At 50.1% G+C, this 118,389-nt stretch overlaps 3 protein-coding genes and 1 long non-coding RNA gene across 7 annotated transcripts; 2 read left to right on the plus strand and 2 right to left on the minus strand.

Moving 5' to 3' along the window:
• The first annotated feature begins 7,067 nt into the window (after window positions 1-7,067).
• On the plus strand, window positions 7,068-30,417 carry NANS (N-acetylneuraminate synthase). Of its 2 annotated transcripts, none has more exons than XM_004747673.3 (6): window positions 7,068-7,292; window positions 11,951-12,166; window positions 24,470-24,569; window positions 25,624-25,778; window positions 28,267-28,533; window positions 30,187-30,417. In XM_004747673.3, exons 1-6 carry the CDS (start codon window positions 7,161-7,163, stop codon window positions 30,394-30,396), a joined length of 1,080 nt encoding a protein of 359 aa, XP_004747730.1. In that variant the 5' UTR covers window positions 7,068-7,160; the 3' UTR covers window positions 30,397-30,417. The 2 variants fall into 2 exon arrangements, with proteins under 2 accessions (XP_004747730.1, XP_004747731.1); XM_004747674.3 differs by lacking the exon at window positions 7,068-7,292 and adding an exon at window positions 8,849-8,987.
• Window positions 30,418-33,192: 2,775 nt separating this feature from the next.
• TRIM14 (tripartite motif containing 14) lies at window positions 33,193-60,944 on the minus strand. 2 transcript variants are annotated; one of them, XM_004747676.3, is made up of 6 exons: window positions 60,789-60,944; window positions 57,537-57,632; window positions 44,232-44,465; window positions 41,085-41,247; window positions 38,984-39,076; window positions 33,193-36,443 (listed from the first exon to the last, which is right to left on the minus strand). In XM_004747676.3, the coding sequence occupies exons 1-6, from the start codon at window positions 60,819-60,821 to the stop codon at window positions 35,908-35,910; spliced, it is 1,155 nt and encodes a 384-aa protein (XP_004747733.1). In that variant the 5' UTR covers window positions 60,822-60,944; the 3' UTR covers window positions 33,193-35,907. The 2 variants fall into 2 exon arrangements, with proteins under 2 accessions (XP_004747733.1, XP_004747732.1); XM_004747675.3 differs by lacking the exon at window positions 60,789-60,944 and adding an exon at window positions 60,135-60,748.
• Window positions 37,037-38,446, plus strand: LOC123392468. The gene is made up of 2 exons (XR_006607185.1): window positions 37,037-37,098; window positions 37,716-38,446. It is a non-coding gene; the product is annotated as an uncharacterized LOC123392468 (long non-coding RNA).
• Window positions 60,945-61,864: 920 nt separating the features above from the next.
• CORO2A (coronin 2A) lies at window positions 61,865-115,718 on the minus strand. Of its 2 annotated transcripts, none has more exons than XM_004747678.3 (12): window positions 115,585-115,718; window positions 87,397-87,597; window positions 73,621-73,737; window positions 72,365-72,514; window positions 70,890-71,069; window positions 69,845-69,961; window positions 69,048-69,152; window positions 68,184-68,280; window positions 67,332-67,444; window positions 66,884-66,974; window positions 65,744-66,003; window positions 61,865-64,760 (listed from the first exon to the last, which is right to left on the minus strand). In XM_004747678.3, exons 2-12 carry the CDS (start codon window positions 87,595-87,597, stop codon window positions 64,629-64,631), a joined length of 1,563 nt encoding a protein of 520 aa, XP_004747735.1. In that variant the 5' UTR covers window positions 115,585-115,718; the 3' UTR covers window positions 61,865-64,628. The 2 variants fall into 2 exon arrangements, with proteins under 2 accessions (XP_004747735.1, XP_004747734.1); XM_004747677.3 differs by lacking the exon at window positions 115,585-115,718 and adding an exon at window positions 109,441-109,761.
• Window positions 115,719-118,389: the final 2,671 nt, after the last annotated feature.

Here is a 118,389-nt window from a genome sequence, read left to right on the forward strand (position 1 = left end):
AAAAGAACCAACATAGAGCTATTAGCTTCCCAAATGGCCTGGCAGGCAGTCCTCCCTCCCTGGGGTCCTCTTTGATGACCTCGATGACTTGCTCTCACCCTCTCAGCCCTGGCTGCTCTGCTCCCTGTCTCACCTGCCCTGTGAACAGTGGGCGCTCTGGCCAGGTATCTGCTTCCCTCTGCTATGCCTCACACGCTAGCAGTCTGTGCACACTGCCTCAGTGACCAAGTGTATGAGTGTCCTGGCATTGCCATGACAAAATACCCACAAACTGGATGGCCCAAACAAATTTCTCGTCTCAGGTTCTGGGGGCTAGAAATCCCAAATCAGAGTGTCAGGAGTGTCAGGATTGGTTCCTCCGAGGGCTGTGAGGGAAGGATTGGGTGTAGGCCTCTCTACTTGGCCTGTAGATGCCATCTCAGATCATGATCATGATTGGGTCATGATCCCAGGACCGATCGAGCCCCGCAGTGTGTTCTCTGCTCAGCAGGGAGCCTGCTTCTTCCTCTCTCTCTGCTTGCCTCTCTGCCTACTTGTGATCTCTGTCTGTCAAATAAATAAATAAAATCTTAAAAAAAAAAAATAAAGGATGCTAGTCACCTTGGATTAGGGCCCACCCTAATGGCTTCATCTTAACTCATTGCATTTGCAGAGACCCCTATTTCCAAACAAGGTTGTGTTCTGAGGTGCTGGATGTTAGGACTTCAACACACGCATTTGGTGGTGGTGGTGGGGCACAATTCAACTCATACACCAAGTGAGTAATTTGTGAAAACCTCTGGGCAGAGAATGGCTGTCAGGTGCTTTTTCACCCCCCAACCCCCCTGGCTGGGTGTTTGGACAGACAGCAATGTGATTAAAAGGAGGACCTGGGTATTCTGTTTTTGAGAGCAGAGTCAAATCCTGATTTGCCTCCCATCCACTTTGTGTTCCTGAGTAAGTTACCTCAAACTACATTTCTCTCTCAGACTATTAATTCACATTAATTACCTTACTCCCCTTCAAACCCTACCACAAAAATGAGTATAATTTGAGGACCAAAGAGCCAGAGAGTTGGCAGAGAAATACAAATCAATACAAGGAAGTCTGGAGACCCCAAAATCAGAACTCACCAATCTAGAGCTGACAAAAGTTCTGTATCTCCAGACAGCCAGGAAATCTCCAGCCTGCAGGGAAATCCAGACTCCCTAAACTAGAAGAAACCAGATCTCTTCCAGTTGAATCCCTTTACTAATCCTGGAGCCCCACCGGCAACATGCCTCCCTGACTTCCCTTGGATACCTCAGTGATGGGGAGCTCACTCTTTATAAGGCAGTGTATTCCAACTTAGAAAAACAAAGTTCTTTAGAATAGAAAGGCAGCTTTATCTTCTATGATTATTGCTAGTTAGGTAAACAATCTTTTTAAAAAGCTCTTATCCAATTTTCTATAACATTCTTGGGTCTGATTTTGCCCCACGGAGCAACAGAGGGGGAAAAACACCCCAATTCAGCTTTTTAAATGGAGTCCTCTGAATATTTGATGATAATCCATCATGCTCCCCAAATCCCAGCCTGTCTTCCTCACAATCTATCTCAAATGAATGTTTTATTTTTAAAAATTTATCTACTTGAGAGAGTACATGCACAAGTGTGGGAGCAAGAGAAAGGTGGACGAGAGGGAGAGTCAAGCAGACTCCATGCTGAGTGCAGGGCTTGATCTCATGATCCCAAGATCATGATCAGCCAAAATCAGATCAGACTGATTGAGCTACCCAGGTGCCCCTCTCAGTTGAATGTCCTTGAAAGATTTAGTGAATAAATACTCATGAGGAGATTCCAATGTCAGGTTCATTCACGTTGTAGTATGCATTAGTACTTCGTTTCTTTTTATTGCCATACTATTCTGTTGTATGGCTGTATTACATTTTCTTCATGTAGACATGCTTTCATCTCAGGTATATATGGGGAGTGGAATTGCTGGTGCAATTGTTTACTCTATGTTTAACCTTTTGATGTTTTGTTTTTAAGATTTTATTTATTTGACAGAGATCACAAGTAGGCAGAGAGGCAGGCAGATAGAGAGGTTGGAAGCAGGGCTCCCTGCTGAGCAGAGAGCCCGATGTGGGGCTCGATCCCAGGACCCTGAGACCATGACCTGAGCCGAAGGCAGAGGCTTAACCCACCCGAGCCACCCATGTGCCCCTATGTTTAGCCTTTTGAGAAACTGCCAGCTGTTTTCCAAAGCAGCTGCACGATTTTACAGTGTATGAGGGTACCAATGTCGACACGTCCTTGTTTTTACCTCTCTGATTCTAGATATCCTCATGAATGTGAGATGGAATCTCATTGTGGTTTTGATTTGCATTTTCCTGATGGCTAAGGATGTTGAGCATCTTTCCATGTGCTTATTGGCTGGAATATTATAGCTCAACCATGTCCAGATTAGTTTGGTTGGCAGTATCACATGGTTGAGACAGGGGTTGCTGTGGGGTGTTCTGAGCCACTGAGGCTGTGTTTAGAAATGGTGGGGGAACTGAGCAGACAACCAGGGAAAGAACTCAGTCTGGGCTGGTGATGAATGTCTGGGAGCTGCCCATGAGGGCAGAGGAGATCTTGACGCCCTGCGAATAGATGAGATTGCCAGCATTTCTAAGTGTGAGAGGAGAAGAAGTGAAGTTCTGAAAGCTTTGGGGACTCTTGGAAGTTAAAGGTGAGAAGGTGAGAAGAGCAGGTGAAGATACATCATAGAGGCCCACTCTCCTGATTGGGGTGTGGGGTGGGGCACAACTTGTCAAAGTGGGAAGGAGGTGTGGCAGATGAGAGCCATGGAGCATCAGGATGGGGTCTGAGGGTAGGCAATGTCCCAGCAGGCCACAGGCAGTGGGAAACAGACCTGCCAAGGTTTAGGAATGAGACCTGTCCCTAAGTCACCAGGCAGGACAAGAATCCAGAAAGGTCTCACACACCGTTTCTTGTGCAGTCCTCACTACTGCCCTCTGGTGGTGGCTGCCAGTCTGCCACAGGAAGTTGAGATGTTCCTCCCCAGGGACAGAGCTGGTAGTGAAACCCAGGCCTGACTTATTCCAAACCCTGTGCTTTTTCAAGAACACTGTGCTGTCTCAGCATCATGCAGTGACCCCACACAAGAAGAGATTATTTCATTTAAATGTCCACTCTTCAGAAAGATTCTTCCCAACTACCCATGAAAAGGAGCTCCTCTTATTAGTCTCAGCACAGCACTCAATTTGTTTTCTATCATTCCCCTTATTATTATAATTCACGATTTTATATTGTGAAATAAAGAAAACCTCAGGCCCCAAATGGTATCACTTAGACCCAGTTCCCAAACTGGGGCTTAATATCCAATCTAATTGCAGTTGCCACCTCCCCCAGAAATGTGACCTGAACAGGTCACTCAGGAAATTTTTCTTTCCATTAGAGCCAGTGACTCTCATCTGGATCTTCTCCATCTCTCAAGGAAAGACGATGGAATCTGCAGGATAGGATACCTCATCTTTTTCGCTAGCAAACAGCCTCATCTGGAACAATCCTTTTCTTTTGTTAATAGCTTTCTTGTCCTCACCCCCTGTATATAAAAACCTTCCATTTTGTACAGTTCTTCCGAGTGCCTCTTTCTTGCTAGATGGGGTGCTGCTCAATTCATAAGTCATTTAATAAAAGCCACTTAGATTTTCTCACTTACTTGGTTGAACCTTGTTATTTAACAATATTAGCGTGTGGGGCACCTGGGTGACTCAGTGGGTTAAGCCTCTGCCTTCGGCTCAGGTCATGGTCTCAGGGTCCTGGGATCGAGCCCCGCATCTGGCTCTCTGCTCAGTAGGGAGCCTGCTTCCCTCTTTCTCTCTGCCTGCCTCTCTGCCTACTTGTGATCTCTCTATCAAATAAATAAATAAAATCTTAAAAAAAATATTAACGTGGGGCTTATAGTTTATTGTAAACTACAGGTTACAGAGAAGTACCATACTCTTTCATTCCCCATTTTATTCCTGGTGCCTGGTGAGGTGCCTGGCACACAGTAGGCACTCAGGAATTATTTGTTGGATTATTTGTTGGATGAGTGAAGTCGCATTTAAAAAACGGAGGCTGGCATGTTGTGCGCAGAGGTCAAAATCCTCTGAGGGAGTCTGTGGGAGTTGCCTTTCACCTTCCAGAGCACCCCGGGTGTGCTGGTGGGCTTACGTTCTCAGGGACAGTATAAAAATGATGTTCACATTACAGGGATGAAGCCCAAGGTTGAGGAAGCAGGAAGTAGGTGTGGATGAGGGTGTTGACTAGTAAGGGTGCCTATAAATGGAACAACTGAGAAACTCGGGAGAATCAGACAGCTTGGCCCCTTAACCCCAGGGCAGGTCCTTGGTAGTTTGGGTTGGGAAACTTGGGTGGATCAACAATTCACTTCTTCCTCAGAGGAACTTTCCAGAAAGCTGACTTTAAGAGCAACTCAGGCAACAGTCATGTTTGCCTAAGGGACTGAATGTGGCCTGAGTAAACACATGAAGTCAATTATGTCTCAGTATTCAGTCATCTTTCCTATTCTGCACTTGTACATTGAGCAAATATTTACTGGCCCCTATTAAGTGCTAAGTTCAGTGCTTGGTGCTAGGGATACAGTAGGAAACAGTCCAGGTCTGTTCTCAAGGAGCTCCTGGCCCTGAAGGACACTTACAGTACATGTGGTATGGTCTGTCTGGTTCACCATGGTATCCCTAAAGCTTTGCCCTGGGTTTAGTGATGAGTAGGTGATCCAGATGGTTCCTGACCCAAAGAAGTTCACAGCCTAGAGGGAAGACGGAGGAGACAAGGGGCAGTTACCATAAAAGGTAATACATGGGCAAGTAAGAATCTTAAGAGCCCAGAGAAGATCCTTGGGGAAATCGGAGAAGGTTCTGAGAGGAAGTGACTTCTATACTGATGGGCCAGAAGGTGGTCAGACATGGCTCTGTATGGTGGAGGTGGAGGAGTGGGAAGCCTACAGACTCCGGCAACAGCTTATATGTCAAGTTGTGGAGGTGAAAGACCATGATCCCTCAGGACAACTCAGAATAGTTCAGTGAAACTAGAGCCCAGAATAGCAAAAGATTAGGTAGGAGTCCCAGGTCATAGGAAGTTTTCTAGGAACCAACTTAAGGAAGGGCTTAGCATAGTAGGTCTGACCGCAGGGGCCTCAGACTTGAGGGGTTTCAGGGTTTCAGGTCCGAGAACTGGGTCTCCATCCTCTCTCCACCTAGGTCCCCATGACCCAGCACTCTGGGTTACCCTAGTTTCTCCAAAACTAAGTTCTTCCTTACCCTCTCCTGCCAATAACAGGGGGAAAAAAAAGAAAAGAAAAGAAAAAATCCCAGTTGGTTTTGTTTTTAAGACCTTCCCACGTTCTGTCATCCATTTCTACATACTGAGCACGGCTTCGTTATCCAAGCAGAAAAAGCAACAGAAAGCACTGGAAACTGGCTTTTAAAAAAGGAACGAGCATGAAATGAAAATAGTGTCTTTTCCTCCTTTCTGTAGTAAGATACAGCATTACCTTAATTTACTGAAAGCTTTTATTTTATTTATTTTTATTTTTTTTAAAAGATTTTATTTATTTACTTGAGAGAGAGACAGTGAGAGAGAGCATGAACGAGGAGAAGGTCAGAGAGAGAAGCAGACTCCCCATGGACCTGGGAGTCCAATGCGGGACTCGATCCCGGGACTCCAGGATCATGACCTGAGCCGAAGGCAGTCGTCCAACCAACTGAGCCACCCAGGCGTCCCCTGAAAGCTTTTATTTAATCACAAATAACATCAGCCTAACTTGCTTTTGTGGGATGGTTTTATTTTAATTAATTAGTAAGATTTTATTTATTTAATTTAGAGAGAGTGAATGCAAGCAAGGGGGTAGCGATGGTTTAGGGGGCAGAAGGAGAATCTCAAGCAGACTGTGCACTGAGCCTGACAGGGCTCAGTTTGGCAACCTCAAGATCATGACCTGAGCCGAAATCAACCAACTTGAGCCAGCCAGGTGATTGTATTTTTCCAAGATCATGACCTCAGCTGAAATCAAGAGTCGGATGCTTAACCAGCTGAGCCAGCCAGGTGATTGTATTTTTAAATGTGATTTCTCCTTTTTTGCTTTTAAACTTAATTTTCCCTCATTCACAAATTACTCAAAACCATAATGGTTTTCTTTAGCACAAGTAGTACTGAGCTACTTTATTGCTGGGTTTGATTTTCTCTGGACTCAGGGTCTTTTGCTGAGCCTCTTGGCCTCCCAAGGTGCCCTTCTTCACAACCCCTCAACTCTGGTTCCCTGTCTAGGCCATGGTGCATTTTCCATCTGCTTTTAACAGTAAATGTTCCCCAGAAAAGGTCTATTTTAGTCCCTTCTGTTTCATCTTCCTTGGCCAGCGGCTTCCTGATCCCCAAATCTGCTGGTGTCTTTGTTGTTATTCTCCTGGACTACCTTAGGCTTTTGATCCTGTGGGTCTCCCTGCCTTAGGACCACCCTGGTTCTGTCACCTGCTCTAGTCTCTTTTCCATTCCTGCTGAGGCAGCGGCCCAAGCTCATTCCTCGCCGCACATCCACGCTGTTCATCCGCTTACTGAAACCTTACTACAGGCCAAGCACCGTGATCAGGGTTTTCCATACATCATCTCACGAACCTATATAATTCCCCCATTTCGGGGAAAAGGAAAATCACGTTCAGGAAGACTAAAGACTAACGTATTCACGATCAAGAACCGGTTAGTGGCAGCACCTGTGCTCAAAGCAGCTCTAATTCCAACTCCCAAATTCATTTTTTCCATTACACCGCAGGGCGCGCTCTCCCCGAGCCCAAGGCAGCCGTCTTCCCCGCTCCATTCCTCTTAGGAGAATGTTGGCTCACAGGTGAAGCAGAGAGGCCGCGACCCCCCGGGCCTCGCTACCAGCCCGGGAACCTGGAGCCCCGCTGAAGAGAACCGAGCCTGATTTCCTCGTCCCGCCGCACCGCCCCGCGCTCGCGGGAGGCTCCGCCCCTTCCCCCGATTGGCTGGCGGCAGCGAGTTGGGGCCCGCGGATTGGCTGCGCGGCCGCTGACTAACGTGGCGGAGCTGACGTGGCCGGGACGGCGCGTGGTTCCCCACTGGGCCGCGGACGGGACTCGAGGTGGGCGGTGGAGCGCCGAAACGCGAGCCGCAGCGATGCCGCTGGAGCTGGAGCTGTGTCCCGGGCGCTGGGTGGGCGGGCAGCACCCGTGCTTCATCATTGCCGAGATCGGCCAGAACCACCAGGGCGACCTAGAAGTGGCCAAGCGCATGATCCGCACGGCCAAGGTGAGGGCAGAGCCCGGGAGGGAAAGGGCGCCGGCCGGGGGCGGGGCCGGGGGCCGGGGGCGGGGCGGCGGGGAGCCGGGACTGCTGGGCTCGGCTTCTGTCCGTAGCCCGCGTGCGGCCCGACGTCCCGCTCGCCAGTTCCGTTTCTAAATCTCTGGAATCCTGCGCATCCCTCCCCACCCTCCTCACTGGTCCGCGTTCCTGCGGTTGCCGCCCAACCCGACCTTTGCCCCCTCCTGGTGGCAGAATAATCTTCCTTAAACAGAGGTTTGGTCAGGTCGTACCCCTGCCTCACACCTTCACGGGCTCCCCATTGTCCACGGGTGGAGTTGAAACCCTTGAACATAGCCTTCAGGACCTTAATGACCTGGTTCCTTCCTGCCTACCATTTTTCGTTTCTGACCTCTTTCAGAGACACTGAGTTACTTCCAGCGAGTTCTGAAGCACCTGGAAGTTGCTGTCGTCTTTTCACTTGGCATTGCTTGTGTTTGGAAAGTGAGACAGTTAAAATGCCAGGGCTCTGGGTTCAAATTCAGCGGCCACCACTTACCAGCTGTGTGAACGTGGGCCGGCTGCTAAACCTCTGCGAGCCTCAGTTTCATCATTTGAAGGTCGGGTTGATAATAGTACTTACCTCAGAGTTGTAAGGCTCAAATGGGATGATTTATTTAAAGCTCTAAGCACAGTACTTGCTGAGGACTCAATAAATGTTAGCTATTAGCAGTGGGAGGTTTAGGAATATTCAGTGCTCCGTCTTGGCAAATTTCTATTCCTGTTACAGGTCTACTTGGATGCTTTTTCCAATCCTTCCCCACAAGGCTGCCTCTCATCTATCTCTCCTCAAGTTGCATTGTCACTGTCCACGCTTCTTGCTCTCTCTCTTCTGGTTCACTCCGTCCTTTTTCCCCCGCTTCCCTTCCGTGAAAGCTGTTCCCCTGTCATCAGTGTGATTAGGTATTTATCTTGTTCTTCTTTCAGGACTAACTTGCTTTTCTGGAAGCCTACTGAATCATAAAAAAATACTTTTAAAGAATGACAGCTGCACTAAATGGACCAAATGTTTTATTTATTTATGAAAAGATTTTATTTATTTATTTGGCAGACAGAGATCACAAGTAGGCAGAGAAGCAGGCAGAGGGAGAGGGAGAAGCAGGCTCCCTGCTGAGCAGAGAGCCTGATGCAGGGCTCGATCCCAGGACTCTGGGATCATGACCCAAGCTGAAAGCAGAGGCTTTAACCCACTGAGCCACCCAGGTGCCCCGGACCAAATGTTTTAAATGCACCATCTCACTTCATTCCTACAACACAACATGGTGGATTCTATTGGTTTCATTTTAAAGGCTCAGAGAAGTGACTTGTCCAAGGGCACATAGTAAATACTGGAATTCAGAGCTTTGCTCCTAACCAGAGGGTGCTAGCCTTTGTGCTGTAACATTGTTTCTAGGGGGGAAATTCCTGCTTATAATTTAGGGAACAACCTGTTCGCGGAGGTGTGACCTCTGAATGCTGAGGTTGTAAAAACACCCAGAGATTTTGAAACCATAGAAACAAAGCTTTTTTTTTCTTTTTCTCTTAATTTTGGAGGTTGCTTCTGGGGCGAGGGGAGGAGAATGAAGAGGTTGAGCCTGTGGTAGAGTGGAAGGAACAATGGACTGGTGTGAAGATGCCATTTGTCGGCTGAATAATCTTGGGCAGGTGACTTTTCCTCACTAGGCTTCAGTTTCATTTATTTTAAAATGTGTGTGTTTGTTTTTTAAACTTAAAGTAGTGGAATCTTGTGAAATCCTTGTATTTTAGGATTTTTAAAAAAGTCTTTGTTGCCAGATAAAGTCATATTCGTACGTTTAGTTACCCAGAGTAACTCATGCAATGAAATCAATCTATTTGCAGTGTTAAAAGTTGAGCTCTTTCAATTATTTTTATTTTCTTACAACAAAATATATTAATATATATGTTATAAATTTACAATTTATATATATACATACATATATATATACAATTTATAAATATACAATTAAAGATTTACTAGCTGAATATAATTTTTAATTTCCAAATTTTGCAGCAAAGGGAGCATCACAGCTTGGCCCATCCTGGAGTTTTGCTGCTTTTGTTTTGTTTTGGGTTTTTTGGCCAGGAGACAATCAATAAAAACTTGACCACAATCATCGTTGTAGTAAAACAGAGACAGTGGGGGCGCCTGGGTGGCTCAGTGGGTTAGGCCGCTGCCTTCGGCTCAGGTCATGATCTCAGGGTCTTGGGATCGAGTCCTGCATCGGGCTCTCTGCTCAGCAGGGAGCCTGCTTCCTTCTCTCTCTCTCTCTGCCTGCCTCTCCATCTACTTGTGATTTCTCTCTGTCAAATAAATAAATAAAATCTTAAAAAAAAAAAACAACACAGAGACAGTGATTGTGTTTTCTTTTCTTTTTTTTTTTTTTTAAAGATTTTATTTATTTACTTGTCAGAGATAGAGGGAGAGAGAGCGAGTGAGCACAGGTAGACAGAGAGGCAGGCAGAGGCAGAGGGAGAAGCAGGCTCCCTGCTGAGCAAGGAGCCCGATGTGGGACTCGATCCCATGGTGCTGGATCATGACCTGAGCCGAAGGCAGCTGCCCAACCAATGAGCCACCCAGGCGTCCCTGATTGTGTTTTCTGAACGTGGAGTTCACCATAGAATTATTAGAGATCACTCAGTTTTAGGAAAGAAGAGGACGAACCCGTTCTTCTCTCCGAACAACTGCTGTCAGGTGGAATATAGTTGAAATTTATCTGACCTCTTGTCTTTACTAGTTTCTGCTGCTTCACTTTTATCTTCTTCCTGTAAATGAAAGGTTCACCCAGAGCGGACAGTCTCTTTCACTCCTTGAGATGGAGCTCAGAAGTAAAGGGAGTGGGAAGCAACGCCCCGAGACACACTTCCTTAAACACCCCCCCTCCCCACCCCCTCCTTGGTTTGCTGGAGGCCTGGCTGTAGCAGCGTCTGGGTGGCAGTCATGGGCCAGGAGACACGTGCTCTGCAGCCTTAGCAAAGTGATCTGTCCAGCTCTGCCAGAGACTCTGTGCAACGTTGCTCGGGTTACTCCGGGCCTGGGGATCTTCCTCTAAACAATGAGAACTCTGTTGCCCAAGGTCACTTTCCGTTCTCATGTTTTTCAGACTTTCTTGACCATGCCATATTGTGGCCTTTCCAGGAGAGGGGGCAGCGCTGTTAGCACAGGTATTTCTGGAAGTGAGGCGCTAAAAAAGCATGCTAAAAAGCAGCATGAATCACTCTGTCTACAGAAATGTCAGTGAACTGGAGACTTTTCCTTCGTATTTCTTTTTTTCTTTTTTTTAAAAGATTTTATTTATTTATTTGACAGATCACAAGTAGGCAGAGAGGCAGGCAGAGAGCGAGAGGAGAAAGCAGGCTCCCTGCTGAGCAGAGAGCTCGATGTGGGGCTCGATCCCAGGACCCTGGGATCATGACCTGAGCTGAAGGCAGAGGCTTTAACCTACTGGGCCACCCAGGTGCCCCTTCTCTGTATTTCTATTGACTGGTTTTTATTTTTATTTTTATTTTTTTTAAATATTTTATTTATTTATTTGACAGAGAGAGATCACAAGTAGGCAGAGAGGCAGGCAGAGAGAGAGGAAGGGAAGCAGTCTCCCCACTGAGCAGAGAGCCCGATGTGGGACTCGATCCCAGGACCCTGAGATCATGACCTGAGCTGAAGGCAGCGGCTTAACCCACTGAGCCACCCAGGCACCCCTATTGACTGGTTTTTAAAAGCAGTTGTGAGAGATCGGGGGCTGACTGGCAATAGAATTAGAGCTTTTATAGCTGGAAAATCCAACTTTCATGTTATAGTTTCTGTTCAGTAAGGCCTGGGCCTATCTAAGTCCTTGTTTTTGTCCTTTTTGCCCCAGAATCTCTTGTTCAACTAAGATGCCATGCAGAAAAGCACTAGCGTGGAACAGCTAAAGCAGAGTTGTTTGTTTCCTGGCCCATGAGGGGCTCCTCTGAGCTGCTCCAGGTCCTGGAGTGAGCCCAGAGCAGCTGTTGATGGAGATGGAAATGCTGAGTCCTGAAAGCGGGACTGACTTATCCAGGCAGGAGTGAGAGTCACATCCTGACTTCCCCTCAGTTCTGGTCCAGTGCTCATTTTGTTGTCCTCTGCGGAGTTACCCAACTTAAAAGTCTTCCTTAGCTGTTTAATTATTTTTAATATAAAATAAACTGAAAAAAAAAATCACATTTTTTTTTCCTTTTTGCATTTTAAGGGGGGACAGTAGGGGAAGGCCCCATTCCCAGCCTTCTCTTCCTTTGAGACTCTGCTTCTCCTTTTCCTCTTTGCCTCTGTCAGTCAACCTTATTTTTTTTTTTTAAAGATTTTATTTATTTATTTGACAGAGAGAAATCACAAGTACACTGAGAGGCAGGCAGAGAGAGAGAGAAGGAAGCAGGCTCCCTGCTGAGCAGAGAGCCCGATGCAGGACTCGATCCCAGGACACTGAGATCATGACCTGAGCCGAAGGCAGCGGCTTAACCCACTGAGCCACCCAGGCACCCCAGTCAACCTTATTTTTAAAGATACTGATGTCAGAGCTGTTGCCCTAGCATTTCCCTTTTCTCTGAGAATCCACGACAGGCCACTGAAAGGAGCCTGTTGTGTGTTGCAGGAGTGTGGGGCCGATTGTGCCAAGTTCCAGAAGAGTGAGTTGGAGTACAAGTTTAATCGGAAAGCCTTGGAGAGGCCCTATACGTCCAAGCATTCCTGGGGGAAGACGTATGGGGAGCACAAGCGCCACCTGGAGTTCAGCCATGCCCAGTACAAGGAGCTGCAGAGATATGCCCAGGAGATCGGCATCTTCTTCACCGCCTCAGGCATGGATGAGGTGAGCCCTTGGTGTTGCTCTGTCCTTTGCTAGGCCTGGAGTCAACTCCAGCCATTGCTTATTTGAGCCTTTTTTGTGCTTTCTAGACTTAGCGTTCCCGATCACATAAACCGTATCAATTCCCAACTGAATGGGAGGCCAGGAGAGGCAGAGGCCCAGTGGGATTTTGTGGGCGGAGTACCAGAAGTTTCTAAACAAGTTGTCTTTGGGAGTAGGGGGCAGCCACACTGGCATCCCTGAGTCCCTCAAGCTTCTGGGAGACCCCTGCCGGAGCAGTTTTCTCCCAGTGGAAAGTGGCCTGGACTAGGAATCAGGAATCCTCCCTTCTGACAGGGTTCCACCCATTGCTGCGTGGCCTTGGCAGATTTGGGTGGGGGGCACTGGTAGGCATCCTGAGTGGTTCACAGAATGGTCATGCTGGCATTCTGGAAGGGTCCAGCAGGTACCACGTCTCAGGTCCTGTCTGCTCTGTGACCTGCCCCTTTGAGATTTCCTTTGTGTACTCTTTTTCAAATGCAAAAGTTTAATTGTAAAAATAATAAACATCTTAGAAAGTTTAGAAACAGGAAAAACTAACCCGTAATCGCTATATGATGGCTCTTTTTATAGATTTAAGTCTTATGTGCATTGCATGGTTGCTATATTTGTGAATATTTGGTTCTGTGCACGGAATTTGGTTCTGTGCATGCTTTTCCCATTTAACATTATGCAAGAAGTTTTTACCCATATCTGGGTTTTTCTTTCCAGCTTTACTGAGATATAAGTGACATAAGTCCTCACATCTTTTGCTTTAAGTTCCTTTTTTTCCCCAAAAACTATTATTAATTTTTGAGAGAGATGTACACGGGCTTGAGTGAGTGGGGCCAGCGGCAGAGGGAGAGGAAAGAGAATCGTAAGCAGGCTCCGTGGTCAGCTCAGTGCAAAGCCTGATGTGGGGCTTGATCTCAACGACCCTGAGGTCATGACCTGAGCTGAATGCAAGAGTCCATTGCCCAACTCACCGAGCCACCCAGACACCCTGTTCTTAAAGTTTTTCATAGCAATGTGATACTTCTTCTTCTTTTTTTTTTTTTAATTTTAAAATGTATTTATTTATTTGAGAGAGAGAATATGTGTGAGGATGAGGGGAGCTGGGTGGGGGGGCGGCAGAGAGAGAGAAACTTATGGAGACTCTGTGTTGAATGCAGACCTGACTTGGGGCTTGGTCTCACTAGCCAAGATCATGAGTCAAAACCAAGAGTCAGATGCTTAACTGACTGCAGCACCCAGGTGCCCCAGCAATGTAATTAATCTTTTGAGGATTTATAATGTAACTATTTCTCTACTTGTGTACATTGCAGGTTACTCTAGGGTTTTTTTGTGCTTCTAACTTATGCTGAGATGAACATCATTTTTCTGTGTTCTGTGTTGTTTCTTTAGGGTGGCTTTGCAGAAATTGATCATTAGATGAAACCTACGAGCATTTATATGGCTCTTGAAACTTTTGGAATACTTTTGGTCAGTCAGAGTAGTTGAATCGATTCCAGTTCATTCTGTAGGCCTCCCTGACCATTTGTGTCCCTGTTCCAATCCCAGAATATGTTTTATAAACAGTTGAAAGGAAACATAAGTCGAGTCTGGGCGGTTGGTCGCCTAGGCTGTTGGTGGTTTTAACAGGGGCAGGGAGGCAGAGAACCTAGGCATCTTGGGGAAATGACAAGTCCAGGCCTCAGTTCTGTGGACAGATTCATCCCTTAATTCACAGCTTTCATAAGCCTGGCAGTCTTCAGACCCAGTTGTGCATTTGATGATCATAATTTCCTACTTTTGAATTATGACTTACAGAGCATCTTTCCTTACAGGAAATATATTTTATCCCTACTGTGCCCCACTTTGCAGATGAAGATATGGAGGCTCAGAGGGGTTGGGAAATTTGTACAAAGTCACACGTGCAGGAAGTGGGTCTCGAAGGTGCAGTGTGCTTTCCCCGGTCCTTCAGTTCTGCCTGGGCATCAGTCCAGGTGTGTGTGGCTTCGTGGAGCTTAGTGGAGCCTTGGGCTTCCGCCTTGCTCTTTATTGCCTTGAAGTGGGTGGAGAGCCTCTGGGCCTAAGAGCTGCTCTGGGGACCAGGAGACAGATTTTTTGAGGAAAGTGTTCCTGAAGAGGTGGCTGGGCTTTTTTCTGATCCCAGCTTAACACTTCCTCAGGGAATTCCTCCTGTTCCCCAGCTTGGTTCAGACCCCTCCTGTTTTGGTCTCTCGTTACTTGAGTAATGGTGTGTTAACCCTCCCATTTCCATCCCAGTCTGCTAGCTGAATGGAGGCATCTCTGGGGCCTGGCCTGTAGTCGGTGGTTGGGAGACATTTGTTGGAGGAATAAACGAAGGAGCCAAACAAAAGAGAGGGTTAGTGGTTTTTATCAGATTCTTATAGGATCTGAAAATCAAAAAAGTTTAAGCAGGAAAGAGCATGTGCTTTAAGATCTGAAAGACTTGGGTGTTGTTTTTGGTTCTACTATTAACTGACATTTTTTGCGTATTTATGATGTACCATGTTCTCTGCTAGATATTTTAAACATCACAACTCATTCACTCTTCTTAACAACCTCTTCAAATAGCACAGTTCTCCCCATTTCACAGGGAGAGTGTCCGTAGTCACTAATTAGCTAACCGCCCACCCCACCCCCCACCTGAACACACTCTTCTTTCATCTCCCTGGGCCTGTTTCCTCTTAGGGAAATGGCAAGGCATTGATTAAGAGACCTCACCCGCAGGCTTGTCTTCTGAAGCGGATGAGACCGTATACATGAAGCACATGTCTCAAGATGGGACCCTGTCTGTGTGTTCCCTGTGGACCCAGATCCTGGCCCTTAGTACCTCCTGATCTTAGTACTTCCTGATCTTGGTACATGCTTAGTGCCTCGGAAGGAAGGTCACACCTAGAAAGTGGCATTTGTTTTCATTTTGTACTTGTGTCATATACTGTGGGTTCACAGCAATTTGGGATTGCTCTCTGGCAATCCTCTAGAACTCAAGCACTCAGACAGCCAAACCTTCATCCTCAGAGGGCAGATTTGGGTTAAGGAAACTACCAATCCTTCTTGTGCTGAGTGTGAAACTTTGGGTCCCATTGGCTTAGTAATGAGTCAGTAACAAGACATTCCTTTCTTTCAAAAGAAATAAAATCTTAAAAAAAAAAAAAAAGAAAGAAAGAAATGAAATATTGCCATTTGCGACGCCGTGGATGGAACTAGAAGTATTATGCTTAGTGAAATAAGTCAGTAAGAGAAAGACAATTATCATACACTCTCCCTGATATGAGGAGGTTGAGAGGCAATATAGAGGGTTTGGGGGATAGGAAAGGAATAAATGGAACAAGATGGGATGGAAAGGCAAACAAACCATAAGAGACTCCTAATCTCACAAAACAAACTGAGGGTTGCCAAGGAGAGGGGGGTAGGGAGAGGGTGGTTGGGTTATGGACATGGGGGAAGGTATGTGCTATGGTGAGTGCTGTGAATTGTAAACCTGGGGCTAATAATACATCATATGTTAATAAAAAAAGTTAAAAAAAAAAAAAAAAAAAGACAGGACTGCAAAGCTCTGGAATGAATTTCCAAAGATTATGGCAGTGTTCTGGGTCTCTAGTGTTGTCTTTGCATACAGCCTTTCCCAGAGTAATGAATTTGAGAAGCACTCTCATTTAGAGGACTAAGTCCTAACCTGTTTGTTAAAAATAGTCTCGAATGGGGCGCCTGGGCGGCTCAGTGGGTTAAAGCTTCTGCCTCTGCCTTGGCTTAGGTCATGATCTCAGGGTCCTGGGATCGAGCCCCACATTGGGGGGGGTCTCTGCTCAGCAGGGAGTCTGCTTCCCCCTCTCTCCATGCTTCCCCTCTGCCTACTTGTGATCTCTCTCTCTCTCTCTGTCAAATAAATAAATAAAATCTTTAAAAAAATTAGTCTTAGGCACCTGGGTGGCTCAGTCAGTTAAGCATCTGACTCTTGATTTTGGCTCAGGTCATGATCTCAGGGTTGTGAGATTGAGCCCTCCACATTTATAGGGAGTCTGCTTGAGATTCTCTCCCTCTTCCTCTCCCCAGCTTGCATGTGATGCACTTTCTCTCTTTATTAGAGAGAGCACACGCTCTCATTCTTTATTTGAGAGAGAGAAAGGGAGAGCAGAGTGAGCGAGCGAGAACATGAGTGGGGCAGAGGCAGAAGGAGAAGCAGGCTCCCCACTGAGCAGGGAGCCCATTGCAGGGCTTTGTCCTGTAACCCCAGGAGCATGACCTGAGCCAAAGGCAAATGCTTAACCGACTGAGCCACCCAGGTGCCCCAAATAAGTAAATCCTTAAAAAATAAAAAAAATAATAAAAATAATCAACCTTGGTGGTGGTACTCCCTGACCCTCCACCGCATTGTCGCTTCCCCAGGGCAGTTTTACTAAAACCTGACCAAAGGGGAAGTGGAAGAATGGTCACGTGGGAATTCCATGGCAGTGACACCTGAAAGCAACAATAACAAATGAGAGTAATGGGAAGAGTATGACAGTGGTTCTCAAAGTGTGGTCCAGGAACCCCGGGGGGGTCAGGATGCCTTTCAGAAGGTCTACCAGGTCCACACTGTTTTCACAGTGATATTCAAATGTGATTTACCTTCTTCACTGTCATTCTCTCCCAAGTGCATCGTGTTGTTTTCCAGAGGGTGTGTGGTGTGTGATGACGTCATTCCTCTGGCAGTGGCTACAGAAAGGTGTGCTTCATGCTCTTTTATTTTAGTAACAACTCCTTTCACAGACCACACAATTCACCAATTACAGTTTACCGTTCAGTTGATTTTAGTATTTTCAGAGTTGTGGTGGCCTTCACCAGAGCGGACTTCTGCGCATTTTTATCGTGTACCCATTTACAGTCCTTTCTCAGTCCCCTTGTTTCCCTCTGCCCAGGGCAGCCTCTCACTGCTTCCTGTCTCAGTACATTTGCCCTTTCCGGACGTTACCGGTAAACAGAATGAGACAGCCTGTGGTCCTGTGTTTCTGGCCTCTTCCACGCAGTGACGTGTTCGGGGTCTGTCTGTGTTGCTCATGTGCCTCGCTCCTGGCTATGGCTGAGTAACGGTCTCGAGCACAGAGAGACTGGGTCTTACTTACCCGCTTATCAGTCGGTAGACATTGGGATCGTTTCCACTTTTTGCCTAGCAGGAATAATGCTTCTATGAACGTTCAGGTACAGGTTTTGCACGGGCATGTTTTTACTCTCTTGGGCATACGTGGTAACTCTGTGTTTAACTTTGGGGCAGTTGCCAGACTGTTTTCTAAAATGGCTGCACCTAGTTTCTAATCCTTCCAGCAGTGTAGGAGCATCTGGGTTTCTCCACGTCCTCACCAACCATTTGTGAAGAATCTGACTTTCTGATCCTAGATGTCCTAGCAAGTGCGAAATGGCATCTCATCGTGGTTTTGACTCCTATTCCCTGACGTTGAGCACCTTTGCATGTGCTTATTGGCCATTTGTATACCTTCTTCGGAAGAATGTCTGTCACATCCTTTGTCAATTTTTTTTTTAAAGATTTTATTTATTTGACAGAGATCACAATTAGGCAGAGAGGCAGGCAGAGAGAGAGGAGGAAGCAGGCTCCCCACCGAGTGGGGAACCCAATACGGAACTCGATCCCAGGACCCTGGGATCATGACCTGAGCCGAAGGCAGAGGCTTTAACCCACTGAGCCACCCGGGCACCCACATCCTTTGGCAATTTTTAATTGGGTTATCTATCTTTATATATTCTGGATATGACTCCCTAGTCAGGCATTGGTTTGCAGAAATGGTTCCCATTCTTCTGGGTTGTCTTTTCATGTTTTGATGGTATTCTTGCAAGCACAAACATCTTCAGTTTTAATGATGTCCAATTTATGTTTTTTCTTTTGTGCTTGTCTATTCTAAAATTTCTCAGTTTTAGGGGCACCTGAGTGGCACAGTTAAGTGTCCGACTTGGTTTTGGCTCACGTCTTGACCTCAGGGTTGTGAGATTGAGCCCTGCATTGGGTTCCTTGCTCAGCTCTGAGTCTGCTTGAGATTCTCTCTCCCTCTCCCTCTGCCCTCCTGCTCATGCTTTCTCTCTCTCTCTCTCTCTCAAATAAATAAATAAATAAATAAATAAAATATTTTTTTAAATTTCTCCATTTTAAACCACAATGTGGTATTGCTACAGAGCTATCAGTCTGGTAAAACAAAGTGACAATCACACCAAAAGGTTGTAAGGATGCGGAGAAAATGGAGCATTCCTAGGCTGCTGGTAGGACTGCAGAAAGGTGTAATCACTCTGGAATATACAGTACTCTCCTTTTTATAAACATACCTTATTTTAATATAGTTCACATGTGGTGTTCTATCACAATTTACTCCGTGTACTGGTAGTTTCTTGTAAGCTGGACAACACATGAAAATATTTTGCATCTGTGTGTGGGGATGGATGTTAACTGAACTTTTTTTGGTAGTCATTTCACAGCGTGTGTATATCAAATCATTTTGTACACCCAAAACTAATACACTGTTATGTGTCAATTATAGCTCCGTAAAAAATAACCATTTATTGCATACCTAAAAAAAACAACACAAACTAGACATGCTTAACGCGTAGCCCACCAGGTGTCATTTGATAATTTAAAATTCATACAAAACCTTGTCCACACATGTCCACGACAACTTCACCTGTAATAGCTCCCAGACTAGAACAACCCAGAGAGTTCTCTAGCAGGGGAGCAGTTCCAGCCATAAAAAGCAATGAACTGCTGATAAGTGCTGCAGCTTGGATGGCTCTCCAGGGTATTACATGGAGTGAAAAAGCCAGTCTCAAAAGGTTACATACTATATCGTTGAGTGTATGTAGCAAATGGCAAAGTTACAGAGTTGGAGAACAGATGAGCAGTTGTCAGTGGTTAGGGAGGGGAAAGGAGGCGAGTGGATGTGGCCAGAAAGCCTTGGAATGATGGCACGGTTTTGAATGTGACTCTGGTGGTTGAGTCTGTGCACACGGTCAGGCTGCATAGAATTAGATGCACGCCCGCACAGATGAATACTTGTAGAAATCGTGACATCTAATCCGATCAGTAGACCCCATCAATGTCACTTTTCCAGTTGTGATTTTGTACTCTGGTTTTGTAAGGTGTCACTATAGGGGGACCTCTGTGAAGGGTTCAGAGGATCTTCTCTGTATTATTTCTTACAGCTTCATGTCAAGCTATCATTATTTCAAAATAAAAAATTTAAAAAGCCCCAAATACCTTAGTTTTAATTCCGTAAATGGATAGAACCTACATGAACAAAAACCCTGTAGAGTCTGTAGTCATTTTTTTTTTGAATAAACAAATCTTTAGATACATTTATTTACAGGAAATTCTTACACTGAAATGAAATCATTTATTTGTAATATATTTTCAGTGGTTTTAGAATTTATAAAATATTTTCCAAAATGAAAGCCACTTAAAAATTTATCACTCTTACCAATGTTCTCATGGTATATATATTCATAATTTTTCTTCATCATATGATTTACCACGAAGATACAAAGTAGATGTCTACAAAGTAACATCCCAACTTTGTATGTGCCTGTGTCAATTTAAGCACTTGTTACTATACATGTAGTCAGGCTATTTTTTTTTTTTAATTTCTTTTCAGTGTAACAGTATTCATTGTTTTTGTACCATACCTAGTGCTCCAAGCGTCCTTAGTCATTTTTAAGAGTGCCAAACCTTGGGGAGCCCCATGCTGAAAGGTGCACACCCAGGTTTCACAGTTGAGCCTGCAGACTCCGGGGTCTGATTCCAAGTTTGAATATGCTTCTGCTTCTCATCCCTGGTGGGTCCAGGTGGAGGTGATTCAGCCTCTTTGTGCTTCTGTGCAAAAGCACAGTTAGTACCTGAACCCATCTTGCAAGGTTGTTGTGGGGATTATCTGTGATTATTGACATAAAGCATAGCACACAGCCATCGCTGAGCAGATGTTAGCTACAGTTAAGGAGGGCAACCCAGGCTGAGCGTCAGGACATCTGGCTGGCTTCTTGCCCTGACTCTGCTCTGAGCTGATCTCAGTGTGAGCCTAGCGAGCCCCTTCCCTCTCTGGGCCTCTGTTTCCTTTTGTGTGTGAATAAGCTGCTGTCCACAGGCTCTCCCAGCTCTGATGCAGACCCAGAGAAGATAGGACGAAGGCCACTTACTTGCACCTGGTATGAGGGCTTTCCTTTTCAACCCATGCTGCCAGGTGCCTCAGCTGCCGGATGTGGCCTCTGAAGGAGAGAGGGCACCTCCTGGCATCGTGTCCTTAGGAAAGGTCACTTGTTCATGTCGTTCACTCCCAGGTGGCTTTGAGGCAGAAGCAGGAGCAGCTGGGAGATGGAGAAGAGCCCGGGTGTTGGTGGTCGGGGTCTGCCTCTCAGCCTTACCCTTCGGCTCCTTTCCCTCTGCTCCCCAGGAAAGCCCTGCTGTGTGGTGTGGGCGACACGGGCTCTGTGGCCACACGCTCTGAGTTCAGGTTCTGGTGCTCACCCTTTGTGAGCTCAGGCTTGTCGTGTAACCTTTTTTGAGCCCCTTTTTTGTGCCATCTGCCAAGACAGGGTGATAAAGATGCCCAGCCCCCATGGCTGTGGTGAGTGGTCGGGCGTTCTGTTACTGAGAGTCCTTTGAAGTTGTTTTGCTTCACGCTATCTGGACAGGGCGGTATCTGTGCCCCGGAATGCCATGCTTCCCAAGTGTCCTCCAGGCTGACCCAGGCATAGGTAATGAGGGGACCTGCCTTCTTTTTTTTCTTTTTTAATCTGATGAGACACAGCAAGAGAGGGAACACAAGCAGGGTGAGTGGGAGAGGGAGAAGCAGGTTTGACCTGAGTGGAAGGCAGACGCTTAACAATGGAGCCAACCAGGCGCCCCGGAGGTGCATTCTTAAGAGCCTTACAAGAGTTAATTCGCTGGCCAGGTCCCTTTTCTGAACCAGCATGTCCTGTCTGCCTGGCTGTAAGAAGTGGGTTAGTCACTTGTTCTGTGTGTACCTGGCAGGTGGCGCCAGGTATTTAGCCCTGACTTCCTTGTGGGCAGCAGCCAGTTATCAAGTGCCTCATTTCTCCTCTCAGTGGTATTCCTCATATGCTGAGGGAAGGTTTCAGTGAGGTGGGATTTTATCAAGGCTAACATAATTACCAGAGCCCTGGTCAGAGCTGCTGAGAGACACATGGAACGGGACTGAAATGAACAGAGTTCCTTAGGTCTAAATGGAGAGTTCTCTTGAGAAAGCCAGTAGAGGCCACAACCGTCGAGATGGCTCCTGAAGGATATGCTGCCCTCGCACACAAGTGTCCTGTCCTAGCAGAGCTGGGTACCCCAGAGAGAGGTACCCCCTTTCCTCCCTTCTCCTTTCCTTTGCTACCCCGCTAGCAGAGCACCCTCTACCCAAGCCGTGGTGTGCTCTGACAGGGCCACTGGGACTGTCCCTGTACTTCCCCCTTCCTCATTCCCTCATGCTGGGCAGCTCTCCAGCACCCTCTCTTCTCCCCGGCTCATTGCTGTGGGCTTTGCCCCTTTTCCACAGGATCTCAAATGCTGAGGGGTGGGGAAGGGGCTTTAGAAAATTCCCAGTTCCTCTTCTTGCTTCTGTTACCCCTCAGATCAGTGGGCCGGGATATGGCAAGGAGGTTCTGTGGACACGCGTTGTCCATCCTCATTAATTAGTAATTACTACCAATTAATTATTAGTAATGAAGCCTCTCCCCCACCCCTTTCCCCCTAATAAACAAGGGTTCTGAGTTAAGTGTGGGAAATACTGGGATTTAAAAAAAAAAAAAAAAAAAAGGCTAGACAACTGTATTTATTGGGACCCTGTAAGAGGGAGCTCTGGCAGTGCAGCATTTTCCGGAACCAGGTTGTTGGTGGGACCCTCTCCTGCGAGTGTAAACCAGTGGATTCCCTGGGAAGGTCTTGTTGGCCCCTCCTTTCCAAAAGACTGAAAGCCTTTGTGCTGGGGGGTGGGAGGTAGGAGAATGGTGAGGCTGCCTGGCTGCACGGTACTCCTACATGGAAAAGGGATGGGCAGCGGGGTGGGGAAGCTGGGGAGTCCATGGAGAACGGGGATGCCACCGGCGTTGACCCAGCCTGAGGGGCCCTGGGCCCGGCACTACAGCCTAGGAATCTGCCCCATTACTGCAGTTGGCACCCTCTGCAGCGATTAATCCAAAGCGGCAGTGTTCGGAATGGCCGTTAGGTGGGGCTGGTTCTCCAGAGGACTGCGAACACACCCCTTTCCCTTAAGAGATGAACGGGCCCCCTCTTTCTCGTTTGAAAACTGTAGAATCTGTAGAATTCCGTGCAGATTTTCCAGCCCTCATAGGTGAGCTTCTGCACAGTGTTCCTCCTGCGTTTGGTCCCTCCTTCCTCCTGCTGCAAGAGGCTCCAGCTGCCTCTCCTATTCATGCTGTTGGGGACTTTATCATCATGAGCCCTGCTCTCTGGAGTTGTACATTGTAAGGAAGAAAACTTAGCATAGGGTTTTCCCTCTTGCGGTAGAAAAACACTCTCCATCAGCCAGATAGAATGAGAAAAGTGGGAGACGTAGACTTTGCTCAATAAACCCATTAGAAGGGATGTTTTTCACTTCCATTTCAGGGCTGGCTAACAGTGTGAGAGACACATAAACAGGAGAGGTAAGAGAGAGCGATTCGGAGGGGACAGGAGAGGTGGGGGAGAAATCCCGCACAGGGAACACCACTCGAACTCCAGCGAAGGCAGCTTAGCAGGCCTGGGAGTAAGGGGCACTCGGGCCACACTGGCTGATGTCTCTTGGACCCAGGGGTTTGTGAACTGCCTGTGAATTGTTCACTGGCTCATTAAGCACTGAGTATGGCTCTCCTGCAGCTCTGACCTTCATGCTAGAGGATTTACATGGAAGGAAAGTGGGTTTTTCTGAGTGTAGCCAGTGATTGGAGTAGCTTATCACCTGCGGGCAAGGTGGAAGGAAACTCGGGCAGCCTCGGGTTGATGTAAAGAGCCTGACGGTGGAATTGCCACTGCTGTGCCCTCTAGGTTTCCAGCCCTAGCTCCTTACAAAATAGGGTTCACGGAGCAGCAGTGGTAGTATTACCCAGAAACTTAAGAGAAACAGAGCTGCAGGCCCCACCCTAACCCAGCAGCATCAGAATTTGCATTTCATTTGAGCAAGATCCCTGGGAGATCATTGTACCATATTCAGGTGTGAGAAGCAAGGATCCAGCCTTCCAAACCTACTTTTGAGACCTGGGTAGCATTTTACAATAGATTGAACTTAGATATTTGGAAGCATTCTGAGACCTTGATTCTCCCAACTTCTGGTATCCAAACTCCAATTAAAAAAAAAAGTAATAAAAGGTAGTTTTGGGGGGTTTCGTAATTTGATAACAAGTTGAGATTTTACTCTTTAAACTTGTAGCCTACTGATTCTGTTAGCATTTGTTGACACTTAACAATTTCCTGACCCTGAGTCTTACTGACGAACCAGGGTGGAGGTAAAGGACGGTGAAGGGCCCTCGCAGTGATGTTGTGTTGGAAAAAAAAAAAAAAAAAAAGTGAATGAGGGGCACCTGTGCGGTTCAGTTGATTAAGCATCAGCCTTCAGCTCCGGTCATGATCCTGGAGTCCTGGGATCAAGCCCTGTATCCGGCTCTCTGCTCAGCAGGGAGTCTGCTTCTCCCTCTGCCCCTGCTCTCTCGCTCTCACTCTCTCTCTCTAATAAATAAAATCTTTTAAAAAAAAGTGAACGAGGTTTGTTTTTCCTGTGGGCAGCAGGGTTTGAAGGCTGACAGGGGGGTTGATGGGCTTTGCCGGCTGTGGATCACTGGATCAGGGCTGGGCCATAAAATGCTGCATTTTTTCCACTCGTGGCAAAGGTTGAAATGGCTTCCTTTCCTGGCAGTTTGGTTTTGAGTGAAGGGTAAGGCCTTCAAGGGACACTCACTTTCTCACCACCTGGTTTTCTGGACCAAGATTAGGTCATGAGCTCTTTGTGATGAGACCCTGGGCTCCTTGGGAAGGAAGGTCTGGCCTGGGGTCTGATTCTTTTGCAGAGCTAGAAGCCAGTACAGGCCAGCGTGCACTGTTTGTTGGACGAATGGACAGGTTGCTGTGAATGCAGGTTTGCATCTGAATGAAGTGATGGACATAACACACCTGTCCCAGCTTTCCGGTTGTTGTTTTGAGAGTCTCTCTTGCTGGGCAGGAGGAAGGTTTTTTCTGTTTGTGGCTCCTCGCCCGACCTGAGCATGGTGAGTTTGAACAGCAGTGAAAAAGAGCTCCCTCTTTGATTTTTATAGATGGCAGTTGAGTTTCTACATGAGCTGAACGTTCCGTTTTTCAAAGTTGGATCTGGGGACACTAATAATTTTCCTTATCTGGAGAAGACAGCCAAAAAAGGTGAGTGTTTAATTTTTGCCCTAAAATGAAGACGCTCAAATCTTCCCATTTTTATTCCCTTTGTAGAGCCCACCAGAGGAGTCTCCTGAAGACAGGCGTTAGAAACCTCTTTACACTTAGCATATACTTCTGTTTTTCCATGTGCTGACTTTGGAAGGAAAGACATGAAGGATAAGTTAGTTTTTAAAGAACCTTTTATTTATTTATTTTTATTTTTTGTGTTTTAAATAATTAATGTATTTATTTGACAGAGATCACAAGCAGGCAGAAAGGCAGGCAGAGAGAGGGGGAAGCAGGCTCCCCGCAGAGCAGAGAGCCTGATGTGGGGCTTGATCCCAGGATTGTGGGATCATGACCTGAGCCAAAGGCAGAGGTTTTAACCCACTGAGCTATCCAGGTGCCCCAAGAACCTTTTAAATTAAAGATTATTGTTGTACTTGAAATCGAGAATATGGAAGCATATAGAAGGCTTCTTAGAGAAAGTTTGACTTTGAGAAATAGTCTGTGCATACAGTGTAATATCGAACCTCTGCCTGTTTCAGTTTGTAAAGTGGTCTTGCAACATGAATCCTCTCATTTGGTCCTCCTGACAACCCCAGCACTGAAGCAGGTTCTAGGATTATCATGCTTTGTACTTAGTTCATAGAGTAGGCATGCGAGATCACACGGCTGGGAGGCGGCTGCTCTGGGCCTCACATACTCCCTTGTGCCCTTGAGCTGGGGGCCGTGCTCCCCCTCACCCTCCCATGCTGGGCAGCCTCTTCATCCAGCGAGATGCTCATCTTTCTCCGAGGATTGTGAAATTCCTCTGCCTCCTGACTTCAGCTCACTTCGCTAAACACTAGTATTGGGGGTGAGGGGAGTCTCCCATTTCCTCAGGGTTGGGGGCAGGAATCCACCAGGCTCCCCTCTCCCCCAACTGTGGCTGGCACAGTGTCTGAGAGATCCCTGTGGAGTTCATTTGGATGATGGGACCAGCAGTTGGGGTGTGCTTGAGGGAGAGTCCCAACTCCCCAAGAGAATGTGCTGATGGTGTTGGTATTGGGTCACTCAGGCCGCCCGATGGTGATCTCCAGCGGGATGCAGTCGATGGACACCATGAAGCAAGTCTATCAGATCGTGAAGCCCCTCAACCCCAACTTCTGCTTCCTTCAGTGCACCAGTGCATACCCGCTGGCCCCCGAGGACGTCAACCTGCGCGTCATTGCGGTGAGCAGGCCGTTGTCTGATTGGGCCACGCCACAGTGGTGTTCCTTGAGCCGAGTACCGTGGGAAAGCTGGGACCTTTCTTGTAGCCAAAATTCTAACCAGTCTTTACCTGCTTCATGTAATTTGAACAGAACCACCTGTGCAGTTAAGAAAACAGGTACATTCTATAGAGGGTGATTGTAAATTAATTTTTCTTAAAAACCAATCTTCATTTTCCCCCTATGAGATTTAAGGAGTGCCTTCTCATAATTGTCTGTATACACTTTCTGCTGTGTGTATTGGCCATCAGAGGTCCCTCGTCTGTCAATTGCTGCTTCATATCCTTTCTTAGTATGCCATCTCTTTTGTGTGTGTGTGTGTGTGTGTGTGTAAAAGAAGATTTAACCATTTTAACCATTTTTAGATGTACCGTTCAGTGGCGTGAAGAACATTCACATGGCTATGTGACCATTACTACCACCCATTTCCAGAACTTTTCCATTTTCCCAGACTGACACTGTACACGTTAAACACCGAGTCCCCCATTCCTTTCTCCCCCAGCCCCCATCAGCCTCCATTCTGCTTCTGTCTCCATGAATCTGACTCCTCTAGAGGCCTCATCTAAGCAGAATCCCACCATGTGTCCTTGTGTCTGTCTGCGCACATTTACACACCATGTGCAAGGCTCCTCCGTGCTGTACCGTGTGCCAGGATCTCATTCCTTGTTGAGGCCGCATCATATTCCGTTGTGTGTATATACCGCCTGTGATTTGTCTCTACCTTTGTTGATGGACATTTGGGCTGCTTCTGCCTTTTGGCTACTGTGAATAAGGCCAGTAGGGTCACTGGTATGCAAAATACCCATTGGGTTTTCTTCATACTGAGTTGTAGGAGACTGTCTCGAAACTTCTGGCTTCTCCTGCTCTCTGCTCTTGGCCAGCTCTGTTATTTTTTGCCTGTAATTCTGAGCCTCCATGAGGCTCAAGGTGGTTACAGAGACAGCCTTGAGGGAATTTTCTCTCTCGAAGGATTTCGTCTCCTCCACCTCAGCCATTTCACAGATGGTAAAACCCAGTCCCAGAGGGAAAAGGCCTTACTTGGCTGAGACCTCACAGCAGCTTGGTGTCAAAGCTGGGACTGGAATCCCCTGTCTCTTGTTGTCTCGGGCCTCCGCCATTCCTTTCTCCTGGTAGCACCCGAAGCTTAACTTAATTAGAGACATGTATATGTAATTATCCTACACAACCATTGTAGTTATATTAGTGGAATTTTAAATATACACAGGCATATAACCCCAATACTGCAATTCACTAGTTTCCTTTTATATTTTGCTTTTGGTACAGTATTTTGACATTCTGTTCCCCTCCCCCCCACGATAGTCTAAACTTTTGTACATGTTGCTACACAGTTTTCATATTTAACTTTAAAAAAAAATTAGCCTTTTTTGAAAGCATACACTGCTACCTTTTAACCTAAACTTCTGTCTCTCCCAAGTGGTAGCTTTTTCTCTATTTCTATTTCTAGCTCATCTCTAAATCATGTCATTTTAAAAATTTAAATGTGACCTTTCTTTAAAAACTCCAACAGCTCTGAAATATGTCCTGTAGAAGCTTAACGTTCTCTGAAATCTCATCCCACAGAGATTACGGTCATCAGCAGTTTGCCTTATGTGACTCCAGATGTTTTCCTTGATTTTCTTTCTCTCTAGATATGGCCCGCCCCCCTTTCCCTTCTGTTCTCACCCAGGATGCCATCATGTCCTGGGGCACAGTGAGGGTCAGCGGCCTGCCCGCCTCCCCCACCTCAGGCCGGCCCACCCATATTCCAGCACTCTGACCCCACAGCCTGCATTCCCTTGTCTGTCACTCACCCTCGGGCCTGGTTTTCAGGGCCTTTGCCACTCAGCTGTCCTACTGATCTTTTTTTAGACCCCATCTGGGTCTTTCTACTACATTTATGCTTTCTGGTCCCCCTCAATGACAAGACCCGCTTGACGAATGTCTTTTGTTTTCTTCAGTGAATTATAGATCACAGATTAGTTAATTATTTAGCATTTCCACCAAAGGTTTGTTTCAAGGTTGGGCCGTATATATTATTGACAATGATGTTTGTGCATACAGCATGCTGGCTTTCAGCATCTCAGGCTAATTAAATGTGACAGATGCTTTCTGAATGAGTTTAGGCATTCGGTTGTAGTTCTGTTGTTACTCCTGGTGGCTTGTGCCATGTGAAGCATTCTTAGACTTCTTGCTAACAGTAGCCATTGTTTTGGGAGAATCGCGATGTGCCGAGTGCTTTTCACGCATCTGGAGCAGCCCTGGGCAGGTAGCGGTATTATACCAAGAAGGAGAAGCTCAGAGAGCCTCAGCGTCTTGCCTGTATTTGCACAGACAGTGAGAGGCCCAAATGGGACTCCAGCCTAGATCTGCCTGACTACACTCTGTGCGTAAAGGGTCACAATACTTAACCTTTTTCTTTCTTTTTTTTTTTTTTTTTTTCTATTTTAAAGGAATATCAGAAACTCTTCCCTGACATTCCCATAGGGTATTCTGGGCACGAAACGGGCATAGCGATATCTGTGGCTGCGGTGGCTCTGGGTGCCAAGGTGCTGGAGCGTCACATCACTTTGGACAAGACCTGGAAGGGGAGCGACCACTCGGCCTCGCTGGAGCCTGCAGAGCTGGCCGAGCTGGTGCGGTCTGTGCGCCTGGTGGAAAGGGCCATGGGTTCCCCGACCAAGCAGCTGCTGCCCTGTGAGATTGCCTGCAACGAGAAGGTGGGTTCTGCATGACCCTGCCCTGCTCCACTGTCCTGGGAGGGGCCGCCATGGGCTTCCCTGCTGCGGGGGTCGGTACTGACCCTCTGAGTCTGGGCTCAGGTTAGCAGTGGGAAAAGCATGTCACTTAAGGGAGTGTTAGCAGTTTCTGCGGCCTTCTAGGGTCCTGCTGTAGTTTCCCACCAAGCCTCTTGAGTCTTTGCCTCCAGGGCTCTAGACTCTAGGAGCTGTAAGTGGGTTCAGGGGTAGCCTCATGAGACGCCTGGCTGGTGAAGTCCTACTCCCTTGTAGTAGGTGAGCCTTGAGAAACCATCGGCCACAGGGGTTCCATGAGGCATCAAGAGAAGGAAGGACCTGTGATACGTTGTTGAGGCATCTGTAAACGGAGGTGACCTTGGTTGGGTGGGGCAGTGGGTTGTTGCCAGGGCTGGTGGGGGATGACGCACATCTTCCCCTGGGAGCAGTGTGAGCTGTGCACCATTGACCTTCAGACGGATGGGATGGTGAGGCCTCGCTGACAGTCTGGGCTTCTTAGAAGCTGTGGCCTAGACCTGCCTTGGCCTCTGTTCCCAGAGCCAGGCACCCTGGGGCTGCCAGAAGTGCAGGCACTCCTGATCTGCTGTGGTTGTCTGGGGGGAGGCAGAGTCCGAAGCCCAGGCAGGTATGAGGAATGCCGTCATCTTTTATTCTAGTAGGGCCTGATTAAAGTTGCCTATGTACCAGGACACGGAAGTCATGGTAAAAAGAAACAAACTGCCTTGCAGAGGAAAACGGGAGGGAATTGCACCAGAATTGACAAGGAGAGTTGAGCCCTTAGTTTGGTTTCGAACCTCCCAGCTCCCTGGGCAAACAGTGACTACAGCAGGGTGGTGCATCATCTGGTAAATCCACTGGCAGAACTTGAGTCCTAGCATGGAATTTTAGAATTGATCCCTTGGCCCTCACATGGAGGATGTCGAGTGATGCAGTGATTTGTTCAACTTTTCTGGACAAGACACAGAAAGGCTGGTCATGAGCTTCTGGTATCCATTAGTCCCCTCACATGCTTGTCTCGTCTGCCCCTTACCTGTCCTCTGAGTAGCAGCATACTCAGCCTTGTGAGCCCTCCATAGTCTCACTTTACTGAGCAGAGTGGCCATGGACCAGGACCCAGGATCCTGGTTCCCGGCAACTTTAGCCAAGTTATCTGCCCTCTGTGCACCTCTGTTTCCTGTGTTTAAAGTAAGATTGAATTGGATGATGACAAAAGTAATTGTAATTTTCATGGTTCGGAAGCATTCTGTGCTCCAGGTAGATTGCATACATTATCATCGCTAATCCTTATAGTCGTCTGACAAACTGGAGGTGCTGTTAGCTCCCATTTTACAGAGAACCTCCACCACTTAGGTGGCTTGCACGAACCTGAAGGGGATTTGAACCTGGCTCTGTTGGGCTGTGTGCTCTATCCAGAGGCCCCTCCAAGCCTCCTAATTCACCCCACATTGGCCAGGTGTCTGCTGGATGTGAGATGCTCTTCTAGGCACCGAGGGGAGAAGAGAATCCCTGCTCCCAGGGTACCTGTGAAGACTGGGGAGGTCAGGGACCTTGGGTATAAAACAACATGAAGCAGTTAATTTCTATGAGGCTGGCACTGAATCTTCATTTTATCCACAGCTGGGCAAGTCCGTGGTGGCCAAAGTGAAAATTCCAGAAGGCACTGTTCTAACATTGGACATGCTCACGGTAAAGGTGGGTGAGCCCAAAGGCTACCCTCCTGAAGACATCTTTAGTCTGGTGGGCAAGAAAGTCCTGGTCACTGTTGAAGAAGACGACACCATCATGGAAGAATGGGTAGAAAATCATGGCAAAAAAATCAAGTCTTAAAATAAAGTGCCATTTTCTGAACTGCCTTGCTGGTACTGTTGGGGGAGATGGGATAGGAGCAGTGGTCCCTCGAAACCTGGCTTCCATCCGCTGCTCCTCCTGATGTACACATGTTGGGGCCAGGCACTGGCAAGCCCATAGGAGGGGTACAAAGAGCAAACATGCTAGTCTCTGCTTCAGGCTGGCTGGCCCAGAAGGGTGGGCGATTTGCTCAGAAGCAAATCACTGTTGTCCATTTGCTGTGTGGATACTGGGAGGAAGGGAGGAGATTGAAATCTGGCTGTACAAGGTCCTCTTCTTTAAGCCTTCATTCATCCTGCCCATAAAGCCAATCCACATGACCTGAAATGTTCCTTCCCTCCAGACCTGTCTTCTCCACTACCCTTATTCCCTCCCTGCCCTGGGACTCTGTACCCAGTGAGCTGCATGGCAGTCACTGGGCATCAAGAGAAGGGATTGGTCAGGCATCTGGTGGGCTGAGAGCTGCTGAGAGCCTGCATATCTCTATGAGCAAAGAGAGGAAAGGACATTCATTCCTCCTCGCCACAATGGGGAGAGCCTGCCGTGTGCCAGGGCCTGCTTTAGGTACAAGGAGACAGCGGTGAATAGCCCATGTTTCTTCACGGAACTTTCACCCAGGTGGGGAGAGAGGCACAGCAGACCATTAGCACCGTAAGTGAATCCCAGGAAGTCAGAAGGGGATATGTGCAATGGGGGGGGGGGAGTAAAAGGGCTGCGTAAGGGAGACGGGGAGTGTGGGCATGGTGCATTTGTAGGGGGACATTTATATATGGTGGTAATGCTGAAATCAGCCCTTCCCTACTCATAATGAAATTACGAACCCAGCGAAGGAGAAAGACCCTCTGTTTTACATTGTACAGCAGCATGAACCTTTCAGAGTCCATGTCAGACTCCCCTTTGTTCTTTTGAACCAATACTGACAAGAACGATTCTTTTCAAATGTATTTCCACATTCCTAATCTTTGTGCATATTTATCTGAGCTTGTCACTCTGGTGCCTTGTTTGGAAGTGTACACTTGAGTCTCTTTTCAAATGTATATAATTAGCCTCTTGAAGTTTCTTTACTTGTGAGTATAGAGCCTCCCTCCCCTGTGGATCCCAAAGCAGGTTCTGCAGAGGCCCTGATATTTTTTTTTTTTTAAGATTTATTTCAGACAGAACAGGAGTGGGAAAGGCAGAGAGAGAAAATCTCAAGCACACACCATGCTGAGCACAGAGCCCAATGCAGGGCTTGATCCCACGACCAAGAGATCACGACCTGAGCTGAAGTCAGAGTCAGACAGTTAACGGACTGCACCATCCAGTCACCCCGAGGCACTGATATTTGTAAGTGTGGTTGGGGTGGGGAGGGAGTCCTGGGCTGTACTCATGTGTAAAAGAGAATGTGTTCAATTGATGTGCTAAGAATTGAAGTTTGAAGGAAAATTATCACCTGTGTTTGCCACAGGTGGGTAAACAGCACACCCACAGCCAGTAGCAGCGGGCCATCTTGTGTTGCCCTTGGCTGACCTGAGGGTGGAAGGATTGATATCCCAGCATGCCTTTAGTCCATTCTGGTTGGGAAGCTCAGGTCTATTAGATGTCCTTGACCACCTGCCAGGTGGGAGATACCCAACCAGTGGCGCTGGAGAGTTCTTGGCCTATTGGGTGCAGGTACCTCTACAAACGGTATGCTTTATGTGTGAATTGCTGAGATGTTTTCTAAAGGTTATGGGAGCCATGAATGGGAAACTTGGGAGTAGGGATGGGAGGGGAGGCATGGCAAGGGAAGGCCTTCTGGTGGTACTTTAGTTCAGCCTTGTAGGTTAGGAAGTGACAGGAGGAGGAATCTTGGGATTTGAGGCACAGACTTGGGAGGTGCCAGAGTGTCCAAGGACATGCAGGTGATGGTTTGGCAGGGACTGGCTCCATGCGGATGAAGGATTTAGAAGGTGGTCAGAAAGGAAGCAAGGAGCGGTGCCCAAATGGCATAGTTGGTTAAGCATCCAACTCTTGATTTCAGCTCAGGTCATGATCTTGGGGTCGTGAGATTGAGCCCCACATCAGGCTTTGCACTGGAGTGTGGAGTCTGCCTGAGATCCTCTCTTCCTTTCCCTTTGTCTACTGCCCCTGCGTCTCCCCCAGGCTCCTGCTCTCTCTTTAAAATAAATAAATCTTAAAAAAAAAAAAAAAAAAAAGAGGAGGAAGCAATGGCCTTAAAGCCTGGGAAGTTTGGACTTTGTTCTCTAGGTGGTGGAGAACCAAGGAAGGCTTCTGGGGATATGCTGGACTGAGATTTGGCCCCACACCCACGTGCTGACCCCTAACCTCACCTCACATGCAGCTTGGCTCCTTCTCATAGCGTAGACTCCTGCCCACCAGGACCAGGCTGTGCAGGCCCACCTGTGTGTGTGTCCTCTGCTAGGCTGACATCACTTTCCCCTGCTCCCTAACAAAGGAGAATCGCAGAAACAGAAGAGATACAAGAGGTAAGGGAGGGTCCCTGAATTTCTAAGAATCAGTAAGGGACCACAGATGGCTTCCATGTTGCTAAAGGATGACCACAGAGATGCCAACAACTACGTAATATTGTCTTGGATCGGAGCAGCTAGGAGGGAGGGCTTGTCTTCATGTAGGCAAGCACTTAGTGATACTCTGTAGTGAATTCCCCATCACTAGCACTGTTGAACCTGGGACCAGCTGTCTACCACAAGAAAATTGTGGAGGGGACGCTAGGTGAGTGAGGTCCTGTCTGGGCCTACACGCAACGTGAACTCCCAGTGAAGAACACAGTTAAAAGGTTACAGTGTTCATATTTATTAAATCATAGACTATAAAATTAATGTCATTTAAAAATATATCTGCAAGCAGTTTGCTGTATTAAGAAATTTCTGTAAGTATAAATCTGAAGGAGAATTAGGTCAGTGATCTTCTAATCATGGACCCCAAGGGAAATTTTGGTCCTGTATGGAGAATATTCAAGGAGGTTCCTGCTACCACAGGATGGCCGCTGGGAAGGCTTGTGGGTCCTGGCATGGTACAGTACTGGATGGTTTTTAAAGCAAGTTCATAGCCATTGGCCAATACTAGAAGGCAGGGTCACTGCCCCCATTTTACAGATGGTTCTCTGAGAGGTGAAGTGACTAGCCCAAGGTCACATGACTGTGCACTGAAACTGCCGCTTTTTGGCAGCACAGGTCTTGATACAGAGTCAGCACTGGATCAAAGCCAGTTTTTGTCCTGTATAGTCCAGCTCTGTCTCTGATCATGCATTCCAAACTCAAGTTCCTCTCTGGATACAGGACCTCATCTCAGCTCGAGGAACGTTATCCAGAGGCAGACTCAGGAGGCTAGAGCAAAGCATCATAGGCAAAACAGGAGTGAGCAGGCACCCGCCAGGGACCAGCTATGTTCACCGGAGCAGTCCGGCCTGCGGGACGTGAGCACGACCCCAGCTCCGCCACCAGCTGTGTGACCTTGAGCAAGATATTCATTCTGGATCTCAGTTTTGCCCTGCATAGGACTGGTATAACTTTGTACCTCCTAGGAATAATGTCAGGATCAAATGAGTTAATAGTTGTAAAGCATTAGAACTGTGCCTGGCAAAACAGCAGGTGCTGTTACTACCTGGGCCCGCCCCCCATCGGTCTGGAAGTAGGTCTGTGTGCATAGGGATGAAAAGCTTGTAGGGTTAGGAGCGTCCTTCATCTTCTGTCGGGAATGCCCTGTCAGAATTCAGCTCGGGGTCATCTCCAGTAGAATTAATTCCCCTTTTTTAGCGTTCCCGGAGCAGGGTGCCTAGACGCTGTGCTGTCTCTCCATCTAAAGTTTTAAGTGATTTGGTTACAACCAAAGGCACTCTTAGGGTTCCTTCTGCCTTGATTTCCACTTGTATTACATTGCCCTGTATGAAAGTGGCATTTTTAGAAAATTGTTGGAAATTGGCGTTTTTTTGTGGTTCAAACTAACGAATGCCGAGAGCACGAGTGGGTTTCAGCTTTGCATCTTCCTCACCCTGCCACCGCCCTCTGGCTGAGCACCTAAGATACTTTGACACAGTATGATTCCAAAATCATCTGGGGAGTTTGACAAATAATGCTACATCTTCAGAACCAAGGCACAGACCCAAAAAAGAGGCCTTCCCCTTCCTGTTAGAGGAGCTGGCCCTTGAGGTCCTCCTGGTTTGGCCTTCTCTATTTCTGTGCCTTCTTAACGGAAAATGGGGTTCTCTGGGTTCTTGGCAGTGCCTGCAACTGCAGGATTGGAGGAGCATGGGGATGTCTGGGCCTATCCAGACCTTACTCTTAGCTCCTCCTCTTTAAGTTCCAAGGCAGTTGGGGAAATGGCCTGTGGTTGCTAAGCAACGGTTGCCTGCTGATTCTTCCCAACATCCCTTGAGGAATGAATAAGCAGTAAAATCTCCCACATTGAAAGCTGGGCCTGAAGAGCTGGGACAGGGGGCAAGTAAAACACTTGCCTTGGGGCTGGAGGGCTCTGAGGAACGAACTTTCCCAAACGTACAGTGAGGTTAGGCTGGGTGATTCATGAGGACTTCTCAGCTCAGCTGCTTTTTGCTTCAGTGGTAGCCGGCTGCTGGTCATTGTCTGGGAGGGAAAGGGACACCCTGAACTTTTCAGGGTGGCGAGGGTATGGGACATAGCTGCCCTTGGAGAGCTTCCCACCTAGTGGGAAAGCAGGGTCCCAGGTTTGTTGCTCTCAGAGTAAGAGAGGTTCTTGTGGTTTGGGGAGACTTCCTGAGACAGTTAAGCCAGGGGAAGGCTCAGACAGGCAAAGGGCAAAGGTGCCAGAGGGTCTCTGAAAAGAGCGGTAGAAGCTAGCTGAGCATGGGGAGTTTGAGGGCAGACTAGAAAAGCCTTGAATGCTAAGGTAAAGTGCCTGCTTTTTCTCCCTGCGGTCCTTGGGAACCTTCTGGTAGTTCTAAGAGGTTAAATGAAATTTTAGGCCTGGCACTCTGGCTGTACAGTGGAGGATGAGAATGGGAGGGGGTTCCAGCCCCGAGGCGTGAAGTGCGGCTACCCTGAAGAGAAGTGACACGGACAAGCTGAAGCAGAGTGGAGAGGAAGAGGCAGATCAAAAGGACTTTAGGGAGAAGGGGCTGGATGGCTCTCATTCATTCACACATTTCTTGTGCGCCTACCAAGTGCCAGGCATTGCTGACTACTCTGTGAGGGAGAGGCCAGAGGCAGAGGATGATGCCTTCTAACAGGGTCGGGATGCTTAGGACTCACTTGGGAGTCAGCACCTGGACTAAAAGTGGTGTCATGTAAGTGCTCTGGTGGTGGTGGAGAGGCCCCTTGAGAGTGCCCCGGCAGAAGAGGGGCCTTTAGGACCTGTTTGAAAACTCGCCTGGGAAAGGAGCCTTTTCAAAGCACAGGGCATGAAGGGTGGGGAAGACGGGGATGCTTGGGTAGCTGACTGTAGACGAGCCACATCAGCTCGGGTGAGACCAGAGCAGTGGAAAGCCTAGGACGGTCACTCGTGCTGTGGCCCCTAGGGCAGCCGGGAGATGCTTATGGCCCCTTCCCAGAGCCGCAGCGCCGGGTAAAGTGGCTCCTGGAAAGCGGCTCGGAAGGTGTGCAGGTGGCTCATGCCGCCTGACACATCGTAGAAGGAGAGGATGCCGGCCTCGTAATCCAGGAAGACGCCCAGCCGGTCGGGGTCGTCGCGGGGCCGCAGGCGGCTGCGCTGGCCGTCGTGGAAGGCCCAGTACTCGAGGTCGTAACGCTTGAGGCACCAGGACTGACGGTTGCAGCCGAGGCGCGCGGAGGCCGAGGCCCCGCAGCGCCGCAGGGAGGCGTAAGCCACGCCCACCCACCAGCCGACGCCCGCCTCCTGCACGTCCACTTCCCAGTAGTGGCGGCCCGCGGCGTAGCAGTCGCGACACAACACCTGCCACAGTTTATCAAAGCGCAGCGCGGGCGTGGGTCCCAGGCGGCCCATGAGGCCGCAGCGCACCGTCAGGCGGTCGGCAGAGAGGCGCAGGCGCGCGTGCATCGTGTCCGGCTCCAGGGTGGGTGTGCGTGCATCTGCAGAGGGCGGGGACATCGGGGGCCACACCTGGTGGGTGGGGCCAGCTCCCCCCCCCCATGCCCCCGCTGGTCCTGACAACTTTCCCGTAGAAATTGAGATGCCAGGAATTGCCAGCGGATAAATGAAAAGCCACCCTTTTAACCCTCATTGCATCCAAGGCATTAGCTGGGGGACACGGGAAGGAGTGAAAATTTCACTGGATTTGTGCCATGGAATTTGTTGCCAATTTCTAAAAATTCAATTTTAAAAATCCTGTCCTTATTGACGCTTAGATGTATATCCTTCCAGTTTTTATCTTGCCACTTATAGTTTTTCTTATTGGTATCATGCCATACACACTTTTGCGTAATCTGGTTTTTCAACTTTATTGATTGTATTTGTGATCATTTTATCCTATCAAATAATATTTTTTATCACAGTGTTTTAATGCTGACCCTAAGATTTTGCTGTGTTAAGTGTTTTATACTTTAACCTCTCCCTCCCCCTTCTCAATAGTTAGGCTTTTTAAAAAAATATTTTATTCATCTATTTTTCAGAGAGAGCACAAACAGGAGAAGCAGGCTCCCAGCTGAGCAGAGAGCCCTAAGTGGGGCTCCAGCCCAGGACCTGACCAGAGCCAAAGGCAGCTGCTTGACCAAGTGAGCCACCCAGGTATCCGATATTTAGGCTTTAAAAAAGCTCCTGAAAACACTAATATAATTACATCTTTATGCATCTGATTATTGTTTGAGGATACATTCCTAAAAGAGGAACTACTGGGTTAAGATGGATAATTTTGCTTTTAAGGCCTTTAGTAAATACTGCCAACTTGTATCCCAGAAATGTGGTGCTGACCTAACTCCCAATAATTGTTCTCACTGCTTTGTACCATATCTGTAGACATGGAAAATGAAGTCTAGATGGTAGGGTACGTGGATAGTCTGTTTTAGTAGATACTGTCGAAGTGTTTGGAGTGTTTGGAGTGCAAAACCTGTAGCAAGGTTTTGCACATCTGAAGATTTTATTCCTGATTTTTTTTTAGATGTTACTGAAAATTGAAAAACTGAAAATAATGTTTTTAAAATTTCATTTTCTAATTGTTTATTGCCAATATACAGAAACAGGATTGAGCTTTGTATAATGATATATGCAACAGTTCTAAGTTCACTTAATTCTAAGTTATCTTTTACTTATATTAGATTTCCTGTAATCATGTCATAATATTGTATGATATCGCATGACATTATATGACACCATAATGATATCCCCCCCTTTTCCAATCCTTATAGCTTTCACTTCTATAGGATCTCTGGAACAGTGCTGGATGAAGCGACTATGGTAAGCATCCTTTCCTCCCACTCCTGGCTAAATACCCAACAGAAATGCCTGCATATGTGCATCAAACAGACATGCACATGAATGTTCAGAGCAAGAGCAACATTCACTACAGGCCAAACCAGAAACAATCCAAAATGTCCCTCCATAGTTTGAGTGTGCTGTATTCATACAATGAAATACTATTTACAGCAGTGAAAACAAGTTACTTCTATGCACAATAATATGGATAAATCTCCTAAATATTATGTTGAGTGACAGAGGCAAGACACCAAAAAGTACAATCTGAATGATCTAGTCCTACAAAGGCCAAAGATCGGCAAAACTAATCTACAGTGTCAGAAATCGGGAGAGTAGTTACCCTTGGTTAGTGAAGAGGAGGCTGCATGAGCAGGGCTTCTGGGGAGCTGGAAGTTTTCATTTCTTGGGCTGAAGGAGGTTATATACCATGTTTACTTTTAAAAAATGATTGGGGTACCTGGGTGGCTCAGTTGGTTAAGCACCCAACTCTGGGTTTTGGCTCAGTTCATGATCTCAGGGCTGTGAGACTGAGCCCCGCCATGGGCTCCACGCTTGGCGCAGAGGCTGCTGCAGAGTCTCTCCCTCTTCCTCTCCTTTCCCTCTGCTCCTCCCTCTTTGTCCCCCTCTAAAAATAAAATCTTTCCCAAAAAATGGAGCAGCACCCCTTTGATTTCTGTACTTTTATGTATTTTATATTTCAAAGTTTACTTTAAAAATGAAATGAAATGAAAACAGGTTACAAAACAGTATGTATAGTATGATACCATATTTGTAAAATATATATATTAAATATATTCTTATATGTATATATATAGATAAACTAAGGAAAGCTAACAGGGCAAACAATAATAGTAGTTATCTATGGGCAAGTGACTTTAAAAAATTTGGGTTTTTTTCCCTCGTTTTTCTGCAATGGATATGTATTATTTCTGTACTTAAGATTTATTATTATTATTACTTTCAGGTAATCTCTACACCCAATGCAAGGCTCAGACTCACAACCCCCAGATCGAGTCGCACGCTCTACCAACTGAGCCAGCCAGGTGCTGCTTATTTCTGTTATTTAAAAACTAGTAATAAAGGTTGAAAAAACCCAAGTTGGGTCTGTTAGTAAAAAAAGGGGGTGCCTCCATTTCTGTGATCCCCCACAATCTGCCTGGCCCTCTCCACCCTCTCTTTGCTCCCCAGTCCCAGGGCTTACATTTTAAGAAGAGTGATCGCTCTGGTGAGGGGCTTGTTTTCAACAAGGAAGCTAGTTTGGTGCTCGAGGAGCCCGAGAGCTGGCAGTTCGTGTCTGTAACAGATTGTGAGAAATGAGTGCCTGGCCCTCATGCAGGCAGAGCAAATTACAGAATGTACTAAAAATATTACAGAACTGGAAATTCGGATCATCTCTCCCCCAGAAGCACATGCATATTTAAGCAGTAAATGCAAATTCAGGAATTGGTGACAGGAATACCCTAGCACAATACTGGGGTCTAAGGAGAAGCGTACTTCTGAGGGTGGGAAGTGGATTCAGGCCAGTGTGACTGTCCCTTGAACCTTGGGACGGGACAGCGGGCTCAAGGAGGGCCGTGCGAATCAACGATGTATTCAACAGCCAAGCGTGGGGGCAACGGCCTGGCAGACATGCCAGTGCTGGGATAAAATGGAAAATGAGAAATTAGCCATCAGAGAAGGCCAAATCCAGGTCTCATTCCAGTGCGAGGGAGTTCAAGGGAAACCCAAGCCATGGTTCCTGTCTTCCACAGCTCCATCAGGTAAAAGAGGTGAGAGGTAGGCTCACCTGAGCTACCCGCCAACGCACAGAAAAGAGAGGAATCCAGGGAGACATCATGGAGGAGGAAGCACCTCAGCGAGCCCTTAAAGGACGGGGAAGATTCAGACATCCAGAGAAAAGGACGGGAGGCTTTCCCAGCCAGAGGGTATGAGCAGGAGCACGGGTATTAAGGTACCCGCACTGGCACAGGAACTGGGAAGCCGTGGCAGGCGTCTGAGTGAAGGCAGACACGAACAGAACTTCCAAAGCTCTGTGGTGGGGAGTGGATGGGGCAGGGTGAGTGGAGGCAGAGGTCCTGCTTGGAGGCTCAAGCCTGAAGTGGGGCAGCAGGGACGCCAGAGCTCCTGGGGGAGGAACTATGGCAGCCGCAGTAGCAGTACCCAGGGCCTAACTTTACTAGGAGGCGACCGGAGTCAAGCAGCAGCAGACCGCAGGGAAGACGTATGTCCCCTTCTCAGAGATGCCGGCTCCGCATCCCCAGGAAAAAGCTTCTCCTCCTGGTCACCCTGTATTCTCCTCACCCTGCTATATTTTTCATCAGAGCTCTTACCGCTGACTTGTTCAGTTACTACTGTCTGTCTTGCTCCCAGAACCCTGAGCACCACAAAGGCAAGACCTTTGTTTTTTTTTTTTTTTTTTTTTTTTTTTTTTTTTAAAGATTTTATTTATTTATTTGACAGACAGATCAGAATTAGGCAGAGAGGCAGGCAGAGAGAGAGAGAGGAGGAAGCAGGCTCCCTGCTGAGCAGAGAGCCTGATGTGGGACTCGATCCCAGAACTCTGGGATCATGACCTGAGCCGAAGGCAGCGGCTTAACCCACTGAGCCACCCAGGCGCCCCAAGACCTTTGTTTTTGTACTCTGCAGTGTGTAACAGAGATTTAGGGCTCCGTAGATGTCCTGGAGGAATCCTAAGAGCGGAGATAAATGAATGAAGAAAGGTATTTCTGAGCACCTACTTTGTGCTATGCCCTGCAGGGACCTCGGAGCAGGACTCAAGAGTGCTTCTTGCCCTTTGGGCTTTTATGACAGGCAGGGGGAGGCAAGTACAGAGTGTCCAGCTCAGGGACAGCCCCAGCCCGGAGACCAGCAGCGCAAGGAGTGGGAAGAGGCAGCGGGGCATCTGGCCAGCACAGCCAGCCCAGGGTGATGGGGCAAGGCTTCCCGGGTGAGCCCAGCTGGGCTGGCCCCGCAGGGATGGCTGGGACTTGGCCAGATGGGGTGGGGTGGGCAGATGGCTATTCTAGCTGGGAGCCCAGAGCGGGCGAAGGTAAGATGCAGCAGAATCCTGGGAGTGACTTGGGGGCAGAAGTGGAGCAGGATGGCTAGGAAGGCAGGATGCCGTCTCCGAAGAGGAAGGAGGTGAAGTCTGAAGGATGGGTCGGGCCTAGGCCCAGGAGTCCTCCACCGCCCAGCCACTGGCCTTTGGGTGGAAGAGACGGGATTCAGGTCTTCACATTCGTCTCTGCGTTAAAGGGTAGCAGGGGAGCTGAGGACACAAGGTTGGTCACTCAGCAACTTACTCTCTTTAAGGCGAGTGTCCAGTGGCGTCTGTAACAAGCTCTGCATGGCGTCCACAAAGCCCTGGAAGAAGCTCTTGACGGGCTCGAAGGAGAGGGGTGTGGGGTAGCACACTTCTCCCAGGCTCGTCTGCCGCTGCATCTCCTGCTCGGCGGCCCGGTACTCCTGCGGGGGTGTGCAGGGCGTCAGCGTTGGTGCTGTCTCAGCTGCCACCGCTGCGCCCTCAGACAAACCCAGCCTGGAAGGGGCAGCCCCCCCCTTGCCCCGGCATCTGGGAGCAGCCCAGGCTGTGCCCCCGACTTCTGCCCCAGGACCAGAGTTGATTTCTCCCTCACTTCCATGTTCCTGGAGCTCTACTCTGTGCACGGCCTTAGGGGCGGAGGAAGGAAGGAGACTGGCTGGCTGCACCTGCCACCAAGTTGCTCACCACCTTGCAGGGCGCCCTGAAGCTTTCCATACATTGCCACCGGGCTCTGCCTGACATCCAGGTGCACCAAAGGAATGATGGGCCAGTTTTCCAGGGGAAAGAGTCCCTTGGGCATGAGAAGCCAAAGACCCTGGAAGTTCAGCTGGAATGCCGACAGAGGGGGAGTGCCCCCCCCCCCACCGTGGGGACCTGTCCTGTTTTCTGACTAGTCCCCCACTGTTACCTTCCCCACCAAACAATGATGAACTCCAGGCCTCACTCTTTAAATAGCCTTCCTGGGTTAAGTGTGGCTTTGCAAGGTAGAAGCTCCCTGGACCATCCTGGTATCCCCAGCTCTAGTATGTAACAAAGGGCCCGACATACAGTAGGTTCTCTGTAAATATTTATGATAGAATAAGGAAATCAAGCACACCTGCTTCTCACCTTTGCCAGCTTGGGGAACAGCTCCCTACCCATCTGTATTTCAAGCCATAGCTGGGCATCATCTTGGATTCCCCTTACTTCCACGCACCAGTCCTGTCACAGGTCTCAGACCTGCCTGTCCCTTCCTCCTGATGCTTGTCCACTAGTCTTGGCCTCCAACGTCCACCCTCCACCCTGTCACCAGAGTGACTTTTTTTTTTTTAAGATTATTTATCTGAAAGACAGAGATCACAAGTAGGCAGAGAGGCAGATAGAGAGGAGGAAGCAGGCTCCCTGCTGAGCAGAGAGCCCAATGCAGGGCTCAATCCCAGCACCCTGGGATCATGACCCGAGCCAAAGGCAGAGGCTTTAACCCACTGAGTCACCCAGGTACCCCCAGAGTGACTTTTCAAAAACATTAAACTGAGCAGGTCACTTCCCAATTCAGAATGCTCCCCTGGCTCCAAAATCTTTACAGGACAATTTAAACCACGGCCAGGTACATACAGCCCTCTGCTAACTAGGCCTGGCTTCCAGACCCAGTGGCAGCTCCCAAGGCCACTCCTTCCCTTCATACCCCCACCCTGCCTCCAGCCAGGCTAAACCCTAGTGGCCCTCCACAGCCTGCTGGACCCTCATTGCACATGATTCCTTTCTGCCTGGGATGTCCTCTGTCCCTCTGTATCTCCCTGGTGAGCCCCTCATGCTCCCATACCCAGCTCCACGGTCACCTCCCCTTAGAAGCCTTCCCTTAGTCCCTATGCAGAACTGGACACTTCTTAGACATACTTCTGCCAGCTTGCTGGGGCTGCACTGTAAATAGCTATTTCTGAGCATGCCTCCCCACCCTCAAGCTCCTAATGTCAAGCAGGGGCCTGGCGCAAACAGGTTACTCAGTATCGTACAGATCCGTATATATACGAGAGTGAGCAAGCAGAGGGAGGAATGGTAAATGATGAAAATCAGTAGTTCCAGCACCAGAGAATAAGAAAAAAGATGATCAAGCCATGAAACTCTATGATGCAAGAAAAATATTCTCCATCTTCCTCCAAAAGGAAGAGTCCCTTTGTATCAGATAGCCCTCCCAAGTACCGTCGCTTTTAAAGAAACAAATCTACACCTCTGTGCAGCTTGCCCCTCTTTATAATATCCAGGGTGCCTAGGAAAGCGACTCACCTAGAATTATTTTTTGTTAGGCTGAGTTGACCAAGGCCACGTACACGCACAAGCTTAGAAATATTTGTCGGGCACTGGCTTAACTGGTTAGCTACTGACCGATTTGTTTGTCAGCCTTATTTTCCAGCCAAAGCCTAATGTGTGATTAGACTCAGTGACACCCTTATCTCGTCCCACAAATCTGTAAAGCACCTAACAAAGGTTATCTAACAGGGCAGGCGTTTCCTTTACAGTGAGAAAACTTAAGCGAAGAAAACATCAGGGTAGGGAAGTAAGCTGGAAGCCAGAGTGAGCAGAGGAACAAAGCATATGCTGCCAGGTGTCTGCCGAGCCATGTGAAACCTGTGTAGCTCCGAGAGTTCCAGAAGCCAGGGCAAAGAAGGAACCAGGGAAGGGCCATGTGAGCAGGAAAGCAGTCCCAGAGCATGGGGCTGCACAGCGGTACTGACACCGGAGGGGGGTTTCTCCTGTGGTTCCTTGGGAACAGGAGCACCACACTTAACAACATATGTTCACTAATAGAGCAACACATCACGGGGGCTATTTCCTAGACTCTCCCTCCGTGTAAGGTGATAGCCTCCAACAGATCCCAGTGGCCAAGGAGTACCATCCTTCTCTGCCCTTTGAGCAAGCTGAGTCACCTCTTGGGGCCTGCTCAGTAGACGGAAGGACACCTGCCTTTCCAGGAGGGGGTCTCGAGTGAGACTTAGCAGGCAGAGGGCCAGGTGGCTGTGCTCTGGACTCAGGCCGACCTGGCTTCTGATCACAGCTCTGCTGCCTCTCAGCTGTGTGACCTTGGGCGAGTCACTTCACCCTCCCTGGGCCTCAACTGCTCATTCATACAATGGGGTGAGAATAGCCACTTTGCTGCGTTTTAGGAAGTATCAGAACTAAGATACAGAAAGTGCTTGGAACACAGAGGGCCCCGGCCCCCAAAACAGTGGCTGTAAATATGATGTCATTAGTCCAAGAAGGATCTGCCCTTCCTAACAATGCCTATTTCCTTACCACTTGTGTGGGGGCAAGAAAGCCTGCAGGCTGGCCAGGCAATTCTTTGTGTATTCACTCAGTGTAAACTCTGTGTTCGATGCCCCAGTAACCAAGGCGAAGTGCAGGGGAGGAGGGGGCAGGGGCCCAGCATTACCTGCAGCAGCTGTATGGGGTCGGGCTCCTGGCTGATCCTCCAGACCCTGGTGGAGAGGCTGTGCATGCCATCTATTTGCTCTTTGCAAGATTCGATATGCTGCCTGTATGCCTGGAGGGTGAGCTGCGTGTTTTTATCGATAAATTTCTTGGCCAGCGCTTCCTCTTCGTCAAGTAGCAGTCTCAGTTCAGTGAATTTTCCCATCAGCCAGGTTTTACTTGACTCTGCATGAGCCTGAAAAGAAACCAGTTGCAAATGATATCACTGCCAACCAGGAAATCTGGAATAATCAACATAAAATGATTATAACCTCTAAAAAGTGAGTTCAGCAATGTCCCCGGGCAAGCCTAAGACTCATAAAAACTCCAGCTTTCCCAAGTACCACCACCTATAAACAACTGGAAAATGCATGCAGAAATAAGGGTAGTGGGGAAAATAGCAAGATACATAAAATAAACTAGCAAAAACTGTAATGAACTACATAAAGCATAAAATTGTACTAAAAGACATAAAAAAAAAAAAAAGACCTGAATGTGTGGAAGAAAAGACCACATTCCTGGCTAGAAAGATTCATTATAGTCTAAAAATTCATTGCAATCCCAGCCTTAGCATGTGGATTAGACAAATGGCAAATTATGGTGGCAAAGAATAAGCCCAAGAAAAGCCACAAATTGCTTTAAAAGGATCAATGAAGGATGACCTGTCTTATTAAATATGAAAACAAACTGTAAAGCTACAGGATTTAAAACCACATGACTCAGACAAAGACAAAGATCAAGAGCACAAAAGAATTCAGAAATGAACTCTGTGTATGTGTGTGTGTGAGAGAGAGAGGGAGAGAGAGGTAATGGTCACATTTCAAATTACAGGGAAGAAAGAGTGAACTATTCCATTAATAGTGTTGGTACAACATGCAATTAACCATGTATTTGCAAAAAAAATTCATTAGATCCTCATACCATATATAAAAATAAATGCAAACAGAAGCCCACCTAAGGAAGTAGTGTAGTCAAAAAATGAGACTTTGTGTCTGATCACTCTAAATTTAACTTATAAATCCAATTTAGAAGACGCAAGGAGAACGGAGAAACACAGTAACCATCAACTTGAGATACAGGCCAACCAAATGCATTTTGAAAACTTTATTTCACTTCTAATTCAAAGAAAACATGACATTTACAACGCAGTTGAAAATGTGACCACTGGTTGGATGTTGAAGGATAAAAGGGAACTGTTATGAATTTTCACAGGTGTGATGATGACAACATGGCTGGGCATGTTAAAAAAAAGCATCTTGTGGAAACAACACGCTAAACTTTTACCGTTAAAACGGCATGTCTGGGATTTGCTTCTAAATATATGGGTATGCTTGAGGTTTTCTACAATAAAGGTAAACAGAAAAGAAATTCCACAGAGATTAAGGCACTATACATTTAAAAAAAAAAACAAACCTGTCACAATGAAATACAAAACAACTTTATTTCTAAAAATTTGAAACCTCTGTAAGAGGAGCCTAAAACTCAGAGAGCTACAAGGTAGCCACAGCAGGTCTGATTGTATAAAAAAAAATGGAACTCTTAAGAGGGAAGGTTCTGTAGACAATGGCTCCAACAAGCTACATGGGTTTATCATCCATCACATGGAGAAAAAAAAAAATCACTCAATTTAAAATGGACTAAATGCTTATAAGTGCCCGTAGCTGGACAAAGGGATATCCGGCCTCTCAGGCAGTCCAGGAAGTGGGCAGTGAAAATACTTGATGGCCATCAGCCTGGAGGAATTTTAACTGACTGATAATAGCAGAGCCTGGAATGGGGTGGAGTACACTTAGCCACACTGGGTCAGCATTCTTAGGGGACAATATGATATCAAAATTTTGACTGCAACCATCCTTTGATGCAGCAATTCCCCTTGCAAGCATTGATCTCTGAAAACGTTTTCACATGTGCACAAACATCTGTGTACTAAGACACTCACCACTGTTGGTGGTGAAGTTGGGCAAGATTTTTGATATGGGAAGTATATATATATATGTTTACTATATATATTATGTGGCTTTCATACAATGAAAGAACAGGCAGTGATTAAAAAGAAGGCAGAGTTCTTATACATGCTACACTGTGGGTGAACTGTTAGGTCATGTGGAGTGAAATAAGCCAGACGTAAAAGGACAAATACTGGATGATTTCCTATTATAAAATAACCCACAATAGGCCAGTTCACAGGGACAGGAAGTAGATGAGAGTCTGCCAGGGCCTGGCAGGAGGGGAGGTCATTGCTTAGTAGTTACGGAGTTTATATCTGAAGTAGTGGAAAATTTTTGGAAACAGTGGTTATGAGTGTAAATGCAGTTTACAGTGGTTATAACTGTAATGTACAGTTATACAGTGGTTGTGAGTGTAATACAGTGTTTTTGAGTATAAATGCAAAAACAGTGGTTATAACTGTAAATTCAGTTCGTCCCACTGAAGTGTACACCAAAAAATGGGCAAAATGGTTAACTTATGTTACGTACATTTTGCCACACACACACACACACACACACACCAGTGGATCCAGGTGCCTGGGCATGGAAAACTCTCCAAGACACCACATGAAAAAGAGCAAGTTATAGAATAACAAATATAGGATGATCCTATTTCTGTAAAAGATAACTAAACAAAAATTATATATGGATACAGGTTTGCCCACTTTCTGAATGTCTGCTTTGGTCCTCTTTGCTTTTAAGAAAAACCTTTATTAGCATGGTAAGGGTTTTTGTCCAAAAAGCGAAAATCGTCTTCAGGTGTCCTCCAGTTAGAAAATGGCTATTACCCCAAGACTTTCCTTAAAGTGAAGTGGCTTAACTCAAACTTTGAAAAAACCAGGGATGCTCTTTCCTTTATGCCCTTTCTACCTACAGAAGGTTTCAGAGAACACTGCTTTTGGATAGCATGGGTGGGGGGAGGCTGTCTATGCTTCTGTATGTTTGCAAGTGCATTTTTAAATTTTTTAAAGATTTTATTTATTTATTAGAGAGAACATACAAGCAGGGGGAGGGGCAGAGAGAAGCAGGCTCCCCACTGAGCAGGGAGCCTGATACAGTACTCCATCCCAGGAGAATGACCTGAGCCAAAGGAGGACGCTTAACTGAGGCACAACCCAGGCACCCATGCAGGTGCATTTAAATGTTTGTTAGTTCTACAAACAATCCTAGGATTTGTATGGAACCAGAAAAGACCCTGAATTGCTAAGGAAACGTTGAAAAAGAAAAAACTGGGGGCATCATGTTGCCTGACTTCAAGCTTTACTACAAAGCTGTGGTCACCAAGACAACATGGTACTGGCACTAAAACAGACACATAGACCAGTGGAACAGAGTACAGAGCCCAGAAATGGACCCACAACTCTATGGTCAAATAATCTTTGACAAAGCAGGAAAAAATATCCAGTGGAAAAAAGACAGTCTCTTCAATAAATGGTGCTGGCAAAATTGGACAGCTATGTGTAGAAGAATGAAACTCGACCATTCTCTTACAGCATACACAAAGATAAACTCGAAATGGATAAAAGACCTCAATGTGGGGCAGGAATCTATCAAAATCCTAGAGGAAAACATAGGCAGTAACCTCTTCGACATCAGCCATAGCAACTTTCAAGACATGTCTCCAAGGGTGCCTGGGTGGCTTAGTGGGTTAAGCCTCTGCCTTCGGCTCAGGTCATGATCTCAGGGTCCTGGGATCGAGCCCTGCATCGAGCCCTGCATCGGGCTCTCTGCTCAGCGGGGAGCCTGCTGCCTCCTCTCTCTCTGCCTGCCTCTCTGCCTACTTGTGATCCCTCTCTCTCTGTCAAATAAATAAAATCTTTAAAAAAAAAAAAAAGACATGTCTCCAAAGGCAAAGGAAACAAAAGTGAAAATGGGACTTCTTTTGGGACTTGATCAAGATAAAAAGCTTCTGCACAGCAAATGAACTAGTCAACAAAACAAAGAGGGAACCCACGGAATGGGAGAAGATATTCACAAATGACACTACAAAGGGCTGATATCAAAGATCTATAAAGAACTCAAACTCAACACTCAAAAAAAGATAATCACTTGAAAAATGGGCAGAAGACATGAACAGACACATCTCCTAAGAAGACATACAAATGGCTAACAGACACTTGAAAAAATGTTTATCGTCACTAGCCATCAGGGAGATTCAAATCAAAACCACATTGAGATACCACCTTACACCAGTTAGAATGGCCAAAATTAACAGGACAGAAAACAAGTGTTGGAGAGGATGTGGAGAAAGGGGAACCCTCTTACACTGTTGGTGGGAATGCAAGTTGGTGTAGCCACTTTGGAAAACAGTGTGGAGATTCCTTAAGAAATTAAAAATAGAGCTACCCTATAACACTGCAATTGTACTACTGTGTATTTACCCCAAAGATACAGATGTAGTGAAAAGAAGGGCCATCTGTATCCCAATGTTCATAGCAACAATGGCCACAGTCGCCAAACTGTGGAAAGAGCCAAGATGCCCTTCAGCAGACGAATGGATGAAGAAGATGTGGTTCATATATACAATGCAATATTATGCCTCCATCAGCAAGGATGAATACCCAACTTTGGTATCAACATGGACGGGACTGGAGGAGATTATGCTGAGTGAAGTAAGTCAAGCAGAGAAAGTCAATTATCATATGGTTTCACTTACTTGTGGAGCATGAGGAATAACATGGAGGACATTAGAAGAAGGAAAGGAAAAGTGAATTAGGGGAATTCGGAGGGGGGGGATGAAGCATGAATGACTGTGGACTCTGAGACACAAACTGAGGGTTTTGGAGGGGGGATGGGGGGTTAGGTGAGCCTGGTGGTGGGTATTGTGGAGGACACATATTGCATGGAGCACTGGGTGTGGTGCTTAAACAATGAATCTTGGAACACTGAAAAAATAAAATAAAATAAATGCTCTAGTCATGTTTGGGAAAAGTTACGGGCTTAGGGGGATGGTGAAGAGATACTCCCATTTTGTAGTTGCTAAAGTTCTATACTAGATTCTAACATACTATTGTGAACATTAAAAAAAAATGAACACGTGCTCATGTACTACTAGTACGACTAAAAAATAAAACAAAATCATTAAAAAAAATAAAAGCAGGGTGGTGGGGATATGGACATTGGGGAGGGTATGTGCTATGGTGAGTGCTGTGAAATGTGTAAACCTGGCGATTCACAGACCTGTACCCCTGGGGATAAAAATATATTACATGTTTATTTTTAAAATAAATAAATAAATAAAAGCAAAACACAGGTCAGCCTCTTTCTCCAGCCCAAACATCAGTCCACACAACAGAACAGCCCCTGGCACTTGTACAGGCTCCCTATGATGTCATGTTCTCTTTTTAGTGGGGCAGGAACACGAACTTTGGCATGATCTGTGGAGTGAGTTCCCCGAGTCAGTTTCCTATACAGCGCTCTGGGCTGTGGTTAGGTTCTGAGGCTAGCTGTTCCCAGCCACACGCAATATAGGTAAAGTTGGCTTTGGGCCGGCCTGGGAATTAGTCTACACTGACAACATGATTTCTACGGGTCAGGGAACACGGACACAAATTATGTCTCTCCTGAACGACCCAATGAAGCTAAGAAAATGGGTGCCCAACTCTAGATTGAAAGACACACTCTGGAGGCAACGTATGTAAATGGAGCACCTTTCTAGAAACCAAGAGAGCAAATACTCTCCTGACCAAGCAGTTTCCACAGCTCCACTTTGTGAAGAAGCATGGACAGAACAAGCTTAATGACACAACCCATCGCTGTACCTCTCCGTCCAGGAATAACCGTTTGGAAACATCCACAAGAAAACTTAAGGTGTAAGGAGATGAGGCTGATCGTGCAAACAGTTTAAAAGCATGAGAGAGAGAGAGAGAGAGAGAGAATGGGAGGGAGGGAAGAGATTCTGGCGATGAAACAAGGAAGTATGCCGTCTGGTTGTTTGGGCCACATTGATTCAAAGCGAAACGGGACCCCACACTGGAGTGGGCTGGGCCGGGTGAGGCCCTGAAGAGTCTAGCTGAAAAGCTGAGGGACTGGGGACAAAAGGAACTTGGGCAGCGGTGAAGTCCGGCATGGGAGAGTGGGGGATTTCATACCCAGAGTGCTGGCTGCTGTGTGACTCATGTCGGCCCAGGGCCCTGCAGGCCTGTCTGGGTCCTGTGGAGGGTGAGGAGCCTGTGAGGAGAATGGAGAGGGCTGTGTGGCTGATATCTCAGCACGACTCTGGACAGTGCTTCCACGGGTGCCGCTCCGGGGCCTCCCACGGCTCCCCACCCCTGCCCTCTCCCTGTTAGCTATGCTGTCACTGGTGACTCGGGCAGGTGGCCGTGGCCTGCGGAGGGAGGCAGAGGGGTGGCCTTATCCAGAGGCGGTGGTGGAGACTGGTGGCATCGCCCGTCAGCAGGAGCATGGCCTGGCTGAGTCCTCATCTTCCCATTCCCACCCTGGCAGAGGCTGCTTTCTGTCCCATAACTGGTCCCCAAGCTGCGGTTCAGTCCCTACAGCTCTGGTGGGTCACAGGGAAAGGCAGGAGTGGAGGCTGTTTATTTCCCTCCCTAGGGTGCCAGTGTAGGCCCATTTCCTCTCCTTCCCCCAGCCCTGCATGGTAGGGAGAGGGGCTGACTCCTGCCTGTGCATTTCCAAGAGCCTCCTTCAGGCTGGGTCTGGTCAGTGGGAGGAGGAACTAGAGAGAAATGAGGGAGAGGGAGCAGCCAGGGCGTCCCCTCTACCCTCCAGCTCCCGAAGGACAGGTCTGCTCTGGTTCCAGCTCCGACCACGTGGCCCCGGCCTCCTGCTCTCCCTCCTCCCACATCCTCCCTGTGTCTCCTGCCCATGCTCCTGCCTCGCCACCCCTGGCTGGCTTCTCTGCCACCCCCATGCTGTGTCACTGTTCCCTGCACTCATCACCACTGTCCAAAACCCTCAAAATGGCTTCTGTTTTCCTGGATGCCCCGAGCGCCGAGGGCCACTTCAGCTCTGCCAGCCTGTGCACATCCTAACTCCCTACCCAGGTCTGGATTCGACAGACAGTAACCAAACTTACGTGTATATTTGTTTTTATAGTATACATATTTATATAACCCCCCACCACATACACACACACACACACACACACACACTCTCTCTCATAAAGTATCAAGAGCTCCCTGGGGAAAACTGGGAAGATTCCAAAAGAAGAGCATAATCACTATGCCACTCTGACACCCGACCCTTGTCCAGGTTAGGGTAGCAGGCAAATGGCGAATTTCCCATCCACCTGGGCCTCTGAGCTGCTGTGCAGGGGAAGGAAACAGCCTCTTGACAAGGATGTCAGAGAAAATCATTCCATGGGTGTTGGTTGAGGATTAAGGACCAAGGCCTTCTTGATGGTTCTCTGGAAGGAAGTGGTTGGCTGTTCCCTGGTTTCTGAGCAGTGGACTTTGGAGCACGTGTGAACTTTATTGACTTTCGTTTGCTCACAAAAGTATTTTATGGATTAATTTCCAGGCAGACAGCCCTTTCCCAGCAGTGCCTCTCCCTACGCAAGCACAGGGCAGTGTGGCTGTCCCTGACCTCTCTGCCCCAAAGCACACGGGCCACAAATTTAGCGGAACACAGGAGAGTCCTACACGTGTGTGTCCATGAGCTGGAGGAGTCACTTCTGGGAATGTGTCCAGACAGAACAAGTAAGAAACGTTCGCTGCGGTGTTCTTTTATGCTAGTGAAAAACTGGAAATGATCGAAATGTTCCACATTACAAAAATGGCTTAATCGTGGTAGAGCCATGTACTGGAACACACCGTCTCTGACACTGACCCAGGGTAGTGTTAGTTAGGACCTCAAGCCAAAACAAGACGCCCATATATAAAGGGACACAGATTTTTGGTCAATAACGGGGGAAGAAGATGACATGGGAGACCTCCCTCCCTAGTTCAAACACACAGAAATGGGGATATACACGTGAGCCAATTTTTAAATCATATGACTCAGCTCAAAAACAAAAAGCAAACCCACAAACGACAAAAAGCAGAAATCCTTAGCTGCCCCAAACAAAGAGGGAACTCCAGTGCGGAAGCTGAGCAAGTGACCCGTATGACAACCGCACCACACTGGGAGCCCCGCAGCCTTGTGTAGGGGTCTCTGGGCACCTGCCACCTGCACCAACCCAGGAGCCTGCTTCATCCATGAACTAGGAACAGGAAAAACTCCATTCACTGGCCTGGGAAAGGAGCAAGGGATCTTTTTTTTTTTTTTTTAAGATTTTATTTATTCATTAGATAGAGGGGGCGGGGAGAGCACAAGCAGGGAGAGCAGCAGAGGGAGAGGAAGAAACAAACTCGCCGCTGAGCAGGGAGCCCTATGTGGGGCTCATTCACTGAAGGCTGACGCTTAACTGAGTCACCCAGGCACCCCAGGGGCAAGGAATCTTGTCATCCATCAAGGGTCATGGGCAAAAAGAGTCACCAGCAAAACAAATAAACCAAATGACAGGACTGTACTGAGAAGAATTCAAGTCCGAGCTCATGGACCCTCAAAACTGAAAAATTCGGGGGTGCCTGGGTGGCTCAGTCAGTTGAGCATCTGGTTTGGCTCAGGTCATGATCTTAGGGTCCTAGGATTGAGCCCCACATAGGGCTCCCTGCTCAGTGGGGAGTCTGCTTCTCCCTGTGCCTCTCATCCCAATCATGCTCTCTCTCTCTCATATAAATCTTAAAAAAGCAAACATTGAGGGGGGCACCTGGGTGGCTCAGTGAGTTAAGCCGGCCTTCAGCTCAGGTCATGATTCAGGGTCCTGGGATCAAGCCCCATATAGGGCTCTCTGCTCAGCGTGGAGCCTGCCTCCCTCTCCCCCACCTGCCTCTCTGCCTCCTTGTGATCTCTGTCTGCCAAATAAATAAATAAAATCTTTTAAAAAAAAGATTTTATTTATTTGGAGGGGGAGAGAAAGAGAGCGAGCACGTGCATACAGGACCATAGGGGAGGAACAGAAGAAGAGAATCTTCAAGCAGACTCCCTGCTCAGTGCAGAGCCTGAGGCAGGGGTTGGTCTCATGACCCTGAGATCATGACCTGAGGGGAAACCAAGAGCCAGATACTTAAGCAACAGTGCCACCAAGGCATCCCTGTCTTCTACCCACTTTTAATTGGATTTTGGGGGGTATTTTGGGGGGATGTAAAAGTTGTAAAAGTTCTTTATGTGTTTGTATGGAACCACAAAAGGCCCCAAAGAGCCAAAGCAATTTTGGAAAAGGAATAAAACTAGAGGTACCCAAATCCCAGATTTCAAAATAATCTATAAACCTATAGTGATGAAAACAGTATGGTACTGGCACAAAAATAGACATGTAGGTCAGTGGAACCAAACAGAGAGCCCAGAAATAGACCCTCAACTATATGGTTAATTAATCTATGACAAAGGAGGCAAGAATATGAAATGGGAAAAATATAGTCTCTTGAACAACTGGTGTTGGGAAAACTGGACAGCTTTGTGACAAAATGAAATTGGACCACTTTGTTACATTATACACAAAAATAAATTTTAAATGGATTAAAGACCTAAAGGGGGGGCACCCAGGTGGCTCCATTGTTAAGCATCTGCCTGAATTCTGCTCAGGTCATGGTCCCAGGGTCTTGGGATCAAGCCCAGTACTGGGCTCCCTGCTGGGCTGGAGTTCAGCTTCTCCCTCTCCCACTCCTCTTGCTTGTGTTCCCTCTTGCTCTGTCAAATAAATAAACAAGACCTTAAAAAAAAAAAATACCTGGGGCGCCTGGGTGGCTCAGTGGGTTAAAGCCTCTGCCTTCGGCTCGGGTCATGATCCCAGGGTCCTGGGATCGAGCCCCGCATCGGGCTGTCTGCTCCGCGGATAGCCTGCTTCCTCCTCTCTCTCTTTCTACCTGCCTCTCTGCCTACTTGTGATCTCTGTCTGTTAAATAAATAAATAAATAAAATCTTTAAAAAAAAAAATACCTAAATGTTAAAGACCTGAAACCATAAAAATCCTAGAGGAGAGCACATCAGTAATTTCTCTTACATAAGCTATAGCAACATTTTTCTAGATATGCCTCATAAAGTGAAGGAAACAAAAGCAAAAATAATCTGTTGGGACTATATCAAAGTAAAAACTTTTGCACAGCAAAGGAAACAATTAACAAAACCAAAAGGCAACCTCCCGAATGGGAGAAGATATTTGCAAATGACATATCTGATAAAGAGTTAAGCATGGCTGAATTTTTAAATATCTGTTTCTTGACCAGGGATGGAAACACAAATGCCCCCAGGAGCCAGGCTGGTAACACAGTGAGGGAGGCGATCAGGTGGGGGCTGGGAGACCTGGAGGCAGGCACCCTTCTTGTGGGGGTGTCTGGTGCTCAGCTCCCAACGGCTCCCAGGGCCAACTGATTTTCGACAAAATTCGAGGAATTCAATGGAGAACACACAGTCTCTCCCCAAATGGTGCCAGAGCAACTGGACATCCATAAGAAAAGAGAAAAAAAGAATTGAGCTATATCTCCCACCTTATACGAAAAAGGAACTCAACAAGAATCACAGACTTCAATGTACAACATAAAATTGTCAAACACTTAGACCAAAGAAAAGGCGGGAATCTTTGGGATGTAGGGCTAGGCCAAGCGCTCTCAGTCATGAAACCGAGGGCACAATCCATTAAAAAAAAAAAAAAGGATAAACTGGCCTTCTTCAAAATTAAAAAACTCTCACTCTGCTAAAGCCCCTGCGAAGGCAATGATATGTCAAGCCCATACTGGGAGAAAATATTTGTAAACCACAGACCTGACAAGGGACTCCCGTCTAGCTCAGAGAGACATCTCCAAACTCAGCAGCAGGAAAACAGACAAACCAATCCTGAAGTGGTAAAAAACAAAAAACACAAACAACAACAACACAGAGGACAGACAAGCTGCCATTAAACACATGGAAAGCCGTTCGGGATCATAGCTGCTGGGGAAACGCAAACACAGGGTCCAAAGGGTACAGCTACCAGAAAGGCTAGAACAGGACTCCGGCAAGTCCTGCCGGTAGGCAAGGAGGAGGGGAGACTGATGTCTCATACACGGCTGGTGGGAAGGTCGAATGACACAGCCACCCTGCAAAATGTTCTGGCAGTGTCTTGAGAAGCTGAACATACAAGCCCCATAGAACCCAGAACCAGCGCTGGGCATTTATTGCAGAGAAACGGAAACTACGTCCACCCAGAAACCTGTACACGATTGCTCAAAGTGGCTTTATTTTTAAGAGCCGCAAAATGGAAACAACGAAACTATCCTAACGTAGATGGAAACTTCAAATTAAAAAAACAAAAAACAAAAAACAAAAAAACTGGCTGACCTGGACTACCAGATGGCTGGGATATTATTCAGCAATTCAAAGGAATGAACTATTGATACACAAAACAACCTGGAGGGATCCTGAACGCATTATGTTGAGTGAAAAAAATCTCAAAGGTCGTACACCGTATAATTCCAGTTTTATGACATTCTTAAATGCCGTAATGACAGAGATAGAGAACGGATGTGTGATTGCCCGGGGTCAGACTGTTGGAGGGAGAGTGGGAGGGGTGACTCTAATGGTGTTGCCCGAGGTAGGTCTTGGTGGCGGCGGAATCCTTCTGCATTCCCGAATCTACCCGTATGAGAAACTGACGTAGGACTTTATACACACACGCTGTCAACTCTGGTTTTGACACGGCACTAGGTAAGCTCTAACCCTTGGGGCAACCTAGGAGAAAGGTACACGAGGCTTCTTTGCACTACCTTTGCAACATCCTGTGAATCTGTACTTATTTCAAAATAGAAGTTTAAAAGCTGGGGAAAAGGTTCAAAGAAAGAAAACTCCACCCCTTAGACGAGGCTGAAATGTGACCCACTTGACTCTGCACACGGGTCCTAATTCTTTCCTTGGGGGCCCCCAAGGAAAGAATCTCTGCTCATAGATCCCGCAGACAGTGACTCTGTATCCCGATTCTGCCCTTCTGGCTGAGTGGCCCAAAACACCTCCCCCATCCCTTCCTGAATCTTTTCCAATGGATGTATTTACCTGAGCCCCAGAGAAATGCTCTTGGAGACATGACGGGCACCGTTACTAATGCAGCTGGGGCTCCAGGTGCATTAATGCAACTGTCCCCAGCATGCTGGGGTACGCAGCCACAGACAAAGCATGCTGGGCCAATAGAGGACCAATTCTGTTACATCTCCCCTCTGCTGTGGGCCTGGCCTCGGGACGTCCTGGGTGCCAGTCTCTCTGCTCTGACTGCAGGGTTCACAGAGCCGTCAGGGGGAGAGGCCCTTGGAGGGCACCCCACCCCAGCCCCCATTTCAAGGTGGGGGCAGCCGAGGCCGAGAGGGTAAGGGACCAGCTCAATTCACATAAAAGGACCAAAAAACCCAGCACAACTTCTTTAGAGTAAAATGGCAGCTCACAATCGTATCAGTCCCAACTTCTCATTTCAAGCCCAAAAAGAATCCATTTAGATAAACAATTCTGGGGTGCCTGGGTGGCTCAGTGGGTTAAGGCCTCTGCCTTTGGCTCAGGTCATGATTCCAGGGTCCTGGGATCGAGTTCCGCATCGGGCTCTCTGCTTCTGCAGGGAGCCTGCTTCGCCTCCCCCCCATCTCTGCCTGCCTCTCTGCCTACTTGTGCTCTCTGTCAAATAAACAAAATCTTCAAAAAAAAATTTTAAAAATTTTTTAAAAAATTATTTAAAAAAAATAATAATAAATAAATAAACAATTTTGTGAAAAGAGGAGCCTGAAGAAAAGTACTTACTTTTGAATATATTTATACCCTATTTAATTTCTTTCAACAAAGCAGTTGGCACCCAAAGAGTTATTTGCATGTTCTTTACACTGCATTTTGCTTTGTTTAAGGTGACTTGGGGTGCAGGGGATGGACGACTAGTCCCTCTAAGAGATAGCCTTGGCGGAGGCGGCAGGTGGCAGGAAAGGCTGTTCCTCCATTTTGTGAGGCGCTATGGGGCAAGACTAGGGCACTGGACAGAGGCAGATCTTCACCAAGCTAACAACACAGAAGCTTTGGGTACAACACAACACAACACAACACCACAAGCTTCAAGCTCCTCACTAGCCCGGTCCCTCATGGCCTTGCACCTGATTTTGTGTCCTTTTTCTTCAAAAGAGCCCCCTAAGTTCTGGAAGTCCCAAGGGCCACCAAACCAGATCTAAAAACCCTTAGAGGTTTTTATATACCCTTGGCTCCACACCGAGGAGAGCCTTGCATCCGAGGGGAAGTGCGCATATCTCAACTAGAATAAAGAAGAAATGTCCACTTGCCTTGAGCTTCTCGGCAGTGTCTTCTATGTGGGTTATGTTGCCAACATTCTGCTGCTTCTTGGTTTCCAGTTGCTTTAAACATTCTTGGATGAGTTTCTGTGAAGGAGTCAGGAAAAATTAATTCTTAATTCTGTGACTTTTAAGGTAACAAGCTACCCCGAGGGGCATCTCCCACCCCTGAATTTTGCTCCAGTTGAGGTACCTGATACTCACTGGTGAGATGAGTGGGCCCAGAGTCACGGGGCAAATTGGAGGATGAGCTGGAACAAGGGTCCCTCTGATCCTCGGAAGCCTATGTCAGATATTCTTCAAACCTTGATGTTCCCCTCCCTTTTTTCTAGAACAATCCTACTTATGACCCAGTTTTCTCAAACAGGGCCTTAAGGCAAACAGTTTGGGGACAGTGGAAGAGTGTTCACTTATAGAGTCACTATTAACCGAACCACCAACTACATGCCGCGTGGAACATACATTCCAGAAATGTGGGCCTTTGGCCTGGACTGGGCTTCAGAAGACCTGCACATGTGAGGCCTGTGGGGGTTCATGGTCCCATCTCCCTCCCACCTAAAACGGCTCCCTTCCATATGTCTCTGTTTTGCGACTGCCATTTTTCCACGGGTGGGCTCTGTGACCCTCTTCCCCACAAATTTGACCTCACCTCTATTTGGACTTTCTTCAGGCTGGCCTTATACTCAGCTGCTGGGCCCAGGTCTGGCTGCCCAGCCAACCAACAGCTTCCTGAGGGCAGGTCTGCTCTGTTCCTGGCTACCCCCCCAGGGACCAGGGAGTGACCCAGAAGTGTTTGCTGAATCGAACACAGTGACCAAGGGCTGCCAGCTTCAAGTGGAGAGCGGGGGCCACCCAGCAAGCTATGAAGAGCACCAGCCTGAGTCACACAGGACTTCCTAGGTCTGAGTCCCTTTCATGGGAACTGAGCGAGTGACCTCACCTCTCTAAGCCTGTTTTCTCAGCATAAATCTGGAGCTAACCCCATAGCGTCACCATAGAGAATAAGAAGTATACAGAATATCTGGTGCGGTGCTTGGCAGGGACTAAGTACTCAACAGAGTTGTTAGCTGTCATTGTCACATCCAACAAGCATTTACTGCTGTGTGTGGTTGTATTCTAGGTGGTGGGTGAGGGTGGGGACACAATGGGAGCCCAGGTATAAGCCACAGCCACAAACTCCAGGAGCACATCCTTACCCCAACTGTGATTTCTAAGCTTTCAAGACCAAACGCTCTCCAACACCCCAAGAGAGCCCAGCCTCCTGGTGTCTGGACCTTCCAATCCCAGGATGCTTCTCCTGTCAAAGCTACCTGGTAAAATTCTACTCAGTCTTCAAGGACAGTTCCAGTGGCACTCCTCCAGGAAGTCTTCCTGGGCTCTCTCTTCCTACTTCACACTGTCTTCCCTCCAGCTTTCCAATTACAATACTTATCACACTATATTGTCACTATCTGTTCTCATCCCACCAGCCAGGGAACATCTCCAGATCCAGGAAGAATTGATTTATTCCTTAGCTCATGGCACAAAGTATGTGCTGAATGGATGTCTGATGAGTGGATGGAAGGATGATGGATAAACAGGTGAGTGGGTAGGTATGTGAACACAAAATGGGTACGTAGGCAGGAGGTAGGTAGGTGGGTGGACCCATCTATGAGACACCAAAGCCCTATCTCTGGAAAGCAGCCATATGAACTCTGGAAACAGCCTCTGAGGAGCTATTACTCTTACAACCATTATACAGATAAGAAAAGGAAGACCTTGGAGGAAGAGGCGGGCCTTAAACCGAGGACTCCACCAACTGGACCAGCTCCCACAGGGCCCATTTTCATCCAGCTCCAAGGCTGTCGCAATGTGAACAGAAAGGTCATTAATCACAGAAGACTTCCCGGAGGAGGAAGTGGTAGAATCTACATCTGTCAGAGAGAGGAGGGCCTGCCTATCCCAGGTGGGGCAGAAAGATTTGACCAGAGCCACAGAACAAGTTGTCCTCAAGGCCAGAATAAGAGTTGAGAGCCCCTGACCACTATTAGGATTATGCACAGGTGAGGGCTCCAAGATGAGAAGCCAGTGGGGACAACACAGCTGTGGAATCCTGGGGTCAAAGGCAGCCTCAGCTTCCAGTTTTCCTTTTCATATCAATAAAATGGCTGTCACAGCTCCCCACCAGGCTGTTAAATGCGTGGAAGGGAAGTGCTATGGCGAGGAAGGGTGGAGGGGAAGGGCAGGAGTGGGTGGCTGGCGACCGCTCCTACAGCAGTCAGTCAAGCAGTCCTCAGGCCCTGACTGTGAACTTCAGGAGAGGAAACCAGAGGTTTCTGTGGGGCTTTTCATCCGTGTTCACCCGCAGACCTTCTTCCAGCCCAAGGGCAGTGTGGTGGACCCGCGTGGTGGACGAGGTCAAGGACATCTGCGTTATCAGCCAGGGCGCCCAAGTTCTCACTCCCAAACCCACCTCTTCTGAAGCTTAACTGATCGTTGGCAACAACAGGTGGGCCTCCCTGCGGCTCCAGGCCTAACCAGGAACCGGCCGCCAACCCTGCGCGCGCCTCCCCGCCCGTTGCACCCCCCGCGCGCCGCCCCGGTCCCCACCTGCACGTGCACCGCCTCTTCCAGCGCCAGGCCGACTGGGTGGCCGCGGTGCGCGCCCAGCACCGGGCAGAGCGCGCACACGCAACGACGGCAGCGGCGACAGTAGAGCTCGGCCACGCGGTCGCCATGCTCCGGGCAGCGCCAGCCGCTTGCGTCCTCGCGCTCCGGCGGCCCCGGCCCCCCAGGTGTCTCGCTCCGCGCACCTGCGCCGGCCATTCAGCCCTCAGGTCCCGGCGGCCGCGGTGCGGGGGAGGGGCTCCCGCGGAGAATCGAAAGCGGGGCGGTGGGGCGGGGTTGGCTCCGGGCAGGCCCCGCTCCCGCAGGAAGGACGGCTGCGCACGCCCGGCCCGGGTAGCGGCAACATCGGCGCCCTGCGGCCCCATGGGCCGCGCTCTAGCCGGACCTGCGCCGGCCCCTTCCGCGGCGTGGAGGGCTCCGGCCTGGCCTAGCGCCTGGGAGGTGGCCGCAGCCGGATCCACTTTGCCTTGATTCTCTTTGCCCTTTCCCCGGGAGAAATCACCGTTCCCCCAGCTGTCAGAATCCTAGAAACTCTGATCGCCCCAGGCTGTCTCAGCCTCCACCAAATGTAAATTAGTACAGCCAACCTGAAAAACACCATGGAGTTTCCTCAAAAAAAGTGAAAAATGGACCTACCCCATGATCAAGCCATCTCCCTTCTGGGTACATACAGGAAGATTACCGATTATGAAGTCAGTATCTGGGAGAGCCACCTGCATTCCGGGGTGCCTTGCAGCGTTATTCACAACAGCCAAGGCGTGGAAGCCACCAGTGTCCGTCCGTGAATGAATGCTGTGTGTATATACGGTGAAACGTTGCTCAGACCCCAAAAAAGGAAATCCTGACATTTGCCACCTGGGTGAGTTTGCAGACTTTATGCTTAGTGAAATAAGCCAGACGGAGGAAAAACAAACACTGTTTAGTTTCACATAGATGTGGAATCAAAAACAAACAAAAAACCAACAACAACAACAACAACAAAAAACCCCAAAATAAAATTAAAACAGTTGTACTCCTAGCAACAGCGTGGAGTTCAACTGGGAGGCTTTGGAGGTGGGGGAAAAGAGTACAGACTTTTAGTTGTGAGATGCCCAAGTTTGGGGGATCTAAGGTACAGCCTGGTGACTCTAGTAATACTTGAAATTTTCTGCGTGTAGATCTCAAGTGTTCTCACCACACACTATGTGAGATAATGTGTTAATTAACTTGATGGTAATCATTTCACAAGGTATACATATATTAAATCATCACATTGTACATCCTTAAAAATCATGTACAATCCAAGTATATACAACGTTTGTCAATCGTATCTCAATAAAGTTGGAAAAAAATTCTCAGTTCCTATCCTTGGCTCTTAATACCTTTGATCCCTGCCCTGTCTATGCTCTACCTTTTACTTGTTTCCAGACCAAGAATAGGCAGTTTTTTCTGCTTGGGACCTCTTTTCCCCCAATACCCTTTGCCCTGCTCACTTCTATTTATCCTTCTGCCTAAATTTCACCTCCTCCAGGAAGCCCACCTTGCTTATTCACCCAGAGCAGCCCACACTTCCCCTAACCTGGCCCTCATCTTCCTTCCAAGCATAACTAAAAACTTCAGAGGGCAGGGACCAAGTCTGTTTTATCTGTTTCCCAGCCCGGTCTCTGGTCCAAACAAGTAGATAATTTAATTGGTATTTGTAGAACAAATCAAGAAAAGGAAAGCTCCAGGTATTAAAATGTCTAGGCAGATGTTGTTTATTATTTTGGTACATTCTTTCCATTGCACGATTTCACATCTATTTATTTTCATTTTTATTTCTTAATTTTTTTTTTTTTTACAAAGGTAAAAGGAATTTCAGAAACAACATTAAAACAATCAGACTATTTCAGGCACGGTTTCATATTAAAAGCATAGATCTATTTTTGATTTCCTTCTTCCCTCTATGATACAATCTTAAATTTAGTTCCAGGAAGAACATTTATTGTAGAGCTAAGGTGGATACGCCCCAGCGCTCATCTCCCGGTGCTGTCTTCATTCTCAGAAAGCTCCTGAGTCAACGATCAGGGGCCTCCCAGAGGACGGAGTAAAGAGATGAGTGCACATTCTGCTTTGCCCTGAGTGTGCAGGCCTGGCCCTGCAGATGCTGGGCAACCTCTGCTTCATCAGTCAAGAACATAAACAAAAATGCAATTTTAAAAAATGGCTTAAAAAAATATTTGATAAAAATTACCTATCCCTCTCCCTTGCTGTGAAATAATTTAAATAATTTATTCTAGTTAAAAAAAAAAGCAAACCCAAAAAACAAGTTTGTTCACAGATGCCTTCACATTGTTTTTAAGCATGAGGTCTGGGTCCCTTAAGAGCCTGAGAAGGTTCTGCTCAGAGGAGCATTTGGGAGGCGCCCCAGACTCAGCCCCAACTCTGGCTGTTTGCGGCCAGTGCCTGTGGGCGTGATCCTTCTTCATTCTCTGGGAATGACATGGGGATAGTGTCATCATTCTGACCAGGGGGGCGATGCCCACCTGGGCCATGTTAGAATTAGAGCTGGACATGCCAGGGAGTGGAGGTGGAAGGGCTTTGTACACTGCAGAGAGCTGACTGCCCATGAGGTGGGAGAGGCAGCCCCACCCAGGGGAGCTCTGTTCCCTCACAATGCCTGGGACATGGCCTCTGGTGAGCCCCAGGGACGAGTCAACAAGACAGAGGATGCGGGCGTCTGGTATGTGTAGGCAGACAAGGGGACCAAGCTATGGCTAGGGGAGGGGGCGCTCGGGGTCACAGAGCCCTCATCGAGTTGTAGCCAGGGGTCCCACAGAGACACGGGACACTTCCGGCCCAGATTCAGAGGAGGGGGTTAGATCCCAGAGCCGGTCTGACGTTCTCTGTCCTCATCTCTACCGCAGATAGGTACAGATGGGCCAGCTCAGCGGCTCTCCAGTCTGTACTGCAGAATGACTTGGGAACTCAGAGCAATATACGCAAAGATTCAGCTTCAACTGGCCTGGGATTGGGACGAGGCATCTGTATTTCTCGAACCCTCCTAAGAGGACTCTCAACGTACAGCCTGGGCTGAAACCTACCAGGCGGTGGGGCCTCCTCCCGTCCCCATCTTAGCTCTAGGATTGCCCTGTGCAGTGGACAAAATCCCATCAGGGCTCAATTAATTTCCAACATTTTCCATCTCTAGCTCGGCTGTGTATTGGCCACTGACAAAGAACCTTAGCGAATGGGCGTAGGACGCAGATTCACAAGGGAAGGACATATTACTCTCAGGCTAGAAGGAAACTTCAGGGTCACCTGGCCCTACTCCCTTCCCTAGTGCAGTCATACCTCTCCAGAAGGGGGTGGCCACGGGGTTCTGCAGGCATCCCACAGTGCTGGGGCTCCCTGCCTCGTAGACCAAAATCTACCTGCCTCTATCTATCCTGGAGCGGACAGGCTCTGTGGCCTGTCAGTGGTCACAGGAACCACCCTGATGTCTGCTCCCCCACAAAAGAGATAAGTGTCTGTCCACACTTGGCTGATGGCGATTGAAGAGAGGATGGTATGGGCTTCCTCTCTGTGTTCTAGCACTGGGCCAAAGCTTGACTTATTTCCCCACAGTTAAACTTCCTCTGCTGGTTCACCAATGTCTTGTGAGTTCCTACAGCCGACCCAGATCATTGCTATGGGTAGTTTTCCTCAGGTCAAGGCCATGGCTTCTTGTCTCAGGAGGCAGATCCTGTAGAAGGCAGCACACCCCAGGGTCCCCAGGTTCAGATGGAGAAACTGAGACCAGAGAGGGAAGGACCTGTAAGAAGTCACTGCTGAACCCAGAATAAACAGATTCCTGCCCTGCGGGCTGAGAGCTGCATCAGACCGGGAGAGGCAGAAAGACCCAGCAGACCAGAAGCTTGACCCAGCCCTTCCATGAACCCTCTGTGGACCCTGGTCACTCGTCTCTCTCTGGGCCTCAGTTTCCCCACCTGTAAAATGAGGAATTGTGCCAGATCACTGCTTTTCAAACTTCTCAATGTTTTTTCAGAAACAGAACTATGTATTCCATGGAAGCCGATATATAAATCAGAAAGAAGGGAAACTGTCTGGTTGGAACGGGGTGGGGGTGGGGGCCACAGCCCTCCTGCTTAGGCTTCCTCCCACCCTGTGGACAGTTTGAAAATCACAGGCAGCTTCCCCTCTTGGATCCTTCCAGCTCTAACTTTATAGTGTTCTTTTCCTGGAGAAATGACAGCTCGCCATGGACCCTTAAACACAGAACAAAACCGAAGGCAAGTTGTTGTCTAAAAAGAGTCAATTCAGACACCTGTTTTGAGAAGGCAAGTAGAAAACGGCACCACACCCCTCCCACTAGAATCTTCCAGCAACCGAGAGTTTTCGTTTTCTGGTAAAAAATATAGAAATAGTGGTTGTTCTTGGGGGACTTGTGGTTTGGTTCTGGACCTCCCCGTGGAGCCAAGTGGTGTCCCTGAGGGTGGGGAGGGCAGCACGCTCTGCTCAGAACCTCTGTGAGCCCATGCGCGAGTTCTGGACCTCCAGCTCCAACTGCTTGGCCTGCACCTCGCGCTGCGTCAACAGCTCGCGGAGCCTTCGGATCTCCTCCTGTTGTCGATAGAACATCTGCAGCAGCTGGGAAAGCACAGAACAGAGGGAGAGATCTCGCGGTGGCCCCGGATTTGAGGGGCCAGAACACCCTCGGGAAGGACAAACCACCGCCCCCTTTCCACACACAGACACGTGGAGGCTCAAGGGAGCGGCCATTGCATAGAACTTTATAAAATCATTTCTTCACACAATAAATGAAGTAAATAAATGACTCGATGTGTCAGACTTTTTTTTTTTTTTTTTTTTTGCCTCCTTAGATGCCCTGTGGGATAGAGGAAAGGATGCATGGCCCTGAAGTCTGGAGGCTACAGTTCTCACCACTAAACTAGCTAAATGAAGTGACCTCAGCAAGTTACTTAGCCTCTCTTGAGTTTTAATTTCCTCCTCTAGGAACCCGGGGGTCAGAAGATGAACCTGGGCGTTAGCGTCATCACTGTGGCATAGGGAACCATTTGCAGATGCTGGGCGCTCCCCTGAGGATCTTCACACCCCTACAGAGGGGGGAGTGTAAGTACCCCTTCCCCCACCCCCTGCCGCCGAGGCCAAGAGAGATTCAGCCCCTGGCTCTGAGGTCCTCCTGTCAGTGTTCAGCAGAGGCAGGACCAGGACTCCTCTGTGAGGTGCCGGCCCCTGTGCTTTTAGCCACTACAAACTGACCCCCAGGCCTGGGGAGAAAATTCAGTCAGGTCATAAGCCACAGTGCCTACACAGGACCTGGGACGTGGCGGGCGCTTAACAAATGTTGACTATGAAAACAGAAAATCCTAGCGTCAGAGCAGGGAGGGATTCTAATACGGAATCAAACCCTCTGCATCTTGCAGACGGTTTTCCGCCATCTGGATATACACCCGCCATCTTGGCAGACCACAGCGCTCACTGCCTGTTTGGTCAATGAGGTCACAAAGCAAGTCAAGAGGCCAGGCCAGGCCAGGCCCCACGGCTGGCCGTCTTTACCGCTCACTTTCTCCCGACCATCCCAGTGCACGCACCGCCCCCCTCGTTCCCACCTCGTTCTCTGTCTTTGGTGGGGGACACTCCATGTCGAAGCCGTTGGTGAGCCGAGGGGTCTTCTCTTCCAGCCTGTGTTCTGCTGCTCCCTGCCTGGGCACCTTCTCCTCCAGACGGGAGAAGGCTCTCCGGCCATCGTCTACAACCACCTTGTCTGTTTGTTTGGAGGGGGCCATGGAGACGGAGGGGGATGTCTCTGGGAGCAGTGGCTGCGGGCTCAGGAGCTCGGAGCAGGGCCTCAGGGACACCATGACTGGGCCTGGGAGGGAAGCAAAGGGCCGTGTGAGGACCGAGGGCTCGTGAGCAGATGGACAAGAGTGGAGCTCTGGCCGCATGCAGACAAGAACCAGCCCCCACACTGGGGCACCCAGCTCGCAAACACATCCCCACGGGATCATCTAAGCGAGGCCTGGTTTGCCAGGGCCGCTGAGTGTATGCCTGCAGCTGCCCCCAAACACTGCGAATGGCTCCAGTGAAGACTTGTCCTTGCTTTGCAGGGACAGTCCTGTATGCATTGCGCTCTGCCTTCTACCAGTTCATGAATCCTCCCAACAGCCCTGAGAAGCAGGGGTGGGGTGGGGTGGGGTGGGTGCCAAGGTAGCAGTCACAGAAGACGTGAGAAGTCCAGAGAGGAACAGACCAAGTGTCACCCAAAGGAAGAGGCAGGCGCCGCGGAGGGGCCAAGAGCACACATTGCCTCCTCTGGGGTAGCCCTTAGGTGGACAGGGCAGGGGGGGGGTGTCAGCACAGGGAGGAAGGGCCTGGGGCAGGCGTGGGCAGCGGGAAGCTTCTGCCTAGACTAGGGTCTCTTAGGCTGAAAAGTAATTGCAAAGTGGGGATGGGAAGATGGGCAAGGGCCTGGGGCCGAGACTGCCCACTCACGCTGCACAGTCTGGAGTTTCAAGAAGTGTTCCATGGAGCAAAATGCCTTGATTTGGAAAGACTTTCCTGAGCCACTTAGGACAAGCCCTCCATTCTCAGACCCATATGGGACCATCCTAGCCAATGGGGACTCACTGTCAAGGACAAGGGGTTATGGGAGAATACAACTGTAGGCCAAACCCCTTTCAGCTACCTGGGATGACTGGACACTCCATTTCACCTCACATTTGCACGGGGCCTTCGTCTGCCCCCCTCACCTTTATTCATCCCACAGAGCCACTCCTGGGCTGTCAGAGAGGGCCGGGCTCCTGCCGTAGGCGGGTAGATGTCCTCTTGGTAAGACTCCGACTGTAGGAGAAGCCAGGAGTGAGGACCGAGGTGGCAAAGGGGCTGCCCAGATGGGAGGGCCCTAAGGGAGCTGGGGTCCAGGATTTCCCCACCTAGGAGTTGAAGAAACCAAGGCCAAGAGAGCAAAGGGACATGTCCAAGGTCACACAGCAACTCAAGAGCAGAGATGGTTTGGTCTCAGGACCCTTAGCTCCCAGCCACACTGCACTGACAATGAGAAAGGCCTTTCCCTTGAGGAGTGGCCACCAGCCTCCTTGCTGTTACCCCAAGGGCATGGGCTCCGGGCTCCAGCTCCCAGGGCATGTGTTCTTCAGAAGGGGCTCCCGCCTCCCTCACAGATGGCCACACCACCCTTACCCGCCGGGGTACAATCATGGATATAGGCTCAATGAGGCCTTTGCTTGTAATCAGCTTGTAGAAGCGGAAGATCTCGCAGGAGGTGACGTCGAGACCTCTCTTTGGCATGACACCTGCGGGCAGATGGCCAAGGAGGGCTCAGAGGTTCTGGCTGGGCTGGGGTCACAGGGACCCAGGGTGAGGGGCAAAGCCAGAGTGCACACCTGGGCATGAGCAGAGAGTTCCCTCCTCCCACCCCCCTTCCGTCTACAGACAGTTCATGAGCAAATACCTACACTGGGCTGGGCCCTGTGCTGGGGAAATGGGGTTGGAGTAATCAGACTTGGTCCTCCCCTCCAGCTTGCGCCTGAGCTGCTCTGAACAGAGCTCCTGCCCCCATCCTGTTGATGAGTGTTACCATGGTGTCCTTCTCCTTCCCTTTGTGGTTAATGTAGCTGTGTCTTCATGTTCAAGTGGGTTTCTTATAGATAACATAGAGATGTGTCTTCTTTCATTTTTTTTTTTCTATTCCCAAATACACTTACAGAATAGGGGCTCTCCTAGGTCCGTCTCTCTTATGTTGTGGCTGCTGCTGTAACTGCCCTACCTCAGCCTAGAATGCCTTCATTCTCTCCGCATACTGTGCTCCGCTCCCCTTTTGGCTCCTCGAGTGTTGCCTCCTCTGGGAAGCCTTCCTCGACTTCCTGCTACTTGCTCCCAGAGAACATCCTACATACTTCCATCAGAGCTCCCACAGAGTCTGCCTTGATCCTCCTTCTGACCTCCTGAATGGGGTCCTCTCCAGGGTGGGGCCCTCATCTGACTCGCTCCTGTCTCCCCAGACCCCACGTGTCCTCAGCGTTCCGTACTCACCCATCCCCTTCTGCGGGCTGTGGGAGCGGTACTCTGTCAGGTAGCTCAGGTGAGGCTTGTTGGCGCTCACCTCATAGTAGCGGATGTTTCCATCTCCCTGAGGAGGAGGAGGGTACAACTCAGAGCCGGGTCCCATCCGCCCCCCCGGGGCCTCCCACGGCCATGCAGCAGAAACCTGGCATTCACAGTGACCGAAGGGCTGGCAAAGCCACCTCACATAAGAAAACACCAGGGAACTGCTGTTAAAGCAGCAAGGGGTCCTCATTTCAACACTCGATTCTCCCAATCATGACCCAAAGCCCACCTATGTGCCTCCAAGGCAGAAACTCTGGGAGCACAGGCCTGAGTCCCACTCCCAGCTGCACAAAAAGGTCAGCAATGGTGGGTCCTGAGACCGTCCAGTGATCTTACACTTCTGGGGCATTTCTGGTTGTCCCTGTCCTAGTGACTTGGGAAGGGAGAGAGGGACAGAGTGCTGCTCCAGGCACTGGTGGGGAGGAGCTACAATGCCAAGTACCAGTTAGTCCTACCCAGTGAAAACCTGCTCCAGCCCAAATTCGAAGGTACCCCTATTGAGAAACACCAATGGGGCCTCCTCATCTGGTCCCAGACCTGAGGAGCGATAAGCCTCGGGTGTCTGCCCAAAGCCCTGGCCCTGGGTGTTCGCTGGGAGCCAGGATGGTGGGACAGGGTATGTGCCCAGTGCAGGGAGACAGTGTCCAGAAAGCCCTCCTCATCCCTCTCCCTGGCCTGAACCCCCAGGGCCCCCGGTTGTTGTGGGGCTAGTGGTAGGGCTAGGCTGGGGTAGCCCTGCTCCCTGCCTCAGGGGCTCAGGCAGCCCCCTCCCTGCCACACCAGGCTCACCTTCCCCACCACATAGAGCATGTTGGTGTCTACATCATAGAAGGGAAACAGCACGCCCGAGGAGCCATCCAGGTCCATCTCGAAGAGAGGCTGGGACAGGTTGTCCTACAAAGAAAGGAGACCAGGAAGGCCTGTGGGTCACTCCTGGAGGTCCTCAGTGGTGTTCCTGGAGATGGGAATGCCTGCCAAGGGGCTCTGGGTGAGTGTGTGTGTCTGCACGCGTGCATGTGAGAGGGAAGGAGACAGAGGGAGAGAGACCACCCCCTTTTATCCTGCAGGCATTTTGCCTCCAACCCATCACCTCTCACACCGCTGATGGCACACCAGCCCTCCCCTGCTTGTCTGATTATTTGATGGAGGAGGAGGTCAGAGAGAGGAAGCAATCTGTCTAGTCTTTGAACTCTAGCCAAGCGCTCCTGCAGTCCCTGGCCTGGCCCTTGCCCTCACCCCCTCAGCTGCTGCTCCTGCCCACCTGCCTCCAAGCCCTCACCCCAGCTGTTCCTTCTGTCCAGGAGCACATCTCCTCTCTCTCCCCCCACCCCCACCCCTCGTCCTGGTCCAGATGAGGCCACCTCCCCCTGACCCCCACACCACGGTCACTCCCTCCTCAAACGAGAAGATGTGCAAGATCTGAGCAGCCCCCCAGTTTGCATCCCAGCACCCTTAGCACCGGCCGGCTCTGCTAAGTACGTGCTTGGGCAATGAGTAAGGGCACGAACAAACGAGTGAGTGAACAAAGCCAAAACTCAGCTATAGACAACAGTGAGGGGCAGGGTAGGGCTGCACGGGATACTCACCTGGTCCCACACCGCCAGCTGCCGGTTGTTCCACTGGGATGTGCCCGTGGACAGCAGCTTATTCAGGTTCCCCAGAAACAGCACCTTGTTGGCCCGGTGCCCTGTGCAGCTGGTTTCCTGGATGGACATGTGTGGTCAGGGGCTCGTGGGCCACAGCTAGGGTCCCTGGCCTCCCTGCCTTTGCTGCTGCTGCTCTACTGAAATGCCTTTCTTGTTCACTACCTAGCTCTGCTTAGAGAATCTTTCCAGAGACACCACCCCCAGGAAGCCTTCCAGAGATCCTCCCATCCATCTGGGGGCTCAACTACTATTTTTGCTGAGCTTTTTCTGAGCTATGATCAAGGCAAACTTCAGCGCACCTCTGTGCTCGTGCCGAGAGATCCTTGAGTGTTCACTGTATGCAAGGCAATGGGCGGGGTGGGCACCGTCACCTGAGTTATCTCATTCAATCCTTCTAGAGGAAGGACTGACAGCCCACTGTTGCAGATAAGGAAGCGAAGGCTCAGAGAACAGAAAGTGCTTGTCTTTGGTCACACAGCAGACCGGCAGGAGTGATGTGCCTCTTTTTTTTTTAATTTTTTATTATTTTTTTATTTGACAGACGGAGATCACAAGCAGACAGAGAGGCAGGCAGAGAGAAAGAGGGAAGCAGGCTCCCGGCTGAGCAGAGAGCCTGATGTGGGGCTCGATCCCAGGACCCTGGAATCATGACCTGAGCTGAAGGCAGAGGCCTTAACCCACTGAGCCACCCAGGTGCCCTGTGATGTGCCTCTTGACAGAGCTTAGGCACACCGGCAAGTTCTGGAGTTAACTAGGTTCAAAACTCAGCTTTCAAGGTGGGCAAATCACCTGACCTCTCCTTAGCCTTCGTTTTCTCATCCAAAGAATGCAGGGGACACATCCCACCTCCCAGCAGGGCCAAGAGGACAGAGAGATAGCACATGTGAAGGCTTGGCCACAGTGCCCACAGCATTACTAGCCTCCCGCAGGCCCTCACCGCCCCTTGCTCCTCTGCCCCCAAGCCAGACCTCAGCCCGGCACACACCTGGAGGACAGTCCCGGCCCGGGGGTCGAGGATCCGAAGCTTGCGGTCTTTACAGGTGGTGGCCAGCAGGCTGCCATTGGTGTTGAAGGACATGGAGAGGATCACGCCTTGGTGGCAGGTAATCGTCCTCACGGGGCTCATGATTACAGACTCCTTTGTGTCCAGGTTCCACACCATCACCTGCACGGCAATGAGCTGTTTCTGAGCACGGCGGCCACCCCCACCCCGGGCTTCCAGGGTCACACGCCCGCCAGGCTGCAGTGAAACACGGTATCCCCAGGAGGGAAGCCACAGATGGCAGTCTGGCCAAGAAGCCTTGGGTGGGAGGCGGGATCTGCTGGCTGAAGCCGCCGCGTGGCAGGAGGGGAAGCCGGGAGTCAGGCTGTCTGGCGGCAAAAAGAAAACACCATCTGCTTTGGAGTGACAAACCATCCATGCTGGGAGGACCCCAGAGATGAGCTAGTCCAGGGGCTCTCACACACTGATTAGCAGCAGTTTCCACCTCACACAGATAGAGGGCTGCCACGTTTAGCTGCGGAGGTTGTGCACTGCACAGCTCCAGGGAGATCCATTCCCATAGCCCGTGCCATGACCTGCACCCCGTGGAACTGTGTGCAGAGTTCCGTGCACAACCATATAGGGTGGCCCTGCAGACACAGCCCACATACACATGTGAAAGAGCACTTCTGATCAGAAGGGGGTCAGAGGCTCTGTCAACCGCTCCCATTCCTGATCCATTAGAGAGGTCCCCAAAGTGCCTTCATAAAGCCCTGTGTTGTGAAGGGAAGAGTTTCAAAGCCACGGCTATGGTCACACCGACCCCATTCATGTACAAAAGGAGAAACTGAGGCCTAGAAAAGTCAAGGGACTTTCCTAGTTCCTACTGCAAGGCAGAGACTGAGTTGTAATAGAATCCAGGGCTCCACCACCATGAATTTTCCCCAACCCCAGGACCCATAGACTGCCAGCTTGGCTGTCAGTGGGGCAGTGCGAAGCTTCTCCGGATGGGATCCAGCCCAACCCCTCCAGGACGACTAAAGGGTTGTACAGTGTCCCCCCGCCCCGACCACAAAACCTCATGTCCACTGGAGCCTCAGAATGTGACCTTATTAGGAAACAGGGTCTTCGCTGATGTAACTAATTATGATGAGGTCATATGGACTGGGGTAGACACTGCATCCGCTGACAGGTGTCCTGCTCCAAAGATGAGAGGACACAGAAACACAGAGAAGCCTGCACGAAGCTGGAGGCAGGCCGAAGTGACCCAGGTGCAGCCCAGGGAATGCCCGGAGCCATCGGAAGTTCTAAGAGGCACAGGAGGGAGCATTCTAGGGTCTTCGAGGGACCGCGGCCCTCCTGACAACTTGATTTTAGATTTCTGGTCTCCAGAACACAGCGAGGGTCAATTTCTGTTGTTTGAAGTGCCCAGTGCGGTCATGTTAGGGGGGCCCCAGGAAACGAGAGCACGGACCCACCTTGAAGTCGTAGCCAGAGCTGAAGAGGATGTTGGCAGCTGTGGGATGCCACTCGACCAGGCCCACCCTGCGGGTGTGGCCCATTAGCTCCTTCTTGCAGGCTGTGAGGTTCTTTGTCAGCAGCTGCTTGGGGATGTCCCAGATCTTAATCTTTCAGGGGAGATACAGCAGGGGGAAGGGGAGCTGTTAGCAAGGGTCACCTGGTATCCAGGCCACCCTAAGCCACAGAACTGGCAGTGCCCGGCAGAAGGGCCAGGGGAATGCTCTCTGTATCCATCTCTCTGGAACCCTCAGAGGGACAGTGGCTTTGCCAAGGTCTTCCAGCCCAAGTGGGGGCTCACATTGCCAGAGTTGAGCCCAGGCCTCCAAATCTGCTTCCTGGTAATCTTTGCCATCCTAATGGCCTGCATTGTGGGCAGCTGGGCGGGCCACAGGCCTGACTCCCAGGCTGGATGTCAGATCAAACCCAGCTCCCAGCCTAGACCATCTCTCCAAGGACAGTCGTCTACCCCTTCCTAATCCCAAAGGCTCAGGCTACAGCCTCAAAGGCCAGGAGCAAGAGTTTGTGCTCTATCATCAGAGCACTAGGGAGCCAGTGCAGTCTCTGGCGCAGGACAGGGTAGGGCCAAAGTCTTTCCTTTGGAGTGGCCCCCTTAGATGGCCTGAAAGAGGAAAGATAAAGGGCCAGAAGGTCATGGCCTATACCCCACAGGAAGGGCCTGGGAAGAGGTACTGGGACTTCCTTTCAGAGTAGTATTGTTGAGGATGGAAGGGGCTTGCACAGCAGAAAGTGGATACAAATGGAGCTGGGGGTGGGGGGTGGGGGTGAGAGGGGGTGACACAGGGGGGATGGCAGAAACTTGATGTTCTCCGTTGTCTTTCAGAGCTCTCAGGCCCCTGGGTGACTGTATGGCCCCTTACCCTCAGAGATACACAGGGTTTTCAGGCAGACTTTGCTTTCAGTTCAACACATATTTATTTCCTGGTCACCAGGATTTAAAACCAGGACGGCAACCCCAAGAGTGCCAGAGGCTCCAGATAAGGTGCTGCAGGTATGCTGGGCATGTGGGCAAGTCCCAGAGCCCAGACTTTCTCCTGCACAATCTCCCTGAGCCCTCCCCCCACGCTGACCTCGCTTCATGAAGGATCACGGGGTTAGGAGCATCCGAGCTAAGCACAGACACCCATCAGTCCACCTCCCCATGCCCCCAGCCCGCTCCTCTCGGGAAAGGGAACCGCCTCACGCAGACACTCACTGTGGTATCTTCAGAACAGGAGGCGATCTCAAAATCATTAAAAGGATTCCACTTGATGTCTAAGACGTTCCCTCCATGCCCGCAGACCCTTGGGTAGTGGGGGTCCAACTTTCCCGTCTGCAAAACAGTGCCCAGGAGTGTTGGGGAGAAGAGGGGCTAATCCCACATAAGCATGTGGACGGTCACTCGGCAGGCAGCAATCACGGAGTAGGCAGGAAAACATAAGGGACAGACAGGGTGTCAATCTAGGCCCTACCACTGTTCTCTTGGTGATGCTGGGGGACTCATGTCACTTCTCCGGGCCTCAGTGTCTTCTTCAGTATAATGGAGGCAATAATAGGTATTTCCTGGGGTTCGTGTGAAGATTTCAGGAGATGAGGTGTGGAAAGGGTCTAGCATAGTGCTTAGCACATAGTAGGTTTTCAGTCAAAGGCTATTTCCCTTCAGACACCGCTGATGGGAATGCAAAAACGGTGCAGCTGGTTTGGAAAACAGTCGGGTGCTCCCTACTAGGTTAAACACAGTTACCACGTGACCCAGCCATTGCACCCCGAGGTAGAGCCCCAAGAAAAATAAAACACAGGCCTACAAGAAGCTCATCCACCAATGTTCATAGCGACATTATTCATAATAGCCAAAAGGTGGAAACAACCCAAATGTCCATCAATGACCGAATGAATATACAGAATGTGGTATATTCACACCATGGAATATTATTTGGCCGGAAAAAAAAAAAGAAACAAAAAACCAACATGCTCTTTGACATGGACAAACCTTGAAAACACGCTAAGTGAAAAAAGACCCAAAAAGCCACACATTGCAGGATTCCACATAAATGACCAGCTGTGGTTTCACTGTTAAGAGCAACTTAATACATCTTTTGGTACCTGATACTCAGAACCCTGGATAATACCTATGAAAAGTCCAGAACGGGTCAATCCATAGCGACTGAAAGCAGATTACTGGTTGCGCGGGACCCGGGGCGAGAGGAAGTGACAGCTGATGGGTATGCCGTTTCTATTTTGCATAATGATTTTGTGATGTTTGCACAAGCACGTGACTATATTAAAAACCTACGGAATCATACGTTTTTTAAAATGGTGAATTTCATGGTATGTGAACTGTATTTCAATTAAAAAGAAAAAGCGAGCACCTCCTTCCCCTCCCTCTTGGCCTGCTGAGAATCGCTGTGTGGGTGGACGGACGCCCCAAGTGGAGACTTCCAGCTCTGCACACAGACCTGGGTTTCCTCGGTTGTGGGACTGCCACACGGGTTCAGTCATAGAAACCCAGAGCTGGCAGTGACCAGCACTCTCTTTTCTCACATTGCACTGCATGGCTTGGCGGAACAGGCGCCAGGACCCAGGCCCCCTGCCTGGCAACGCAGGCTTCGTCCACATCCACAATCCCACCCCAGGTGCTGAAGGCCCCCTGCCCCACCCCCCGAAGGCTCTGCAACCCAGTTTTCCATATACGAGGAAGAGACAGCTGAGAAGAAAACCGGCCAACATCCACGACATACATAGGGACAGGCCCTGCGCAAGGTGGTGGCGGCATAAAGTGTAGTATATGAACTGGCAGCCTCGATGGTTTCAGGGTCTTTATAAAAGATCTTTCAGGAATAGGACAGACTCAAGGAACACCCACCACCTCTCCTTCCCTCACCACTCCCAGCTCTGCAGAAACCACCCAGATGGTGCCCCGCTGAGACTGAGCAAAGATGCAGTGGTGTCTCCCATCTGGCTTCATAAGGCTTCCAAGCCACAGCTACCGCAAGAACGGACAGAGGCCTCCAGGTCCCTCTGGCACACTAGCAAACAGACACAGAGGCCCTGGCTCACAGAGACTTAGGCACCCATCGTAGTAGCTCTGCAAACACAAGCAGTGGTCCTGGGCTCCCCTTCACAAATACTCTGCCCAATCCAGCTCCTGCCCTTCGGGAAAGGGTAGTAGACACCTTACCCTTGACCGGATCCCACACTGGAGGGGAAACTCTCCACCGGGCATTATCGGATAAACTGGAACATGAAAGGTAGGTTCAAGTATGACCACAATGTTAAACTTCCAGAAGTTGATAATGGAATACGGTGATATAAGAGAATATTCCTACTTTCAGGAAACACTTAAGTATTTAGAGGTCAAGGAAATAGGTCATTTATCCTCAAATGCATCAGAAAAAAGGATCATACCCTCATATATACATTCAGACAGAGAAAAGGGAAGAGTCTGGACTTGAGTTGTTTGTGAGCTTTGTGTGAGGTGCATCTGGGCCCTTCAGCAAGGAAGAGGGGTGCATGTTCCCTGCCCCCTGCAGTGGGCAAGGGCCTGGAGCCAGGCCTGGAGGAAGAGAAGGTGCACCTGTGGGCCCTGGCCCAGGTCTGCACGGGACCACCGATCTAGCCACCAGCCTCTCGCCTAGCCTCTGCGCCCTTTTGCACACTGTCATGCGTGAGCTTTCAGAAATGTAAAATCTGATCATGTCCTGCCCCTGCTCAAATCTTGCAAGCTTTCCCCCCTCGCGTGTAAAACGTGAAGAATCATCTCTTCCTCGCAGGGCTGTTACGAGGGTAAAATGAAATACTGTGCATGAAAAGCCCAACAGGGATGTCCTACAGTAAGCGCTCAAAGAACAACAGCTTTTGTTAAGAGCGTGTTTGTGTGTGTGCCTGCCTGAGTGTATCAAAAATGAGGGGAAAAAGCCTGGAAGGAAGTGCTCCAAAATGTTACTCATGGTTACCTCCAGATGGTGGACAATGGGTAGTTTAATCATCTTCCGTGGTTTTTAAAAAAATTTTCCCAACTTTCTATAAAACTATTGCAAAAACATTTATTTTGCAATAAATGAAAGGTATTTAACACAAAACTCCAAACTTTCTGAAAAGATGGGTCCTTCCCGGATTAGCCAAAAATGTGTTCTAAACCTGCAGATCTTGAAGGGCTCTCAGAGACTTGTAATAAGGGCCAGCAGCTTTTGCTCAGGGTCCCAGCCCAGAGGGATTTGCATAGGGTCCCAGGAAATGTGGGGGGTGGGGCGGGGCTGCAGCCCAGGGTGGGGGCTGGCAGGTGTGAATGAGCCCTGCCCTTGCCCTGTGGGAGGGCTCTCAGCCCTGCGTCTGTGTCCTGCCCCCTTCCTCACACAGCCCTTCCTTCTCTTAGGCCATTTCCTGGGTCAAAGGGCATAAGCCACGCTGGGTCTTCTGCTCTGGCACACCCAGTTGTTCTCTGGCCCACAGCCCTACCCTAATTTTTGTCCCAAAGGATTCTGGTAAGGCATGTGGCTGCCTTCAGAGGAGCACGGAGGCTTGCGGGGGGTGCCGCAGACCCGGGAGATGCTTCTAGGCCAGGCATAGCCCAGCCAGGCCAGCACTCCTCCCAGGCCTCCCAAACAGAGACCCAGCGCAGGCAACTTCTCTGCATTTTCAGAGGACGGGAGATGGCAGCCTGTTCTGCCTGCAGGCAGAGCAGAGGTCTGAAGTTACCAGACCTCATTAGCCCATCTCCTGGGCTGAGACGGAGCTGCTGAAAGCCCTGTCATGACAGGGACATTTATAATCAGGAGGCCACTTCCGCCTCTCAGTCCACGAGGCCAGCAGTCAGCCGGGGCAGGCCTCTGATTTACGGGGAACTCAGCTCTAAATCAGGGGGGCACCCCTGCTCCCCTTGCAGACTGCCGGAGCCCGGGCTTGGGGGCAGGAGCCGGCCGCTCAAGCCTGGAGACATGCCACTTCCAAGTCTCAGTGGGGCTGCCCTGAGGTAGGCGGAGTGGATGGGACAGTGGACAGAGGGCAGAGCCGTGCAGGTGGGGGACACTCTGAGGGGGGCAGAGCTCAGCTGCTGGGATGGGACAGCTGTGAGGCCATTGCTACAACCCCCAGCGCTCGCAGGGGTGCAGCCCTCCCCACAACAGTGTAACAGCTTCTGGGGGCCCTTCCAACTGCCCAGGGCGGACACGGGAGGCAGAGGTGGTAGGTAGAAGAGGTGAGGTGGGCAGGCTGACTCCAGCTTCCTGGGTTTGAGTCCCTGCTGTGGCACTAATCTGTGTGACCTTGGGCAAGTGACCTTAGCGCTCTATGCCTCAGTTTTCCCCATCTACGAAATGGCAATAGTAGGACGTCGCAGGGTGTGAGCGATTACGTGAGTTCCTCCAAGTAAAGCACTTAGGACAGCGCCTAGTACAGGGCAAGCTCTCTGGAAACTCGCCAGTGTTAAGTTTATTAGAGCGAATTACAACGACCCGGTGTTCTTGTCACTCAGGATGCTTCCGGGGGGCCAGGGATGTACTCAGTGTGATGTCAAACTGTTCCGCGAGGGTCTGCACTCTCTCCCTACACATCTGACAGGTGTTTGTGCCTGGATGCCCTCGGTGAATAAAGCCATGCCGAGACTGTACTCCAGTGAACAAATCTGTAAGGAGCAGGTGTGTAAACGCCGTTCTTTAGGGACTGTAATTCAGGGAGTCATCCATGTGCCAGGCCTGTGCTGGGTGCTTCGCTTCACTCCTTTTATTTCATTTATCCCCCAGCCACCCTGTGAAGAATCCCCGTGTACAATGCAGCAGCTGGGGAACAGAGGGGTTCACAGTCATGTGCGAAGGGCGGCGGAGCCCTGGGACCTGGGAGTACATCCTCTCGCGGCCTGCTCGCTCCGGCTGTCCTCTTGGCACAGTCAGCACTGGCATCGTGGGCCACTTTCACGAGGACCTGCCTGGAACTGGAAGAGGCTTTCAACAAAATAAAACAAGACAAAACAGAAAGCGACACACCATGCTGGCCCACAGCCCTGCATTTCTAGAAGGGGAATCTGAGTGTGGAGGGAGTAAGTACGCCCCACGGAAGGCTGAGATTCAACACGATGGCTGGGCCAGAGACAGAAGCTCATGAGAAGGCAGGATTGGTCTGCAGGCAATGGGGAGCTCTCAGAGGGGACTGAGCCAGGGAGTGACATGATCTGACGAGGGCTTTAGAAACTCCGTCTGGCCCTCCAATGCTCCTCTCTTTCTCCAGGCACACAGTGTCCGTCTGGCCTCCTCCGACGAGGTCCACCCCTTGGGCCTATCCCCAGGGCTCTGCCTGCCCTTGTGTTCATGTCTCCCCACCCACCACACCTCACAGCAAAGTCCACCCCACACACCCCCAGGGGTGGCTTGGCTGCAAGCCAGGCCCCAGGCTCACCTGTCCCCAGACCTTCCTGCCGCTGCCGCTTCTGTTCCCCGAGCACAGTCCTTGTTGCCCAGGCTGCGGGAGCCTCCCTCCAAACAGGCCGGCCCTAGGTCACAGTGAAGGAAAGGCGGCCGCCTGCAGAGTCCCCTGGCCCTTCTGAGAATAACCTCCAGGACGCCATGGCAAGGCCAGGCACCATGTGCGCTGACACGCCGTACACACTCCATGAAATACTCAGCTAATTTGTCCCTCTCTTCCTTCTCACGGCACTAGTTCAGCGACACCTTTCTGTGCCTGGCTGGGATGGAACCCCTGGTAACCGACGAGAAGCCCCTAGAAACCAGAGCCCAAACCAAGAAGCCACACACAAGCCAGTGAAATGAGAGCGAGGCCCACAGCCACACCCAGGGCTCAGCCACGTTCTGGTCCTCACCCTCAGGGCTCAGGAGCCTTTGGGATGTCATCTCTCTGAGCCTCAGCATCCTCATCTGCACGACGGGGCAGTATTTCCCACAGAAGGGGCTAAGGAAGGCAGCAGCGTAGGCACTGTCTGTGCTAACCCTGCAGGCCCGTCCGCTGGGATGCACTGGGTCAAAGGCCCAGCAAGCGTGTCCTCTCCCTCTCCCCTCCGCGCCTACTCGCGCACACTGCATGGGTTCACCCAAGAAAAGAACAACCAAATGTGATGCGTGCACCTCTCTGGACACCAATTCAAAGGTACCAAGCACAAAGAGGCATTTACAAAGCAATCAAGGGTATCTCCACATACACTGGGAATCGGGTGACACCGGAGCTCTTGTCGGGGCTGCCATCAATGGCACTGCGGTTCTGTCAGAAAATATGCCTAGTTTTTAGAACTGCACCCTGAAGTTTATGGGGGTATAATGACAAAATGTCCAGGATTTGCTTCAAAATACTTCAGGAAGGGGCGCCTGGGTGGCTTGGTCAGTTGAGCGGCTAACTCTCGATTTCAGCTCAGGTTACGATCTCGGGGTCATTGGATCAAGCCCCATGAGCCCCAGGAGCCCCACATTGTCAGGCTCTGTGTGGAGTCTGCCTGACCGATTCACTCTCTCCCCTCCCTCTGCCCCTCCCCGGGCTCTTGCATGCTCTAAATAAATAAGCAAATAAATAAATAAAATCTTTAAAAAATGCTTCAGGAAAAAAAAAAAAAAGGATGGATGAAGCAAGAGCGGCAAAGCCTTGAAAATTCTAGAATCTGGGTATACAAGGGTTCCTAGGATTGCTTTTATCTACTTTTGTGTTTGAAATTCTTTTGTAAATATGAAAAGAACCAGATTAGAGCTTAGCTACTGCAAACGTAGTCTGCAAACTAGCAGCATCTGCATCCCCTGGGAGTAGGGAGGCCAGAACTGACGAATAAAAATACAGGATGCCAGGGCACCTGGGTGGCTCAGTGGGTTAAAGCCTCTGCCTTCGGCTCAGGTCATGATCCCAGGGTCCTGGAATCGAGCCCCGCATCGGGCTGTCCGCTCCGCGGATAGCCTGCTTCCTCCTCTCTCTCTTTCTACCTGCCTCTCTGCCTACTTGTGATCTCTGTCTGTCAAATAAATAAATAAATAAAATCTTAAAAAAAAAAAATACAGGATGCCCAGGGATGTGTGAATTTCAGATAAATGACAAATAATTCTTTTAGAGTAAGTACACTCCATGCACTATTTTACTTATACTAAAAAAGAGCTTAGCAGTTTCTAGTGAAACTAAACATGTGAAAATACTTTAGGACCCAGAGACTGCACTCATGGGCAGAGAAACGGAGACTTACTCATGTCCCCACAGAAACCTGTACATGAACGTTTATAGCAGCTTTATTCCTAACAGCCCCAAACTGGAAACAATCACAGTGGCCTTCGGCAGGTGACCGGTCAAACAAATGTCTGCACACCACTTAATACTCCGCAGCAATAGAAAAAGGAGGCGCTGGGGCACCTGGGTGGCTCAGTGGGTTAAAGCCTCTGCTTTCGGCTCAGGTCATGATCCCAGGGTCCTGGGATCGAGTCCCACATCGGGCTCTCTGCTCAGCAGGAAGCCTGCTTCCTCCTCTCTCTGCCTGCCTCTCTGCCTACTTGTGACCTCTGTCTGTCAAATAAATAAAATCTTTAAAAAAAAAATAAATAAAGGTTTAAAAAAAAAAAGAATAAGGAGGCGCTATTGGTCCATCCTAGATCACCCATCCCTGGGTGGATTTCCAGGGAATTATGCTGAGTGACAGAAGTCAAGCCCAAAGGGTTACACGTTGTATGGTTCCATTTACACGACTTTCTTAAAATGGCACAAGGCTCAAAAAAGAGAACAGATGAGTGGTTGTCAGGGGTTAAGGAGAGGGCGGAGATGGAGGGCGGCAGAGCAGCAGGAGGGATCTTTGTGCTGGAGGCAGCATTCAGCTTCTAGACTGTATCTGCGTCCATATCCTGGTTTGGATACTGTACTCTAGTCTTGCAAGATGTTTCCATTGGGGGAATTGGCCAGAGGGTACACAGAAGCTCTATGTGTTAGGTCTCTTAATTGCATGTGAACCTACGACGCTCTCAACACAAAAAAGTTTAAGTACAAAGAAAAAAATAAGCAAAAAAAAAAAAAAAAGTTTTTCGGTGTTTATTTGAAATTCAGGTCTGGGGCTGGCTGGAATGCAAAGTGCCTGGCCCCACTTCGGACCCGCTGAATCAGCATCTATGTTCTGACATGCAGGCGTGAGCTCTGATTCGTGGCTCCCAGCTCCTGGTGCGCTTGGATCCCTGCTGAGCAGGGAGCCCAGTGCAGGGCCTGATGCCGGGATCATGACCTGAGCTGAAGGCAGATGCTCAGCCAACTGGGACACCTAGGCACCCCTCATCCTATCTTTCTAAATTAGGTCCACTTTCCCTACCCAGGTCCACACTCCATCTCAACAAAGCAACTTCTTTTCTTAAGTCAGTTGTTAGTACCTATTTATAGTCGGTAGCTCATTGAGTTAGAAATTGTGATAGCTCTGAAAGAGGCTGAGTAATAAAAATCTGAAAAATACATTAATTATTTAATTACGAATACAGTCTGACGGGTAGAATCTTCTAAAAGCTCCCAAAGTATGGGAGAAACAAGTCAAATGGGTCATCTCCAGGGAACCTCTGAACTCTGATCTTCAAGTTCAAGTCTTTGCAGAAATCCCATTTTACACTTGTCCCTCCCCAGCTTGAAAAACCTCAGCTCTAGAATACTGTTTACACTTCTCAGCCTGGCATTCAAGACCCTTCTCATCTGGCCCGAATCAACTTCCTCAAGGTACTTCCCTTCCTCACCTTTGACACAGAGCATTCATCTGTTCCAGCCAGACCGTTCTCTGCATTACTGCCTTGGGCATCTGCACAGTCTCACCTCCACACCTTGGCTGGTGACATTCCCTTTGCCAGTGATGTTCTCTGTATTTATTCAGATGAGTAATCCCTGGGTAATTTGTTCAATCAATGAAAATTTATGAGCACTAACCGCATGCCCCAAATGTGAGATACACACACACACACACACACACACACTAAGTACCAGTTGTCTCCCCAACCGCCAACTATTGCAAGTAGGTTAGGAGGTACTAGCAGAAGAACACAAATGCGAAGTAATCACATTATGGTGTCCTAAGAAAGGAATACGCTGTGGAATACATCCTACAAAGGAGAATGTTGGGGAGATTTAGGAGAGGAGAAAGAGAGGCTATTCATGAACATGGTACATATTTCCATTTACTTGGATCTTCTTTAACATTGGTCTTTTTTTTTTTTTAACAACAGACAAAAAATGGTATTTATTGAGAAAATGGCAGGCAAAGGATTAATATCTCTGATCTAAAGTAAGTACATACAAATGAATGAGATCAGTAAGTCTTGCCCCTAAGTAAATCAACAGAGACTAGTCACAAAAGCAATGACTAATTGGCAAATGTGTGGGAAAATGTTTGGTTTTCATCTTTTTAAAAAAAAGTCGTAAGTTAAAACAAGATATTCTCTTTCCTCTATCAAATTAGCAAAGACTTTAGGCTATCATAAAGGTAATGGCCAGAGCAGTGAAATGGGCAGCTGAATTCATCACAGGTAGAAGCATATATTAACCTTTAACATTGGTCTTTCAAGAATGCTCTGTAATTTTCTCCTTTTAAGCCTTGTTTATTCCTCCATATCCAATCTTCTTTTATTCCACTGCAAATGTTTACAAATTCTAAGTGTTCTAGATATACAAATATGCAATTCATTTTTGTATCCTGACTTTTTGCACCCAGCGACCTTCCAAAAGCTCTATTTTTTTTTAAGATTTTATTTATTTATTTGACAGACAGAGATCACAAGTAGGCAGAGAAGCAGGCAGAGAAGGAGAGGAGGAAGCAGGCTCCCTGCTGAGCAGAGAGCCTGACGCGGGGCTTGATCCCAGGACCCTGAGACCATGACCTGAGCTGAAGGCTGAGGCTTTAACCTACTGAGCCACCCAGGCACCCCTTTTACTATTTTTCTAATAATTTGACCACAGATTTTGGGGGGAGTTTCTATGTAAGCAATCAATCTATAAATAAGAGTGGTTTTATGTCTTCCTTTTTAATCCTTACATCTTTAACTTGTGTTTCAGCCCTATGGTGCCAGCTAGCATGACCCATTAAACTCATTGCTGATTTTAAAGGGATATTTCTTTTTCTTCTTCTTTTTTTTTTTTTTTTTTTTTTTTTTTAAAGATTTTATTTATTTATTTGACAGAGAGAGATCACAAGTAGGCAGAGAGGCAGGCAGAGAGAGAGAGGAGGAAGCAGGCTCCCTGCTGAGCAGAGAGCCCGATGCGGGACTCGATCCCAGGACTCTGAGATCATGACCTGAGCCGAAGGCAGCGGCTTAACCCACTGAGCCACCCAGGCGCCCCGTCTTCTTCTTTTTTTTTAAGGTTTTATTTATTTATTTGACAGAGAGAGACACAGCAAGAGAGGAAACACAAGCAGGGGGAGTCGGAGAGGGAGAAGGAGGCTGCCCGCTGAGTAGGAAGCCCATGCTGGGCTCGATCTCAGGACCCTAGGATCATGACCTGAGCCAAAGGCAGATGTTTAACGCCGGAGCCACCCAGGCATCCCTTAATGGCTATTTCTAACATTCCACCTTTATGAATGTTTGCACCACATTAACAAGGAGATCAAATATCACCATTATTACCAATAATAGGACAAACTGACATGTCACACGATGTAATCAACTGAGGATACGGTGTCATTTGTTTAACATTCTTGCCCCAAATGTATATTATTTATCTCATCATGAGGACAAAAATGTCAAACATCCAAATTTTAAAATGTTCTGTAAAATAGCTGTCCTTCAGCTCCTTAAAAATATCAGGATCATGAAATAAAGTAAAGAGATTTGACAACTAGATATAATGAATGATTCTCAGCTGGATTCTGGGCCAGAAACAAAATTTCTATACATACGCATACAGAGAGAAAGATGTACAAGAGATAAAAAGTAAAACTGGCAGAATGTCAGCAAGTGGTGAATCTAAACAAAAGGTTTTAAAACTTCTATTTCTTATGTTAGTGAAATTCTCTTTTCCTTGTTTGCTAAGAATCTGTATCAGGAATGATTACAGATTACTGTACAGGTTACCGAGCTTCACCAATGCTTTTTTCCTGTATTTATGGAGATGACCATTCGGCTTTCTCCTTTCCTTTGTTAATATAATGATTTACATTTATAGATTTATTAATATTAAACTGTCCTGAGTTTCTGGAATAAATCCAATGTGGTTAGAATGTATCTTTTTTAAAATTCACTGCTAGATTCGGTTTGCTAGCCATTTTACATACATCTTGAGTAAGGCTGGCCTGTCATTTTCCTTTCTTGTTCTCTCCTTGGGTTTGGAATCAAGGTCACACTGGCTCACAGAACAAGGAGGGGAGCTGTCCCTCTTTTCCTATTCTCTAGAAATGTTTACGAAAGATTGAAATGATCAGTTCCTTGGAAGTTATACAGCAATGGCCTGTAAAATCACATGAACTCTACAGTATCATCTTTATGTATGCGATTTGTGAAATGTAGCATATAAAAAAGGCATAAAATATGTGTTCAGCTTAATGAATTACTGGAAAATAAATTACCCATATATCTGCCACCCTCTCAGGCTAAGACGTGAACTATTGTGAGCAACACAAAGGAGACTCCTCCACCCCCCCACCATGGGACCCTTTCCAATCATAACTCCCCCCTCCCTCAGGTGGTGATAGTTATCCTGGTTTTCTGGACAGTCTCTTGCTTGCTCTTAAAGTTTTTCTACTTACTTATACATCCCTTAAGGTAGAGTTTAATTTAGCCTCTATCTATCTTTACATAAACAGAAGGAGACAGTTTATAATTTGTTTGGTATCTTTCCCTCAAAACTGTCATTAGGATTCACCCATGTTGGGGCACCGGGGTGGTGCAGTCGGCGGAGCGTCCTGACTTGGCTTCAGCTCAGGTCTGATCTCAGCGTCACGAGATCGAGCCCTGTGTCGGGCTCCGTGTGGGGAGCCGTGCGTGCTCAGTGAGGAGACTGCTTGAGATTTTCTCTCCCTCTGCCCCTCCTCCTGCTCTCTCTCTCTAAAATAGATAAATCTTGGGGCGCCTGGGTGGCTGAGTGGGTTAAGCCTCTGCCTTCAGCTCAGGTCATGGTCTCAAGGTCCTGGGATCGAGCCCCGTATCAGGCTCTCTGCTAAGCAGGAAGCCTGCTTCCCCCTCTCTCTCTGCCTGCCTCTCTGCCTACATGTGATCTCTGTCTGTCAAATAAATAAATAAATAAAATATTAAAAAAAATAAATAAAAACAAAACTAAAAAAATAGATAAATCTTTAAAAATTGGTGCCTGGGTGACTCAGTCATTTAAGCCTCTGCCTTCAGCTTGGGTCATGATCTCAGGATCCTGGGATCGAGCCCCACATCGGGCTTTCTGCTCAGCGGGGAGTCTGCTTCCCCCCCTCCTGTCCCCGCCTATCTCTCTGCCTCTCGTAATCTCTCTCTCCCTGTCAAATAAATAAATAAAATCTTTTTTTTTTAAAGATTTTATTTATTTATTTGACAGAGAGAGAGATCACAAATAGGCAGAGAGACAGACAGAGAGAGAGATGAGGAGAAGCAGGCTCCCTGCTGAGCAGAGAGCCCTATGCGGGACTCGATCCCAGGCCCCTGGGATCATGACCTGAGCCGAACGTAGAGGCTTAACCCACTGAGCCACTCAGGTGCCCCAATAAATAAAATCTTTAAAAGAAAAAAGATTCATCCATGTTGTGGTATGTATGTATGTTGTTTCTTTTTCATGATTATGTACGTTCCCTAGTATGGATACATCACGATTTATTTATGTAATACTTCGGACATTTGAGTTTTTGCAGTTCGGTGACAATATGAACCACAATGCTATGCACAGTGTCGTCACTGCATCCTGGTGCACAGAAACACCGCGTGGACATACCTTGCAGCAGAATCTCGGGGTTGCAGGGTGTGTGTATTTTCCTCTCTACTAGAAACTGCCACATGTGTTTCCAAAACACAGGTGACAGTTCACCCTGTCCCCAGAAGCATCTGACAGTTTACGAGCTCCGCATCCTCACCACCACTCACGATTCCTAGCTCCTCACATGTTCCCCGATCTGGTGGTCGTGGTGGTATCTCATTGTGGGTATCTCATTGTGGTATTTCAATGCTGGTGAGATACTCCTCAAGGGGGATTTAAAATTTATCTTTTGTAACTGATTTCTAATTCAGTTCCATTTGGACCAGAAAACCCAGTGTATGAGATTCTATTTTGTATTTATGATTTTAACTTCTGAAGTCCTTCATCGGGGGGCGCGGGACAGGGTATCTAAGCCTGTTGTTCCTTGTTTCAGCTGACTCTAATTCATGGTGGCTCACATGCCTGATCTCACTCTGTAGGAGTTCTGTCCACATATGGGATGCTTTCCTCTGGGGACACTCCCTGTCTGGCTCTGCTGGGAACCAGAGGCACTAGTAGCCAGCATCCTGCTAGTCCCTTTGGACATTCTGTCTTGAGCCGACTCAGGCTCAGTTGGATCCTGAAAAGATCTGCTGTTAGGTTAAGTTATATGAAACTACCCTTTTGGGGTTAAAAAAAAAACTGTGAAACATCAGCAATTGCATATAGTGTAACCTATACTGGTAACCTTTGCCTACAGGACAAGCTACTGCTTTCTGTTCGCTTCCCGCTTCCCTCTCTCACACTCAAGATTTTCCCTCTCTTGACTCAAGATTTGCTTCTTTTTGTTGGGGAGAGGAGGTGGCTTTGGCCATTTCCCCAACGTCTTGTAAGCCCGGCAATGCATTACAAATTATATCTGATTCGGGAGTGAGCTATTTTGCTGTGGGGTGGAAGACAGGTCTTGGGAGTAGCTAGGCAACTGCTAAAAGCAGAAATCCCAGGATACGTATCTTTTTTTCCCAATGAGGAAACCAAGGCTCAAAGAAGTGAAAGAACTCAAGGTCACATGGCTGGTAAGAGGCAAGGTTAGGATCTGAAGCCACACGTGAGACCAGAAACCCAGGCCTTTCTACTTCCGCTGTCTACACCATCTCCAGAGGGCTGTGTGGGCCCGAAGCTTAGCCGGTGGCCTTACCTGGTTCAAGGGAATGACGAAGAAGGCCCCCCCACAGGAGCACTCAGTCACGACTGCAATGAAACAGGGGTTCACGGCGCAGAAGTGATTGTCTTGGACGCTGTGGGTGATGGGCACCGAGTCGTAGCAGTTCTCCTTGCTGGCTGGTTTGCCAAAGACGTGGCGAAACTTGGAGCTCCGGTACTGGGAATGCCATGACATCTGTGGGAAACGAACAGACAAGGCGGGGCGTGAGGCTCATGGCGCTGAAAGCAGGACACCTGGGGAGCCTCTCTGGAGAGGGCAGGACCAGGGCAGCGGTCAGCTCTATGTGGACAGGGCGCTATCAAGGGCAAGCAAATGAACAGGATGTCATTGCGGTGACTTCTGTGGCTCTGGTGAGATGGTGTATGATTATCCCCCACCTGTTTGCTTGTCATCTCTTCACCTGTCGATCCAAAGGGCAGAAACGCCAGAAAGAAAACTCCCATTTCCTACCGGCCCACCCCACTCCAGCCCAGCGATGTGGGTCACATTGTGTCCTCTGGACCCAGCCTGCCTGGGCTCCAATTCCAGCTTTGCCTCTTACCGGCTGGGTGAGCAAGTAACTTAACTTCTTCGGCCTCAGTTTTCCCATCTGTAAAATGGGGATCACAAAATCATCTGTCTCACAGACTTGTTGTGAGGACCAAATCATAGGTTCCTTGATCTACAGTCATAATTACTACCACGATTATCGTCCAGGCATCTTGAGCTTCCCTAGCTCCTCATTCGGCCTCATATTTGTTCACTGTAGTTACTGAGCGCCACTGCGTGACGAGGCCCTGTACCTGGCACTGGGGAATTGGAGAGAGTAAGCCTGAGCCCGCCTTAGAGGAGTGAAGAATCCTGTGGGAAGATGGGCCACTGGGATCCGGGGTACTACAGATAATAATAAAGATTAGTACATGACAGTCTGGGAGGGCTTCCCAGAGGAAGTGACAAGTGAGTTGTGATTCGAAGGATGAGTAGGAGTTGGCCATGTTGGCAGTGAAAAAGGTAAGGTGGGGGGAAGATGTCCCAGGCAGATGGAACAGCCTGAGCAAAGGCCCTGAGAGAGAAGCAAACATGGAATGTTTGAGGAATGACACGTGGTTTTATAATATTAGCAAGGAAATGTGAGAAAGAAAAAAAAAATATATATATATATGCATACACACAAATAAACATGGATATGGGACGATGGGAGTGAAGAGAGCACAAGCCAGAGGGGTGAGCATGACTAGGTCATGGATGGCAGAAAAGGGTCTCAGCTTCATGAGTGGCCAAACACATGTGGCCTTCCAGCCCTGCTGCGGCCTGGGTCAAACCCCTGACCCCAGGCTCTGGCCCCACTGGGTCTGCCCATCCACGCTCCTCATCTAGGCCAGAGAGAGCCTTCTGGACCCCAAGCCTAGCTGTATTCCTCACCTTCCTCCCCCTACCTGAGGTCACCCTTGGTCACTCTGGACTGACTACCGCCCTACAAAGGCCAAAGCCAGCCTGGCACTCAAGGCCTTCCAGTGAGGTTCCCCTCCGATATTTCAAGATGCACCTTTTCTTGCTCATCTTTTAAAATGTACTTTCTAGATAAAGAACCTTCTAGTTTCCTTTGTACCTGCTCTTGCATTTCCAGTCCCTTGTCTTCCCCCTCTGCTTGGCCTGCCCTTCCCAGTAATCCCTGCACCCATCTCCACAAGTCCGAACCCCCCCTTCTCCAGCACCCAGGGCCCTCCTCCAGAGTCTTCCTTGCTACCTCAGGTAGCAGAGCCCCTGTCCTCTCCTCTCTTCTACCCCCACCAGCTGTGTCTCCTGCCTGCCCTCAGGCCCCTGACACTGCCTGCCCTGATTCCTGCGTCTGGTGTCAGGGGTCACCTACTCTGCCATTGGCAGGTTCTTCAGAGAAAGGCCTGGAGCTCTGCTGCAGGAGTGCCCAGCACAGAGCTCTGCTCACCCCCAGTTTCTAGGAAATTCCCAAGGGCAGGCATGGTTGGCTGGGCACCCCTAGGATTAGCACAAAGAAGGCATCTGCTCTGTGGTTAAGTTCAAAGGCACAAGATTAAACTGTTGACATCAAGAGGTCACGGTGGGGGCGCCTGGGTGGCTCAGTGGGTTAAACCTCTGCCTTCGGCTCAGGTCATGATCTCAGGGTCCTGGGATTGAACCCCATGTCGGCCTCTCTGCTCAGTGGGGAGACTGCTTCCCCCTTTCTCTCTGCCTATCTCTCTGCCTACTTGAGATCTCTTTCTCTGTTAAATAAATAAATAAATAAACAAAATCTTAAAAAAAAAAAAAAAAAAGAGGTCACAGTGACTGGGGGTCTGACATGTGAGCCAAACCCTCCACAGGAAGCCCACCAGCCTCCTGGGACAGATCTGTCCTGCGTAGCTCAGACATTTCAACTCTCTTTTCAGGAGATACATTTGCTAGAGCTCCAGGAAGCCGCCCAGAATGCAGGGAGAGACTAATTGACGTCCATCTGGTCCCAGAAAGGATGTAAGAAGCCTTACAGAAGTGGAGAGCACACAAGATAGAAGCACACGGAAAAGCCACGGCCAGGCAATGGGGACAGAGGGAAAATGCAGGAACAAAGAGGTCACCCGGGATTCGGGGGAGCTGAGCTACTGAATGTGTGCTGTCAGGTCCTCCACACAGTGGAGGTGCTCCTCCGACGTGGGTCTGAGCCTCCTAGTGGCCAATTCGATAAGGGAAACCGAGTTGGAAAGGGATTTAATCAGTGTGTGGAAGATATAAGACACATGCTAGGCGTAGCCCATCTTTTCTCTGCCCTGCGTCCTGAGCGAAATGGGTCCTGGGCACCTTCTTACAAAAGAACAGCAAGGATCAAGATGTCCCTAGGCTCTTGGTCATTACATGGCAGCTGAGGAGCTGCCGGGGCTTGGGGTAGGAAAGCAGCGGGCAAGTCAGCAGGCTCAGCTCCAGGCCCCCCAACTCTGCCTCACCTTCAGCAGCCGCAAATGTTGAACATATGGTGTGACAGAGACATAAACCGGCAGAGCGAACCCCTGAGCAAGTGGGGCTGTTTGTCCCCGAGGGCAGTCTATCCGTCCCAACACCCTGTCCTGAGCAGCCCCAACCAGTGGTAGCCTGGTGATGGCCACCTATGCTCAGTGTGGCTGGAGCACAGGAACCCAGGCGGAGAGGTGGCCAGGGAGGCAGGACCCACATCATCTCAGGAGCCAAGGAAAAGGACTTAAACTCTCAGGGCAAGGCAGAGCTGCTGCAGGGATTCCAACAGGCGCCGAGGAGCTGAGCTCACTTTTGGGTGATTCCCTTGATTGCCAAGAGCAAGACAGCATGGAACAGGTGAGAGGTGAGGATCACTGGGGCTGAAGCAGGGCAGAGGGGACAGAAAAGGGGGTCAGGTCCGTGGAAAAGCAAGGCGGGGGGGATAAACTGGCGTTTGTGTCAAGTGCTGTGGGCAGTGGGGTAAGAGGGCCGGTGGTGGCTGCAGAAATCACCTTGACCTGAGCGGCATCACCCGTCTGGGGCCCTCCTGCCACCCCTGGTGCTCTCCCTTCACAGCCCGGTGCTCGGCCCCACACTTGAGGGATGGCTCCCTGCCCAGGGTCAGGGTCAGGGTCAGGGTCGGGAGGTCTCAAGAGGCCCAGGCAAGGACCCTCCTTCAGCTCAGTCACTCCACGGTAATGATAACTCACAGTTTTCAGGGTGCTTGCTACGTGCCAGGTGGCATTCCCCGTGCTTCCCTGTATGGACTTAACAGGTAGCTGCTACCTTGCTCCCCAGTACAGAGGCAGAGAAGTTGAGGTAGAGAAGCAAAGGAGAACCCACGTGAGGTCACACAGCGAGCAAGCTGGAGCTGAGGGCTGAAGCGAGCCCCCCACCCCCCGAGCCTCCAGCTCCAGGTTCCCGCAGATATGACAGTGATGAGGAGTCTCGTTCCTACCCATCCCATGCTTGATCTCGCCTCAGCCCGGAAGCAGAGGCATCACAACCGTTCTCACCACCACTTTACAGAAAAGTAAGGCTCAGGAAACTATGCGACACCTTCTGGAAAGAGGGCTCTTTGCTTCCACTGTTGAAGCCAGTAACTGTGGAACAGTGACAGAAAGCTAAAACTGTGTTCACGACCTTCTGTCCCCTTGCCCCCAACTCCACTCCCCAATCTACACCACCCTACCCCACCCCGGGCGCCTTATCTCCCCTGGCAAAGTTCTTCCAGACCTGTTGCCTCAGACGGAAACATGCAGAAGTGGGGCATAGGGCCAAGCCTGGCCGTGTCTCCCTCTGCCCGCAGTATGGGAGTATGCATCCATATACGTGGGTGAAGTCTGTGCAAATGTGTGCTGTGTGCAAATGCGTGCATGAGTGCAGCATTCACCATAGGCACGGGTGTGCAAGCACATGAGCATCTCTTTGGGTGTTCGGTGCATCTGGGCGTGCATGGGTGTTATCTGTGCATAAATGAATTTAGGGACTCAGCATTTCAGAGAATGGATTTTATTTCCCCCACAAGCAGGCACTTGCCTGGAAATGTGGACTGCAGTGGGCCCTTGGGACCTGGAGGGCCCTCGCCCATGGGCTGGGCCAGAACGGCCTATCTGGGCCAGGTTTAGCCCATGCCACCAGTCCCGTCCTGCCTGGTGCCATCAAGTGGGCCCACATCAAAGCCACAGCATGCCTTTCTTAGGTGTGGCAGGCTGGCTCACTGGGGCACAAAGTGTATGGGGGGGTGGCTTGTGTGGCTGCTATCCCCATGCGTGTTTAGCAGGCCTGATGCCACGGGATTAGGCTATGGGCTGAAAATTCCCTGCCCCCCCCAAAAGATTAGTCATCTCTGGGTTTTAACGTCCCATTGAGTTTATTTCTTAATGCCTGAGAGAATGGCTTGCTGCCTGTCCCATCCCTTCCAGCTCCCCTGCCAGGTAGGTGCAGGGTCTTGTCCCACTTGAGGGCAAAACTGAGGTGCCGGGGAAGTGCCTTGACCAAGATCACACTAACAGGAGCAATGGGAGGTGGGAAGCAGAAGCCAAGGCTTGCCCCAGAGGCCCCTCTTCCTGCTACACCTTCCTCTCTGACGAGTGTCACACACACACACACACACACACACACACACACACACCCCTTTCCCACTGGGCCCCCCAAGGCCTGTCTTCCCAGCCTAACCAGGTCTCACTGCAGGACAAGGGTTAGCTGCGGGGTGAGCTGGGTGTGGCACAAACTAGCATTATGGATTATTCTTTAATTGCCTGTTCCTGGCCTCAGGGAAAGCGTGACTTGACCTAATTTAGCATTAGACTCAGGCGAGAGTAGGGGTCTGGTGCTGCTGGTTACTATGATCCCTTTGTAAGCTTGTGGTTCCTCATGGAAGATTTGCAGTGTTATTTGTTCTCTTAAGACCTGCCCTGTGCTTGTGCCTTGGGAGGTCAAAAATCACCATGCTTAGGTCAATGCAGTTAACAGAGGGGAACTAGAACCATGGTTTCCTAGGCTTAAAAAAATGCAAAAAGGAGTGCCTGGTTGGCTCAGTGAGTTAAAGCCTCTGCCTACGGCTCAGGTCCTGATCTCAGGGTCCTGGGATCAAGCCCCGCATCGGGCTCTCTGCTCAGTGGGGAGCCTGCTTCCTCCTCTCTCTCTGACTGTGTCTCTGCCTACTTGTGATCTCTGTCAAATAAATAAAAATCAAAATCTTTAAAAAAAAACAGAGAAAGAAAAAGAAAAAAGACTACGGTAAGAAAAAGAATACTCTGAAGGTGATCTACAAAGACCAAGAGTTAACACCTAATTATGGGTGGGTCCCTCACCTTGACTCCAATTCCTGACCAAACTATTATCCATCATAGAGCTTATCCTGACCTTGACTCCAAACTTGACAGGAAATCTTTCTCTTTCATCCTGAATCCTTATCAGGGCCTCTGATTCACGCCTGAAGGAGGCAGGACACCTGGATCAGGAAGCAAGGCCCAAGTGAGGTTCAGGCACCCTGCTGTCGACACGTGTCTCTGCTTAACCAGCCATTCCCAAGGAGGCTTCCTTTCTCACCAGGCAGAAAGAAGAAACCACAGGTCTTAGTGACCTCCTGCTAGTGAGAATTTTATCCACAGTTTCTGCTCACGAGTTTCTGCTCATCTGAGGCCAGGCCCTGGTTTATTTGTCACTTCTTGGCATAATCTCTATTTTTGCCTTCCACGGGCCAGCAATAGGGTCTGCAGTGACACAGCGGGAGCCAGGGACCTGGGGCCTCAGGGTCTCACCCCACTGGCTGTTTTCTTCCTTCCTTCAGAGCGAGAAGAGGCCTCGTCGCTCTCCACAGAAGCAGGGGGATCACGTGTCCTGGCTTGCCCGGGATGTGGGGAGAAGAGTTGGGGGACGTACTCCTGATGCTAAAATGGAAAATGCCTGGGAAAGTCCTGGGCAAACAGGGGCAAGTTGGGCACCTCACCAACCTCAGGGGTTTCCAGAAAACTCTTATCTGATTCACAAACAACGATTCTGAGTCACTTGTAACCTTGACTCTGGCAACCTGCTCATTGAGGCCCAACATCCTGAACCAGAGCACGGCACTTTCAAAGCAGAACACAAGGTCTGTCAAGGAAGGTGAAGCTGCCTTAATTCAATCAGCAAGCTTCATCTGCTGTTGGTGCACTGCTTCTTCTGGGCCAGGCCTCGTGCTGACACCGGGGTGCAGGGACGGGAGATGGGCAGTGCTGTCCCTGCTCTGCGCCTGTGGACGCCACCCAGGGACATGGCCGAGGGCAGAAGTTGGGAGATGGCGTGATCTTAGCCTGCTAAAGCACGGGGCCGCGGGCTGCGACTCTGAAGGCACACGAGCATAAGGGACATCAGATCACTGGGTGTGGGACCCCCACCCCGGCTCTGTCTGACACGGGGCCCCTGTGGCTTCTAGATTAAAGCCACAATGAAGTACAAGGAAATAAAATGTAAAATGCAGCTCCTCCATCACCTTTGCAACATTCCACGTGCCCTACATGTGGCTACTGGGTACCCAGTTAACAGTGTAACTACAGAGTAGGTCCCCCACACCTATGTGACTTTGGGTGGGTGACTTCACTTGTTTGTTCCTTCACCAGCAAAATTCGGCACAGTAACAATTAACAGCTACCGCATCGCTTACTTTGCACAAGGTAGGCTCCGTGTCCTAACTCAATCCTCAAAGCAATCCCCTGTTATCATCCCATTTTTACAGCGGAGAAAGCTGGGGCCCCAGAGAGGTTAAGCAGCTTGTCCAAAATCACACAGCGGCTGAGCTTGGCATTTGAAGCCAAACTGTTGAGTCCTGGGTCCACACTCTCTCACGGGGCTCCCTGGACAATTAAATAAGATAATCCACACAGCATATGGAGTGATGCTGGGTGCATACTTAGTGGTCAACAAATGTTTGCTGTTAAGACTGCTGTGGTCCCAAATTTACCGCACTCTAGGACGTGATGTCGTATGTGTTGAGGGCCCAGCATTTTGGAGATCTGAGTAAAAATCCCAAACCAGAAAGTACAAAGCAGCCCCCTAGGCACAGAGTTCTGACCCCTGGTGCCCACCACGGTGGTGGAGGGCGCAGACAAGCACTCATGAAAAGCTAACTAGTAATCCCTCTTGGTCGAGAGGAACCTGAAGAGTGTATGTGTGCATCTCCCCGGCAGGGTCAAAGCCCTCGGAGGGAAAGCCGGCGGCCTCGCTCAGCCCTGTGTCAAGGAGGCTGGGGTTCCTGGTGGGTTCTGGGTGGGAGCGGTGCTGGGCAAGACAGGGGAAGCCTTGGGATTTCCTCCATCAGCACAGCCCAGCTGGCAAGTAAAAACAGCCCCGTCTCCAGGCTCTCTCTGCTGTGGGGCCCCTCCCCTGCGCCCATCTCCCTTCTTCCAGGTCTCCAGTCCTTCTGGTCCAGCACAGATGCCTCCCGGCAGGCCCACAGGAAATACAGCCTGAGTCACAGACAGAGCCAAGAAAATGCCTCTCTCCTCCTGATGAGATTAGGCCCAAGGGAGTGCTTCCTCCTGACATCTGACACTGCCCAGAGCCCTGGCACCAAAGAGGGACAGGGCACCTCCAGGGACAGCCTGACCTCCTCTGCCCCATGGCCCCCCACTGTCCTCTACCCCTCCCTCAAGTCTTGCAAAGCCTGGCCAGCCTTTTCTCTGGGCCTCACTCCCTTTCTGCCCCTACCCCAGCCCAGGGCTCCTTTCCTGACCTCACTCAGACACCATCATTTCCCCTAAGACCTACCACCCCAGATCCCCTCTGTCCTCAGAATCAAGCCCCCTGCTGGATTTGGGGTGTAGGGCCCCACACTCCACCGGCCACATCTCATCTCCACAAACTCAACCTTTAGCCAAAATGGTTTATCTGCCTTCCCCAGGCACACCATCTTTGCTCATGTCCCCTTCTCTCTGCCTGGAAGCAAATCAGCCCACGCTAAGTACTTAACTGGGCTCCTAGGATGCTCCTCGTTTCCCTCCACCTTCCTGGGCCCAATAGAACCACCACCAGCTCACCAGCCAGAGCACTCTCTATTCTCTGAAGCAGCCTAGAGCATGGAGAGAGGAGAATCAGGTTCAAATTCTGGACCTCAACCTGTCTCTGGGCCTCAGCATCCGCATGGGTAAAAGGGTATCCTACGATCCACCTCATGGAGGCTTACCAGGCATTGAACAAGGTAACGGCTGTAAAATACCTTGCAAACCTCTGGTACCAAGAAAGAGCTCAGCTGTGGTTGTGTTCTTCCCTCCCAGGTCCTGCTGCCCACGCTCCTGCCTGCTCCCTCCGTCCAGCCTTCCAGCCATCCGGCCATCAGACTGCCAAGTCCGAATGGTTCTCCCCTCTGCTTTGCCCACACGCAGGCCAGATCCCACAAGCATGTACCGGGGTGGGGGCACGGTGCAGGGGGACCCACCTGGCTCCTGGACTCCTGCACTCACGCCATGAGCCTCTTCTGAACCCCTCTCTGGACACAAGGAACAGTGGGCAGGGCGGGGGGTGCGCTGAGCCTGTAATTTTCCTAGTTGGTATGCTGGTCAGGTGGGAGAGCCCTGATTCTGACACCAGTCTGCTCCCTGACCTTGGGCAAATCTCCATCCCCTCTAAGGTTTCGTTTTCTCAGGCAGGTAATACTCTTACCTTGCCCGACTGTTAGGACGGTCCACTAAAGCTCTGCAGCCCACATGCACCAAAACCCGGGACTGGGAGGACGACGGGGCTACCTATCAGCTGTCCTAGTCCTTGGAGGCCTGGGGCCCTTCTTGTCTTGCTCCTCTAGAGAGACAGAACCCGGCTTCTTCCTGTTTATTCCCCTAAGTCAGGCCCAGACCAAAACTTCAGGCAGCTTTATTGCCCCACAATCTCCTTATCTGAGAGTTTCAAGAGACAAGGGTCACTGGGGACTTTCTAAAGCCACCTTCAGGAGGGTGACAACCTGGAGGTTCCACTGCTTCCTCACCATTCATCTCCCAGCGGAGCTTCTGAATCTGTCTTTGGACAGAGAGGGCCACTGAGGCCCGGACTGGGAGAGTGCCTGGCTCAGGGTTCCACAGTGAGCAGAAGCCCTCCAGCCCCTGTTCTGGGATGGGCACCTGCCAGCGGCAGGGGCCACCTCCAGCCCACAGCTCAGCTCCCACCTTGCCATGTTGCTGGGACCCTGGGGCCCAGGGGGACTCCAACCTGCATTCCTGGAGCCCTCCCAGAGCTTGGCTTGTGCTGGGCACTATAGGGGGAGAGGCGACGATGACCCTGGCAGGGACTTCTGCCCTCCAGGGGGATCAGGTAGATGGGAGAGGCCAACATGGAACCAGTGAGCTCAGTTCAGGGAGAACGGGACTGACCAGGCTGCAGCGGGAAGGTGGGAATCCCAGGAGTGGGTGAGAGCCTCGGGGCAGGTCTGTTTGAGGCCAGCCTGAAAGGCTGAGTTGGGTGAGCTGAGCACAGATCAATGGGGGACGGGGGTGCGTGCTGTAGGTGGAGGAAGTGAAAGACACAGCCAGGGAACGAACCACAAGGGGTCAGGTCTGGTTGGGGTCTGGGCAAGGGAGCAGTGAAGGCCCCGCCAACGGCTCCGAATCTGGCTAAGGCCTTGGCACCTGAGACCACGGGAAGATGCCAGTTTGAAACCAGGGGTGTGGCGACGTGACGGCTGCCATAAAATGTGGGTCCGGCTATTAGGTAGTTAGAATGTCTGGCCAGAGGAAGTATTTTCTTTCCTCAACTTTCAGCTTGTATCTAAGGAAGAAACAGGTGGGTGAGTGGGTCTTGTTTCATGGCTGGTTGTAGTCGGCTGGAGGGGGAAGCCGTGGGGCATGAAGAGGAGGAGGGGGGAAGAAGATTCTGAGGACTTCCTTGTCTGGGCTTGGGAGGAAAAGAGCGTGCCTGACTGGGGGAGAGCGCAGAGCCTTGGGCTTGCTGGCCAGGAGTCAAGGGCTGACCTGTCTCCACAGGTGTCAGCAATTTGAGAGAGCCACGGAGCCGGGAGGCCTGGCTCGTAGGTCACATCTCAGTCAGCAGCTAGGACTTTACATCAAAAAATAGTCTCGGGGTGCCTGGGTGGCTCAGTGGGTTAAGCCTCTGCCTTCGGCTCGGGTCATGATCCCAGGGTCCTGGGATCGAGCCCCACATCGGGCTCTCTGCTCAGCGGGGAGCCTGCTTCCTCCTCTCTCTCTGCCTGCCTTTCTGTCTGCTTGTGATCTCTCTCTCTGTCAAATAAATAAATAAAATTTTAAAAAATTTAAAAAAAATATAGTCTCCTTTTCCCCCTCAACCCATTCCTGTGCTGAGTCCCCAGATACGCCTGAGGGCCAGCCTGCCTGTTTCCTGCTCCTGCCTGGGCAGCCCAGCCCAGCACATGGGCGGGGGGTGGGGCACTGGCTGTCCCTTCCTGCTTCTCTGCCCCCCTGCTTAGGAACGCGGACATAATGCTTGGCCTTCACCAATTCTTCAGGTAGCAGCTGCAACAGCGGCCAGGGGAGGACAGCCAGGCCACCGTCCCCCCAACTTCCACCCTCCCTGAGCTCCTCCTGAATCATCTGTTCGGACTGGGCCCATGGACCAGGGAGGGCAGGCCATCCACCAGAGCCCAGGCTGAGGAGGCCCCTCTGGCCCAAGACAGACTCTCTGCTAGGACTGGTGCCCGTATCTCATGCACATTCTGCGTGAAGCTTTCCAACAGCAGGTCTCAACTCAAGGGTGCACCAGAATCACCTGGAAGGCTGATTCACTCCCCAGATCACTGGGCCCATCCTGGAGTTTCTGAGTTAGCAATTCAGTAGCAGCACCTGAAAACCAGCATTCCCAACAAGTTCCCAGGTGACCATGAAGCAGTTGACTGGGGACCACCCAGAGCCACCGCCCTACAAGTCAGCTCTGTGATTTGCAGAGTCCTTCCTGTTGGGTTCACTCCTCACGTCCACTTCGGCGGTGGGGGGGGGGGTTACCCCCTTCGGGTGGACACAGCGAGCTGTGCTCCGCTCAGAGCACTTCTCTGAGGTTACACAACCACGAGACAGCAGGAACCTGTCCTCCAAACGCTCCAGGAGCACACAACCGCTTCCTAACTGGGGGCCACTGGGGGCTGTGATTCTTGCCTTTCCATCTCGCAAATATTCTCGGTGTACAAATGGGAGGGTCAGGCCAGTCCTCAAGAACCAGCGGGTGCTCGGCAGCTAGCTTCACCCTCTGAACTGCAGGCATCAAGGTCAGGTGGTCAAGACACAGGCTTCAGAGTCAGAGACCCAGAGAGAAACCCAGACTCTCCTTCTCTAGATCTTGCAACTACATGGGCACCGACCTCTCCCCACGTTGCTATGAAATGGCGCTATGGTTGCTATGAAAAGGCTGAACAGAGCGGTTAGACCGGCACACAGTGAGTCCTCAACAAACGGCAGCAACTGGTTGGCCAGGGAGGGATGTGCGGAAAGATATTAAAACCTGTGTCTCAGTCTTCCCATCTGTAAACTGGGGTCAACGACAGAACCTAACTTACAGGGAAACGGTAAGGATTCGATGAGTTTATTCCTTTAAAATGCCTTACAGTGGGTGCCTGGGTGGCTCAGTCGGTGAAGCATCTGCTTTCAGCTCAGGTCATGATCTCAGGGTCCTGGGATCGAGCCCACATGCTCAGTGGGGAGTCGGCTCCCCCTGCTTGCACATGCTCTCTCTCACTTTCTCTCTGGCAAATAAATAAATAAAATCTTTCTAGAAAACCATTTTTTTTTAAAGATTTTATTTATTTATTTGACAGAGAGAGATTACAAGTAGGCAGAGAGGCGGGCAGAGAGAGAGGAGGAAGCAGGCTCCCTGCTGAGCAGAGAGCCCGATGCGGGACTCGATCCCAGGATCCCGAGATCATGACCTGAGCCGAAGGCAGCGGCTTAACCCACTGAGCCACCCAGGCGCCCTAGAAAACCATTTAAAAAATATAAAATAAAATGCCTTAAAGCAATGCCTGGCATGGGGGCAGCTCTGACAGGAGCTCCTTTTTGTCAAGGGCGGTAATTTCAGCACCTGAGCGCACACTTTTCATTAAGCCATGTCAGCAAAACCATCCATTAAAGAACAGAATAGGCTATTGTGAGATCAAAATTTAAAAATCACAGTGGTGCTGGTTGTACAAACAGCGTGAATGTACTCCAGGGCACAGAACTAAAAATGGTTACAATGGCAAATTTTATGCGATGTAAATTCTGCCCCAATAAGAAAGGAAGAAAAGAGCTAGCAGCCCCTAGGTATCCGGCAGGCTCTCCCCTGGCTCTCCCAGGCCATCAGCCGGCTCCACCCTTCCTGCTCTACTTTCCCCGGGGAGGACGTCCCCCCCCTTTTTTTTAAGATTTTATATTTATTTGAGAGACAGAATGAGAGAGAGAAAGAGAGAGAGAGAGAACGAGAGGGGGGAGGGTCAGAGGGAGAAGCTAGCTCCCCACTGAGCAGGGAGCCTGATGTGGGACTCTATCCCGGGGCTCCAGGATCATGACCCGAGCTGAAGGCAACCAACAGTCGCCCAGCCGACTAAGCCACCCAGGCCCCCCTCCCACCCCTTTCACTCCTGGCTAGTGGGGCCTTCTCTGCCCGCACTGTCCTCAGCAGAAGGGGCTGCGATAGGGCGAGTGTCCTCACAACTTTCCCAGGCCCTTTCAGGAAAGGCCTGGAGGAGCTGTGCCTGGACAGAGGAGTTCTCTTTCCATCCCCTTCCTGCAGGCTTCCTGACCCTCTGCGGGCCTGGCTCCTGCTGCTCTTGGGGCAGAAAGAGCTGAGGGAGCAGTATTGGCTCACAGGGACTCTCCCTGGGCTTGGCTGGGTTTCCCACTCTGCGCAGGGAAGGCACAGATATGTTCTGAGACCAGGGGCCCAGCTCCAGTCTGCTCTGCCTCCGTTGGCTGTGTGACCCTGTTCAAGTCATTGCCCTCTCTGGGCCCCAGGGCCCCATCTGTACAATGGGAGTGTGCATCTCTGCTTGCCGCAGTCCTGAGGCTTTAGGGAGGCTCTGAAGGGAGAACGGGGTGGGGGGGAGGGGGCACATGTGCTTTGTTTCTTTACTGTGTGGTATGACCACATGGAGAGGAGGCAGAGATGGCTACAGACACAGTCGGGCCTGGCTCAGGCACTGGTCTCACCACATACCCGCTGGGACACCTTGGGCAGGCTAGTCAACCTCTCCAGGTCTTAGGTTTTGTCATCCTAAAGTAGTAAATGAGTTCATATATGGCCAGCACTTAGAACACTGCCTAGAACATGGCAAATCCAAGATAAATTCAAAATAAGTAATAATAGCATTCTACTGAGTACTCACTGTGGGCTAGGCACTTCCCTACTGTATTTAACTGTATTAATGGGTTGAAATGAACATTTAACAAAAATGCATAAGGTGACCAGAGCTTACAGATTAAACCAGAAGCACAAAGTGTCCATGTCGTTTTTTCTCCTCCATGTGGCAATGCTTAAAGATCTAAAGACTTGGGGGTGGAGGGGATCACCTGTGTTGGGAGGCAGCCGAACCCCCTTAACAGGCTGGCAGCAGAGAAAACCTTGTGCCCCTCCCCCAAACCCTCTGTGCTGATTTAAAGCTCTAATTCTTATCTAATCTAATTCTGAGCCAGACGCACTCACTCCTGCTCTCAAATGATCTTATTACATCTGGGGCAAAAAAACAGGACTGCCCAGCCTCGGGGACCTGGGTGGACATCCAGCCCAGCTCTCAGTCCTCCTTTCCACACCATTCTGTCTGAAAAGTCTGAGGGTCTTGGCTTGTACCATTCTAGTGATGGGAAGCTCACTCCTTCCGGGAACAGGGCAGATCCACTGTCACACTTCCTTCTCCCACTGAGTGGAAATCCCCAGTTCCCCTGCCTCTGTTCCTCCAGCTCTACCAACGGCACCCACGGCCTTTGCCCCATGGCAACCTTTCAGACAGCTGAGGCCCCTGACCACGTGGCCCTGCACTGGGTCCATGCAGGGAGGGGGAGTTTCTTGTGTGACTCAGGTTCCCATCTCCCCACTTTCATCGCCTCCCCATAATGTTCCGAGCTGTCCCCATTTGACACCTAGGTTGGAGCCCAAACCAGACTCAAATCCTCCAGATGGGGGCTGAGAACTACTCAGTGGAGCAGGTACCCCCCAAAGACCCTAGATTCACTTCTTAGAATAGTAGCACTGGCCAGACCTCAAGAGCTCATGGGGTACAGAAAGGGAAATTGAGTCAGCTTGTCCAGGGACATCCATAAAGGGCAGAACCAGGAATGGGATCTGGATTTCTGGCACCCCAGCCTGGGAGAGTCCTCTAAGACATGGAACAAAGTTCCCTTTGATCCTGTGACTGGATACAGTACCAAATATTTTTTTCCTTATCTGTGTTGCTGTTCTCAGAGGGACAGATTCCAAGCATGGCTGGGGAAGAAGGCTTCTAATTGTGAGGCACGGGGGTGGGGTGGGGTGGTCATTTACCGCAGCTGGACCCTCCCGAGACTCAGACTTTGAAAGGTGGGCTGCATTTCTCCAGACTGCGGTTTACGCTGAGAAGAATGGGGCTTCTTAGGGTCAGGCGGGGAGACAGACCCCAAGTCTTTGCTGCCAGAAAGGTCAGCACAGCCGCAGCCCCACAGTGGGAAAGGTGAATGGGGAAACATAGACTCACACTACATTCTTCATGCCTCCTGCCAGAGACAGATTCCTGTGCTGGGTTCTGTGGACCCAGAGGTAGTAATGGGGTGTCTGCCCGGGGAACAGGCAGAAGAATGGAGAAATCACACCCTACCTGAACAAATCACAAACGAGGTGATTTGTCAGAAGGGGCAGCTGCAGAGAAAGGACCAGGAAGTTAGAGCAGGGAGGCTTTTTTCTTTTTTCCTGATCATGTACTTTTCGAAAGAGAAAAAAATGAACCCCACCCACCAATATTTTATATTTTATACACGTTACTACTCTCAGGAGCTACGAGGCACAATGTATACATGAGGCGAGATTCATCGCTAACCAGAGTGACTCTAAAGCTGTATTTCAAATAGCGCCCCTCCCCCCAATTTAAAAAACAGCTTGGGCTGACTTCTTATCAGATTGGATTACTTTGTCACTGTTTTTTTTCCCCCTCTTCGTGTGGCTGCGGATGTGACCATGGCCAGAAACCCAAGTGTTAATTTCTTGTCCAACAGTACTCATATTATTAGAACCACTAACAACCCACTGTTCAGATAGCAATCTTCTTCTTTTTTTTTAAAGATGTATTTATTTGACACAGGGAGAGAGAGTGAGAGCACAAGCAGGGAGAGTAGCAGGCAGAGGCAGAGGGAGCAGCAGGGTCCCTGCTGAGCAGAGAGCCCGATGCGGGGCTCCATCCCAGGACCCTGGGATCATGACCTGAGCCCAAGGCAGAGGCTTAACCCACTGAGCCACCCAGGCGCCCTCAGATGGGAATCTTCTAAAACCACTTGTCCATTTTGTGATGATTAGTTTTGTTCAAACTGGTTAATATAATCCACAAAACCAATCTGGATTAATTAGTCTGGATTAATTTGGATTAATTTGGATTCATTAACCAGGTTAAATTAACTATACTGAGCTCCCGAAAAGAGAGCAGGGGCATGCTTGCCATCCCTTCTCAGAGTACTTTCCCCTTCTCTGCATAGACTTCCAGAGACACGAGACACGAGGCTGTCTGACGGCCTGAGTGGTGTCGGTGGGTCTGCATCTCCCAACCTTGAGCAAAGCCGAATGATCGTCTCGATAGAGCTCTTCCCTGCGCCCCAATAAGTGTCTTGCACCCCTCACTTGGGAGGCCACCAGAACAGAAGCCGGGGAGACCAGCAGGATTTTCAGGCTGCACAGGATGGTAGAGATCGTCTAGTCTAACCCCCTCCCCTTACAGGTGAGGATACAAGGCCTGGGTGAGGGATGTGACTAGCCCACCGCAGAGCCCAGAGAGAACGCAAATGTCTAGTTCTTGATGTGCAAACCAGCTGCTTCCATGTCCCCGCCTCAGTCCAGCCCCTTCCTCGGCCATTCTCGGCTCCCTGCCCCTCTCAGCCCTCTGCAGCTGTATCCCCCGTGCCACGAGGTCGGCCACTGGCTCTGAGGCCGGCTGAAGGTGGCAAGGAGGTGATGTGTGTCCCAGTCAAGTTATAGGTGCTATCAGGATGGGAAGGGGGGACACAGGGAGCCATCAGTAGGCCACGGTTCTAAGAGTCGCTCTGCTTCCCTCTGTAGCCTGGGTTCCTTGTCTGTGAAATGGGACCAGTCAAACCCAGCTCCTGGGTTTGCTATTTGGATACCCATGAGGTCCCCTTGATGTCTGTGGGCTGGGAAGTGACCCCTGAGGGGTGCTACGGTTATCCTGACACTCTGGAAGGTTTTGTTTAGGCGATGGGATCCAGGGGGTGAGATCTAGAGTCTGTGGAGTCTACCTCCGACTGCCAACCAGAGCCCTGGACACTGCAGGGCTTGGAGCCCCGGCAGCCCAGTGGTCCCCCGAGGTGCCGACCCAGGCCCGGTGTGGCGGTGGGCACCTGTGGGCATGGATCCCGGGCCTTCCAAGGCAGACCTTAAGTCCTGCTGCTGTCCCCACAGCTCTGCTCTCCGCTGCTCTCATCCGCCTCATCTCCACATCCCTCTCCCCTCGCCCACGCTGTCTTCCTAATCTCCCCACCTGACTTCTCCTAAGCGGAGTCCCATTTGGGCGACCCTGAGACAGAAGCATCCCTTCTTCCAAAACCTTCAGTGGCTTCTCCGTTGGGCATTCGAAGCTGAGGTGTGGCCCAGGAGTGAACCAAGGAGAGAGGTGGGGGCAAGGTGGGGGAGAGAAAGGGGGACAAGGGCAGCAGGGCTGGGTGCAGACAAGAAGGGGGTGCGATCTCCTCCCTCCCTCCCTCCCGTTCTTTTTTTTTTAAATTTTTAAATTTTTTTATAAACATACTCTCTATAGCTCTACAATACCTCCCTTTCTTTTTAAAGATTTTATTTATTTGACAGAGAGAGACACAGCGAGAGAGGAAACACAAGCAGGGGGAGTGGGAGAGGGAGAAGCAGGCTTCCCGCTGAGCAGGGAGCTCCATCCCAGGACCCCAGGATCACAACCCAAGCCGAAGACAGTCGCTTAATGACTGAGCCACCCGGGTGCCCCGGCGGGGGTGCATTTTCTATAGAGAACTTAAAAACAATAATAAGACTAAAAGTCTGACCTGTTATTATCATGATCTGCCTGTAATTCTCAACAGAAATGACAAAACACTCCCCTCTGCCAGGCCAGGCTGCTCCCGCCTCCTCTGCCCTTGGTGACTGCCCAGGACTGGATACTATGCCCTGGACCGAGCCAAACTGGACTGTGTTTGCCACAGCCCGAACAGGCTCAGCGTGCTCCCCGTCAGCAGCCCTGGCTTACACTGGTTCTCTTGCCAAGTCCCTCCAGCGCTCCACAGGCCCCGCTGCTGCCACAAGGTTCAGCTTAGTGGCTCCCCTTCGTTGTCTTCCCACATGCATCCCAGGGCACTCCTTGGCTAGCCACAGCTCCCCCCACCCCCCGCCCAGGCCATGTGCGGACCCCGCAGCATCAGGTTCTCATCTCCCAAGGAAGACCGAGGAAAGGAAGCACCCCGTGCGATCTGGAACCTGCAGCACGGCAAAGCATACTAGCAGAGTCCCTGTCTCCCTGTGTGACCTCAGATCCATCCCAGATCCTCTCCAGCCTCAGTTTCCCCCTGTCCAAGGGCCGTATCCTCTCCAAAGGCCCTCCTTTCCTTGTCCTCAGTCACCCATTTCTCTTGGCCACACCCTGCACTTTGCCACCCTGTGAAAACGTTCCACCTGCTTCCAAAGTCACTAATCCAAGCGCCCCATTGCTGACCGCCCATTGGGCGCTGCCTCAACTCCACTGCCAAGACTGGACACAGCCTCTCCATGAGGCCAGCTCCGGGATGGCGTCTGGGCCATCCAACCTCAGCCGCTTTCTTGTGTCCAGTGATCTGGGACACCCGCCCACAGCTCTGCCCCCGAGAGACACCTCCTCTACCTCATCCCCGCCCATCTGCCTCTCTCTCCTCTCCATCCACGAGGTCCGTCACCTCATCCTCGCCAGAGACCTCTTCGCCCACTGACCTCTTTTCCCATCAGCCACCAAAAGTCTGGTGCTGGATGAACCAGGATACTTAAGGAGGGCTGGGGAAAAAATGGACAAAACCCAAACCAGGACATGTATCAGTGGGGTGACAGCTTTCCCACTACAGCTCTTCTCCTCCCGGGACCCTTCCCTCTGCAAGGCAGGTCTTGTGACGGCACAGCCAGATCCCAGCGGTTGCCCGGGTGGCCTCCTCCTCCTCCTCCTCCAGCTGCCCATCACCAGCGCTCCTTGTACACCATCTACCCAGCTCTCATCCCACTGCTACCAGCGGCTCTCACCTGCACACACTCACCTACCTACCATCTTGGCCCCTATCTTATCAGAAGATGCCCATCTGAGCATGTCACTCCACAGCCACTGCTCCAAGAGCCCAAGGGTCTGGCCCACTCCACCTCTCTGGCCTTACCTGCCCAGGAATCAGAGCTGGAGACACTCAGAACTTTCAAGTCCTCAGAGGTCCCCGTCTGTCAGCCTCAGCATTGTTTCCTTGGTCCAGCAGCCTCCACTTCCCCCTGACTGGTCTTTGAGATCAGTTCAAAAGTCCTTCCTTTGGGGCATCTGTAGGGCTCAGTCAGTTAAGCGTCTGCCTTTGGCTCAAGTCATGATCCCAGAGTCCTGGGATCGAGTCCCACATCGGGCTCCCCACTCAGCAGGGAGCCTGCTTTCCCTTCTGCCCCTCCTCCCACTTGTTCTCTCAATCTCTTTCTCTCTCAAATAAATTAAAAAAAAAAAAGAAGAGTCCTTCACTTAGAATAGCCTTTTGCAGTTGACCCTGAACTGGACACATTCTCTGCTCTGTAAGCTGTGATGCCGTCTCTTCCCCAACAGGCACCTGTTGCAGGTTTTGTGGGACGCGAGGATTACTGTCTGTTGCCTCTGGTCTGGGACCCCACCACGGCAGCACCTATGTCTGTTCTGCGGTGTGCTGTAACCCTAGCGCCACGCCGGGCTTCACAGGCACTCGGTGACCCATACGCAAATAAAGGTCTCATTCATAAGAGTAAATCGAAAAACAACTTTGTAGGAAATGAATGTGTGGGCCTTTCTGGGTGAGGCTCTAGGGTGATTGATCTGTGTGGGGCAGGTCTCTGTGGTCCCTCTCCAGGGTGGGCCGTAAGTCAACCTAGTCCTGATAATGATCATTAACAAGGATGAGGTTAATGAACCAGCCAAGAAGCTCTCTGAGCTCTTTCCTGTCCATTATCTCTCCAGCTCCCCTCCAGGCCTTCCCCCCATTACTCATATAGCCCTGGGCGTTTAATGACCAGTCCACAGGGGCATTTCTGAACTCCGAGCTGGCGTTATGTTCATTTTGCAATGTGAACACTGTCTTCTTCGGAAGGGCCAGCACTCAGGAGCCTTTGCTTTGTGAGGTTGGGTGAGGAAAAAGTGATGGATGGGTTCAAATCCCAGCTTTATCTTTTGCTGGCTGTGTGACCCTGCAAAAATCCCTTAACCTCTCTGGGCCCCTGTTTCCTGATCTGTAAACAGAGGACAAGACTATCTAGCCAGGAGGTTGACAGAAGATTAGATGAGTATATGTACATTAAGAATCTAGGGTGGGGCCCTCCTGCTTGTTGTTCTGATTGATTCCAAGACACATTTTTTTGACATTTAACATCTCTGAAACTGAAATGCAACTTAGAGTTTTCTGTTTTTCCTTTCTTAATGGGTTATAAAACAATGGCATATCTCACAACAGATGGTACCCTGCATCCAATAAAATATGACAGGAGATTAGTTTCTTTACTTCCCTTGTAAAGAGGCGGGAAGGTGTATGAGAGCCCCACGGACTGAAGACCAAGCGAGGGCATCATTGAGGGAGAAGGGTCTGCGGGGGTCGGCTTACTGAGGTGGGCCCCTGAAGCATTTACAAGGCCCCTGCCCTAGCCAGCGGGCCCTCTGGACCTGTTCCTGCCATTCCAGTCCCACTCAGGGGGTGGCCCAAGTGCCAGGAGAACACTTACCCTTCTGGACCTGACCCTGTGCTCCTGCTGCTGGGGCCTGCGGTCCTGCTTGGACAGTCTGCTCACCGTGCGGAGAGTGCTACCAGCCACCTCCAACCCCCATCTCTGTCCCAGGAAGAGTCCTAGAACCTACTCCAGACACCTCTCCTTCAGTGCCGCCTCCAACCAGGCCACCCCTGGACCCGGTTCCCAACTGTCCTAAAGGCCGGCAGGGAGGATATCATCCAGGCCTCACCCAAGGCCACCCGCTGTGGGTGCCTCCTGGAACCCTCTAGCCTGCTGACGTCAGACCCTTATACTCTCTGCATTATACTGTCACATATATTACATGCGGACAACTTGTTCTAGAAATAAACATCAAATAGCGTGCAAAAATTTCAAAATATAGAAAAGACAAAAGTAAAAGCGATCATCAACCAGCTTCATGTGTCTGCGTATTTTCACATATTCACAAGTGTGGACATACATTCTTCTCCCATATTCAAACCCAAGCAGGCTCAGTGCCCGCACCGTGTTCACCATGTTCTCTGCCTTGCTTTTCCAGGTAATGAGACCTCGCGGACCTCCTTGACCCAGAACTATTTCTCCTCAGTGACCTCACGGCGCTCCCGTCTTCCACCCCTTCCCCTGGCACGTCCCTTAGCTCTCAGCACCCCCTCCTGCCCAGGTCCTGAGACCCAGCCCATGCGTATGGCCCTGCGTTTCTGCAGGCACTCGTCCTCTTCAATGGGACAGGGCTGTGACTGGGTTACGGCTGTCCTCGGGCCCCCTCTAAGCACAGCCACACCCCCCCCCCTACAGAAATACTCTTTAGCTCTTAAATCAAGGGGTATAAGGTGAACAGAGGCTCTCTGTCCCTGTTAGGTTTGATTGGAGGCCTTTTAAAATAGACCAGATGTTCTCTGAGACCCAGAAGGATGCTGGCCCTGTGTTTCTTAAACTGCCAGGGGCTCCAGACATCACAATAAGCAACAACAAACAGGTGCCTGACATTTTAGAGTTCAGAAGTACTACCATGCTCTTTATCCAATTTTAAGCCTCACAACCACCCTATAAATTAGGCAAAGCAGGTACTTATCTTTGGGCTATTCTACAGATGAAGAGGCTCGGGCTCAGAGAGGTGAGCCATTTACCCAATGGCCTTCTGCACTTTCTTCCCCTCCCATGTCTGGCTGACTTCCATCCCACTCACAACCCAGCTGGGACATCACCTCCTCTGGGGGCCTTCCCCACCTCCAGCCCCACCCAGGCTAGGTTAGCTGTCCCTCTTTGAGGGCCACAGCTCCTGGGCTTCCCTATCAGAGCTGGAGCCCCCCGCCCCCCTCCCGGCTGCACACCCTTGCAGACGGTGCTGGGTCTGGTTTCTCTCCATCATTCCCTTGAGCACAGGGAAGCCTCAGTAGATGGCTGCTGGCATGAAGATCGTTACAATCATCAAGGCAGGAAATAATCTCCCCACTTTATGGGTGAGAGGAAGGGGCAGAAAGAAGGGACAGGACTTGCCTACAGAGCACGTTTTAGGCCAGATGCGGGCTCCCTCCTCGGGGGCGTGGCTTCCTTCCTTCCACTGTCTTTTGCTGTCTGCAATCTTGGACTGCAGGCCACTGCCCCAGGTTCATTTCTGTCTCCTCCTGCACTGGCTGCGCCTACCTGGTTCAGCCAGGTGTGAAGGGGCGTGTCGTGGAGGTGCTCTGGCTGGGGCAGGCTCAATCCCCCAGCCTGAGCCAACACCCCGGGGGGCAGCCTTAGGGACAGCAACAGTAGCCACCCATCTATTGAGCACCTCCGTGTGCCGGCACTTTCCACTTACACCTCACTTCATCCTGCAGCTGGCACCATTATGATGCCATTCTGCAGGTGGGGCGGGGTGCGGGGGCGGGGAAGACCCGGCCCAAGGCTCACCTGGTAGCCGGCTGGGCCTGGATGCCGGGACCACATCCCTAGCAGCAGGAGGCCCCAGGAGTTTGCTGGCACCAGAGCCAGAAATAAATGCACAGTCAGAGTACAAGAGACAACTCCCAGGGGGCCTGCAGGCCTGGCAGGGCCCCAAACTCTCTCTCCCTGTCTCCTGGCCACCTCCCACCCAGGGCCCACGGGAGGGTTGAGACTCTTGAGCTCAGGGAACCCACGCCTGCCCGGGCAGCCCGGCCCGGCCCGGCAGGCAGCCCAGCCCAGCAGTCCTGGGCCCTGCCTGTGGGTGGGGTCACGCCACTTGCCAGCCCCCTGCAAACTCTGGGCTCAAGGCCAGACCGAAAGCAGCTGCCACATCAACCCTGCACAAGTTCTCAGCATCCTATTTCTTGTCAGAATGAGACCTCACCTATCTGTTCCCAACTAGGTGAGAGATGCTCCACAAGGCCCTACCTTTCACTGAGCCTCGCTTTCCCCATGTGTGAGCTGATGCTGGGGCGGGGTGAGTGCGGGGGTGTGGCTCACGGGAACCCACCAACTGACATTCCAGGTAGCAGAGCACAGTGATGAAGACCCTGGAGACTGGAGCCTGATGACATGGCTTCAGGTGGCTGACCCTGTGCAAATGGCCCAACCTCATCTGTGAAATGGGGGAGAACAGGGTTCCTGGGAGGCTCAGTTGGTTAAGTGGCTGGCTGCCTTCAGCCCAGGTCATGATCTCAGGGTTTTGGGATCGAGCCCCGCATCAGGCTCCTTGTTCAGCAGGATCCTGCTTCTCCCTCACCCTCTGTTTGCCACTCCTCCTGCTTGTGCTCCCTCTCTCTCTCAAATAAGTAAATAAAAGCTTTAAAAAAAAATGGAGAAAATAGTTGAAAAAAGGCGAAGTAAATATGCCAAAATATTTATAATGATTACCTGAGATGAAAAGAGAAGATACAGATAATTTATTTTCTGTTTTCCTTTTTTTCTAAATTCCCCATTACCATCAAGTATTTATAATATAAAAAAATACTTTCCCTGTAAACTAACTTTATTGAGATATAACTTACATATAATAGAATACACTCATTTTTCTTAAAAAGTAGCAATAACAATGAGAGTCTCTATCTTCCACCATGCTTTGAGGACTGAATGGGTTAATGTATGTCAAATCTTAGATGGTTGCCTAGAGCAGAAGTGCTATTAAGTGTTTGTTCAATAAATAAGCTAAGACCAGCCTGGCTTCCTCCTCTTCCTCCTCGTGCTCACCTGGCCTGGATGCCCACCCCCCGTCCTCATTCCCAGCACCTACATCCACTGGGTCACTGCCTGGGTCCAACTCATCCCCCCAGCCTGGATTATTTCCACAACCTTCTCTCTGCAACCCAGAAGACACACACTGACATCAGATCTGGCCATGCCCTGGCCGTGTCCCACGGCTCCTCACTGCCCTCTACTAGAAGCCCTGGGTCCCCTATGAGACAGCGTCTCATCTCAACAAGCTACCTAATGTCTCTGTATCTTTGTTTTTTTTTTAACTGAAAAAGAGAAGTAAAAAGAGTACCCCCTCCTTGGGGCAGTAGAGTAGAGCTGGCTCAGTCAGTAGAGCACACAACTCTTGATCTTGGGTCACGAGTCCGAGTCTCAAGTGTGGCATGAAGTCTACTTAAAAAGGGGGGAAAAAAAGAGCATCCCCCCCCTCATAATGATGCACAGGGCAGGGTCCAAAATCTGACCACCAGTGGCACCTCTTACCCATCTTCCCTGCCTTCTCTGTCACTCTGTTCTCGCCCGCTCTTCCGTGAACATGCCAGGCATGGTCCTACCCCAGGCCTTTTGCACTGGCTGTTCCCTCCACCTGGATGGCTCTTCCCCAGAAACCAGCCCAGCAACCTTCCTCACCTCCTTCAAGACTTAGCGCAAAAGTCTCCTTCTCAGTGATCCCCCAACCACCCAATTAAAAACTGCAACCCCATCCTTCCACTCCCCTTCACAGGCCTGGAACGTAACTCCCGTGTTTTATTTGTTCCACCCCATTTATCACCATTTCCCTTTACTTACTGTTTATTGTCTTTTCTTCCCTATCAGATCGGAAGTTTCTTTAGGATAGATTCTAGGGGTCTATTTTATTTACTGTCAAGACTGCTGCCTCCACCCCAGGAAATACCGAGCACAATGTAGCTGTTCAATAAAAGAACAGCTAAATGACTAAATGAATAAATGTAAAGCACTTAGGACAGAATCAGGCAGGTGGGAAATACTCATTGTCATTAGTATTTTATTAGTATTACTGATTTTTCAAGGTGAGGATCCCATGCCCTTCCTCCTTGACTTTTCCAAGCTTATAATCACACTTTCCTAGTCTCCACTGCACCCTGCCAATCTCTCAATTATGGTAAGGGAGCACAGGGCTCTTTAATTATATCTTTTTCCATTCAGACTGAACTGAACGAAACTGCCATTTCTTGTTAAGTCAAGAACAGTCAGATATTGGCCATTTCCCACAGTTTAACCTAATATATTTCTCATGTCAACCTGCAGGACCCTAGGAGGCACCTCAAGTCCTCGTACACAGTAGATACCCAATAAATGTTTGTTCACAGAAGGCAAGCCACCTATTCCTGGCCCTACATACTAGGTCTGATTGCAAAGCACCTCTAGTCTGATCTGAAGGAGGCAAGGAACAGCCTATAGCCTTAAAATAACAAACAGAAGATCCTGCTGCACTATTTTCTGGTCTTCCTGAAAAATCTCTGTCCCCTGATATCTGGCAAAGAAAAATAGAAACAAAGCCACACTCCCCTGTACAACAATCCAGCTTCTGGCCATCTGGAACTAACAAAAGTCAAAAGCTGAATGAAGCCCCTTCCAAGGGAAAAAGAATAGCTGCAGTCCTCTAAGAGGATTTGTTTAATGATGGGGGAGGAAGGCTAGAACATTCTTTGGTTATCACCATGTTCACTGCTCCAACACAGGCTTCAGTTACAGAGATCTGTTAGGTCCTTAAGGCGGGTTGTCAGAGCTGAAAGAAATTCAGCAATCATTGACTCTATGCCATTTCACAGATGGGGAAAGTGAGGTCAGAAAAGGAAAGGGGGGGCACCTGGGTGGCTCAGTTGGGCATGCACCTTTGGCTCATGTCATGATTCCAGGGTCCTGGGATGAAGAAACATGTGAGGTCTGCTTCTTCCTCCCCCTCTGCCCCCCCACTCATGTTCGGGGGCTCTCTCTCTCTCTCAAATAAATTTTTAATTAATAAAATCTTAAGAAAGAAAGAGAGAAAGGGAAAGGGACTGAGCCAAGGTCACACTGTGGGGTACATGCAGAGTTCATCCTGGATGTACGCCTAACGCCTACTGACTTGAGTCGTGAGCTTTCCTCTTGACCATGCTGCTTTTACGGCAGCCTGATCCCAGCAATGGAAGCTTTAATGCTACTATTTTTTAAGCTGCGCTTTTCAAATGAAATACTTATTAAACCTCAGGTAAAACACCAAAAGCGTCACTACATGAAAACTTGTTATAAATAACAGCACTGCATTCATCTTCCTCTATAGTTATTTCCTTAAGGTAAAGTCCTCAAAGGAAGAAGTCTAGGGGCAAAGGGCAGTTTGAATCATTTTCCTGGACTCTTGTAACAGGCTACCAGATAGACCTGCAAAATTAAAGGCTGCTGTAGGATCCCCACAGCCTTGCAGCAGGGAGGTTTATCCTTTTATATTTATTTTTGTTCATTTTATAGGAATAAATACAGACCACTTTCACTTACTATATGGTATGTGTCTTCCAACAAATAAACAAATACTCTGGTCTTGCAATCAGAAACCCGGGGCGTGGCTGCTGGCTGGCGTGTCAACTTGGACAAGTCATGTCCCCTCTGGGGCTAGGGGATGCCTATTTAGACAATGAGGGGGTTGAAGCGATGATTTCTTCCGCTGCCTTTCAGCTTGGACATGCCATAATTCCACAGTACATTTTCAAATTATTAGGATAGGATGACTTTATAATAGCCAGAATCTACCAGGCCCCTAAATCAGGCCAAAATGCTGAGCAGGAAAACAGATTATACATATGTGGAGATGACAAGACACTTAGGTAGCACTTAAGCGTGTGTGTTAGAGCTACGTTCGAGGGACAGCACATATACTTAGTCTGCTTTTACGAGGGGGTAATAATACTCATTTGTGGTCTAGCTCCAGGTTCTGTGAGGCTCCACCATAACCAGAGGGCACAGTCATGGCCACACTGCCAGTCAGATCAAGAACCCCAGACTTGCAGTCAAAGGTAATTCACCCCCCAATAAGTGCCCCCCCCCCCAGCCTCTGCTCACATCCCTCTGATGATACAGAGCTCACCACACGCCCAGGCAGTAAGAAAGCTCTTGGGTGAGGGCAGGTCACGAAACAGACAAGAAGGCCCAGTCTTGGTTCTCAGAAACTACTCCCTCCATCAGGGCAGGCAACAGGAGAAAATGAAGAGGCACTGGAGGCAGGAAGGGGCTGGAGAAGGGCTCCTACCGCTCCTCCCCTCACCCCAGACCTCTAAGGGAGCTGCTAACCCAAAGGCATTCCGAAATACAGGAAGTGCACATTCTAGCCCTGATGCAGGTGGGTTCTGAATGAGCCCCAGGCTCACTACTACTGGCTCTGGGGCAGACACCTCAGCTCCTGCCTCTTCCCTTTTCTCCCTTTGGCTCTAGCCAGAGAAAGAGTGCTGGGCTTGGAGCTGTTCAGCCCGGAAGTGAGCAGATTTAAGGGACCTGATGATTGCCCCAGAGTGGAGGAAGATGTCTGTGTGCCCAGAGCAGGACCAGCAGCTTCCAGCTGAGTGAGATCCCCATCATAAGAGGTGTGTAATGGGAGCAGCCAGACCTTCCAGAGGGGATCTTACTGAGCCACTGGGCCAGACACCACAGGTTTTTTTGTTTTTGTTTTTGTTTTTTTTTTTAACCCTGAGAGCCTGGAGCCACAGTCCCTTAGACACGTGCTCCGTCCCAGACCCAACCCCACCCAGACACAGCTCTCTTGGCACTGTCGCCCCTCTGCGGTCCACACACATAAACCTGATCCAGCCCTATCATGCTTGGAGGGGCAGGGAAGGGGATGAGGGTGTCCGATACTATGCTCTAAAACCTGGTGGGTTCATGGGTCTGGTCCAGGCAAATCTGCAGCTGACGGTCCCTTCACTCCCAACTCAGGGCTCCCCCAGCAAGGCAGACTTGGCCGGCCGGCTTCGAGGGCCCTACCCTACATGCCTAGGGGACCCCGGGTTGTCGCCCCCTCCAGTTTCCCGTACCTGGAAGCTGAGGCCCTGCAGGCCACCCAGTCAGGAAGGGGAGCGTCCAGGGTCCCGCGGGGGCACGCAGGCCACCGAGTGGGGAGGGCTGTCGGGACCGCCTGGCCACACCCAGCGTGAGCGGCCCTCGCTGCGGGTTGGGGTGGGCGATGCAGACAGTACCGATCCCAGCCCCAAGCCGTCGGGAGCCTGGACCTCAGCGCGGCCTCTCTCAACGGCGCGGAGCGCAAGGGGCCACCCTTGCGCCCGCTATCCCAGTGAGGAAACTGAGGCCTGGAGAAGAGCGGTGCTTTGTAAGGTCACGCGGGGGTGACGGAAGCCTCGTCCCCCTGCGCCCCGCCGGGTCCCCCGCGGCGCGCCTAGCCCTGCATCCCGCCCAGGGCGCTGCAGCCGGGAGGCGCTGGGCGCACACACCGCGCGCACCGGGAAGGCAGGCACCGCTGGCGGCGCGGGGCCGCCCTACCTTGATGACGACCGCGCAGGTGGCGGTGGCGGTGGCGGCAGCGGCGGCGGCGGCGTCCGGCTCCGGCTCCGCGCTCCTCACCGCCCGCCGAGTGCCCGCGCGCAGCGCCACCGCCTCCTCCCAGCGCAGGCGGGGGGGGCGGGGCCGATGGGCGGGTCTAGGGCCGGGCACGAGCCCCGCCCGCGCGCCCCGGGGCCGAGGGGCACCCCTCCTTCCCCACCCTCTCGACCGCGCTCCTGGCCCCCGGGACCGGTCTTGGGGCGGGCGCACGCGCACAGAACAGGCGCTCACAGCGCACACGCCGCAGTGATTGGGGCGGGCCGCCCGGCGCCCAAGCAGAGGCTGGGGGAAGCGAACCCGCAGCTCCCTTGGGGCGTGCCGGGGGGCAAGGAACTCGACCTCCCGAGCCTCCCTTCCTCCCCTGGCCAAATGGGAACAGTGACTGCTTCCGCGTCCGAGAGTGTTGGAGAATTAGACGAGACGACTTAATCTACCGGCCTGGCAAAGTGCGCGCGCAGAGCCGGCCACGGGAGTGGCGCTTGGTAAACCCGGGCTGGTAGAGAAATTTCCGAGGCTTCCCAGTCGGCAGGGAGGAGCAGAGCAGGGAGGGCAGCTCAGTAACGGGGGACTCCGTTCTCTCAGGAGCCAGGAGGGGGCGCTGCCGCCCGGTCTCGCCGGCTCTGGGGTCCTGAGCACACTAGGCAATGGGAGATGGGGAGATCCCTCCTTTTAATAATACGGCCATCTCACACTTACTGAGCCAGGCACTGTTGTAGGCACCGTAAATGCATTACCTCACTTTACCGTCACACAAGCCTGTGAGGTTACACTATTAACTATTTTACAAATAAGAAGGCTGAGACACAGGTTAAGCACCTCGCTTGAGATCGCACAGCTAGTCATCAGCCCCAAGCAGCACGGCTCCCAAGCTCAAGCTCAGAGCCACTTCATCACACCACCCTTCTTGAGAAGAGCTTTGTTTTGTTCAGTTGTGCATCTCGGAGCACTTAGAACAGTAGCCAGCTCAATTCTGAGTGAATAACAGAGCATACTATGTACTTTACGTATATTATTTCATTTAATCCTAGTGACCCTTTTATTTAGCTGCTATTATTACCCCCATTTTACAGGTAAGAATATTGAGACTTAGAATGGCTAAGTAAGTCGGGGTTCTTGAGTATCTCCTTGGAAAGAATAACCAGGGTCAAATTCTGCACCTTATTCGGTGTTCACTGGGCCACTCCCCGCACTGAGTCCCCTCCCCGCTCCCCATCCCTCCTGTGCGTGGTCCTCAAAGCCCCGCCCTCCCCGCTCAGACAGAATGTGAGCTTCAAGTATCAGCCTGAGTCGGGTATTTCATATTTCAGAAAAGCAGAGAAGTCAGAATGTTTTGAGAGTTCCTTATATTTAACGGCTCAATATCGCCTTTATTTTTAATTACTCCTGGGGGTGGGTGGGCACCACCACCTTCCCAAGGCTAAGCTATCTGAATGTCCTAATTCACCTGGGGCTTGGGCCAGTATCTCAGGTCCGTCCCCACAACCCCCACAAACTCCGTTCTATGAGGAAGTCTCTTCCTACAGCATCTCCCATCTGTCTGAACCAAGGCATCCTTCCTTCCAGGTTCGCCACCTTCCCAGGAAGCCTTCCTCCGTGCCCAGTGGGCGTGCCCTCCCAGCCTTACAGCTGCATCTTGTCCCCCTGCGCCATGGTGGTGGATGGCTGGGACTGTGTTGGGGAAAGGGCAGTTTGGCAGGGACCTTTGGGGGCCACAGGCATATGGACTATTGGGAGGCCATTGGAGGCCTCCGCAGTAGACAATCCAGGACCCTTTCTGGGGATGCTGCATGAGTGCATGCCTGTACACCTGTGTGTGTGTGTGTGGGGGGTGTCTTTGTTCTCCTGCCTCTTCTCCCCCCCTGGTCCTTTTCAGGAGGGCTACCTGCCCCCCTCAAGCTTATGAATTGCACATTCTGAGGCCAGAGCAGGGATGACCTGCCCAGGAGCCCCTAGTTAGAAAATCACACAATAGGTTTGGCCTCAAAGCTGGGCCCATCTGCCAGTATCTTCTGTTGGGTCTTGGTTGAATGGGACAGACACCCCTTTCCTTCCCTATGTGTCAACATGGCCAGTTTTGTCTAATCTGCCACGTGTGGATCAATGCCATGTGCAGGACGAGAATGTGTGTGAGAAGGGTGGCAAATTTTTCACCTACCTGCCCGACATGGAGCTTTCTGGGCACCATTGGCCTGTGTCCTGGGAGACTGAACGAAAAATGAGGGCACAGCAATGCCTGGGGGGTGAGGTTCTGAGTGCGGGGGATGTTAGTGGAGTACAGGCATTCTGTAGAAGTCAGTGTGCACCTCCCACTTTGAGGCGGAGGTGGGGGCGTCTTCCAAAGTGCCCTTCAAGCCCTTCCTCCTCCTTTGAGGAGTCCTTTTGGGGGACATTGCCCCAGGGAGGTTCCCTGGGCAACTCCTGTCCCCTCCCCTATCCAGTGCGGCATGGATGGCAGCTTGCTGGGGGCCTAGTGGCTGAGAGAGATGCTGTGAGCTGAGAGGTCCCATCCCCTGGGATAGGAGGGTGGGGCTGTGAGGAATCAGATCCTCCAGCTCTAGAAGGCCGCAGCCCCTGGGGATGGGGGGCAACAGCTGTGGTGCAGGCCCAGGAATCTGACACCACGGGTGGGCCCCAAGTGCCCTTGGGGAAGAAGGGGGAGGAAGGGAAGGCAGCAGGAGCCACAGACCTTCTTGAGCTGGGACAGCCTCCACCCCCACCAGTCGCTGTTACAGCCTCCCTGTCAGG

This window comes from Mustela putorius, unplaced genomic scaffold, assembly GCF_011764305.1.
Source record: "Mustela putorius furo isolate JIRA1106 unplaced genomic scaffold, ASM1176430v1.1 tig00000580_pilon_pilon_pilon, whole genome shotgun sequence".
NCBI lineage: Eukaryota > Metazoa > Chordata > Mammalia > Carnivora > Mustelidae > Mustela > Mustela putorius.

Excerpts from the sequence above, each read along its gene's own strand:
- NANS (XM_004747673.3), top strand. The coding sequence starts at position 7,161 with ATGCCGCTGGAGCTGGAGCTGTGTCCCGGGCGCTGGGTGGGCGGGCAG. Across the intron at positions 25,779-28,266 it reads TCAACCTGCGCGTCATTGCG|GAATATCAGAAACTCTTCCC; the intron begins GTGAGCAGGCCG and ends TCTATTTTAAAG. Across the intron at positions 28,534-30,186 it reads AGATTGCCTGCAACGAGAAG|CTGGGCAAGTCCGTGGTGGC; the intron begins GTGGGTTCTGCA and ends TTTTATCCACAG.
- TRIM14 (XM_004747675.3), bottom strand. The coding sequence starts at position 60,350 with ATGGCCGGCGCAGGTGCGCGGAGCGAGACACCTGGGGGGCCGGGGCCG. Across the intron at positions 57,633-60,134 it reads AAGAGGCGGTGCACGTGCAG|AAACTCATCCAAGAATGTTT; the intron begins GTGGGGACCGGG and ends ACTCCTTCACAG. Across the intron at positions 44,466-57,536 it reads ACACTGCCGAGAAGCTCAAG|GCTCATGCAGAGTCAAGTAA; the intron begins GCAAGTGGACAT and ends GTTTCTTTTCAG.
- CORO2A (XM_004747678.3), bottom strand. The coding sequence starts at position 87,597 with ATGTCATGGCATTCCCAGTACCGGAGCTCCAAGTTTCGCCACGTCTTT. Across the intron at positions 72,515-73,620 it reads CCTGTTCTGAAGATACCACA|ATTAAGATCTGGGACATCCC; the intron begins GTGAGTGTCTGC and ends CTCCCCTGAAAG. Across the intron at positions 69,962-70,889 it reads GGGCCGGGACTGTCCTCCAG|GAAACCAGCTGCACAGGGCA; the intron begins GTGTGTGCCGGG and ends ATGTCCATCCAG.